Source organism: Lacerta agilis, chromosome 8, assembly GCF_009819535.1.
Source record: "Lacerta agilis isolate rLacAgi1 chromosome 8, rLacAgi1.pri, whole genome shotgun sequence".
Taxonomy (NCBI): domain Eukaryota; kingdom Metazoa; phylum Chordata; class Lepidosauria; order Squamata; family Lacertidae; genus Lacerta; species Lacerta agilis.
The window spans coordinates 16,609,333-16,753,175 of NC_046319.1; the positions used below are offsets into that span (position 1 = coordinate 16,609,333).

A 143,843-nucleotide genomic window follows, 5' to 3' on the forward strand; every position below is an offset into this window, starting at 1 on the left:
AACACTGCACTAGATAGTGCTGGACTCCACTATCTTCACCCTACCCCTGATTATTTACCATGATGGATGGGGCCAGCATTCAACCTCTGGAGAACCACAAGTTCACCATTCCTGCTGTAGGAATTAGAGCAGATGTCCCTACCCTGATGTCCCCTGGGTGTTGTTAGATTACAGCTCCCATCCTCCCTAAGTCCCTTGGTCAGGATGGTTGCGGCTGATGGAAGCAGGAGTCCAACAACATCTGGAGAGCCTTAAGTTACAGTCTCATAAGCACATTTGACACAGAACTCTGGCTCAGAGAAGACGTGAAGTGGTTTTTCGGCTACGGAGTTTCAAGGAGGTTCTCACTGCATCTATTAGCAGGCTGCAGAAATGAAGGAGAGGGAAAACAGCACATTCTACCATCGGCAGTGCCAGAGCGGGGCAAGCACAAACACTCTAAACAAGGAGCTTGCCTTAGGGCCGTATCCCCTTCTGGGCAAACTTCCGTCAGTAATGGATGGAGCCTGAGGCAAAAATGGGCAGGTGAACAGGTGACTTACCTTCATAGAGTTATATTCTCCGTAGAGTTACATGCAAATGTCAGTGGCTTCTCCATGCGTGTGTGCACGCACACACCCCTCTCTATCCATGCCAGCAAAAGATATGACCATGGTTCAAGAATTTGCTCCTGAGAAGGGTGCAGAACAAAGCCAGAGAGGATTGTTGCTGGTTTATAACCCAGGAAGAGCCCTAAGAGCTGGATATTCTTCAACTCCGTTATCTCCTTGGATGCATTATCTATTCTGTGTTAGCTTTAAGCTGTTAAACTAGGTTAGTTTATTTGCATTGCTTTATACAAACTTGTACATACTGATTCAAACTGTTGTACTTAATTCTTCATTTGGTATGCTGTGAGCTACTTTGGGCACCGTTCTGAAGGAAAGCGGCATACAAATAAATGCACAATGAACTATTTGGACGTAAATCAAACATTTCCTGTCTCTTTCCTGTATGCTTCACGTGGTTTAAAAAGGTGTGCAATGCTGTTAACTTGACCCAAGCCTTTGGGACAGGTTTGGATGACGATGCAGGTGAAGGTGTTTGGACTTCACACACTTACATGTGTAACTTTAAAGGTGCCTCTGCAAGAGACAGAATCAGAGATGTGGCACACACATAGCCTAATATGCCCTCCGATTCCCTAATCCGTTTGGGCCACTGCTTCACCAATTTCAGCCTGCCCTAAGCCAGCCCCCACCTGACAACCTGCTGAAGGGGTGGTCCTGCCTGCCAGCTTCCTCTTCTTTAAGCTTAGTGTTTTCCTCCTAGAACTCAGCAGGGAGCAGGAGGATGTGGAGAAAACTAGAATGAGTTGGCTTTCCTTGTCATGGGCTCTGGCGCCACCTACTGTTCGTCTCCCTGACTTCTGCCCTACCATTCCCAACGGGCACCAGCCACCAATCCCCTGATTAGTACAAGAAGAAGAAGAAACTTTGGGCTATGAAGAAGACTCATGACTACATCAGGACAAAGCAAGGTTGGACCCCGGAATAAGTTACGGTGCTGGCAGAATATGAAATATACAGTACACAAGACACACACCTCTCAAAATAAAGTATCACCACAAATAAAGAAAAGTCAGGAAAGTGCATTTGTCACGTAAAAATTAAAAGCTTTTTTTAGTGTTTAAAATAGCATTTACACATAAGCTGCTATATATTAACTATACAGACACTTGAATTTTAATACAATATCTACAAAAAAGAAATAATTCAATTATGAAATAGACATGTAAAATGGGGAAACAATGCGGTTCACACTGCCCAAAGGTTGATCTTGGGAACTGAACCAGTTCTAGGACAGTTAACGTTTGAGAGTGATAGGGAGTCAAGATTCTCCCCACCTCCAGTCATTACTTAAACTCATTTTTTAAAATTATTTTCCTCTACTGTACATAAATTCTTTACACATCTTTCTAATCACTGATTAGAATTAAATCGTTCTTTTGAAGTTACTCACTACAATCCAGATAAACAAAATTTTTAAAAAAAGCCAAGGGATGAATCCACCTAGTGGATTAACAGCAGATCCACACCATTCAAAGTTCATAGGTCCTACAATGCAGGAATCACAGCTAAAGAATCCCTGACACAGAAACATAGAATTGTAGAGTTGGAAGGGACCCCGAGGAAGTTGAGGGGTGTGCATTTAAAGGCGCATGACTTCCCCCCAAAGAATCCCAGGAACTGCAATCTGTTAAGGGTAGTGGGAATGGTAGCTCTCTGGGAGGGAAACTACAGTTCCCAGGGTTGACTGGTGGAAGCCATGTGCTTTAAACAGATGGCGTGGATCTGCCCGAAAACAGAACAGGGACACAAGCAAGACTGACCAAAGGTCAATGACAAGACAACGGGGCATGTTTGTCCAATTACAGTCAGATAAAACAATCAGGGGTGGATCACTCTAAGAGAGTGTAGAAAGAGCACAGAACCACTGGGAGACAGCGAGTGAACCATTTTTAACGTGGACGAACCATTTTTAAGGTTGAAGACCAATGTACCCCCTTAAAAAAAAGGTTTGGCCGACTTAAGGCAGCTACCTATGTTACACCTGCCATCAACCTAACAGCTATTTTGGAATATGGAAGCTTTTAAGAATTCCTAACAGGTCCACCCAACTGTTGCAAGGTTGCCCCCTGCTACACAGGTGGTGCCATTTTATTATCTATGTGTGTCTATGCCTGTACCTATCCACAGGGGTGTTGCAGATCTTACGATTCATGAAGCAAATAGTTGTGCTATTCTAAACACTTGCTTGTGTGAGTTTTGCCGTAAGTACTGGAGATATAAAGTTGTAGCCAATGTTTGTCTTACTCAAGAGAAGACCCCCCCCATACTTAATGGACAAGATGCAACATAGATCCATCAATTTCAATGGGTCTACTCTTCAGTAAACCTTGACTGGATGTAACCCCATTTAACTATATATCCATAAGAAGAAACGGCTGGTCTTCGCACTCCACTTCTCCGAGATTTGCGGCCTCAGAGTAAACTGATTTGTGACTCTTAACATCTCTTTTGGGATGTCTGCAAGGAAGCTGAGCTGCCCAGAAAGGAGCCATTGGCAAGTTCACCGCATCTGATGACAGCATCGGTGGTCAAGCTTTGCACGCAGAAGGTCCAAGTTTCAATCCTTGGCATCTCCAGTTAAAAATGCTCAAGAAGTGCTTGATGGAAAAGACCACAGACCCTGGTGAGAATTGCTGTTGCCAGTCAAAACAGGCAGGACATCTGCTTGTTCAGACTTGGTAGAACATGGGAAGCTGCTTTATCCAGCTTAGTACCGTCTACTACACTGACTGCCAACAGCTCTCCAGGCAGAAGAACTCTCCTAGCCTTAGCTGCGGGATTGAGCTGGCAATCTGGGGACTGAGCCTGCAATCTTCATGCAAAGCAGAAGCTCTGCCACTGAGCTGCTAACCTTCCCCAGAAACCAGCTGTTGAGGAATAACCACAGTGGCAGGGAAAGTGCTTTGCAGGGTGCCCAGTCCCTTATGTTGGTGTGTCGGGAAATCCAGGAGAGCTGCTGCCAGTCAGAGCAGACGGCGCTAGGCTAGATAGAGCAATGACCTGAGATGGAGACAGGCAGCTTTATATTATTCTGAGATTTCTCCCTGCCACTGTAAACCAAAGATGTGGAGCGGTGGCAGGAAACTGACATGGGCAGGTGTATCCATCAGAGTGGGCCTACTGAGATTGATGTACCTAAGTTCACCGTGCCCATTAAGTTCAATAGGTCTACTCTGAGGAAGGCTGGCACTCAAGACAACCCATGGATGCCGTACAAAAGCACAATTCCCAAGATTATTATTTTTAGGGGGGGGGGGGATTGCTATCACTGCAACTCCAAACAGTTGGAAGATGAGCGTGCAGTTGTGCAGAGAGAGAGAGAAAGAGAGAGAGAGAGAGAGAGAGAGAGAGAGAAAGAGATGGAGAGAGAGAGAGAGAGAGAGAGAGAGAGAGAGAGAGGTGGGAAGAGTAAACAGGTGATTGCAAAAAAGCAGAACTGTTCTCACGATTGTCACAATAATGTCACAGCCTTTCTCACAAAGCATGCTGTTGCCACCACATCCAAAAGCACAGACCTCCTAACACTTTGTCATTTTGACTGGCTTGACATTTTTAACTTACACACACAAACTGGACGGAGAGGAAACTGAAACATATAGAGGCTATTCCACATGACCCCCAAAGCAGAAGTGCTAACACAACCTTGTCCAAATTTCTGATACTGTAGCTGTGATGCTTTTGTGTATCATTATTATTTTTAATACATGCTGGCAGAAAGCTAAGTCACTCCCACCATTGTTTGTAAGTGTCTCTGCATTTGGGATCCCCTTCCAACTCTACAATTCTATCTATGATGCGGGTGTTCCTCCTAATTTAAAAGAAAAGCCCAGAACAGGAGCTTATGCAGATACATAAGAGGCAACCTCCCGTGACAGCAGGTCAGTTCTGCTGCCTCTCCTTTTTGGGAGCTAGACAGTCACACGCTGTATGCGGATTTGCACCAAAATGACATGCTCCCAATGGAGGCTATCTGGAAAGAGGAAAGCTGAGAGCTTGCTCATTCAGAGATGCAACAGGCATCCTCAGCCAAAAGCAGGCGAGCTCTGCAATGGCATTTCCCCATTAGGTGTGTGGATCGAGAAGACATTTCCAATGCACAAACTATCTGCCCATCGTATCTCTGGATGAGTCAGTAGTCTTAGCTTACTTCTTTTTCATCAGCCTCCACTGGGTTTGGGTAATTGCCTCTGGCCATTAGGTATATGGATCAATGCCCCAAACCCAGTGGAAACTGATGGGAAGGAAGCAAGCCAAAAGCGGCGACTCACTCATAGCCAGTGAGCACCTTCCTCCTCCGGTGAGTCCTGTGGGCTGCTACAGAAACTCTTCGACAATGTACATTTGCTCATATGACGCCAAGAAACATTAACACGCTTAATTATTTTAGTTAATTTATTTCTCGCCACACAAGTAGCCATCCAAACAGCTCCAGCCCAGTTTGGAAATTTCAGTGCTAGCAATTTTATTCTGCTACAGAAGCTTGTTACAGTATAGTAGCAATTGCACCTTTTCCTGTCAATTGATAAGCACAGCCATGTATATTCATTGCACTCAACTGCCAAGCAAGTGTGCCATGTTTTGTAGATCATGGAATTCTGCATTCTCGCTCAGCTTTTTAAAAAGCATATTTTAAGAGGTTCTAGCTCTCATCGCTGAGAAGCCGGGCTTGAAAACATAAGCATGTGGACTGGTGTCAGCAAAACCTTTTAAGTGATGCGGAAGTGAGGGTGGGTGGTGGGTGCAGGAGAGACCACAGAGACCGCATCCACCCCATACATTCAAAGCACTGTGACACCACTGTAGACAGCCATAGCTTCCCCCAACAGAATTCTGGGAGCTGCAGTTTTTAAGGGGTGCTTTGTTAGGAGACCCTCCCATCCCCCACTGTAGAGCTACATTTCCCAGAGTGGGAACACAAAATGACCAAGCCAAACCCGGGAGGAGGGCAGTACTGGGTTCATTCTCCCTCATGCACAGTAGAAGCTAATCCATGAAGACAAATGGGGCACTGCCCCACCAACTTCAGTCTGCCTTCAATCCACCTGCCTATCTCTTTTTCTTACAGACAGTCCAAGGACCACAAAGGACTTTAAATTTTTTTTGTAAAGACCAACATTTCTGATACTTCAAAAAGCTTGCTGCTGTGTGCAAAACATTCTCATTTCTGAAGTCCAGCGATCCGCCAGCATTTGTGCCAGGATGCTGTAGCTCAAAGTACAGGAAAACACCCATTTAAAAATGAAAGGGGGGGATCACACAGAAGACAGCCAGCAGCCCACATGAGTATTTGGGGAGGGGGGTGGACGGATGTGGAATGAGAAGGCCGGCTTCCCCCCACCCTTCCTTTCCTTCTGTTGAGCAAGCCATAAGGAGACAGGCCAGCTTGCACACAGCACACACATTGGGAAATATTACTGGCTCAGTGCTATCAACACAGCTTATAAAACCAATAGTCAGTTAAGTGCTCAAATCTCAAATCGCCCAGAAGAAACAAATAGGGCAAAAACAGATAAAATACATGTGACAGAGAATGCAACAACTTGTAAACCTGGGGATTACATCTCACCTTTCTCACTTGCCTAGAACATGTATACTCCATGCTGGTCAAATACTATATCAACATTATACCTTGTCCATCTTACCAAAACATCAGGTGGGCATTTTGGCTTTGCAATTTATTTTTAAGCAGCACTCTTAACGTTCAATACCTGTCCACCTTTCACTTTACTCACCTACCCAAAAGAGAGTCAGGAATATTTTTACAAAGTTGAGGTGTGTGTGTGGTCACTAGTGGGTACTAACCAATAGGCACCAACCACACTCAGTTTTTCTCCAATGTTTCTAGAACTGGTTTGTTCTTGGTGGTTTTGTGGCCTTTGTTCATAGACGGAGGAAAATGTATGTATATATGCTTTCATGTCAGGAAAGAAAAACAACCCCACAGGTTTTCAAAACCACTCTCACCACGCTTAAAATTTTATGTCTGTTTTTGATCTTCTTTGGCGGCAATCTTGGAAGTTCATGCCCATCATTTATATGAAGTGCTACAACAACAGCCCAGCAGAGATGCAGAACAAGAACAGCAGCTGGTTGTCACTCCAGGACAAGGATGGGGTACCTGTAGCCCTCCAGATGTTGCTGAACCACATCTGCCACCATCTCTGACCACTGACCATGCTGGCTGGGGCTGATGGGAGCTGGAGTCCAGCAACATCTAGAACAGGCATAGGGAACCTTCGGCTCTCCAGATGTTTTGGCCTACAACTCCCATGATCCCTAGCTAACAGGACCAGGGGTCAGGGATGATGGGAATTGTAGTCCAAAACATCTGGAGAGCCGAAGGTTCCCTATGCCTGATCTAGAAGATCACAGATTTCCCGCATCCCTGCTCCAAAAGAGAAGTGAAAACAGCACCAGGGAGATGTGAAACTGTCCAAACAGTAACATGGTTGGGCAAAGTTTAAGTGGTTTCCCTCCTAAGGGAAAGCCAGCCTATTCAAGTTCATTCACTCAGTGATTTTCACTACCTCTATCTATTGCAAGACAGTAGTAACCCCAAACATCCACATACATTGTACAGGTTTTTGGAAGAGATCATGAAGAAGTGCTAACCAACCCACAATTTCAAAAAGGATCCACCATTATATAGGGCAAGGTTGCTGAACCTGTGTCCCACTGGAGTTCTTCAGAGTCTGATTCCCATCAGTTCCCATCCAGCATGGCCCAGATCAGGGATGATGGGAGTTGTAGTCCAACAATATCTGGAGGGCTGCAGATTCTCTGTCCCTGACCTAGGTCAACCACAGAGTGAAGGAAAGTATATCAAGTGACACACAACCCCTGCTTCCCATTCTCATTTGGGTGGCAGGTCTATGGGGAATCGCCCAAGCTGTAAGTCTGTACTTTGCTTGGCATTGGTCAGACCCCAAACAGCTACATTTGATTGGCATTTCAAGCTTCCCATCCAAGGAATGGGACCACTTGAGTCCACTGCCATCTTTAAACTGGGTATGCATCCCATGACTTCAGTATTCCTGAGGGATGCCTCTCCAACCTTGCGAATCCTTCAAGGTGGTCCTGGGGACATTCTATTCTTAACAAATCACAAGTATATAATTGTCTCTGATGCACTGGTGCATTTTGACACTTAAAGTTACTGAACAGGTAGCTAATTTCCCCCTCTACCCTGCGTACAAATTTGGAAGCAGGTGGTAACGGAAATTTCTGTCAGCTCCATGTGACTCTTGTGTGTATCAGCTTCTAGTGGTACGTGACGGTCACTGTCACATTTATTTTTAACAGTGCTGTCTTTGTTTTAAATTGGGTATGTAACCAGAATCAGATTTTGTGGTTTGCAAACGCTTAGATGAAAAGCCACTGGGTGTAATGAAAGGCCAAGCTGAATTTCTTCCCGCTTTCTTATACGGAAAGCAAGCTGGACACTGAATCCCTTTTCTCTGGCATCAGCTGCTTTTGCCTTCGGTGCAGGGGGAAAGCAAACGCTAGCAGCTGATGCCACAGAGAAAGAGAGCAGAGCTGAGAGATGGTTTTCCTTGTTCCCTTTAGCAAAGAGAAACAAGAAGAAACAACGGGGGCAGGAGCAGGACTTGCCCAAGGTGGACAGGAGACCTCTTGGCCCAGCTGCTTGCGGTAACTGGCAGACACTTCGTAGTTTCGTGGTTCGGAGAAGTCCAGTGCACGATTCAAACCTGAAGACGCGCATGGAGGGAGAAGCACAGTGGTGGTGAACTTGTCACCTCATCCTTCAGGACAAAGTGCCCAACTCTCTACCAAGTGAGTTATTTCCCCTTTTCTTAGGGCAATTGCATGGTGTAGATCCAGGCATCGTGTAGCGTGCAAACAAGGCCTGAATAGTAGAATGAAGAAAGGAAGCAAAACCTTGGCACGGAGCCAGATCTTCACTTATGGTTGGATACAGGACTCCCATAATGCACCACTTGCAGACACACCTTAGATTTTATAGCTACTGGCTAGCACTGTCCTTTTCATAGCAGAAGGAAGAAGAAGAAGGGTCCCCCCGCCCCGCCAAGATGGAAAGAAAGTAACCAGAACATTAAAAAGAAGAAGAAGAAGGTGCAAATATGCATGACTGGAGGATTGTGTGTTGTTGCTTTTTAAAAGCACTATATAAAATGCTATTTTTTTGATTGAGAACACAGTATAATTGCACTGGGGAGAGGATGCCACAGATACCAAAGCTCATTAGGGTATGTGAAGAGAACACCAATCAATCACATTGGTCAGGGTAGGGGAAGCAGAAGGAGAATTAAAAAAAAAAAAAAAAGATTCCACTGATTTGCAGATATCTAAGTTTCCAGGATTTCTGTTCCTCGTTTGCTTGCAATGATCAAGAGTCAGGAAGGCGTGACATGCAAAGGACAGTCCGAATAGTGTCCCCCCCCCCAAATCTCTCTGTCTCCACCCCTATTTCTTTTCCAGCGTCAATTTGCAAACTTAAAAAGGAACCCCAAGAAAACAAACCCTCCGCACAAGAGTCTTTTGAAGGCACTTCTTGTTCACATAATGTCAACGAAGAATTCGCAAGGGTTGCCCATGGCCTTCTGGAACGATTGGCGGCTGCCGGTCAGCTCGGGGGGGACGGAGGCGAGTTCCCGCACGGGGGGCCCCCCAGGGGGCCCACTTGTCCCATAGACTTTGGGGCCCAGCTTGGGGAGGCTGCAGAGTGGAGGAACGCCCGGAGGCCCGTGCGAATGGCGGCTGTGTGGGCTCCTCTCGCTGGGGGCAGCAGAGGCGCGGCTGTGGTGGCTGAGCTGGCTGAGCTGGCTGGCCGGCCGCTCGTGCCGAAGGACGCTCCCTGCTACCCCGCTCCGGGCAGTGGGATCCGATTCACTGCCGCTGCCGGCTGACTTGCGGTCCTTATCCCGAGCCAGGGTCCTCCGGCTTTTCTCGCTGTTGCTTCGGTTAGAGCCGCTGCTTTTACTTCCTGGGAGGGAAGGAGGGAAGGGAAGGGGAAGGGGGTCAGTGAAAGGGGAAAGAAACGCAAGTGGCACGTCGCCTACGCTTCCGATCAATGCCTGCCGATCAGCGGCAAAGGAATAACGGATGGAGCAGCAAGGATACATATGGTCCCGCACGAGGTTCGCATGCGATGGATGGCTACAGGACTCGGGTGAGCACAACTGCCGGGGCAGAAGCGGGTGTAACTTTTTGTCATGCATGGATGTCCAGAAACCACACTGAAAGCCTCGTAGAAGCAACGCAGCAACATTTTCAAAAAGGAGAAGTGATAATTTGGGGGGGGGGGAACACGCTGGAGTAAAGAAAAAAAAGCAACAGCAAAGCGTATATTCTGTTTCATAACAATAACGAAAAGCAACCCTGCAGAAATAATAAAAAGATTCACATGAATATTTATTTCGAAATGTCCTGAAATCCCATGTATCTGCAAGTGGGGACCTGTAACCAAATGCCGCACTGTATTCTCCCTCCTAAAAGCCCTGCTTGTGTTCTGGGTTCCAGCCGGCCTCTCCCTCTAAGCGTGGCCTTCCACATTTTCCCAACGGACACTCTATGTTGCATGACTGCGGAGCATGCTCAGTCTTCAAGGTCATGCAAGTCTCTTGGAGGATTTGCCCTCGTAAGTTGTTTGTTTGCTTTTAATGTGTGGGGTGGTTGGTTTGGTCTTTGGTACTTCTGCAACCCTTGGGATACCTCTGCATGTACCAATACCTCCCTCTTGTTTCTGAGTGGCCTCACCTTAGTTACAGTCCTGTTGGCACTCACCATCCAAGTTTTCTATTAAAAGATTCAAAAGTGGCTTTCCAGGAAGCATAGCTGCTGACCAGGCACACACAGAGAGTTTGTATTTGGCTGCAGTTGCTTTCATGCAGAGAGTCATTGCAAGCTGCAAAAAGTTATTCTGTGTACTTAGGTATCCAAAATACTGTATTGAAACACACACACACAGGCAAGGGAAGAACAATGAGTTCTCCATCTTCGATGCCTGAGACAGCAGAAGCTTGTCTCAACAGTTCAACAGCCCTCAAGCTGGCCAAAGATCCAGACCATGGGAAGCGCATTCTGTGAACCATCTAGAGAAAGAGTTTGTGTGTGTGTTTGAGTGTCCACAAGAAAGGACTCTAGGATCTGCAGCTCTAGCCCTTTATTGACCATCACTCCTCAATAAACTCCCAGAAGAGAAAACAGATTCCATCTGGAATGTGTGAAGTTTCAGAAGGTAGCATTCTGTCCCCTTAAATTCTTGCTAGCTCTCAGACTGGGAGCAGATCTACAGCTCTCAGTTTTGCCATCCAGCTGCTCAGTTGAGCTCAAATCTCCATCAAAAGCAATGTCTCTTTCACGATGGAGCTCTCCAAGGTCCTGAAGAACTTCAGCAATTTCTGCTTACTAACTGAATCTGACACCCTGTAAACTGCAATCTGCTGATCAGCACTGGGGAAACTGCAGCCGAACTCTCCAGTGAAAGCTTTGCTTCCTATTCTGGCAAGCTGTCCCAGCTCAGATGGCTGGGCAGCCCAGGATAATTCAAAAGGAAACAAAAAGGACAGAGGGGCAGAGAGAAGAGCATGGGGAGGAGAGACACGCTAAGAGTTTCAGAATGGGGGAAGACACAAGAATCTAGATGATCATGCTATATATGAAGCAATAACATCAGTTTTCAAGGGAGGTGTGTGAGACGCTTACCAGTCCCAGCCATTCCTTTATGAATCCTTCAGTCTAATGCTTGCTCAGGACAAAACAAGGGAATAACAGTTACAAAAGAAAAGGGGGAAAGCTTCAAGTGAAACGACACACAACTGCAGCAGCCAAAGCAGCAATGCACTATTTGGCAGAAGGTAGTGAAGGGGAAAGCAACACACAACCCCTATCATGCTCTCTGCTCCCACTTTCCCAGATATCTTTTTGCCTAATATAGCATAGCCATTGCACCTGTGCATTCAAGAAAGGACACCTCTCCTCATAGCAACCTGCTTAGAGCATTACAGTCTCCTGCCAAGGCCATTTCTTCAGGTGCTCATATGAGGAGGTATAAATGACTTAGGCCCCAAATATTCCCTATAGACCCTCTCAGGTGTTAAAACTCAGCAGGCAGAGTGAGTGTGGCTTGGCACTTCCAATGCCCTCAGAAGTTCCAGGTGGCGTTGGCTTGGGAGAAGGCATTCTCTGTGGCTGCACAAAGTTTGAAATATTTTCTAAATGATGCAGATAAATATGCAACCTTAAAAAAGCAGCCCAGCTCACTGTTTCAGCAACTAAACTTAGACAAGTCTTTGTTAGACAGGAATGTGGTAGGCTGGACAGGTGACAGCCAGAATATCCAAGTTCCCTTTCTCTCCCCCCACCCAACCTCACCTTTTGTTTTGTTTTTCAGAGCTGATCTGTGATTACCAAAAATAATGCTTATTTTTAGATATGAAATGTTAAATTACTGACCCTGCTGTGACTATTTGTGACTATTTGCTTTAGATTACAATCAGGCCCATGGAGAAGGCTTGTTTTAATTTTTGCATGGAGCCTAACAACATATAATACTAAAGCTACCAATGGTTTTTTTTTAAAATGCTGCTATGGTTTGTATCTGGCCACCAATGTTAGGCAACACAACTCTACTCCCTCCTCCAGAAAGCTGAGACACTGACACAGTTTGCAGGTAATGTTGAGCCAAACTATGGCTTAGCATGAGCATACAAACATGTGGGTTCTCTGGGCTAAGATCATGGCCACCGAACTCCTCCCTAGTACTGTTGCAACAACACTACCTGGGGCTAAAGCTATGGTTTGGCTCAGCGTTATGTTCAAGCCTGGGGCTCATGGTTTGTTTCACTTCAAACAAAGCACAAGTGGTAAATGCACGACAAACCTTGGTTACAGTTTGTGGTTTGTCTGCAGCAAGACGAGCCATATAAGCCAAACCACGGTTTAGCTCCGGGTAGTGCAGCCGTATCAGGAGAGGACTGCTGTGGCTGGGATCTTCACTCCAGGAACCTGTGCCTTTAACTCACATATGCTAAACCATGGCTTGGCTTGCCATTTAATGTGAACCAGGTCACTGAATCTATGCAGGCAGCTCGGTTAAAACAATCATGGACCGGCCTTCACGTTGCAGCAGAAAGAAATCGATTCCATGCATGATAGACAAAGGGAGTCATGAAAAGAGGAAAACAAAACCAAGGGGTGGGGGGAGAGGGAAGAACTAAGCAAACAGCCAGCAGGAATGGAAATCATGGAAGGAGGGTGCACACGCCGGAGAACATACCTTCGCTTTGCTGGCTCCCTGCACTGCCGCTGCCATAGCTGAAGCCTGGGTCCTGGTAGGCCGGTGGGAAACATGGAGGGGCAAGGGGGTATTGGTAAGGATAGCCTTGCCCCAAGGGCCAGGGCGTGGCCGAGTGCGGGAGGGGGCCCAGGGTGTCTTGGTCTGAAGCTCCGCTGGAACCATTGTTAAGGTTCAGTGCAGCCAGATCTGGAGACGGAAAGGAGAAAACAACTTCCATGTTGGCGCAGACACACAGAACAATACGGCTCAAGGGGTAGAGTATGTGATTTGCATGCAAAAGGTCCCAGGTTCAATCTCTGGCATCTTCAGCTGGGGCTGGGAAGGACTTGAGACCTGAGACCTAGGAAAGCCATTGCTGATCAGGCCCTCCCCCCAAAGGGAGGAGGAGGAGGAGGAGGATTTTGGATTTGATATCCCGCTTTATCACTACCCGAAGGAGTCTCAAAGTGGCTAACATTCTCCTTTCCCTTCCTCCCCCACAACAAACACAGAGAAGTGTGACTAGCCCAAGGTCACCCAGCAGCTGCATGTGGAGGAGTGGAGACGCGAACCCGGTTCCCCAGATTACGAGTCCACCGCTCTTAACCACTACACCACACTGGAGGGCATAAGGAAGGGGACTTACTGCCGCAGAGATCTCCAAAGACATAGTAGCACTGCTCTGAGAACGTGATTTTGTTCACAGTGTGCCTGAGGTAGCCATGTTTCAACATGCTGCTGGCGTACTTCCGGGCCTCCCTTCGGTCTTTAAAGCCCTCCACATGCGTGTAAAGCCAGTCGACCACGTCCGCTCCTGCAAACAGCAAGGGGAGTAGTAAAAGGGGGAAAGCATCACCAATTTGGTAATTCCACTCCTCCCCCCAACCCATCCACCCAAATCGGCACTCCTGGTAAAAACGACAACTTATTCATTTTACATTGCCTGTGCCCTCACTTGCTTTCAGTCCCCATTGCCCTCGCTTGCTCTCGGTGGTATCACTATGTAGCCAAATCTGGCTTGGCGGAGAGTATGCAGATTGCTGGGGGAAACATGTTTCAGATAAACACACCACAGAATAAGTGGGAGTAGTAGCTGGTACTATGTTCCCTCCTTGAAACCATGGTTTGCCAACCCTACTTTCAAGACCTGGTTACCATGGACCCCAGCTATTGCTAACCACAGTTGCGGCTGGTGCTGTTGACAAAACCATTAACTGTGATGGGGGAGAGTAGGAAGAATTGGAGGAGGAGGAGGAGGAGGAGAGGAGGCTGCTCACTACCTGTGGTTAAAGGATGGGCTGCATTACATTTGCACTGCCCCATGCTCTTGTGTGAACCTGGTGCCTTCCAGTTCTTTTGGACTACAAATCCCATCAGCCCCAGCAAGTAAAGGCTGTCTCATGCTACACCGTCATAGAATCATAAAACTGTAGTTGGAAGGGACTGCCGAGGGTCATCTAGCCCAACTGCTATGTTCACTCCCTCCCTGTTCCAGGGGAAAACACACAAGCTGTGACAGTAATTCGCAACTCCTCATCCAAGCTGGCAGGGTAGCAAAGTGGCACAAACCGTAATCCAGAACAGGGAAGGGAATATTTTGCCGCCAGAGTTGACATCACTGTGTGCTGGAATTCCATAGGCACAACTCAGCCTTCCCTGGCCTACAACTCCCATCAGCTCCAGCCAGGAATGGACACTGGTCAAGGATGATAGGAGCTGGAGTCCGGCAGCGTCTGAAGTGCACCATGTTGGTGAAACCTGGTTTGGTTAGTTCCTTCAGAAGCACCCACACAAGCAAACGTCATCAGTGGCAAAAAAGAAAACCTCAGTTTAGTAAGGTACCTTCTCTCCCACCCCCAGACTCAGAAGCAGGAGTCACTCACCTATTACTGCATTGGAGATGGTAATTTTTAACCACATCCTGTCCCGAATCTCAAGGCCAGAATCCGACAACTGCATAACCTTGACAATGGTGGCCATGTCGCTTTTAACAGTTAAAGGGGATTCGTCCAGCTCTGGAAAAAAGGAAGAGGAGACGGAGATGTTGCTATAAAGGAAACAAGGAATGGATGGAGGCCGAGAGGGAAAGCAGGTGGGGGGAGGAGCAGTTTTACACAAGGACAGCCCTGCCATGAGGAAAGCTGAGGTGGGCATTTTAGCGTGGAGGTAGCAGAGAAAGAGAAGGACCTGACCATGAGGTAAAATCGGCCAGCAACTGCTCCTGCGTAAACCTAACTGAAATGAACTGCAGCTGAGCAAGAGAGACAGGGTGTGGGGAAAACTGGTCCCCTCCATTTTGTCCGCCTCATTTGGAGACAATAAACAAGAAAGGCATTGTTTCTGCAGTACTTTGGCTGAAATGTGAAACTCATTGCTGATGGGGGCTGCAGGAGACTACCCATCATTACACACCTACATCATGACATGGAGCGGTTCTGAGGGGATTCTGGGAGAGAAATGATAGCTGCCTGAGGTCACCATTTCCCCCCTCAGAAAGTTGAAAGGGATCATTCTGGCAATACTTTGCCTGAGCTGTGAAACTTATCACAGGTGGAGGCTGTGGTGGCTGGATGTTGTTGTTGTTGTTTAGTCATTTAGTTGTGTCTGACTGTTTGTGACCCCATGGACCAGAGCACGCCAGGCATTCCTGTCTTCCACTGCCTCCCACAGTTTGGTCAAACTCATGTTGGTAGCTTTGAGAACACTGTCCAACCATCTCGTCCTCTATCGTCTCCTTCTCCTTGTGCCCTCAATCTTTCCCAACATCAGGGTCTTTTCCAGGGAGTCTTCTCTTCTCATGAGGTGGCCAAAGTATTGGAGCCTCAGCTTCAGGATCTGTCCCCCTCATTTTCATGTTACCCATAATGATGCTGAGTTGCTTCCAACTCAGTTATGCCTAGAGGAGGCCCGTTGAAATGAATGAACCTAAGGTAAAGGTAAAGGTAAAGGTACCCCTGACCATTAAGTCCAGTCGCGGACGACTCTGGGGTTGCGGGCTCATCTCGCTCTATAAGCCGAGGGAGCCAGCGTTTGTCCGCAGACAGCTTCCGGGTCATGTGGCCAGCATGACTAAGCTGCTTCTGTGAACCAGAGCAGTGCACAGAAACACCATTTACCTTCCCACCGGAGTGGTACCTATTTATCTACTTGCACTTTGAAGTGCTTTCGAACTGCTAGGTTGGCAGGAGCTGGGATTGAGCAACGGGAGCTCACCCCGTCACGGGGATTCAAACCGCCGACCTTCCGATTGGCAAGCCCTAGGCTCAGTGGTTCAGACCACAGCGCCACCCGCGTCCCCGAACCTAAGGTAGCCACATCCATTAACTTCTATGGGTCTGCTCTGAGTGGGACTGGCATCAGATACAACCCATAGTGTGGTTCTGAGGGGATTCTAGGGGAGGGGGGGACAATGGCTGCCACAAACCAGCATTTTCTTCCCCCTCAGAACAAGGCGAACAAAAATGGAAAAGAGATGGGACATTTTCTCTTCAAAGCCTCCCAAAAATCCAGCGGAAAGTTCTTGTTTGTGAACTTCCGGCCTTAGGGAAGTTAATTAGCAGCAGCTGGGTCTCCCCCTTCAGGCCTGAAGTATAGGCCTGAAGACTATACTGGCAAATCCTGCGTGGCTTCTCTTCATTTCGGCATGGCTTGTGCTGAAGAACAGACAGCATGGAGGCCAGCGAGAAGGTGGCGGGTGTCATTATTTGGATCTCCCTCTACAGGCACCAAAACCTCTTGAGCGTTCAAATAAATTTAACTGAAATCTTTTGCTTTTAATAGAGAACCTTGTCTAAAATGGAGACTGGCCAGGGTGTATGTGTGAGAGAACTTTCAAATTGAAGTGCCTGTGCTGCAGATACTTGGTGCTTTATTGGGGAGGATATATATAACTCTGTTTATCCAAATTTCATGTCAAGAGAAACCTGAATTCTATTGCACAACTGCATTCTGTGAATGACACATGTATCTGGCCTTTTTGTGTAATTTAGGGTTTCTTCCCATAATTAATTAATTAATTAATTGGATGTGAAACCTACACTAGCTGAAGAAGTATACCTGAGATACTTCTATATATCTTTATCACTTTCAGCCCCACTTTAAGGGTGTTCACAAGTGAAGTATTCCAGATTAAAAGTGATGGTGTCACTAAGGGCACTTCCTTGGTCATGAAAGGTATGTGGACGGCATGGGGAGGGGCTGACTAGAGTCACGTCAAACTGCCATTCTGGCCTAGTGACCTGCTCTCAACCTGCCCCCGGGCTGTACCACCTTGCTGGGCTATACCGCTTCACCTGAAGGAGAAGGATGCTCACACGTTTGAACGTGCGCAAGTGAAAACAAATCCCTGCATATGGAAAACTCACAGGTCCAGGAGAAGAGGAAAGAATCAAGGACAGAAGCCAGGCAATCAAGGCCAACCTGGCAATTGCCCCAGGCTAAAAATTCAAGCTTGAAACAGAAGCTTTTATACCTCTATCAGGTCAGCAGGGAGACCAATGGGGTGCCAGGGTGGGTGGAGCTATCTAGGCACCCAGGGAGGCTGGCCTCAAGAATTTTTGGACTACAACTCCCATCAGTCCCTGGGGCAGAGGAGAGAGAGGAGGAGGGAGGGGGGAGTTGGCAGGGGAGAGAGAGAAAAGAGGAGAGACTGTAGTCCAAAACATCTGGAAGGCATCAGCTTGGCGAAGCTGCACTACCACAACATGTCTGGATTTTATGTTTTTAATGGAGCTACAGCACTGAATTAAGACCCAGTTCATTTCCCACAGAAACTTCGGGATCCACTTGTTTTTCCATGCTTATGTCATCTGTCAGAAAAGGGGGGAAAGCGTGTGGTGAAGGAAGACTTGGGAACACACAGATTCAGGCCATGCACCCCCTTGCGACACCAATGAACATCATCATCCACCACATGCCGTTTTACCCACAAAGGCTCCTGGGTCCCGTTTGCAACCAATTCTCACCAGGTGCTCTGCGGCAACGCTTGGCTTTGGCAGGAAGTTAGTTCGGTTAGTAGCGAGGATAGCAATCTGTGGTTTGGGTTTGACAACGTTCTGATTTGAATGCGTGGGGAGCAATAAACTGGGAGAGGACATTGTGAGGGTTGTATGTATTGGTGTGTCGGTGTGGGGGGGGGGCTAGGAGACTGACAAGACCACAGCAGAAACCACATGGAGATGGAAAGACTGCAGTTGCCTGTTTTGGTTCCTACACGGCAGCAACTAATATTCAGAAGCATACTTCCTCTCACAGTAGCAAGAGAACATAGCTGCCACGGCTAGTAGCCACTGATAGAATACTAGCTGCCCTCCAAGTTGGCAGCCATCATCATCTCTACATCTTCTGGAAATGAATGCCATAGTTTGCTCGTCTCCCCCTTGGAGCCAGCTGAGAAGAGGCTTGTAAAAGCCAAGCAGCCTATTTAAATCCACTGAAAAAGACCCTCAGAACCGCATGCCAAGGGTCTCTAACGTCTGGGCGGTGTCAGCCTAAAACGTTAGCAAGGTGTGTGGTGCTGTGGGGGACGCCTCCCCCGTCCTTCCACGATCCCCTTTAGGAAATCTGACCGCCAATATTTGCTGTAGATTTTTTTAAAAAAAACAACTAAGGAGTCTTTACATCAGCAACGTGATTGTGAGGGGGGGTCTCACGCAGCCACATAAATCGCTATCTCCCCAAAAGAATGCAAAGAATGTCGCAGCAGCCAACGGCAAGCTGTCGGCAGACAGCCAAAGGCTCTAACAATCTCAAGTATGCACAGAATAGTGTATGCATGTGCCAGGGGTAGGGACTTCAGATCAGTGTTCCTCAACCTGGCGCCCTCCAGGCATTTTGGACCACAACTCCCAACAGCCCCACCCAGCACAGAGAGCGCCAGGTTGGAGAAGGCTGCTTTGGCTAAAATAAAGGCAAAGTCAGAGAATTTTTTTTTTTTGCTGGTCTTCGCAGGAAGGTGTCCAGATAGCTCAGTTCAGTCTGCACCGACTGGCAGCTGCTCTCCAGGGTTCTAGCCCTACCTGGAGATGCTGGGGATCAAACCTGGGGCCTTCTGCATGCAAAGCAGATGCTCTACCAGGAGCTATGCCCCTTCCCCTCTCTCTGCAGAATGGTACTGTAAAGGACTCCAGTACCTATAGCAAGTTTTTTTTGGAGTGAGAGGGAGGGTTGGGCAATAGCCCTCCAACCCAAAGTATGCCCATCTCCGCACCACTATCCAGTGTAGGGTAGCGGTTCGAGTGCTTCAATAGGACCTGGAAGACCAGGGTTCAGATCCCTCCTCTCTTGGGCATGAAGTTCACTGAGTGGCGTTGCTCCAGGCACTGTCTCCCCAGCCCAACCTACCTCACAGGGTTGTTGTGAACCATGTACACCACCTTGGGGGGGGGGAAGTGGGGTGTGAAGGGCTAGAAGCCGTTCTAAAAGGCGAAGATAGTAAAAAGAAAGAAAAAGAAGAAGAAAATTCACCCAAGGCCTCTGCTAGTCCAGCAGCTCTCTAGCCACTGTGGTTAATAGACGCTGACAGCCTTATCCCCTGTGAATTTGCTAGTCCCCTAGCAAATAAGCAAATGTCCTTAATAAGGACATCAGAGGGGCCCCTGAAGCTGAATCAGACCAATGGCCCATCTAGTCCAGCATCCAACCAGATGCCCAACTGGGAATCCTGCAAGCAGGACCCTGAGAGCATCACCAGCTCTCCCAACATTCAATACCCAGCATCTGGGATCCAGAGGCCTCCTGCCTCCTACAGCAGAGGTAAATCACAGCCGTCGAGGCCTCGCAGCTGCTGACAACTTTATCCTTCCGGGTTTTGGACGGCCGTGGGTGGAGGGAAAACAAGTTTTATGCTCCCCACAGCATTGTTGTTGCTGTAGCTCTTTTGCTTTTGGGTTTCGTGTGTGTGTGTGTGTGTGTGTGTGTGTGTGTGTTTTGTTTGGAGTTTTGTTTGTTTGGCTCTACACTGCCAGCCCTGCGCAGGAGGAAATAACCTGCCCGGTCCTGGCGGCAGTGTGACTTACTTTCCGAATCGGGAATTGAGCTTGTTAGTGAGGAGCTGGTAGAGGTGATGGTGCTCATGGAGGGGCTCATACCGTAACGGGGGTACGCTCCCGTCAGGGCCGTGGTATGAGAGATCCAGGCGGCGGGGTCGATCGGCCGCACGGGCTCAGCTGGAACGCGAGAGAAAACGGGGAGGGAGAGGAAAGGGTTAGCAGGCGCACTCTGTGTCGGTTCATCTCTTTCCTTTCAAAACTTATATCCTGCCTCCCTAGAGAAGCATTCGAGGCGGCTTTTGGCACGCTGCGTGAGACATGGCTCCCGAAACCTCCCCTCCTCCCCACCCCAGACCACTTGAAAACGGCTGAGGTTCTTGGCAAACCCTTAACGAATGTCTCTATAATGTACTGTGCTGGATGCTAGTTGGTTCCTAATAGTATTTGTATCGTTTCCCCCCATTCCTCACATATATTGCATTTCATTGCATTCCGCAGAATTCAAACTGTGAATACAATGGAATACAATAATCATCTTCTTTTATTGCTTCATGCAATTTACACACCGCTTGGTTGTAAAACAACAATAACAACCCCAAAGCAGTTTACAAAAAAGGTAGAACAATAAGATTATCAGTAAAAAGAATTAACAATGATAATTCGAAACGTTCAGGGAGACTAAAATCACCAGTAAACTAAAAGCAGGTGAAAACACGCATCAGCGTTCTAAACATCTGGGTAAGCTTGTCAAAAGAAGGAGATAAGGAAAACACAATTAAATATCAATATTTTTATATTTATATTTATGTTGTGAACCACCCTGAGATCTACGGGTATAGGGTGGCATACAAATTTAATTAATCATCATCATCATCATCTTCCAAAGCCTTCTGACATAAAAGCTGCTTTGGCTGCCCCTGCTAAAAAGGCCCTGCATCCTGGGGACCTATTGGCCAGTCTTCTGAAAGCATAAATAACATGCTGGGCTTTCTGCCCTTGTCTAGCCAATCAGAACAGGATTCTGCTTGTTTCATTTCAGGTTCCAGCTCAAACCTACACTTTCAGTTCCAGCAAATAACCTCAGGGACTCTGGGCTGGAGAACACAAATCCCTTCAAGGCTGGACCCATAGTTTACAAACGCATAAGCCCTGCTGCCATGTCTGTTTTACCAAGGATTTTCTTGTGCCAGCCCTGACTCTTATTTATTTCCTTCCTGCATTTACGTTCTGCCCCATTAACTGCACCCTCTGGGCCGTTCACAAGTTGAAAATAATTAAAATGCAAAAATGAAATAATTTAGCAAGCAATTGCAATAGAGACAAAAGTAGCACCAGCATAGGATGAGCATAAAGGCAGCATAAAAACTGTGTGAAGCAGCATAAAGATGGTTTAGAACAGGGACGTCCAACATCCAAGAGACTGATTAAAATCTGGCAGTGATCTAAACCCTTTTTGGCGGGATTCAGGTAAAAGTTGTTGAGCTTTTTTTAGGGAGGAATGTCCCGGTTTTGGGGGGAGGGGTTCAGGTCAAAGTTGTTGTGCTTCTTTTGGGGAGGAACGTTCTGTATTTGGGGGGGTTCAGTTCAGAATTGTTGAGCTATTTTTGGCGAGGAACGTCCCACTTATGGGGGGGTTAAGGTAAGGTTACCAGATTTTTTTCCCAATGAATCAGGGGACACCTTTCAACTTCAATAGATTTTGTATGGGGACTGGTTTGTAAATCCAGGGACTGTCCCTGGGAAACGGGAACGTCTGGTAACCTTAGGTTAAGGTCTAATAAATGAAAACAGGCGCTCAGCGATAGAACACTAAGGAGACAGTCAGCCTCGCAGCAAAAAGGCCGGATGGAGGAGCCAGCAATCTACCGCGATCTACCAAAACCTCCGAGGGATCGACCAGTCACTCCAGATCGACCTGTTGGACACCCCTGGTTTAGAAGATGAATCCATTTCATTGGGTGACTCCCTAGATGTGTGTTCTTCAAACTCAGGTCCCCAGATGTTGTGGGACTACATTTCCCATCAGTCCCAGCCAGCAGGACCAACAACAGTCGGGGATGGTGGGAGTCACAGTCTAACAACACCTGGAGATTACATAGCCTCTCCACTAGCATCACTGCTCTGGATCAAAAGTTTCCCTCTTTCTACAGCAGCAGCAGCAGCAGCAGCAGCAGCTCTCCTTTATAAATCCTCGTGGACAATCCATAAACTGTGTGTGCTTTAAGTCTGTTCGCAATGGCTGGATCACTCACCTCTGGGGATTGTGAAATAACTCCGGGGCGTAGGATCCCAGCATTTGGCCACTGTTAGGCTGATAGGGCTGGAGGAAAAACAAAGACAGAGAATAAATATGTATTATGAAGGGAACAAAAACAGAACACTCAAAGGAACGACTTTATTATGTTCTGTCCATGGTTGCCTGCCAGGCTTCTCCCACCAGCCACATGGTTCCAGGCTCCTGATCTCACCACCCCTCTGCCCTTTGATTCTACACTGAGCTCTTCACTCAATAAAGCTCAAGTGCTAGAGTCCACCCCAGACAACACCGCTTCAAACTCACAGGGGTGGGAAGGAGAGAGACCTTATTTTGATCGCCTTGCCCCATTTAAAACGAAAACGAAAACGGCGACACCTCACTGCATCTAGTAAAGTAGTGCGCCAAGGAGAAAACTTCTAGTCCTCTCTGTGCCTTGAGATACTAGTTTTCTACAGGCAGGAAGTTTTAAAAAGAATAACTTGGGGGTTATCTGATATATCATGTCCTCACATCTCCTCCCTCCATGCAGCCCAATGTGGGATTCTGACAATCCCCACAGCATTCACTGTGAGTCTCAGGGTCTGGGTTTTGGCAGTCTTATTTACACAGCCCAAATCTCAGAACCACAACATTGTCTCTTCATAACCCCGAGCCTGAACCCAGACTGATTTTGGGAGTCAAATCAAATGAAATCATTTATTATACAGTCTCAGACCAGACAAAACACAGCACACAAAGGACGAAAAGCATGAGCATTAAAACACACGCTTGTTTAAAATACAATGTAAGACAAAGGACAGGTTTTGGGAGGTTGCTCTCTGCACTGGCTGCAGTCAATGAGCTGACTCCATTAATGTCAATGGGTTTACTCTGAGTAGGATGAAACACATCAATTGCAGGAGTAACACAAGCACACTGGCTTTGCTACAATCACTCACCCTGGCTTGGAGACGATTTCCCGCAAGACTCGCACTGCGTCATCGTTGCTCATGTTCTCGAAGTTGACCTCGTTCACCTGGAGTGCAACACGTGAGGAATCTGTTATCGCCAGGGGTTTCCCCTCCAAATCGTAAGAAGATGAAGAGGAGCCTTGCTTTGGGTCAGATCAAAGGCTAAGCATTCTGTTCTCAATGTAGCCAATCAGAAGCAGAGGCAGATTTAGGGGAGGAAGGCCGGTTTTCCCGCACTGGGTGCCAAGCCGAAAGGGCACTGCAGTGGGTGCCACAACAATGACGAACAATGGAAGGCGAGAGGCACCGGGGGAGGGGGATTTCAGTGGTGCACTGGGTGCCGCTGAAATTTTTAAGCCCAAAGTCTGCCACTGTCAGAAGCCCAGGAGGAGGACATGAGCACAACAGCTGCCTCCCAGCTGAACACTGGACTGAACGCTCATCGCCTACAGCCCTGCTCCAAGGAACTACATCAGGTGTGGAGATCCTGTGACTCCCATCAACCCCAGCAAGCATGGCCAATGGCCAGGGATGATGGGAGTTGTAGTTCAACAACATCAGGAAGGCTGAAGGTTCCCCACACCTGGCATACAAGGATGGCTCAGTCCCCAATGTGGCCCTCTATACCTGTCTACCTGGCCCTCGGGAATCTCGTCAGGCCACACCACCTCCCCAGCCCTGCTTAGCATCCTCCTGGGGTGTTTTTGCCTGGATGGAATGCGTCCTTCAACTCGGATGGTACCTCTTGCTTGACAAGGTGGACAGAGAGGCGTGTGTGTGGAAACCTACCTGCTGTACAAAGATTAAATTTTTAATTCATTGCTCCACCCACTTTTGCCTCTGGCCCCACCCACCAGTGGGCAAACCGCCAACAGGACAAGAGCCTCATCCTGTGCTTGCAGGAATTCATGGCGCCCCACAACTGTGGAAAGCGATGACCCCCTGATGGCATGGCTTTCAAAGAGGGTTAGACCAATTCATGGAGGATAAGGCTATCACAGGCTAATAGCCACAACGGCTATGCTCTTCCTCCATGGTTGGAGGCTCCTGATTACCAGTTGCAGGAGGGGAGAGGGGTCTTGTGCTTGGGTCTTGCTGGTGGGCTTCCCATAGGAGCTTCAGGTTGGCCTCTGTGAGAACAGGATGCTGGATCTGTTGGGCCTTCGCCCCGATTCAGAGGCCCAGCTCTCCTTAGGAGTCTATGCTTGTGCCAACCTGTAAGAGCATGTCCCCCGGTTCAATCCTTCCGTCAGCCGCCACAGCGCCGCCTTTCATGATAGAGCCTATGTAGATGCCACCATCTCCTCGGTCGTTGCTCTGGCCCACAATGCTGATTCCTAGGAAGTTGTATTTTTCTGGAAAGGAGAGAGGAGGAAGAGTGTGCAAATGTGCAATTGGAAGATGGTCACAGGTGGCCTTCTAAATATAACCCACCCCCTTGTCCCCTACTGGAGGGGTCTAGGGCTCTCTCCCCCTGCCCCCGTAGGACTGGGCCATTCAGATGGGGAAGGGAGAGAAGCAGGGTAGCCAACATGGTGTCATCCAGATGTTGTCAGACTCCCAATGCCCACTACAATTGTGTTTTGAAATATATCCCCTAATTGCAACTTATTATGTCTTTCTTTTGTTCATATACAAAACAACAACAACAACAACACCAAAGCAGCCAGTCATGCAGAGACACAGCAAGGAACCTCCTTTCTGGTTGTTGCTCCCAGTTCAGGGACAGGGAACTTCCATAAGTTGTTGGATTTCAACTCCCATCATCCCTGACCGCTGGTCATGCTGGCTGGAGTTGATGGGAGTTGGAGCTCAACAAGATCTTGATGGCACCGCGCCACTTCCCCCAGTTTCCAAGGTATGGAGTTACTGGTTGTGCACACCTAGCTTGCTTCGGTAGAGCCAAGGTGGGTAAAGAGCCATTGCCACGTTACAAATGCGCACGTTTTGCGACTGCACCTTCCCACCTCAGCCTTTAGAATTCCTTGTGAGCACGCCACGACATAACAGCAGCTCAGCCAATGGGGCTTACCCATGTTGAGGGTGACGGTGATGATGTTCAGGGACATGGTAGAGTCTGTGATGCTGCTGAAGGAAGACGACTGAAAAACAAAAAGGAGAAGCCGACAATAATTTGCAGTTTCTGCAGTTCAGAACGTGGCTATTGCAAGAGTCGGCTGGGCAATGACATAGGCAGAAAGCCAAGAAATGGTTCAAAGGCCAGCTTCTGTGGCATGCTTATAAATAAGCCTACCACACGAGGCTGCTAGCCCACACATACCTATGTTAGCCTCAAAAGCAAGAGAAAAAGAAGAACTTACTTTCATTGCCTGGGGATGGTTGTTACTCACCACAGGTGACCAGGCAACAGCTATTTACAATTTTGTCTAAAGAAGGGATGGGGAACCTGCAAGCTCTCTAGATGTTTTTGGACTACAATTCCCATCGTCCTGGAACATCAGCCATGCTGGCTGGTGTTGATAGGAGTTGGCCCCGCACTATTTGGAGGGCCACACCCCCCCCCCCCCCGCTCTTAACAAAGGCCACAAACTCCAAACCACAAAGGCTTACCCGGTCAATCTGTCGCATCTTCTGTTTCCGGCGACGGCGTTTGTGTTTCCGGATGAGACGGGACGAAGTGCTTTGTTCTGTGGAGCTACTCAACCTGGGATGGGTAGAAAGAGGACCAAAAAAAGAAATCAAGAGAAAATTCAGAACCCATTTTGACAGGTTGCAAAATTTGCTTTCTTTTGCCCTCAGAGTTGAGCCTGCCGCCGTGAAAACACACTGCGTTGTATCCAACTCAGTTCTGCTCAGAATGAATGAATAAAACTTTATTTGCGTTAGCCATCGGCCATAGCAACAAAAGAGCATTGCGACATACACAGAACAAAATAAAAAGTTGATTATAATAAAACACAGTTTAGGATCCTGAATCAGCAGTCAAACAGTGGACCTTATTCTGATTGCCCCATCTAAAAAACCTTGCAACCCTTGTTGTCATCTGCTTCTCTTGATCTGCTGGGAGAAAAGACACCGTGGCGTGGCAGTGGGTAGACGACCTGGAATGGACAAAAGAGGGGTGATAATCTTGTCCCTCAGGTCTTTGTAAAGAGTGCACGCCAGGAGGGCATGAGCCACTGATCCGGTGCTGCCACCTCTGCAGGGACATAAGCGTATTTCGTGTGGAATCTGTTGGAATCGTCCCTCAAGTACAGCCGAGGGCTATACATTCAGTCTTGCGAGGGTAAAAGCACGTCTATATTTTGGAATTGCTAGTTTTTACAGTGGTACCTCGGGTTACAGACGCTTCAGGTTACAGACGCTTCAGGTTACAGACTCCACTAACCCAGAAATAGTACCTCAGGTTAAGAACTTTGTTTCAGGATGAGAACAGAAATCGTGCAGCGGCAGCAGGAGGCTCCATTAGCTAAAATGGTACCCCAGGTTGAGAACAGTTTCAGGTTAAGAACGGACCTCCGGAACGAATTAAGTTCTTTACCGGAGGTACCACTGTACAGATAGGGTGCTCTGCTCAGAATAAACCCACAGAAATCAATGGGCTTAAGTTAGTCATGTCCATCCACTTAAGGGATGGTGGAAACCTGCTGAGAACAGAATTGAGGGGACAAACAGACCTCGTCTCTGCCTCTGGTCTTCTCACACCCCCAGCATATCCCATAGGAACATAGGAACCTGCTTTATGTGGAGCCAGGCCATGGGTGCCGCTAGCTCAATATTGCATAAACATTGGCAGACACTTCTTCGGATTTCAGACAGCTGCTACCTGGAGGTGAACCCAGGACCTTATGCACGCGAAGCAGATGCTCTACCACTGAGCTATGCTCTTTCCCCTAAGCAAAGCAATGGGGATGATGCTTCGAAAGGCCGCTAGGGAAGTCTATCCCAAGGGGAGACCCTTAGGGTAGGGGGTTCTCCTTCAGGTGGTGGGCTTTTGCTTCCCCTCAGTTCTTTTCCCACCACAGCTTGGGTGTGAAGACAACTGGGTTTGGGGGAGCACTGTTTGTTGGCCCTCTTGTACCCCTTCCTGCCGAGGATGGTCCGATGGGCAGACTAGGAAGGTGCAGTTGGTCCTTAAAGAGACTCCACTGAGAAGCCGTCACCTGCTGTTTATTGGCTCACCACAAGGGGGAGCTGCAGGGTGATGCAGCCGTTCTCGACTCCCGAAGTTTCCAAAACAATCTCGTTTCTCCAAAAGACGGGAAGGAAAGCGGAATGGAAACAATGTGCTGTTTAAATTAGGCATCCCACAAACAATGATCTCACTCAATATGTTTATCTCACAGGGGAAGAGCTCAGGGATTGTCAGTGCTATTGCACAGACCGCATTAACTGTGATTCACTTAAGCAACACAAATAGGAAGGGGCAGTTATTTGGTTATTTGGTTGCAAACACGGGCTTGCCACTGAGTGGACCAAGCCGAGATAAGCCAGACTGTGGGAACCTGTAACCTGTCGCAATTGATGGAGGAGAAATTCAAACTCATTTGCATTTTAATGAGAAACTCCCTAACTCTGTGCCTCCCAAACCAATATGCAAACCAAAACACGGCTATCCTCTGAAAATTCACACTTCTTTGAATTTTACGATGCAGTTGTCCAGCCGAGCAATATGTTTAGAAATGCATGTATTAAGGGAGAAGTGCATAAAAATGAATTAATTCAATAAAGATACTACAAAAATCCACTGTGTTAGGGAAAATTAATCACAAAAATGTGTACAAAATTGAACACAAAAAATGCATGCATATATAGGGAGAAATTTGCACTAAAATGCTGGGGGTTTTTTTTATTAAAAAAAAGTCATCGTGAAAATGTAAGTCACAAATTGCTGTGGAAATGTCAAGAACTGCAAAAATGAGTAACTTAAGAGAACCAATGTCTCACATGTAGGGAAAGTTTAAAACCTACCAAGCCTCCTGGCACTGCATACCCAGATCTGAATAATTCCTTCTTCCCCCCTGCCCCACAAAAAGCCTGCGAATTGATCAATAGCTACTTTTTGCCAAGAGAGCGCAGTGTTTGGTAGGAACTGACAGATCTCTCCATTCATAATGAAAAGGAAAGGTCTGTGGCTCGGCTGAAGAGCATCCCTTTTGCATGCAGAAGTTCCCTAGCAGGTGTAGCTTTCGATGCAACTCTACAACTATACAGAAAAGGAAACAACAACAACAGAGTACTTACTCACTGGCTGCATGCATAGCATACATTTAAAGCACACCGCTAAGAATCCCGTGAACCGTAGTTTGTTAAGGATGCTGGGAACTGCAGCTCTGTGAGGGGGGAAACGACAGTTCCTGGGATTCGAGGGGGGTGCTTCAACTGTACGCAGACTCTCTTATCCATGCAGACGCGTATTTCTCAAAGAAGAAAGAAGACCAGAGTACTCACGCACAGGTGGGGCATCAGGAATGTGCCCCCTCTCTAACACAATTTCCAGGCCTCCTTTCTCAGCCCCACAATGCCCCCTCCTCCCCCCCCCCCGCAAGTTGCTGGTGCCCGACTTGAGGGCGCAAGTGCACTTGCGCCGGTGTGTCCTTTCACAATGCCAGACAAAAAGCTTTGTTATCCTGTCCTCTTGCTGTTTGTGCAGAATAATCCACCCCCTTCCATATCTCACTCAGGAGCTGCTGCTGCTGCCGCCGCCGCCCCCCCCCCTTCCCCAAGCTCCCCCACCGACGGAATGTCTCATCCGCTTATGAACATCATCTTTGTAATATTAAACAACATACCTTGGCACATTCCACCCCAACGCACTGGATGGCCGTCCAGCCAGCCAGCCAGCCAGCCAGCCACTTGCTTGTGCCAAGACTCCCTCCCTCAGCTCAGAAAGGGAAAGGGGGGAAAGGGGCCCTCCATAGCAGCCTCTGCAGTCGTTCGTTTCATTTTATTTATTCTTCTACAGGGAAGGATAAAAATCTGGAGCAGGGCAGGGAAAGGGGTGTTATGAAAACGTACACTGGGGGTGGATCCAGTTGGATCCAGCGTGCGATGCTCCAGTAACCCACTTTGGGCTGCTCTTAATCCATTCCCAGCATGGATCGTCCACCGCTTCAGAAATATTCCACTTATTTAAAAAAAATAAAAATGGGAGAGGAAAGGGGTGGGGGTTAAAGATGCCGTGTTCCTATGAGAAGCCTAAAAGGGGGTGGGGGAAGAAGAGAGGGGATCAGAAGCAATTGTCTCACTGGGTGAACGGGGGCGGGTGTCCTTTAGGAAGTTGGTGGCAGAGCACAGCCCAAGTTTGGCTCTTTTTTTTTTTTTTAATAAAAAGGGGATAGATGTGGAAGGCATCACAAAGCCTTAGTGGCACAGGAGGGACAAAAATTATTATTTATTTGGTATTTAATACCTCCTAGGCTTAATAATAATAATAATAATAATAATAATAATAATAATAATAAAGGCAAAGGACCCCTGGACGGTTAAGTCCAGTCAAAGGCAACTATGGGGTTGTTGCGCTCATCTTGCTTCAGGCCGAGGGAGCCGGCGTTTGTCCACAGACAGCTTTCCAGGTCATGTGGCCAGCAGGACTAAACCGCTTCTGGCGCAATGGAACACCGTGACAGAAACCAGAGCGCATGGAAATGCCGTTTACCTTCCTGCCACAGCGGTACCTATTTATCTACTCGCGCCGGTATGTTTTTGAACTGCTAGGTTGGCAGGAGCTGGGACAGAGCAACGGGAGCTCACTCCATCACAGGGATTCGAAATGCCGACCTTCCGATCGGCAAGCCCAAGAGGCTCAGTGGTTTAGATCGCAGCGCCACCCACCTAGGCTTAATAAGGTAAGTGTCAGAAGTGGAAAGGCTTGTATACGGTGGGGTTGCCAGATGTGTGCATAACCATTGAAGGCAGGTTATTGCAGGGTATAACTTGGATTGAAGTATTGCCATTTGTTTGTTCCATTTGATAGATGACAACAACCGTTATGGCAAAGTCCTCCATGACGAATCTCTTAATAGGAACTCAGGAAGCTGCCTTTTGCTGAGTCAGACCATTGTTCCATCTCAGCTCAGTGTTGTCCATGGGGTCTCTCCATACCTGCAGAGGCAGGCATTGAACCTGGGGCCACCTGCGTTCCACTCCAATTGCTGAACTACGGACCTTCCCTTAAGGCACAGCAGCAAAGGAAGGTGCCTAAATTCCGAGCCAGGTCAAGCTCAGTGTTGTCTACACTGACTGGCAGCAGCTTCCAGGGCATCAGGCAGAGGGCAACCCTGAGCAATGGTGGACCATTGGTAGACCCACTACGAGGCACCTTCCTGAATTCCGTGCCTCGCACACTGGCCCGTCCGTTACCTGCTCGTGTTTTCATCATTGTCGGAGTCGATGAAGCTGCTGGAGTCCAACTCGCTGCTCATCATGGTGGAAGAGCTGTCGTAGCCTGGCGGGTGCTCCCGGTGTCGGTCCAGCTTCGGGTGCCCATTGATGCGGGAGACTGCAGGGGAAGGAAGGCAACATTACACTGAGAAGGGCTCTGGACAAGGAGACCCGGGTTCCAATCCACAGTCAGGTGCAAAACTTGCTAAGTGACCTCGAACCCATCAGTATTTCTCAGCCTAAACAGCCACACAGGGCTGTTGTGAGACTAAAAGGGGGACACACCAATGTATTCGACCCTGAGATCGTGGCTGAAAGGGCGGGGTGTAAATGAGGCTATTATTCCTCACTAAGAGAGTACTGTTGTTGTTATATTTATAGTAATATATATTATATGATGTATTCATTATCAGTCGCTCCAGGATGTTTAATGGGAAGCGATTCCTAAATGGAACAAATAAATGATTGCACCACAACACTGAGAGAAGCATGGAAGAAACACGCAAGTTAGGGATTCAACTACAGTGGTACCTCGACTTACGAATTTAATCCGTTCCGAATGCACATTTGTAGGTCGAAAAATTTGTAAGTCGAAAAAAGCGATTTCCCCATAAGAATGCATTGGAAACGAAAAATCAAGTAAACCCCATCTAAAACCGCCAACGGATGTCCATTTGTAAGTCAAAAAATTCATATGTCGATTAATTTGTAAGTCGAGGTACCACTGTACTTTCGTTGTTTTTAAATAAAAGAGAATTATTTACAGCAAATACTATTTCCCAGCATTCAATCACACCCCTAGTGCAGCTGTCTTCAGCCTTTTCAGACTAGTATCCATCTTTCGTCCAAATGTGCACAAGGAACCCATTTTTTTAACCAGCTGTGCATAGTGGTTGTGGGTTGCGCTATCATTTTGTTTACTGGCATGTTGCAGAAGATAGCAGCAGAAACAAACACATGCCAGTAAATTCAAGAACACAATTGGAGGTTTTCTCAAGACCAACAGCTTCACCCGTGTGTGTGTGTGTGTGTGTGTGTGTGTGTGTCTGAAAAACGAATAAGGATTAGCACCTAGCAGGAGAAAATTCTTTCCAGATTACTTCGTTGTGTTCAATAAAGAACAAACATGTTTGGGCACCTCCAAATATCTTCTGCTGACCCAGCTTCCTCTTGTCAGACTTGAATGCCAAATTCTGAACTGAAAACCTATGGGGATGGGAAGGAAGGTCTCTCTCTCTCTCACACACACACAGCCAGGTGGGAAAGAGTGGCTAGTCCCAGGTGTCGGATATAGACCCTGAGCACAGATCCCTCATTCATTGCCAGGTCAATGATTGATCCCCAAAGTAAACACACACACACACACACACACACACACACACACACACTCCATCCACTCCCACCTATTATGAAGAATTAATGGCCCACATCAACTGATTATGTGAATTGGTTCTGAGAGATGGAGGGGAGAGGGAAATTCACACAGGCATCTCCAAAAGCAAGGGCGGAAGAAGAGACCCCCCCCAAAAAAAAAATGTTCACTCCCCACACCCATCAACTTGGGAAGAAATATTCTTCTGCCCCATCTCTGATATTGCTTTAGGCCAGTGAAGGGAGATGACAAGCCCCGGGGACCAAATCTGGCCTGCCAGCTCTGCCTGGCTATTGAGAACCCTCCCCAGGCTGTGACCCCCAGATCCCAAAGCTGTGCTCCACAATAACTCTGCTCTGTTTTGTTAGCCTGAACTAGAATGCGTCGTTGAGCTGTGATATACTTCTCATTTGCCTGGATGGTACAAAAGCTTAACTTTTTGCAGAGCTGGAACGTAGTCTGCTGTACATTGTTCAGAATCATCCTGGTTGATCTGCCACTGTTGGCCCTGCTGCCCCACCACTGGTATGCGGCCCCCGGAAATTTGTCCATGAGGAAACGAGGCCCTCAGAGCTGAAAAGGGTTCCCCACCCCAAGGAAAGGGACAGGGAGAGAGAGACACAGGGAGAGATTAGGCAAACTTTCCCAAGAACGTTTCGGGTGTGTGTTTCTTCAAGCCAAATGTTCTCTGCGCAGCACTGGAGGGAAGCAGGACTGTGTAAGCAGTAGATTGGCGAGGCTCTGCAGGAAGGGAAGGATTCCTCCAGGGTACAGCTAGCAAACTTCCCTTGCGTTATCACCTTACCTCTTATATGAACACTCAATTACTTCAATCTGATGAACTGACACCGTTAACAGGTGCTATATTAAATCTGTTCTGCACTGGTAAGAAAACCTTACAGTGTGACAGCACCTAACTCTTTGGAACTCCCTGCCTATTGACATCAGTGCCTCCGGTATACTCTTTTCGGCGCCTGCTTAAAACATTTTTGGTCGAGCAAGCAGAAGTTGGCATATGCTTTAATCCGGTTTTAGCTTATTACAGATTTAAATTAGATGTGTGTGGTTTTTTTAAAAAAAATACCTGATATCTGCTTTTATATATAAACTGCTTGGTGGTTCTATTTACAATCAAGCTGTATATAAATTTTGTTTATATATATATATATATATATATATATATATATATATATAATTGTAAAAGTGGCCCTGGTGGATCAAGCCAACCCTCTACATAGTCCAACATTCCGTTTCCCCGCAATGACCAAGCAGTTGCTTCAGGGAAGCCTGCAGGCAGATCCTGAAGGAAACTTCCTGCCTACATCCTTGTGGTAATCTACAAAAAATGCAAACGCAACATGTGTTGCGTTTGCATTTTTGTAGATTGTCACATTTTGCAACACAGGGGTTTGGGTGTCAGGGGTTTGGGTGTGTTTAGGTTATTCAGTGGTAGACTGCCTCTGAACTTGGAGGCTCAGTTCAGCCGTCATGGCTAACAGACAATAGCAAATTCCTTTCAGTAGCACCTTAGAGACCAACTAAGTTTGTTCTTGGTATGAGCTTTCGTGTGCATGCACACTTCTTCAGAGAAGTGTGCATGCACACGAAAGCTCATACCAAGAACAAACTTAGTTGGTCTCTAAGGTGCTACTGGAAGGAATTTTTAATTTTGTTTTGTTTTGACTATGACAGACCAACACGGCTACCTACCTGTAACTGAGACAATAGCAAGACATCCTACAGGATTCTGCCTAAACCCCCTTTCAAAGCCGTCTGTCGCCATGTCTTGTGGGAGCAAGTTCCATGCACCAGTCATGCGCTGCATCACAAGCAAGTACTTCCTTTTTTCTGCCATGGGGACATCGGAAGCTGCCTCGTGCAGGGTCCACCTAGCTCAGTACTGTCTACACTGACTGGCAGTAGCTCCCCAGGGTTTTCAAGGCAGGGAGTCTCTCCCAGCCCTACCTGGAGATGCTGTTGGGGCTTGAACCTGGGACCTTCTGCGTGCAAAGCAGCTGTTGTACCACTGAGCTACAGCCTTTCCCTTAAGATACAGAAACTTTCACTGAGTCAGGCCGCTGGGTCCATCTAAGCTAAGTATTGTCTGGCTCTCCAGGGTTGCAGACAAGGAGCCTTCCCCAGTCCTACCAGGAAATGCCAGGGATTGGACATCGGACCGCCTGCATTTAAAACAGATGCTCCAGCACGGACCTGTAGTCTTCCTTGTCCCGAATCTCCTGCCAGTTACATTTCATAGACTGGGTTAGCATTAAAGAGTATTATTTGTAAGATTTGAAATGTGATGTTCTATTTGAGAATAATAAGTTGTATGATATAAGATATGTTGATATTTTATTTGAAGATTAAGAATAATAGTGAATGATTGTTAAATTAATTACAAAGTTACTAAAGTAAATTAGAATTGAACGCAGAAGAGAGAACGGAGGAAGTCCCCCAAATAAGATTTAAAATAAGAGTATAATAAATAGATTGGTGTGTTCCTGTGTTTTTGTAGTGTCAAAGGTATGTATTAGTTTTTATTTGATTGTTATTTGTATTGTGTGTTGAGTTTGTTTTTTATATGTAGAATGTATGTTTTTTATTTGCTGTTTTTTATGTGGAAATACCAATAAATTTTATTTTTAAAAAAATAAAGACTATTATTCGTTTTAAAATTATTGCACTGTAGCTAGAGAGCTCTTTGGACTTAACTGTCATCTGGAAAGGGGAAGGGATGTGGAGTGTGTGCGCAGCTGATTTTGCAAGCCAAGGTTGCAGCAGTCACATCAATGCACCAACGAAAACTCCCTTTGGAAGACAGAACCACATGCAAGTGGTCGAAACATGCGCCCTGCCTGCCCCCCGGAAGTGGTTCTTAACAAGCCCGATACCTACAGTGATGTACAGGAGGCGGAGCTTCTGGGTAGCATTGGATTGGCCTCAGAAGGCGACACCCCCAGGGGGGAAAGTGTTTCCTGCTGCTGGCGGGTCTCAGAGGGGAGCATGGACGCAGCTGTGGCACCACACGGGGTGCACCCCGCTGCGGCCGACCTCGGCCCAAACATTCCCAAAACGCAGAAGTCACCATCTCGGGCGGAGGGAGCACCCTTTGCCAGCTTGCAGCATGCGCCACGCGATGCAAAGAAACGGCAAATCCGCAGCGACCACAAACACGTTGAGGTGTCAACCTCTCAGCTCATAGCCTGTCTAAGTTTAAGGAAGAGAAGGCAAACGCTCTGAACAAAGCTATCCCAGGTGTATTTGGGAGGAGAAGGAGGAGACCACGTAGAGAACTTCAGCAACCCAGCTGAAGCATTAAACAAAACTCCACACCAAAGAGACGCTTAAGAGAGATCAGGAGGCCTCTTTGCTCCTCGAGGGAATCCCAAGAAGATATTTCGCGCAGGGGACAAAGTCTACCGCCAAGCGCCGGATCTTCCCCGAAGCTGCAGAAAATAAAACACGAATAAAACACTTTGCAGCCACAAATAGAGGGGGTTATATATAGAGGGTGGGGTTATTATGAAAGGGGTCACTTTCATTTTTGCAATTATTCCCAGCAACCCCCCAAATCCTTTTAAAGATTGGGAGCCTGGGATGCACAGGATAAAGGCTCTTCATCCCTAAGCCATTTCAAATTTGCATGATTACTTTCAACTAACTGTGCTGCGATAGGAGGCACAGGGCAGGGGCATGCTGCTGGAGAGATTTAATTGAAATGTGTGCATTTTTAAAAAAATTGCCATATGAAGGCCAAAACAGTTGTATGAGATGAGATTTTCAGACAATCGTTAAGGCACAAGGCAGTGGCTGGCAGGACACACAAACCCAGATGGGGCTGGGGTACAGCTCCCTTCATCTCCGAAAGGGGATGGGTGAATCTGTCATTTCGGTTTTCTCCCACTTTCTAATTTCCCCCAAGCTTTTAAGTTCAATTCTCAGCATTCAACCCCCTCAGTTTGTACATTTCTTTTTAAAAGGCATCCCAAAAACCCACCAGCATATTTATCCTAATAACATGCAAGTTTATAAGCGCTTTCCCCTAATATATAGGTGTTTCCAAAGCAATATACTCCAAAGTAATGGATTGTTGTGTGTACGGTTCTCACAAACGCATGCATTTCTGTTCACGCCTTGCCTTAATAGACACACTTTTGTACACAAAACTTGGTCTTAAGAACCAGATTGCAAAATTCGGAGAAGTGTGAATTTTGAAGGGCTGCCGCTTTTCGGTTTGCAGACTGCTTCAGACAGTGCAAATATTCACATTTGCAGGCAAACCAAATCGAATCCTGCCCCTATTTCTATCAGCCTGATCTTTAGCTGTGGCGCAGGGGGGTTGATGGGAGAGGCAGTCCAGCAACATCCTGGAGGGCGCCACAATGGGTATCCCTGCAGTAGGGGATTCCCAGCCTTAAGGTTGCTAGAAAAAGCACCACCACATCTGTGGAAATTGCTGCCAGCTGCATGTGCCATCATCCAGCTTGCGCCTTCAGTCACTTGCATGCGAACGCCGCCTCCCTTTTGGGCGGTATTGCATTTCAGCTACCCTGAGTTGTGCTAAGCCACTGCCGCGATCCTCTTTAGCAGATGAAGGGAGGCAGGATTTATTTGGCTCCTTGGGAATAACAAAACGGTTGCCCAAACTGTAAAAAGAAAAAAGGGGGGGGGACCTTTGCAAGGCAGCTTAATCCTTAAACCCCGGTTCAAACCAAAGCGCTTGGATTTTGGATTTCAGGAAACATAAGCTTCTATGGGATTAGACGAGAGTTAAAACCGAGTATTTCAGTTTTCAAGGATCTCGTTCATTTGTAAGAGCGACAAAGGGGGAACTCAGGAGGGGAAATTGCCCCTGAGGCTTCTCATCCCTCCCAAATTGCAGCTTCCAGACAAAAAACAGAAGCACCTCTGTCCACACAGCAAAATTGTACCTGTTCATCCAGAATGGAGGACGACGTTTGCCTGCTGAGATTCCTCGAAAGTCTCTTTGAACCAGCCCCCGGCCCAGACTCCTTGTGCTGGGAGACACCTTAAGACACCCCGGCCGGCATGTGCAGATTTGCCTCTGGCAGGCCACACACCCCTCACGGCATCAAGCCAATGAGGAGGCAGCTATGCAAAAGTGTCTCCCAATGGCCACGTTTCCTACCATTTCCTGGCTCGCCAGCTGCCAGAAAATGAATAGCTCTCTTCAGGCAGAGTCCGTCACAGGCCACCGCAGGTCTGAGGCGGGGGAAGAAATTTGGTCGGTTGTTTTCATGAGAGCCTACGTAATTCTCTCTCTCTCACACACACACGTAAAGCGCACATGCCAAACTGAAGCACGCACACAAAACTCTCCTTCTCAATCCGCGCGTCTCTGGAATTCGCGGCGCTGTTCGTCGACCGGAAAAACATGGGGGGGGGGAGTGTGTGTGCATACAGATGTCTGTCCATGAAAACAGCAAAGGAAAATGCACTCCGTTAGGCAAAACGGCTTCAAAAACAAATAATGGATAAAAGAAGTTCACAGTGAAATGCTGGCAAATTTTCGTAATTTTTTTTTTTAAAGAACATAAGGAATTGTGAGGAATTTTTTTTTTAACTAAATTGCAAAAATCATGCAGAAATGTGGCCAAAATAACTTAAGGTTGGAAGAGTGGGAAACCGAGAGGAACCAGAAGTGACAAGATTCACCTGTCCCCACCACAGGCCATTTCCCTTCGAGCCAAGCAAACGCTGCACAAAGAACTAGCTTGTTATAGTGATCAGTTGTCTCCTGTGGCGAGACTATGGGCAACACGCGGCCTTCATACAAAGCGAGGCTAATAAAAGATGTCCGAATGCGAAACCACCCAGGGTTATAAGCAAGCGGAAGTAGGCACAGCAAGCAAAATATCAGCGCTGCCACAATCATTGTGTAAAAACGTAGGCTGCAGTAGATGACTTGCCATCAAACTGAGAAGAGATGAAGAACAGGTCGTTTGGACAGGGAGGAGCAGCAGAGAACGGCCACGACGCCCCAGGGGTCAGCAGTGGGGCCACATGCTGGGATGTGAGGGGTCTTGGCAGGTACCCCACAATTCCAGCTTCCAACACTGAACCACTGCGCACCTGCTAACTCTTGTGCTGCGCAGGAGGTTGGACTGAATGGTTTCTGAGGCGCCCTTCCAGCTCTGTGATGCTACAAGTCAAAATACTGTTGCATGCATCCGTCAAAGCGGGCTTTGGCTCACGAAATATAATGCTATAAACAAAATGTCCCGGTCTTTATCAGGAGCCATGAGACCCTTTCATTGCAGCAGACCAACAAAGTGACTGGTGCTTTTCTCAAAGTGACTGGGAGCCAGTGTGGTGTAGTGGTTAAGAGCGGTAGACTCGTAATCTGGGGAACCGGGTTCGTGTCTCCACTCCTCCACATGCAGCTGCTGGGTGACCTTGGGCTAGTCACACTTCTTTGAAGTCTCTCAGCCCCACTCACCTCACAGAGTGTTTGTTGTGGGGGAGGAAGGGAAAGGAGAATGTTAGCCGCTTTAAGACTCCTACGGGTAGTGAAAAGTGGGATATCAAATCCAAACTCTTCTTCTTCTTCTTCTTCTTCTTCTTCTTTTTTAATGTACACTTTAAAAAGGTAATGTGTGAATAGGACAAGCGAATGCAGCACTGTTTCTATTCCACTGAGAAATTTAGTAACTTGCGTAATCTATGCCCTACGTTATTCCGCCCTTTCCATCTCAATGCAAAGGGAACACAATGCAAATGGCAGAGGAAAATGTATTGATTACGCATCACAGACGGAAAGCGGTAGCAGCAGCGAATGCCACTCACATTCATTGGACTGATTTCCATTCCGGACATGCAGCAAATATGAGAGCTCTGGTTTTTTGTCGTAGTCCTCCAACAATCCCCTACAAACCTGGGCTTGCCACCTCACAGCTAACGAAAAGGATCCACAGTCTACTATCCCGCAACTTTTTGCAGGGCCCATGAGGGAGTCAACCGTGGAACCCGGCATTTGGTTTCTGGGCACTTTGAGGGAAACGTGGCCGCTTGTGTCAATAGCTCAAGAGGGCTGCAACAGAAGGGGTCTGGAGGGGGTTGGATTACGAAGGGAGATGAAAATAGCTAAGCGCAGGGAGATTGGCTGGGCCATGTTAACAGCTTAGGAGGATATGGAGGGCAGCCGGGGAGGTCTGGGATTGGTGTCCTTTAGAGCAGACGAGAGAGCAAAATATGGTATGAAGCTCAACATCAAAAAAAAACTAAGATCATGGCCACTGGTCCCATCACCTCCTGGCAAATAGAAGGGGAAGAAATGGAGGCAGTGAGAGATTTTACTTTCTTGGGCTCAATGATCACTGCAGATGGTGACAGCAGCCACGAAATTAAAGGACGCCTGCTTCTTGGGAGAAAAGCAATGACAAACCTAGACAGCATCTTAAAAAGCAGAGACATCACCTTGCCGACAAAGGTCCGTATAGTTAAAGCTATGGTTTTCCCAGTAGTAATGTACGGAAGTGAGAGCTGGACCATCAAGAAGGCTGGTCGCCAAAGAATTGATGCTTTTGAATTATGGTGCTGGAGGAGACTCTTGAGAGTCCCATGGACTGCAAGAAGATCAAACCTATCCATTCTCAAAGAAATCAGCCCTGAGTGCTCACTGGAAGGACAGATCCTGAAGTTGAGGCTCCAGTACTTTGGCCACCTCATGAGAAGAGAAGACTCCCTGGAAAAGACCCTGATGTTGGGAAAGATAGAGGGCACAAGGAGAAGGGGACGGCAGAGGATGAGATGGTTGGACAGTGTTCTCACAGCTACCAACATGAGTCTGACCAAACTGCGGGAGGCAGTGGAATACAGGAGTGCCTGGCGTGCTCTGGTCCAAGGGGTCACAAAGAGTCGGAAACGACTAAACGACTAAACAACAACAACAGAGCAGACGAAAGGATGAGAGGACGAGGGGAGGAGACGGCTTTGTGGTCTTCTGGTTAGGCTACACTGGAAGGGTGCAGAGTGAGGAGCTGCAGTGGGGAACTTCAGGTTTTGGGGGCCACCAGGTAAGGCACGCTCCAGAGAGAGAGAGAGAGAAAGAGAACAGGTTATGCCTGCCTTTGCTCTGCCCACTGCCAGGGCAAGCAGACAGAGCACCTGTTTTGCGTGCAGAAGGTCCTGGGTTCAGTTCAGGTAGGGCTGGGAATGTCCCATTTCTAAAAACCCTGGATAGCCGCTGCCAGTCAGTGCAGACTACACTGAGCTAGGTGGGTGATAGGCAGCTTCCAATGTTCATTTGTCTTAAGGGCTGCATTTCAGTGGCTAGGGAACTCGCTTTGCATGCAGAAGGGGCTCAACTCAAGGCAACTCCAGGTAGGGCTGGGAGAGACCCCTGTCTGAAACCCTGGGGAGCAGCTGCCAGTCAGTGCAAACCATACTGAGCTAGGTGGGTGGGTTGTTTAGACTTGGTACAAGGGTTTCTCATCAGCTGCAGCCTGCCCTGTGGCCCCCAACAGATCACCCCCAATGAAATGTGGTCCTCGTGTTAAAAGAAAAAAGAAAGAAGTTGTTCACTGTTGCCGTCAGCCTTTGCTCACACCCCAGTAACTGGTACCACTGCTGCCCGCTTGCATGCCCACAGGCAGCCATTTAGGGTGGAGGGGAGCCAGGAACCAGAGGACGGACTTAGGAAGGGAAACACAATGGCTGGGGAAGCAATTCAGATCAGGCCGCTCTCCTGATTCAAACTGCCCATCTCATCCTCACAAATATCCCTGAAAGCCAGGTTGGGGGTTGGGGTGAGAGGTGGCGACTCATGACGAGCTTAGGATCACAGAATTGTAGGGTTGAGAGGAATCCCCCAAGGGCTGTCTAGTCCAACCCCCTGCAATGCAGGAATTGCAGCTCGAAGAATCCCCAAAAGATGGGCATCCAGTCTCGGTTTAAAACAGGCATAGGCAAACCCGGCCCTCCAGATGTTTTGGGACTACAACTCCCATCATCCCTAGCCAACAGGACCAGTGGTCAGGGATGATGGGAGTTGTAGTCCCGAAACATCTGGAGGGCCGAGTTTGCCTATGCCTGGTTTGAAAACCTCTGATGGAGGACACTCTGCCACCTTTTGAGCCTGAGAACAAAAAGAAGGTTTGGGCCCTGGGCCTTGAACCACTCTGCTCCACAAGCTCCTGCAGGAGTGGCTTGAAACACTGTTCCTTCCAAACGAGCGAATTCTGTGATGGGAGGAATCACAACCAGCCTTTCTTCTTGGCCCCTTCAGCCTTCTTTGCCGCCTCTTCATTTTGTGAAGACAAGGGACGTCTCCATCGCATTTTCCGCCCTCCAAAGCAAGACAGGCGATCATTCCGCCTCCGGGGTGTTCACTTCTCCCGTACCAATCGGGGACTTCAGTCACATTCCCCCGATAATGACCAAGGCTTTCCTCGGCCGCCTGACCTTCATCACCTCACACTTCAGCATCAGAGAACGGAAAAGGCCGCCAGGGCTTTCAGAGAAAAGGGCCTTCCGATCCGCCGTAACAATTAAGGCAAGACATTTCTCTCCTGGGGCCGAACCTCAGCCTCCAACGCTTTTATCGGAAGAAGCAGAGGCAGCCCAAGGGGGTCAAGGAAATGCTTCTGAGTGCGAATCCTGAAGGACCTCGGAGAGGCCAGGGCAGAGAGAAATCAAGGAAGGCGTTTCTGTTCTGAACTGACAATCCGAGTTAATTAAGACGCCAAACACAGCCCCGGCCATTTGGCAAGTGACGCCTAATTAGGAAGGACAGCCTAATGCTCCGGCTTTGTAGAGGAATGAAGGCGGAGGTGTCCACAAGTCAGAGGGGAGCCGCTAGCAGCGTGCTGGGCCAGGTGGAACTCAGATCTGATGCGGCAAGCACTTTGGTAAGTCACGGCGGTCAGCTCTATCAGCCACGGTATCCCAATGGAACCTCCACACTTAGAGGAAGTATACCTGTGAATAACAGGTGTTACCCAAGACTCAAAAGTACAGAAGGGCCCTGGCTGGGTCAGAACAGAGGCCTACTGTTCCAGCAGCCCAACCAGAGGCCAATGTCCCTCTCCCACCAAAGCTCACCAGCAAAACTGGTTTCTCAAGAGGCATCCTGGAGTTGGACCATAGCCACCGAGAGCCTTTTCCGCCATGATATTGGCTTGGAGGTCCCCAGAATAGAGCGAGCGAGCGAGCGATTGTATGTTTAGCAGCTGTCTTCTGCATCGGGGCATTGATAGAGCGTTACTCCACTTTCCCAGTCCCAGAGAGGGCTGGGAGTGTCCCCTGCCTGAAACCCTGGAGAGCTGCTGCCAGTCAGTGTAGGCAATACTGAGATAAATGGAAACAACTAACAACACACCACCCAGCAGAGTCTCTAAAATATTCTGAGCATGGACGGGGTGGGAGGGGAACCCCTCCTCTTAATTACCTCCCTAACTGAGTCCCTCTTTTCTTGCTCATCCTTAGCAAACGGAAGTGGTGGTAGCAGTAAAAGAAAAAGACATCATTGTCCTGGCAAGGAAGGGGTCCCAAGAACAGACCTCCCATGCTCCTAATTAAGCCCCCCCCCCCTTTAACGGGACTTGGTCAATTTTTCCAACCAGTAACCATGCATGTTGTTTCTTTCTTTCTTTCTTTCTTTTTTAAAGAACAGTGTCTTTTATTTACCCATGTCAACAAAGGAAGAATTTGCTTTTCAATGAACTTTCCCCACCCATCCCAAAAAGTAACCAGAACAAGGCAAAGATTTACAAACAAAAGATACTTACAGCCACTAATATTGTAAGGTACAAATATTTTTTCTTATCTTTTGGAGGTGGTATTTGTGAAAGAGAAAACTTTAGGGCAAGGGGGGGAACCAGATCCTATACAGCACACAATATGGAAAATGCTCAGACAGAACAACACAGTATATTGCAGAAACAAAATTTTGCACATATAAATGAGATTCAGAAGATGGATGTTAAATATTAATACAGTGGAGGTATCACCTCCATGCATGTTGTTTCGAGAGGAGGCGGGACATACACACACCTCAGTCTCTCCGTGGGACAAAAGGCGTCTCTCGTTTGCAGCGTTAGGAAAGCAGACACGGCTACAGACAGAATATCTACTAATTAAACTGAAAAGGGGAAATGCACGGGGTGGGAGACGGAGACACAGCAACGTACACTTCCCACAATCGCTCCCCCCTCCATCTGCCTGCCCACCCCAGATCCATGTAATCATTTCTCTGTTGTCCAACCTCCCACCTGCTCTGATTTGAAAACCGCTTTGCAAAAAGGCCAACTTCCCTCCAAGCCGTGGAGAGACAAAATAAATCTTTTGTTAGTGGTCGTTGGGAACCTTGCTTTGCAGGTGAAACAGCAGAAGGTCGACGCAAATGTGTGTATTTCAGAGGACGGCACACGCACTACAGGGAAGGGGGTTGAGAACGCAACGGACCGCAGCCACAGGAATCCTTTCGCTGGCCCCACTGATCAAATTATAGAATTGCAGAGCTGGAAGGGACTCCAAGGGTCGTCCAGTCCCAACCCCCTTCGAGGCAGGAATCACAGCTGAAGAATCCCTGGTGGATGGCCACCCAACCTCTGCTTAAAAACCTCCAAGGAAGGAGAGTCCACCACCTTCCGAGGGAGTCCTGAATAGCTCTTACTGTCCTGACAGAGCGACAGGCAGGATATCTGCTAATTAAACCGAAAAGGGAATAAAAGGTACACGGGCAGAGTTCTTGTGGTGGGAATTAAGACACAGGGCATGCTTCCCACAATCACTGCTCTCTGCCCCGGAATGCCAGTGCGGCATAGTGGTTAGAGTGCCAGACGAGGGTTCGAATCCCCACTGAGCCATGAAGCTCAAGAGGTGCAACCTTGGGCCAGTCACTGCCTCTCGGCCTAACCCATCACCACACAGGGTTGTTGCGAAGATAAAATGAGGAGGGGGTAGAACTGTGCTTGCCACACCTTGAGCTCCCTGGAGAAGAGGTGGGGAATAAATGTAAGAAAGAAAGAAAGCAAAGCAAAATGGAAGCTTCCGGGCAGATCAGGGCTTGCAAACCTTTCGGGCACATAGGTGCATCTGCAGACTAGTGGGGTTGTTGTGGGCACCACACATACGTTGCAATTCTCTCCCCCACCCCATAGCACAATTGAACTTGCAATATATCATTCTATTATTATTATTATTATTAATAATAATAATAATAATAATAATAATTTATAAGCCATCCTTTCTCCCAAAGGTGCCCAAGGTGGCAAACACATAAAACAATACTGTTAAAAATGAAATAAAGCCATATTTAAAATGTTTGAGAACAACACGCAACACTCTCCCAGCTAATAATTTCAAGACCGCTGAGAGCAATGGGATGTATCCAGCGGAGTTCAACTCAGAATAGGCCCAAGTTAGTTATGTCCATTAAATTCAAGGGTCTACTCTGAGTAGGGCTAGCACTGGACACAACCCCAGTATCTCCCAGCCATCAAATTCCTGGGTGAACTAGAATGTTTCTTCATTCCTCCCGAACACTAATAATGAGGGAAACAGGCGCACTTCACTGGGTTGACTGGGCATTCCACAAAACAGAAAACTGCCACCAAGAAGGCCGTATCCTGGGTCAGCGCCAACCAGGCAGCACCAGCAGTGATGTGCTATCAGCTGACCCGTCCTTGGCAGCTGCAAACAGGCGGCCCACGCAACGCTATGTGATACTTGCCAGTGTGGTGCAATTCATTTGTGTTTTGCAAAATCCCCAAGCCAATATTTGAATTCGATCCCTGCAAAAGAAGCTGGCAACAAGGGCTGAGGGGACCCTCAAAGAGAACAAAGCAAGGAAGCGCCAACTTACCGTCTTCGTGGCCCTCTCGGTTCCGCCGCCGGTGTCGGTCCCTCCTGTGGCTGATGACGGACTCCGTCCCCGTCTCGTTGTCCAGTCCATCTCGGCTGCTTGCGGCGTTTGGGCTGTAGGAATGAAGAGAGCCTAATATGTGACCGGCGTTCGAAACAAGCCCCTATACCGTTTTGACAAACCCCGGCGGGGTTCATTTTGCATGTCTGTGTTGCAACTGGATCCAAAACGGTTTCAAAAGCATTCAGTCGGGCATACGGTACAGTCCTCACTGTACAGTGCCATCTCAGGTGTGGATAGAGTACGGCAGCTGCTTCTTATAGGCGGGCAACCATATTTTAATATATATTCAGCGAGGCATGCAGCAATGCATGGTGCAGCTCCCCCGGTCCTAAAATGACATTCTAACCCCTACAGACATGGCCCCTGTTTTTCCATCTCAAGCAAAAAAAGACCAGAGTTGTTCTCTTGGTGCCAACCCTGCAATCAATCTGTCTTAGCAGTGCCATCTAGTGACCAGAAGTTGTTTTCGGGCTGGAACAACACACTGGGCAGCTAACCCTGTAGACTTGGTACGTGTGGGGGTAAGGCGAGTGGTTTGCAGTAGAGGTCAGTTTTCACAATGGTAACAAATGCATTCCTTTTTTCCTTTTCGCAGAGGGCGGATCTAAAATTCAGTCCGTTTGGTGCAGTCCATTTGGTGTAACAGTTAAGAATCGTGGGCAGGTGGGTACCTGGGAGGGCCAAAGTTCAAATCCCCTCCTCAGTCATGAAACTCACTGGGTGACCTCGGGCTGGCTGCTCTTATCTCTCAGACTAACCTGCCTCTGCTGTGAAGACAATATGGAGAAGAGGGGAGAAGCCATTTACGCCACTTTGAGCTTCCTGGATAGAAATGTAGAACAGAATAGAATAGAACAGAATATGCATAGGCGAACTCTGGCCCACCAGATGTTTGGGACTACAATTCCCATCATCCCTGACCACTGGTCCTGTTAGCTAGGGATGATGGGAATTGTAGTCCCAAACATCTGGGGGACCGGAGTTTGCCTATGCCTGGAATAGAATATTGGTTTGCAGGCAGTGTGGAGAGTATCAGAGCCTAAAGAGTTAAGGGCTCTGCTGTGACGCACTGGTCACTGTGTGGGCAGTTCACATACGGGCTTTTTGGTCTTTGTCTGTGTGTGCTGTTCTTTTTGGTTTCGTTTTCACCAACCAGAGCAGTCATGGAACTGAGCACTCCGGGAGAAGATTTATTGCTTTTGTAAATAAACTCAGCTAGTTAAGAAGACAACGCTTCTGTGAATTATTGCTGTGCTGCCTTGGCAGTTACACACAAGCTTCTGCTGTGGCTTTGAACTCTGCTAATAGCCAGGAGTTGCCAGGCACAGAAAGCAAAGCAACGCAACACAAACGTGCCGGACCCTGGTAAACGCTACAGATTGTGGAACACCCAATTTCACAATCTAGCAGGCAGAAGGTCCAAAACATAAGTTCATTGGTGCCTCCAATGTAAAATATTAGCAGCATGGCCTGCAGAGCTGCTACCCATCAAGAGCAGTCAATACTGAACTGGAGGGAGAAATCAGCCTGGGAGGAAGCTCAGTGGCAGAGTAGCTCAATCGGTAGTGCACGAGACTCTTAATCTCAAGGTCGTGGGCTCGAGACCCACGTTGGGCAAAAAGGTTCCTGTGTTGCAGGGGGTTGGACTAGATGACCCTCATGGTTCCTTCCAACTCTACAACACTATGATTCTATGATCTGCTTTGCATGAGGAAGGACCCAGGTTCAAACCCCCAGCATCTCTAGGGAGGGCTGGGAATGCCTTTTATCTCAAACTCAGGAGAGCTGCTGCCAGACAATACTGAGCTAGCTGGCATTATTATTATTATTATTATTATTATTATTATTATTATTATTATTAAATAAAATGATCTGATTCAGTATAAAGCAGCTTCCACATTCCCATATCTGAAGGGAAGAACTGTAGCATGCAGAAGGGCCCAGCTTCCATCCCCAAAGGCACCTCCAAAGGAGAGCTGGGAACAGCTGAGAGGGTTGCTGCCGTTCAGTGTAGACACTACTGAGCTACTGAGTGACCTGACTCGGTGTCCAGCGTCTCCCTGTGTTCCTAGGAAAACACAAGACGTGTGCGAGGGAGACAAAGAACGAGTCAGACCAGCCGATCACATGACGGCAGCTGCCCAGGCGCTTGGGACAAGGGAGAGCCGCAAGGGGGCAGCAAGAGAACGAGAAGATAGAAGTCAGTCCTGGCAGCAGCAGCAGCAGTAGCAGTAGCACAAGCCCTCCATTTCCCCGCCCCTCACCAGGCAGGCAGAAAATTGGCACTGAAGTGGCTGTGACACTTTCCTGGAGAAGGAAAAGCAAAAGCTGGAGAGATGGCCCAGGAAGGGACAAAATCTCTGCACTCTTGACTTTCCAGTTCTGCAAGGCTGAACCTCCTGTTTTGTTTTCTATGGGGTGACACTCGGGTGATTTTTCTAGTCAGCTAATGCAGTACAAGAACACCCCAAAACCCAGCATCTGTTCTTACTCTGCCTGTAAGGAAGAACAGAGGAACCTGAGGCCCTCCACAGGTTGCTGGACTTAGGAGGGATGGGGAGGGACAAATTTAGTGTGCAAAGCAGCAGTGAATGAATAATCCAAACTCAAGGAACGATCAGGCTCACACAGATAAGGAACTCAGGCAGAAATGAAGAAGAGAACACTTCTGTAAGGATGGGATATTCTTATGTCTATACCAGGGTTAGGGAACACCTCCACCTGTCAATCGCCTGACATCACAATGGTGTCAGCTGATTTAGCACTGAACAGCTGACTGTCAGCTGGTCCCTCAGGGTGTGTGTGCAGGGCTGTTGGGGCACCCGTGAGCTGGCCCAGACATCTCCTTACCTGCTCCACACTTAACATCATACATGATGTCAGATGATGTCATCACCATATATAATCTCAGGTGGCATTGTCAACATATGTACCGTCAGATGATGTCATCATCATAGATAATGTCAGATGATGTTGTCACCCTATATGTTGTCAGATATAGGCAGGTTTCCATGGCCTGGCCAAAATGGCTTTGTGGGCTAAACGGGCAAGCCACAGGCTGCAAGTTCTCCACAACTGATTTATATTCTCTTTTAAAGAGCCTTTTTGTGATTAAAAGAGCAAAGGGAAGCTCCAATTTTATTTTGGAAAATAAGTACACCTCTCAGCCGTAGCAGAACCTAGATCACTCTGCGGCAAAGGGAAAAACATTACATTCATATACATATATTTTAAAGAACCGTACTGAAAGGAAGGAGGGCGGGAGTCTCCGATGCCTCCTGTTCTCTCGATGGGAGGAGGAAGATCTGTGTGGCTCTCAGTGCATTGGGAACCGGCGTCCGAATGGGAGCTCTCGGCCAGGACCAGCTGGAAGAGTCAAGAAAGGAGACAGAGTCAGAAGCAGGGGCACAGTTTGCATTTAAACCACCAAAAGTGCAACGCGTGTCTCAGATCTTCAATTGCACCTGTTTGCAGAAACATGGGGAAATGCTTTGTTAAAAAAAGACACACACCCCAAACCCCAAAAACAGTAATGCATCCCTGCAGAAAAACATAACACCATATGTAGCCCTTTGCCTCAGTCACAGTAAAGCAGGAGAAGGAAATGTGCAGAGGCCAGAGAAAGAACGGTGAGTGGAGGTGCGTCCTATTTGCTGAAATCCTGTAACTTTTCATACCTGTTTCTTTTCTGTCCTGCTTTTAAGTACAAGAACTGCCCCTCCAGATGGCAATAAAGCTCCTAACATTGGGGAACCACCGCAGAACAACTAATAAAGCAGAATTATATGTGGATAGCCCAGTATAAACCCACCCCTAATGCACTATGATTCCCTTAACAACAAGTTGCAGCAGACCCCAGGGGAGGTCCAGTGCCCATTCACCCTGATCTGCTTGCAGGGCGCTGTCATGGACTGGTTGGACATAGAAGAGTGGTGGGGGCCACCAGCTGGGGAACCAACAAGAAAGCTCAGAGCCCAGGGAGTGGTGGTGGGATGACAACAAGCAGTCAGAGGAAGAAGACTGGGAATAGGACGTATTGGAAGCTGAAGGGGTAACAGGGCTTAGTGAGCTGGGTGACTCTGTGGCAGAGAGAAGTCCAGAATCAGAGGCAGAAGCTGAAGTTGGTGAATGGGAGGAGGAGGTGAAGAGATACGAGATGTGTCAGGCTGATGAAGAGTCACTGGTGTCTCTCCCTCCTGCTGCTCCCCTCCCCTTTTGTCTCCCAGAACCAGAAGAGGGCTGAAAGAGGTGGAGCAGTGGCAGGCTACATGCAGGCGTTGTCTCCAATTGCTGGGGGAAAGCTCTGGAGAGGAGGGGACTTGGATGACTGTGGGGAGGCATGGACTTGCAGTCTTGGCAACTGATTCATGGGATGAGACCTACTGGGACACCCAGGCAAGCCTGAAAAGATTGTGTTTTTGCTAATAAAGAGTTAACTCCAACTTTGAATGGTGTGATTTACTCCCTGCTCGCTCTTTGACAAGCGCTTATACATCTTCCCATTAGTCATATGTTCAGTCCACACCTTTCAATGCATTATAATGGGATTTTCATTGCATCCCACACTTTCCAATGCATTTCCCAATGGCAAAAAGTCTGATTCTTTTTTGTTGTTAAGTAGATTCCTTGCATTACGACAACAGAGTACTTCAAAACACTTTGAACGTGCAAACCTAACATTTTAGTACGTGCCTGAACACACACACACACCTGCAACATACTGAGAGTCGGGAAGTAACCCAATGCCCACCTCTGCCGGCCACCAAGTTGCAACAGGGGAGAGGGGCTGAGCTTCTGTCGACTGGCACATTTTCCCAATTTTAATTAGTTCGTTCGGCAACCAGCTACATTCCCAAAGTGAAATCATAGATGACAGCAAGCCAATGGGGGAAAGCGAACTGCATAAAGCCAAGGGGCAGGAAGGGAAGGGGATACGAATATATCACACAGACAAGGCAGCAACAAAAAGCATGAATTATGGAGACTTTCGTTCCCCCTAGAATAGCCTAAAATGGCAATATGTTTCTCATCAGAGACAAGCCCATCTCCCAAAATGAGAGCCATCAGGGAAACAGAGAAAGAATAAGATTATGCCGGCCCTTGGTGAAATTGGCAATCCTGTAGCTGACGCAGAAGGGAGCCGTTAATGGGGAAAAGGTAAGTCAGGGAGGCAGGTTGATGAGACGGGTGAAAAGAAAGCAGGAAAGGCTGTCCCTCCCCGAGGTGCTCTTTCACTGATGAGAATATCTGTACCATCTTTTAAAAAGAGAAAATCAAGGGAAAGATCGTGGAAGAGTCACACAAGCGACTTTCCTCCCTGTTGGGCTCATCTCAGAAAGTAAAAAGAAAAACTTTTCTAAGACATCACATTCTCTTGCTTTGGAGAGAAAGACAGGCACCTTTTTCTGCTGACGTCACCTGCCTTCATTGAGAGCAGAAAAAGACACAGGAGGAAGGACGAAAAGCATTGAGGCAGCTTAAAGCAAGGGTAACCCATATGGCACTCCCCTAATGTGGTTGGACCACAACTTCCATCAGCCCCAGCTTTCATAATTAATATGCAAACTGAAACACCGCCATTCTTCAAGATTCGCACTTCTTCCGGAGAATACTGAAAACGCATCTCTTCACCCTAGCTTTTGAGGTGTGTGTTTTGAGGACCCACCTTGTTTTCGTGATCGTAAGCTATTTTAAAATGTTTTAAATATTGTGCTTTCATGTTGCAAGCTGCCCTGGAAGCTTAGGTGAAGAGCGGGTAATTAATAAATAACAACAACCACAACAATAATATTGCAATGCAATGCAAAAAAAAAAAAGCACAACGAGAAATTGCTTCGCAAAAGTGTGCATTAAGCAAGATCACAGACAAAAATGTATTAGGGTAATAAATGAGGACTTAGAAAAAAAAATGCAAATTGTTAAAAGAGAACTGAATTTAAGATTGGAAAAATAAGAAACAGAAAGAAGTGAAATTGATCGATCCTTCCAGCCTCACAGTAAGCCTGCAACTTGTACACATTTAACCTGTGCACATTCAGTTTTATATGAGTGGATTTTTTTTTAAGGGGCGGAAAGGGCACGTGGTTCCAGGAAAAATGACTTTGGCAATTCTACCCACCATTGAACCCAATAGGTTTTGATTATACAGTTGTACCTTGGTTGCCGAAAGCCTTGGAACTCGTACGTTTCGGCTCCCGAACGATCGAAAACCAGAAGTGAGTGTTCCGTTTTTCGAACAATTTTTGGAAGCTGGATGTCCAGCACGGCTTCTGCAGCTTCCGATTGGCTGCAGGACACTCCTGCAGCCAATCGGAAGCCGCGTCTTGGTTTTTGAACAGTTCCAGAAGTCAAAGGGACTCCCGGAACGAATCCTGTTCAAGAACCAAGGCACGGCCGTACTCGATTTCGGTTTCAGGCACGATCCCAGGAACATAAGGCCCATGTAAATTGTGGGTTTACTGTACTCTTATATCAAATGGCACAATCACTCCCCAGCATCTCCAGGCAGGGCTGGGAAAAGACTCCTGCCTCAAATCCTGGACAGCATCTGCCAGTCAGTGTAGACAAGACTGAGCTAAATGCAGCAATGGCTGTGGACTATATAAAGCAGCTTCCTGTGTTTTTTTTACACACATAGAGAATTCACCTCACATTTTTTCATTGTATGTCTGGGTTGTACCCAATGCTATTCCTAGTCTGAGTAGATATGGTAACGGTGACTAACATAAGTCCGATAATTTCAATTGGTTTATTCTAAGTGGGACATTATATTCACATCATAATTTTAAAGCACTGTGTCACAGGTTTAAACAACCATGTCTTCGCCCCCTCCCCAGAATTCTGGGAGCTGTAGTTTGTTAAGGGTGCTGAGAGTTGTTAGGTGATCCCCCCTACTCCCCCCCCAGAGAACTACAATTCCCAGAGTGGTTTAACAATCAATCCCTCTTCACAGGGAACTCTGGGAATTGTAGTTCCATGTGGGGAGTAGGGGGGGGTCACCTAACAATTCTCAGCGCCCTTAACAGACTGCAAGTTCCAGAATTCTTCAGGGGAAGCCATGGCTGTTTAAAGTGGTAATCATATACTTTAAATGTGAGCTTAGTTGGATAAAACCCTCTATGTGGCTTGCTTCAGGCTGGGTGCTTAACATGATCGGCAGCCCACGGCGTGCCACAGTTTGATGTAACGTGTGTTTTGGATGCCGGCGTCCTTCCTGAATTAAGACTTTCACCCACCTCTTACAATGAAATACAATTTCCACAATGTGTTCGCCCAGCCACTGACGCTCAAGTGATGGATTACGCAAGCAAATGTAGTGGGCCCCTCCCTGTGGCGACTCTCAACCCGATACAAAGTTGAATGGATTTTTTAAAAATATATATTTTCATTAAAATCAAAATTGCATGGGACAGTGGGCCTGCTAAGCATCCATGCGCACAAAAGGAGACTAAGTATATATTGTTGTGTTTTTTAAACGCCTCTAATAACGGGCATCAGAATGCCGGAGCCAGAGAAAAATGAAGCATGACATCACCGCTAACCAATCGGGAGCCGTGTCAATCCTAAGGAAGCCAATCGGGGGAAGAGATGCGCCGTTAATGCGGTGCCTCCCTCGGAAATAAGGCAGAATGGCCTACAATGGTCAACCCACTGTGCGCAACCTGCCATCATCAGCCAGCGACTCAGAATCAGCACGCAGCGAGCCAGCTTAATTCTTTTCACAAGGAGAAAGAGCCGGCCCCAGCAGGGTGGCTGGTCCTGGATTGTCAGAGGAAAGAAAATGGGGCTGCCTTTTCAGGAGCTATCAGGAGGCAACGGGAACACACACACACACCCCTCGATGATGGAAGGGCGTGGACAGGCCGAGGTGGTCCCGATCCTGCTAGGCAACTTCTGAAGTTAAGGAGGACGCAGAAGAGCGTTTAACGAACAGCTCAGGAACTTGGTGGAAAAACAATGGAAGATGAACTGTAAAGCTTGTGAGCTCCGAATTTTATTGGTGAGCATCAGGAATAAGGTCTGGTGGAGATATAACACTGGCTGGCTGCACTCCTACTCATGGTTAGGAGACGAGGAGCTCTCTGCAGGCTCCTTGCCCATTTCTGCACATGAATTCAGGGGCGTAGCAAGGTAAATTGGTACCCGGGGGCAAAAAAAATTTTGTCAACCCCCCCCCCCCAGGCATGGGAAGGTCAGGTGGTACTCAGTGCGGAAAATGTCTTGTCAACCCCCCCATTGACCCCCCCCCCCGCAAAAATGGTTTTACGTTATTTCATATTTTCTTACAAAGGAATAATAACAAGTAATTAAAAAAACACTTTTATTTATATCCCACCTTCCCCGGCCAAAGTCGGGCTCAGGGTGGCTAACATCAGATACATAACATTGGTATAAAATCAAACAATAATTAAATTACCTCCTAAAAACATCACAAAATCAAATTAAAGTCTAATAAGATGGCTTTCCACAGGGTTAGGGTTGGGAACAGTAAGTGTTCTCTGAACTGAAATTTCAGCCTTCGTGACATAACAGCCAAGTGAACAGCTATTTTGGTGGAGGAGGGTCAAGATATTAACCGATATGCATGAAATTTCATATATAGCTATATAATCCCTAGTATAGTAAGATAAGACCTTCGGAGCAGGCATTAAAAAAAAATCAATTCCCCTTCCCCCCCAAAAATTGTTCCTTGATAATTTGTCACCCCCTCCATTATGGAACCCGGGGTGGACCACCCCCTTGCCCCCCCTTGCTACGCCCCTGCATGAATTTCCATTTTGTTTTATTCACACACACACACACACACACACACACCGCTAATAATGCTTAACATCTGCTCCAGCATTTTTCACAAACCATGGTTCGCTCTGAACCGCAGCATGCAGCTCTAGTTAAAAGTGGGTTTGGAACTAGCCTCTTGGCCCCACACACCAGTGCAGACAGCATGCTAATCAGAACCAGTTCCTGTATTTGTCTTCCGCGCCCCTCCCTCCCCATCTCTTCTTTCCTTAAGCCTGAGGACCAAGGACTATCTTGCTTGTTCTCATTTTATCTGAAAGCTCTTCTGGGAGCTTTTTTTTTTTTTCACCTGAGCAGCAGGGTATATATATGTAAATAGTGCCAAAAATGAAAGTTAAGGGGCAAGTTTTTAAGCGGGAGAAGAAGAGGCTAGGAACACACACTTGTGTCTCCTAATCAAGCGAAGTTCAATCTGCACCAGTCTTCGTAGGAGAAAACAATCTGTGTCAAACTAAGCTCTACTCAAAGTGGACCTGTTGAAACTAATGAACACGAGTTATTTATTTAAATATATATAATCCGCACTTTCATAAATATATCCACCCAGGGGGTTTAAAGCATATAATTAAAAAAGCAAAAAGCATCCCTACAATCAATAAAAACGTCATTAAATGCTGAATGGTTGAAAAGAGAAAATTAATATTGCAAAAAGGCTACCTAAACACCATGCCTGGGTGATTCTTTGCCAAACCTCCACTGGCAGGGAGTTCCACAGGGCAGGGTCTGCTCCACTGAAGTCTCAGTTCCTAATAAAGGCCAAGTGGGGCATGGGGAACCACCAAAAGCAGACGTTTGGAGAATCTTGGTGATTGAAGTGGAGTGTAAGAAACCAAACCATCCTTAAGGGCGTGTTGATTGGCCTCCTCTGAGTAGGACTAGCAATGGATACAACTCTGAGATATTTTATTGCTGACAGCAGTCCTCTGCACGGATATTATAAATAAAATAAAAAATCAAACCTATTTGTAATTGACAGAGTTAGCTTTAAAAAGAAGCCGATGAAGTGAAGTGGTTGAAATAAACTTACACACTACCAAATAAGTCAGCATACGGGTGAATCGTTAAGATCCTGAGGAAAGGGTAATTTAAAATTTAACTACAGAAGCTAGCACTCTCTTCTAGAAGTCAGCTTGGCAATGCAACATTATGTCATCTTGATTTCTGACCCCAAGCTACTGCTTTGGACAGATGAGAAAAGCCGTTCCCCTGGAATTAGGCAAACGTTTTAATCTTTTCATTTCATTCATTGGCTCCGTCTTCCCTCCCTGGTGCTGCTCTGGGGCCAATTCTTTTCTGGGTCTTCTTACAGAAAATAGTCACATGGGCAACCCCCAGATCGCCTCCAAAATTCCTCTTTATTGTGGATTCGTGATTATTTGAGCACACAATGGTGCACAATTCCGCTTTCGATGTTGTTTGAGCCTGCAAATGTTTCAGGGAGGACACACTGCTTCGTTTCCAGCCAGTGAATGCCCTGTAATTCTCACTGCTGAAATCCTGTAACTTTTCATTCCACAAATCTTTATTATTATTATTATTATTATTATTAGCCCCACTATGGGTGAAGGATGACACTCGGCCTCTGGCAAACCGCTTGGTCCTTCAAAACACGAAGGGAGGAGAATAAACCAAGGGCAAGGAGTCCAAATCGCAAAACTGCTTGGAAGACGCCACCTACAGCTCCTTATGCAAGGCAGAAACTCCAGAGACAACCTGATCTTCAGTTGCAGGTGCTTCTCGCCATGAGTCATGAAGGCACGCTAACTCCTCCAAGCGCAGGAGGCGTTGTGGCTTTGCCTGTGGTGCTGAGCAGAAGAAAAAGGAGAAGTTCTCTACGATGCCAGCAGGAACTCTCATAGAACGCAAGGCTTATCAATGGCTACTAGCCATACTAGCTATGTTCTGCCTCCACCACCAGTGGCAGGATGCCTCTGTATAACAGCTGCAGGGAATCACAAGTGGCGAGATTTGCTGTTGCGCTCAAGTCTTGCTTGTGGGATTTCGGCTGGGGCATCTGGTTGGCCAATGTGAGAACAGGATGCTGGACTAGATGGGCCACTGTGCCTGATCCAGCAGAGCTCCTTTTAGGTTCTTATGACTAACAGTGAGGGAGGGCTGTTGCCTTCATGCCATGCCTGTGGGCATCCTGGAGGAATTTGATTGGCCACGGTGTGAGAACAGGATCCTGGACTAGCTTAGCCTCTGGCCTGGAATAAGGCAACTTCCTTTGTTCAAAGCAGAACAGCGATGAGGAATCCATGACTCTCGCACAAGTTGGTGGACTACAACTCCCATCATCCCTGACCATTAGCCATGCTGGCTGGGGCTGATGGGAAGCTGGGCATCATCTGGAGGACCACAAGGTTCCCCACCGCTGAAGCAAGGAGTACCAGAGACAACAAAGCCCTTGTGTGCAGTTGCCGTAAACCACACATCAGTGTTCAGAATTCGCATTTTGAGCATTTTGCACCTGGGCTATGGGCCACTTGCAACCAAGTGAAGATGCCTGGGCACCAGGATTGTGCCTGATATGTAAATGCCTAATAAAGGTTTGATAAGTATTATGTCTCCACCACCTGGAGGTGCATGCCTGAGGGATCCTTGGATCTTCACTTTTTTCACACACTAGCAACACACCCTGTAGAATTCTATATGTTGCATTTTATCTGCACAATCAGACTTACTTTCAGGAACCAAAAAGTTGTATTGAAAAATAGGACTTTCAAGCCGTCTGGCTCCAAAATGGCAACTAGGGATTCTGTGTTGGTGACTGTAACCCTGGTTTAAGGAGCCATTTGGAGCATGGCTTATATAATCTGAGTTTCTAAAACTGCCACACATTATTTCATAAAAGCGTCTAGCAAATGAGTTTGAAGTCTACCCTCAGTAACCGTCAAGTAATGATGCTAGGAACAAGGCGTTATAGCCAACTAACTCTACTCAAGAGTAAACCCACTGAAATGTATGAAACGTAATTAGCCATGTTCGCTAGCTACTCTCTGAGTAGAACTAGCTAGGGATACAACACAAGAACTAGTACAGGTCTGAAGAAATGTTTGGTAAAAGGATCCTAGAAAAATGATTATACCCACACCAAGCTTTAAAATCAACCATAAATCCACCCCCATTTGACTTAAAGGCACGTTAGCGCTGTGAGTCACCCTCAAGAGTCGTAAAGCCAGGCCGAATCGCAGCAAACCACTCATAAACCTCCCGATACAAAATAAACGGCAAAGGACACACACACACACACACACAGAGAGAGAGAGAGAGAGAGAGAGAGAGAGAGAGAGAGCGCCAAGAGTGTATCGCCTGCAGAATCTGCCAGCAAGCATGGGAATTTTTGCAGTGGTATAATAATAATAATAATAATAATAATAATAATAATAATAATAATAATAATGTGATTGCAGGCTTTTAAGCAGAGCAAGGTCATTACAGCAAAGCACCTGTCGGCTGGAAAAAAAACAACCTAATATCCTCGCTTGATTTCTCAATATTTGGCCCCATGCAGCTTGAACACACAGCCTGTGCAGACAAACAAAGGCATACGTGGGAATGTGGAAGGTGTACCTGAGATATTTTACCTGTAATGGTTATGCAGCAGCCATTGTTAAGAGGCGAGCACACAGGTGCGAACTAGGCCCATGCCAAACTGGCAGAGTATAGAAGCCTGGGATGCTGCAATCATAACTTACAACCCGGACACCAGAATTAGAAGTGAGGTAGGAATTGGATTCAGCTCACACTTAAAGGCCATTCATCATCCTAATTCGCATTTTCCCAAAGCAATGCAACCACACATCAACAAAACAACTGCGCACCCACAGTGCTATTCTCAGACTAGGTATGGGGCGGAAATAGTTCGGATTGGCTATCGGTTAACATCTGATGGGATTTTAATGGGAAACTACCTAATTTGGGGAATTTGAAATTGTTTTAAACTGTTCTAACATTGTGAAACGTTGAGTTTTCCGAGAGAAGGGACTGACTGTAAAACTGCTCTTGTGTTATTAGATCTGGCGACGGTTCCTGCAGGGCCACAAAACATTTCTACAGATCACAGAAAGAGCTCTACATACCCAAGAAACGACACGTCCATTGAAGCAGGGTAGCTTTGCATTGTCGTCTGAGATCTCCTCTTTCACAACCCTGGATGGAGGAAGATGAGAGAAACAGGAAAACATCAGGAGTTCATATTGGAGAATGGCATTTTAATGTGCAGTGCTTTGAAAAGAAGGAAAGCATCCATCCATCCATCTATCTATCTGTCCATCCATCCATCCATCCCTTCCTTCCATCAATCCATCCATCCATCCATCCATCTATTTCATAAAATTTATATACTGCTTGCTTGTATTTTTTAAAAACAACCCAGAGTGGTTTACAACTAGAACAAAACAATGAAACCACCAATAAAAAACAGTTAAAAACAACAACTTAAAACATTCAATAATAATAATAATTAAAATCAATAAACTGAAAGCCAGATTAAAACACACGTCAACATTCGACATATCTGGACAGGCTGGCCTACACAAAAATGTTTTTAGCAGGTGCTTAGAAGAGGACAGTGTCTGATGTCACTATGCAGGGAGTTCCAATGTGCAGGTGCTGCCACACTAAAGAATCAATTTCTTACAACTGTGGAACGAATATTATGCAGCACCTGTAACAGTGCCAGGTCTGTAGATCTCGCAGCAGTCGAGTGGGCGTATATGGAGCAAGGTGATCTCGCAGGCAAACTGGTCTCAAACTGTTTTAAAGATACTGGTCATCAGCCCCGTGGGGTTAACCCCTCCCAGAATGCAATTAGCCCATTTTTAAATATATATAAATGACAGACAACCCAGCAAAGATACTAAAACAACAACACACACACACACGACCAGCAGTATCAAAAGAAGCAGTAAAAATTAAAAAAAAGACTGTATTGAAAGTCGTCTTGGAAGGCTGGCATGGAAAGGGTTAAAGCGGACTTCCCGGGTGGGTAGAGGAGCATTACTTCTGTTATTTAACAAAATGTATGCCCTGCTTGAGTGTAACTTCCGTGGTTTACAAAAAGCTAGTGACTGTTATCAGTAAAAAAAAAAAACTGTTTAAAATGAGTAATCAAAAACATTTTAACAACAATCAGCAATTAACCAGCCCCATTTGTTGGCGATGTTGGATGTTGTGGTCGGAAAATTCCTTCACTGGGGAGGGGGCTTCATCTATATCACCTCCAAGGTCCTTCCCACTCAAAATATTCACCAAGTAGCTGATCTCTCTCTCTCTCTCTCTCTCTCTCTCTCTCTCTCTCTCTCTCTCTCTCTTTTAAGGAACTTGGAGCTGCCGGGAATTTGAACCCAAGACCTTTTGCAAGCAAAGGAAATTCCCTCTTGAACAACACAGTCCCCACCCACGCAGCGATTGAGCAGTGAGCTTTCTCTAGGCATAGAGGGAACTGGGCATGTTTAACCTAGAGAAGACAAGACTCAGAGGGGTCATTCAAGTGATCCAACTTTTTTACTTCATGTCATCCAATTTTCTTAACAATTTCTACACATGTTAAATGATCAAAACTAAGTTTAAATCTATAATTTTAATTTTTCATCTCATCCCGTTTTTGAGTTATGAAGGTTTGGAATTTCAAAAAAACTAACAAGTATGGACTTCAAAAGGTGATCGACTCTCCTTCACTGGTTGCTGTCGCTGTTGTTTTTAACAAAGATTGGATGCTGGCTTGTCAGGGATCCTTTAGCTGTGATTCCTGCATTGCAAGGGGTGAGACTAGATGTCCCTTGGGGTCCCTCTTCCAGCTCTATGATACTTTGAGCCCATGGTTGAGTTTAATTAGTTAATGAACTTGCTTCTGGCTGCACACCTGCAATATTTCAACCCATATTAGTGTCTCTCTAGCCCACAAATTGAGAATTCATCTCCGGAGTGGGAAATGAGCTGCTTATCCCCTCACAAAACAAACACAATTTTGTTTCCTCCTTGCTTCGCTTCAGATCTTTCCATTTTGGTCCCAAAGGGGGACACCACCAACTGGAAACCTTAACAATCTGGCGGTGCGGTTGTTTGGCTTTTTGGCGTTGTTTGCTTCCTTTAAAAACACCACTCCCTCCGTTCGTTTAATGATTCCCTCTGTGGTTCTCCTGCCATTCGAGGGTGGGGGGCACAAAGGAGTGAGTGAGTCTTCAAAGCCTCATCAAAAAGGTACCCTTAAAAACCCACGTGCGTTTGCAAAAGGTGGAAATCAGACAGAGGACTGTGTTTCTCTCCCCCTTGCAGATAAGACACCTGAAATCTACTTGCAGAGAGCAGAAGTGTAACAAGGCTTTTTCAGTGTTGGATGCAGACTGTAAGGCAGGGATGGGGGACCTCTGCCTCTGGGGCAGCGGCGTAGCAACCCCCACCAGTCCCTGGGGCAGAACTTTATGGTTGAGTCGTCGTCCCCATACCACCTTGCGATCCCCCCGGTGTCTCGATTTGCAGAGTTGATGCACGCTGCCCAATAACATTGGGTGGATCCTAAACAGCTAAATTATAGAATTGGCTCCCACAAGAGGCAGCAATGGCTGTCAACGTGGCTGGGTTTAAAAGAGGATGAGGCAAATTCGTGGAGAGGACGGCTATTGATGGCTGCTAACTGCTCTGGTTCGCCAGAAGCGGCTTAGTCATGCTGGCCACACGACCCAGAAGCTGTCTGCGGACAAATGCCGGCTCCCTCGGCCTATGGAGCAAGATGAGCGCGCAACCCCAGAGTTGTTCGTGACTGGACCTAACGGTCAGGGGTACCTTTGCCTTTTTAGCTACGACGGAAGCAATGATTCTTCAACATCCACTTCGTTGGACTGGTCATGTTGTGCGGGTGCCTGATTGTCGTCTTCAAAAGCAACTACTCTACGTATTCCGAACTTAAAAATGGAAAGCGTAATGCTGGTGGTCAACAAAAGAGGTTCAAAGACTCTCTCAAGGCAAATCTTAAAAAAAAAATGTAGTATAAACACCGACAACTGGGAAACACTGGCCTGCGAGTGCTCCAGTTGGAGAACAGCCTTTACCAAAGGTGTAATGGGCTTTGAAGACGCTCAAACTCAGGACGAAAGGGAGAAACATTCTAAGAGGAAGGCACGCTTGGCAAACCCTCACCAGGATCAACTCCTGCCTGGAAACCTATGTCCCCACTGTGGAAGGATGTGTGGATCCAGAATTGGCCTCCACAATCACTTACGGACTCACTGTTAAAACCGTGTTTATGGAAGACAATCTTACTCGGCTACAAGTGATCCCCAAAGAAGAAGATGATGAATATGCTCTGTTTGCATGGGCATTATGATTCTGAATACCAGCTGCATGGAACCACAGAAGGGGAGAAAGCTGTTGTGCTTAGGTTTTGAGCTGGGAATTTCCAGAGCCACTACTGGCCAGAGCAGACAATACTGGGCTCACAGTGCAAGGCCATGTCGGTTGTTTATGTGCCCCACTGGTGCACAAGCAGAATATATATTAGGTGAATTAACAAAACCACATTAGAAGTTGAACAGCGCCTCTGATTCACACACGCTTCGGGTGGTTGGTTATTAAAACACTGAGTTCGATAGCTCCGCTCTCGATGTTCCACTTTTTTTATTGCATCACACATTCCTGGCAGCAATTTAATCAGCAGAACGAGTTAAAGAGAGTTTGCTCCCCCTCTGTTTTTATTTTTTCGAAGCCTTTTAAGAGTCGCCTTGGGGGAAAACAAATCAGGTTAAGATGGGGTGGGGTGGGGAAGAGAGATTGAGCAGCGAATTAGTACGGCATCATCGTCATCTCTTTCAACAGTACTTATCTCCTTTCTTACAGGTTGGCCGTGGCAAGTAGCAAATTTGGACAGGCTAATTGCCACTCGCCTGTGGTGAGCAAAGGTTTCTGCCAGGCAACCAAGCAAACAAGAGAGTCAATTTTCAGCAGTTAAGTGCTGAACCTGAATTAACTACACTCCTCTTTATCCAGAGCAGGCATCGACAAGATGCTCATCACACTGAACGTGACATGCAGCCCTCTGGCGAGTGTGATGTGACGTCAGCTTTTCTTCCAACTTTGAATCCACAGAGGTTGTCCAGGCAACGGCGCAGTGACACCCCCCCCAACACACACACCCCAAATACCCAGCTCCAAAACTTGACAGCCGCATGGGCAAGAGGTCTATGTATGTGTAGGGTGTGTGTGTGTATGCATACACATCCATACACACAATCTCCTGGCTGCTGGTTTTGTTTGATGCTACTGTAGATTCTGCAGCATGTCACTGATGCAGTAATATTATGTTAGTGGTGGGTCTGTCCTGGACCATCCACATGTAATTCCACTTTATTAGTTGTTCTGCAATGCCTCCCCAATGTTAGCACATTATTGCCATCAATATTGCCACTCTGGTGCTACAGTACAGTGAAAGCGGGACAACCTCCCCCCCCCCCCCCGGTAATATTATTGATGGCATATAAAAGTTACAGGATTTCAGCAAGAAGCTACAGGACATGCACCCATTGGAAATGAAACAATATGTTCGCCCCAAAGCGTTTGCAGTATTGAAAGCGGGGTCGTGTATAACCAACAGCGTCATGAGGACAAATCACCCCTCTCACTTCGGAGGGGGTCCAAAGAGAGCTGAATATCCTCACATCAAACTCTTTGGCACATCATAAATAAAAGATGTGCCGCAACAATTCTTTCAAGCTCTTCAAGTGACAACTGGCGCTATTGATCTTGCGCTGTCACATTCCACACTAGGGAAGGGCAATCTTGAGTGCAGCTAACAAGACAGGAAGTGGTACCCCAAAAAACCCACAGTATCCACTCCTGCTCCTCCACTGAGCTAAAAAGTTACCAAGGAAAATCAGTTCTTCCTTAACCAAACTGAACATGCACATAATGTTCGAGTGTTCAAAGCTCTTCACAGGCATTATCTGATGTTAATCCTGATATGTCCTAAGAACATTAAGAAGAGCTCGGCTGCTAGATTAGGCCACCTAGAGGCCCACCTAGTCCAGCATCCTGTTCTCACAGTGGCCCAAACAGATACCCCAGCGCAATAGCCACTCTCCTCACTTGCAATTCCCAGTATTCCTGCCTCTGACCAGTGGATAAACCTTCTCAAATCAAATAAATAAATAAATATATGAACAGACACCCTGCAGGTTTCCACATCTCATGTTTGCACTGTGAAGCTGAAACTCCTTAGGTTGGCTTAGATGGGGGCTCTGAAATATCACATACTATTATGTCCCATCTTTCCATTAACAGGCTTAGAATGGTTGACTAAAAAAAAAAAAAACAATTAAAATAAATATTCATTTTAATCCCACTATCCCTCCAAAAGAGCTCAGGATGGTTCATCTAGTAACAGCCCCCACCCCAAAGAATGGCTGACCGTCAATTTAATTTTCTCTGTTTTACTAGTCAGTTCCGCCCATTTCCCTATTGGTTTGTGAATACAGTCATACCTTGGTTTTTGAACAGCTTAATTCTCGAACCTTTTGGCTCCCGAATGTGAGTGTTCCGGTTTGCGAACATTTTTTTTGAAGCCGAACGTCCGATACGGCTTCTGTGGCTTCTGATTGAGTTCAGGAAGCTCCTGCAGCCAATCAGAAGCCGTGCCTTGGTTTTTGAACTTTTTCAGAAGTCGAACGGACTTCTGGAACAGATTCCGTTCGACAACCAAGGTACGACTGTATACACTTTTTAAAGTGCTCAATAAAATCCATCAGCATTTTAGTGTAAATTACGCCAAATGTAAGCAATTTTGTATGCAATTTCCCCCAAATGTACCAATTTTTGCATAGCAATTTCACCCTAATGCATTTGTTTATGTTATTTCCGTTAATATGTGCATTTTCATGCACACTTTGCCCGAGTATATGCATTTTTGTACACATGGCTCGGCCAGTGAATCGCACAGCGGAAATTCAGATAACCGTGAGTTTCGAAAGATGGCTGCAGTTGGGTTCACATTTTGTTTCAGGAAGTGAAAATTAGGCAGGTTTGGCTTAAAATCCAATCAAGATTCTCCCCCATTCGTCATCTCTCTCTCTCTCTCTCTCTCTCTCACACACACACACACACACACACACACACAACTTTAACCTCACACAGCAACTTTGCAAGGCGGGTTATACTGAAAACAAGCAACTGGCCCAAGGTCACCCAACCAACCTCATAGGACCAATGAATCCTGGTCTCCCAGGCCTGCTTAACTCCAGCACTCTCAGCCCATTTCTCGCTCTCGTTTCCAAGAGCAGAAAACAAAACTACTCTGGGCAGGAGGTTCTTTTAACTGCTAGGGGGCTGGGAGCACCACACACCCAACAAGCCCCCCTAGAACAGCTGGCTTGGCTTTCGTTCTCTCCAGGGAGCAATTATGCACAAGCTGTTGGAACATCCAACTCTTAAAATAGCAAGGTTGTTTTGTTTTATTTCCCTCCGGAGGACGAGGGTTGGGCAGAAATTCCAGACGAGAGGAGGAGCTGGTTCAAAACATAAGCTGATATTTGGTCGTGACCTTTGGCACAGGAAAAAGCTAGCGCCAGTTGAAGCTGGGTGGGTGTGGCTTATGCCGGCTTCCTCTCCACCCCCATACACAGAATCGTGGTGTTGGAAAGAAATCTTGTAGGAACATAGGAAAATGCCTAATATATTCATCCAACTCTGCAGTGACCGGCAGCGGCATTCCAGGGCTTCGGGCAGAGATAGTGGGATTTGACCTTCTGCATGAAAAAGAAATGCCCTTCCACTGAGTTATAGTCCTTTCCCTCTTGGAGGTGCATCTAGTCTACCCCCCTACTCAGCGCCAGAATCTTGAAACTGCAGCAGCCCTGAGGGATGGCTACCCAGTTTCTGCGTAGATACCTATCACAAAGGGGAGTCCATCACCTTCCAAAGGAGCCTGTTCTTCTGGCCATGGTTTGCACAGGATGCTAAACCAAACCATGGCTTAGCACAAACACATGAGCTCCAGGATAGATGTCTCCAGCTTTCCTCCTACCTGGTCGTTCTGCTGCTCCACACTGAGCCAGGCCCTAGCATGTTGCTTCCGGTTTAGCTTTCTCTCTCAACTAACATGAGCTATAACTAAGATTTGTTCTATGGTTTGTTAGTTTACAGTTTGCCTGGGAGAGCTATTGCATTGTGGCCCAACACCAGACTTCACAGGGAAAGCGTCAAGGCTAATCAAAGAGTTACCCGGACAAATATGGTTTAAGCAGGTTTCTGAAAAGGGTACAGCGAAGGCAGCTGCCTGGTGTCAATGGGCAGGGAGTTCCAAAGTGTACATGTTGCCATGCCAGGAGTTTGATTTCTTACAAGTGCAGGGTGCTTTACATGGCACCTGTAACAGATCAAAGCAGTCTCATGCGGGCACATATGGGGTAAGGCGATCCCAGCTGTAAACTGGTCCAAAGCTGTTAAGGGCTTTACATACCAACAGCAACACCTTGAACTTGTCTTGGCAACAAATTGGTAGCCGGTTAAGATCTCTGAGCAGAGGTGTTATAAGCTAAGACAATCTCCCTCTTGTTACCAACCGTGCTGCAGAATACTGCACTAGCTGCAATCAGATGTCCAAGAAATAAACAACTATCGGACTTTTAGAAGACATCTGAAGGCAGCCCTGTTTAGGGAAGCTTTTAATATTTGATGAATTATCGTATTTTAATATTTTGTTGTCTTTGTCCATGGAGTTTTCTTGGCAGGGATACTGGAGTGGCTTGCCAGTTCCTTCTCCAGGTGGTGCTGGAGGAGACTCTTGAGAGTCCCACGGACTGCAAGAAGATCAAACCTATCCATTCTTAAAGAAATCAGCCCTGAGTGCTCACTGGAAGGACAGATCCTGAAGTTGAGGCTCCAGTACTTTGGCCACCTCTTGAGAAGGGAAGACTCCCTAGAAAAGACCCTGATGTTGGGAAAAATGGAGGGCACAAGGAGAAGGGGACGACAGAGGATGAGATGGTTGGACAGTGTTCTCGAAGCTACTAACATGAGTTTGGCCAAACTGCGAGAGGCAGTGAAGGATAGGCGTGCCTGGCGTGCTCTGGTCCATGGGGTCACGAAGAGTCGGACACGACTGAACTACTGAACAACAACAACAACAAATATTTTGTTGGAAACCGCCCAGAGTGGCTGGGGAAACCCAACCAGATGGGTGGGGTATAAATAATAATAATAATTATTATTATTATTAGTAGTAGTAGTAGTAGTAGTACCCCGCCCATCTGGCTGGGTCTCCCCAGCTACTCTGGGCGGCTTCCACCAAACATTAAAATACATTTAAAATATCACAGTTTAAAAACTTCCCTAAACAGGGCTGCCTTCAGGTACTTTCTGGATGTCAGGTAGTTGTTTATTCCCTTGACTTCTGATGGGAGGGCGTTCCACAGGGCGGGCGCCACTACCGAGAAGGCCCTCTGCCTGGTTCCCTGTAGTTTTGCTTCTCGCAGTGAGGGAACCGACAGAAGGCCCTCGGCGCTGGATCTCAGTGTCCGGGCTGCTTGATGGGGGTGGAGACGCTCCTTCAGGTATACAGGACCGAGGCCGTTTAGGGCTTTAAAGGTCAGCACCAACACTTTGAATTGTGCTCGGAAACGTACTGGGAGCCAATGTAGGTCTCTCAGGACCGGTGTTATGTGGTCCCGGCAGCCACTCCCAGTCACCAGTCTAGCTGCCGCATTCTGGATTAATTGCAGTTTCCGGGTCACCTTCAAAGGTAGCCCCACATAGAGCGCATTGCAGTAGTCCAAGCGGGAGATAACCAGAGCATGTACCACTCTGGCGAGACAGTCTGTGGGCAGGTAGGGTCTCAGCCTGCGTACCAGATGGAGCTGGTAGACAGCCGCCCTGGACACAGAATTAACCTGTGCCTCCATGGACAGCTGTGAGTCCAAAATGACTCCCAGGCTGCAGGGAAGTCCCTCATAGAAGTTGCCAATGCCTGAATGACAGTGATCATGACTGGCACAGCTGGAAAAGGGTGCTTCTAGCCACTGAGGCTACTTGGACATCCAAGTGATAGAGCTGGATCCAGAAGCATCACCAGACACACAGGTGAGGAGGAAGATACTGGTCTTGCTGCTGCCTCATCTGCAGCTGCAACCCCACCTTTTTTTTCTGAGAAGAAGCCATGAGTCACAGAGCAAGAGGTTCTCCCTGCAGCTCGCGATGTCAGGGGCTGGGTGCCAAAAAAAATAAATAAAAATCAGGCTCTGGAACCAAGCGGTGTGCACTGCACGTTGGCAAGAGCGAGGGAGAAAGCTCTCAGTGACACATCGCCTTGCCTTGTGCGCGTGTCCACGCGGGGGCCAACCCAAACAAAGCTTGCTGAGTCAGTGGCAGGAGCTGGCACCAGTTGAAAACCATTCTGGTGTGCGGTGAAAGCATAGCGTCACTGCAATGCCCCTACTGTTTTAGCCCATATTTGGCTCCTAATCGCCATCTGCAGTTTGGTGAAAATTGAGGGCAGTGAGAGCTGAAGGGCTCTCACCAACATACCATCCACGCCGTATATTTAAAACACATTTAATGTATGGAGCTTCCACCCAAATATCCTGGGAATTATAATTTGCCCCCCGAAGAGCTACCATTCCCGGAACCCTTAACATGCCAGCCACAGTTCCTAGTTTTTGCAGAGGTACTTTAAATGTGTGAGGTGGCTACTAGCCACAATAGCTATGCTCTGCATCCATGACTGGAGGCAGCATCACTTCTGAATGCGAGTTGCAGTTAGGTAGCCGTGTTGGTCTGCCATAGTCAAAACAAACAAACAAACAAAAATCCTTCCAGTAGCACCTTAGAGACCAACTATTTATGAGTTGCAATTCAGCAACTTCTCTTTACAGTCTATGGTGTTAATGGAAGGATTTTATTATTCTTTATTTTGTTCTGAATACGAGTTGCTAGAAACTGCATGAGGGGAGAGGGCTCTTGTGCTCGGATCCTGCTTGCGGGCTTCCCAGTGGCATCTTGGCGACCGCTGTGAGAACAAGACACTGGACTGGATGGGCGATTGGCCTGATCCAGCATTGCTCTTCTTCTTATGTGGATGTGACCTGAAGTCTTACAATGGTCTTATAAGGTAAAGGTAAAGGACCCCTGACAGTTAAGTCCAGTCGTAGACGACTGGGGTTGTGGCGCTCATCTCGCTTTACTGGCCGAGGAAGCCGGCATTTGTCCGCAGACAGTTTTTTCCGGGTCATGTGGCCAGCAGGACTAAACCGCTTCTGGCACAACGGAACACCAGGACGGAAACCAGAGCGCATGGAAATGCCGTTTACCTTCCCGCCGGAGCGGTACCTATTTATCTACTTGCACTTTGACATGCTTTTGAACTGCTAGGTTGGCAGGAGCTGGGACCAAGCAATGTGAGCTCACCCCATCACAGGGATTCGAACCGCCGACCTTCCGATCGGCAAGCCCAAGAGGCCCAGTGGTTTAGACCACAGGGCCACCTACTGAAACCAGCAGCAGGAGGCAACTGAATCTGCCAAAGCATGGCTAAACAGTGGGCTTTGGTACACAGTAGCATACAGTGGTACCTCTGGTTAAGTACTTAATTCGTTCCAGAGGTCCGTTCTTAACCTGAAGCACTACTTTAGCTAATGGGGCCTCCTGCTGCCACTGCGCTGCCAGAGCACGATTTCTGTTCTTATCCTGAAGCAAAGTTCTTAACCTGAAGCGTTATTTCTGGGTTAGCGGAGTTTGTCACCTGAAGCGTATGTAACCTGAGGTACTACAGTATTATCGTAAAAAAAACCAATACACGTGCTGCTTTAATGGCACGACAGGAAGATTTATATTTTTATTCCGTCGCCTTGTTTTCCTAAGCCGGTCTGGCCCCAAAACAATTTAAAACGCGAATCCAGCGTCCTGTACAGTTTCCGCTGGCCATGTTCCCACCCTCTTTAATGAATTGCCCAACTTGTTAATTGCCCTGAGAAAACAGTGCCGTAACAGTTTTTTTTAAATAAATAAATAAACAAACAAAGGATGAAGCACGCAGCCAGTCCTTTGCATTCAGCAGAGCCCTAAAGGTACAGTACTAGGTGGGGCACTTAACAGCCAGCTAGCAACAGGCTTCTGGCTCGCTCGCCTCGTTCTACTGGGCCGTTTGGTTTGAGCCTCTGCCGGTCTGCTTCGAGAAGGAGTCGTTTAAGGTGTCCCCTGGTAGCTGCCTAATGCAAAACCAACACAGGAACGCAGCACCTGAGAGCTCCCCGAGTTCCTTGCGGCAGGGAAGGCCGTGCCCTCATTAAACCAGCGCTGCCATCTGCTTGCACTCCTGGCACACCCCAAACACACATTCCAGGCCCACGATCTTCTGATAAACAAGGCAAGCTCCTCGGCTTAGAACTGCAGAAGCTCTCATCCCTCAATTAACATTTGCGACTTTCAAGGAAGTTTGATACAGATTTTAGCGGTGGGTGAACCTGTCTGCTTCAGCTTCTAATTTTTGCCTCATTTAACGTTCTGGTGCACATTTTCCCTGAAGCTTTGCCAGAGCTTTGACCTAATATGCCATTGTATTTTGAGTTTCCTGTGAAGAGGAATTAATTGTTGGGACTGCTCTGGAAGCAGTAGCTCTGCGAGGGGAATGGGGAGGGTCTCCTAACAACTCTCAGCACCCGCAGCAAACTACACTTCCCAGGATTCTGTGGGGGAAGCCATGACTGTTCCATATGGTATCACACTGCTTTAAATGTATAGTGCAGATAGGGCCTCTTTCAGACTCCCGGAATGCTAAATGTTCAAGGCTCTCTGGATTTTTTAAAAAAACAAAAACTTCCCTGCTTTGTTTACACAGCCATCGGCAGAATTTTATTTGCCTTGTGCTTACTTGAAAGCCAAATCGGCCTTCCCAAGTTCAAGAGCACACAGGCTGGCCGATTCCCAGTGCATGCCAAGGCCTGCTAAAGAGACAGCATCAGTTTGCTGGCAGCTTGGAGAAGACGCAGCTTTGTTTTTCATCCAAGGGGCCGCATTTCCTTCTGCGCTGTCTTCTAGGGGCCACATGGCATGGTGGGCGGGGCCAGAGGAAAAAGTGGGCAGAGCAAGGAATGCAAATTTCACCTTTGTGCAGAAGGCCAGTGTCTACACCCACTCACACACCCCTCTCTATCCTCTATCCAAGGCATGTCCAACTGGTAGATCACTGGACATCTGTGGTAGATCACTGGTAGATCACTGGTTCCCCCCAAAAAAGCTCAGCAACTTTGGCTCCCCTAAAAAACAGCTCTACATCTTTGCCTGGAAGCCCCCAAAACAGGGGTTTCCTTCCTAGAAAAAGCTCAACCTTGACCCGAACTGCTTAAAACATGGATGGCTTTCCTTCCTAAAAAAAAGCTCAACAACCTCGATCTGAACCCCCCAAAAGGGGTTAGATCACTGCCAGTTTTTAACTCTGTGAGTAGATCGCAGTCTCTTGGAAGTTGGCCACCCCTGCTCTATCCAGGCAAACAAGAGTCATGATCAGAATTAAAGGACGCGTTCCAGCAGGAGCGTGGGGGGAGAACACTCAATGAAGGTGTGTCTTGGAGAGTCTCCAGTACCAGAACATCCAGCCCTCTGGTCTGACTGGGACTGGGCACTTCAGGGAGTGTGAGGCCGTTCCTACAAAGTTTGTGATCTTTTGAGGTTGGCTCAGTAGCCTGGATTCCCAGACTAGGGATAAGGCATCAGAAGTGACAAGGATAGCTAACCAGTCAGCAACCTGCTTGGCCTGTGCTGACCAGGGAGAGGCAAACCTGTCCATCCCCCTAGTTAATGCTTCTCCAGCCCTGCTTCCAATCAGCCTCAAGGACGCATGACTTCCCAACGAATCAGAGCAGCCTCATTACAGCCCGACCAAAAAGATACATCCAGGAAACTGCAAAGCCGGCAAGGGGTCAGGACAGGAGGACTGAAGGCTGAGTGCTCCTGATGCAGAGAGGAAGAGAAGGGGGAAACCAGAGCTGCTTCCATCCAGAGCGATGTGCCTCATTTGGGGTGGCAGCGACTGACTCAAGGCTGTCAAAACCAATCGGATCCTAAAAGCCGTCACCGGGAGTCGCTTGCCAAGCCTGGCAAAATCAATTATGTCACAGGCTCGCCGGCTTCACCAATCCCGGGTCCTGTCCATCGGTTGCGGGCACAAAAGACGCTCTCCTTTATCCGATTAAGATCTTTGTTCCCACATTCTTCAGTCACTTTCGCCCCTCTTTATATGTTAAAAGAACCCACTACATGTTCCTTAAGATGGTGGGGGAAACTGTGGCACTCTAAATGTCTCCCCTACCCCACCCCGTCTTCAACGCCTCTGAAATTCTTCGTACACTGAAAATAAATTCGTGACTCATTAAAACGTGCCAAGACCCAACCGGATGGAAAGGAACTTTCTGGGACGCACACACAACAGGAGGAACTTAAACCACAGTGCCACAGGCTCAGAACGCAATTTGTGTGTGACCCCACTCCCATCTGATTCCTGTTGCCCCAGCCCCACACTTCCTCATGGGACACACACTGAGCAGGGTTTCAACAGCGCAAATGACACAATGGAGCCTTCCCCAGCCAACTGAGATGAGAGCAGCAGAGCTTCCTGGCAGACAATGCGTTATGCTCCTGCATCTTACAACACCTGGGCCACCCCCACAATTACTGCAGGGTGAAAGGAGCGTTGAGACAAAGAGGAACCAATTAACCACGGTACAAAGGGAATGCATTCTGTGCGACACTCCCATCGCCCTACATATGCCCCGAAGAGGGGGACGCGGGAGCCTGGGGCCCAGTTCCAATGTCACTCGGATGCAGTGAACACAGAGGATAATGTTGTCAATGGCCAGTGTGGTGTAGTGGTTAGAGTGCGGGACTAGGACCTGAGAGGCCAGGGTTCAAATCCCCACTCAGCCATGAAGCTAACTGGGGCGACCTTGGGCCAGTCGCTGCTTCTCAGCCCGACCCATTTCACAGGGTTGTTGCAGGGGTCAAACGAGGAGAACCACAATATACCACTTTGAGCTCCTTAGAGGAAAAGGGTGGGATAGAAATGCAGTAAATAAATACCGGTAAATAGCTCAATTGCTATGTTCTCCCTCCACCACTGGATTAAGGAAACCTGGTAATCTCAAGTGGGAAGAGCACACCTACACTCGGGTCCTGCTTGCAGGCTTTCCATACTGGCCTGCGAAGTAAATCATTACAGTAATTTAGTTCCAAATACTGCCTTCCCATCCATGGGACCATGGAGAGAGCAAACTATAAAAATCAATCACATAAGATGCACAGAATATTATTCGCAAGCAGCATGTATATTGTGCATTTTAAGTATTATGAGAAGGGCTCTGACAGCGCTAACCCATGCACATTTCCTTAGAAGTAAGCTCTGCTGAGTACAGCGAGACTTACTCCTAGGTAAGCATGTATATGATTGGGCCATCAATCACTTAACCCTAACAACACCTCTGCAAGGTGGGCCACTATTATCATCCACCTTCTATTGCAGGCAGTGAAGACAGCAGCACCTTCAGTCACTTGGCGGGTTCACAACAGTTCACTCTCTTATTTATCTGGTGGCATTACAGTCTGTTCCCCCCCCCCCAATAATTATTTTCAACAGTTTTCCTCTTTTTTAATTCCCTCTGCGATCTGGTTAGTTGTGGCCAGCAGGCAGCAATTTGCTCAAAAGCCAGCAAGGCTACTCAGAAACAAATCCTATTAAATTCAGTGGAGCTTCCTCCCAGGTAAGTGAGGTTACGATGGCAGCCTAAAGCTGATTATTTTCATAATGCTGGGAGTGGGAAGCGCTTTGGCCCTCCAGATATTGCTGAACTACCATCCCCCCTCAGGCCATCGGCCATGCTTGCTGGGGCTGATGGGAGTTGTAGTTCAGCAACATCTGAAGGGCCAAAGGCTTCCCACCCCAGATGCGATGCATTGTGTCACGCTCATTTGTATCATCTGTATTTCATGGGGTGGTTCCTGCATTTCATCATCATAATGGGAGTAGACCCATTGGAATTAATGAACCTTAATTAGCCACGTCTATGAACTTCTCTCAGTAGAACGAGCAACGGATACAATCCTATTATTATTATTATTATTATTAGGCTTAAAAGTGGGATCTGCAACAAAATGTTGCTGTACAGAGAGTTCCTATTCAGGATGCTAGGAACTCCCACTGCCGTCTCCCCTGGTTTTACCTTACACAACCACCCACTTCAGCAGTTGGCCAGCACCCTAGGGCCTCTGAGCACGTGACCAGAGGCAAGGACGTAGGCCGTCCATGAACATTTCGCTTCTGTATTTGCTCACCAGCTTGTCCCCTCCAATTAATTGTTAAGGGGCAGACACGCGTGGATGTGCCCGCACTTGAGAACAGAACACCCTTGTGCAACAAAAATATGCTTGAGACAGACAGAGCTGAGCCAAGGGCCATGCCGCTGTCCCTCCCCAACCCCTGCCAACACAGAGCCAATATTCATTAGCTTACAAGCCGCTATTGACATCTTAGTGGGAACCAGGCCAAACCTTCTTTTGTGTGCCCACTCGCCCAATGCAATTCCTCCAATAATGACCTTGACCTAGGATTATCCATTGAGGAGCCCACTGAATCGGCCGGATCTGGACTCCGAGAGGAACATCTGACTCCCCAGGTCCTGAAGAGGGGGCAGATTCCAGGGTTGTCAAGTCTGCGTTCCTCTTTTAATAAGACCTCAAACGCAACATGGTGGCACAGGAGCCACATATGCCGAGATAAGCTATTTATGCGAATATAAGTCAGTATCTGCATTGATAAGAGGGCACAGATTCTCACACAAAACTCTTAACATTCATATCTCTCTATATAAGGCTTCCTCAACCTCGGCCCTCCAGATGTTTTTAGACTACAATTCCCATCATCCCTGACCACTGGGTCCTGCTAGCTAGGGATCGAGGGAGTTGTAGGCCAAAAACATCTGGAGGGCCGAGGTTGAGGAAGCCTGCTCTATCTGAACCTGCCCAGGTGCTAACATCCTCAGGTGCGCACCTTCTCTCGGTCCCACCAACACCGGAAGCATGGTTGGTGGTGACACAAGACAGAGCCTTTTCTGTGGCTGCTCCCTGCGGAATCCCCTCCCAAGAGAGGTGAGATTGGCTCCCTCTTTGCTATCCTTTTGCAGGCAGGTTAAGACCTTCCTATTGCTGCCCATCTTGCTTTTCCTGTTGTGAGCTACACATCCCCACATGGAAAACCCCATCCCCAGATTCAAGACATGGGGAGGGGGAGTTCCTCTCACACCTAAGAGAGGAGCTTTGAATTATTTTTCATACTTAAAGAGGCAGGATGAAATAAAATTGTTCTCTCTCCAAAGAGCCTTTATCCATAACTGTGGAAGAGGGGAGAAGGCAAGGTTTTTTAAAAAATAATTTTTGCAGTGAGGAACTCCAGGAAGCTGAGTTTATTAAGCTGAGAAGACGAAAGGAGAGAGAGAGAGAAAGTAGGGCTTTAGCTCAGGGGTACAATATCTGCTTTACATGCAGAAGGTCCCAGGTTCAATCCCAGACATGCCCAGGTAGGGATAGGAATGCCCCCTGCCTGAAACCCTGGAAAGCTGCTGCATGGACCAATCTGACTCTGTATACAGGTAAGGCAGTTTCCTATGTTCCTATGAAGGTGCGGGGGGAGAGACAACCCAAGATGGACATCTAGACATTTCAATTGCATTTCAGAAGAGGCAAGTGACTGGGGAGAAATCCATTGCAATCTCAAAAAATATAACATGGTCCAACTCTGCGAAAGGCAGCAAACACTCCCTCCTCACGCCCCCAAGTCAGAAAATTGCATGCTCAGACAACTGCACACACCAAAAGAAAAATCAATCCGTATCAATTCTCTTGCATGCTATATAATACAAAACTCTTTAGAACTGGAGGGTGCTGAATGGCAGTTGTCAGAAGACAACCAACCGTTCCAGACTTTTAGCCCAGATTCTGAAGGAAGCCCTGTCACAGAGGTCCTCAAAGAGATCTCAAACAGAGCCAAAAGGATCCATGGGTCTCCTGAGGCCTCTAGGCATTGGAACATGTGTGCCCACTCTTCAGCCTTTCAGGTGTTTGGAGATACTTGAGTGCTTGAATTCTAATCACATTTTATTACTTGCAAGAGCCCTGCTGGATTGGGCCATAGGCCCTTCACCCTGTTCTCAACTGGATGTCCCTGTGGGAAATCCGCAAGCATAGCTAAGCGAAACAGCCACTCTCCCCACCTGCCATTGCTAGTAATTGGCATTCAGCGGCATACTGTCGCCAACGGCAGAGGCAGAACATAGCCATTGCGGCCAGCAGCTACCAAAAGCCTTCTTCTCCATGAATTTTCTCTAATCATATTTTAAAGCCATACAATCTGTTGGCCGTTGCTTCCTCTCTTGCAGGAGCGAATCCTAAACTTAACTTTGCACATTGCGTGTAAAAGTCATCTCTTTTATCTTTCCTGAATCTTCCAACGTTCAGCTTCATTGGTTGGCCAGGAGTCCTAGTGTTACGAGAGAAAACTTTCCTCTAGCCACTTTCTGAACAATGTAAATTATTTTATGCACTTTTCTCATGCCTCCCTTACCTATATTTTCTCTAATTAAGTAAATGTTTGTTTGTTTGTTTGTTTGTTAAATTAAAGAGCCCCAAATGTTGTGGCTTTTCGTCATAAGGGAGACATCCGACCTCTTGATCATTTTTTGTTGCTGTTTTCCAAAGGCTTTCCAAGCTCTGCAACATTCCTTTTCGGAACATCTGATTGACTGACTGATTGATTGATTGTAATTAAATTAAATTAGATTAAATTACTACTTCATGTTTCCTTAGGAGGTGGTCTCCCCTCTTAGATAGCTGAACCAGGATGTGGACAGAGGCCCAGAGTTGGAGAGGCAGTCAGAAATGTAGGCCAGAGAATGTTTCCCAAACTTGGGCCTCTGGCTGTTCTTGGACTACAACTCCCATCATCCCTAGCTACCAGGACCAATGGTCAGGGTTGGTGGCAGTTGTAGTCCAAAAACAGCTGGAGACCCAAGTTTGGGAAACACTGCTCTATATAAAGGATGGGAACCCTGTAACCCTCCAGATGTTGCTGGATTACAACTCCCATCATCCCTGACTGCTGCTGAAGCTGATGAGAATTGTGGTTCAGCAACATCTGAAAGGCCATTGGTTCCTCTTCCCTGCTCTGTGGGCTAGTTCTGACTGGCCCCACCTAGCATGCTGGATTTCTATGTGCAGGGAAGGTTGTTTGGGTATTCTACTGGGGAAGAGGACAACACACAGTTCTCTCTGCACCCAGAAATATAGCATGCTAGGGGGAAGTGTTTGAGTTTAGCTTTCTTCCCGACACACCAGATCAGGGGTTGGGAACCTTTTTGGCCCAACGGGCCAGGGTGCTATCTTTCTCCAGACCTAAGGGATGACTTTGGCAGGTGGACAGGGCAACCCACCTGCCAGTCATCTCACATCATGGACAGACATATTGAGGATCATAGAACTGTAGGGTTGGAAGGGACCCCAAGGGTCCTTAGTCCAACCACCAGCAATGCAGGAATCTCAACATGCAGTTCCCCTTCCAATTTGAAACTGGACCGGACCCTAATTAGCTGTGCAAATATGCCAGCAGTTTTTATCACTATGCTGGATTTTTTTACTGGAGATATTTAAACAGGGGCTGGACAGCTATCTGCCAGGTGTGCTAATGTAGACATAGCGTTCCTGCATCAAGTAAAGAGGGTTAGGGTAATTGACTTCTAAGACCCCTTCCAAGGGGTGCATCCATTGAAATTAGTGGTCATGACTAAGATAGGCCCATTACTTTCAATGGGACTATGCTGAGCCACGAACAGCATTGGATGCAACCCTGGTTGCACAATTCTAAAAGCTCAATACGAACGGGGTGTGTGAACATGAAGATTCTCCCTCCGGAGAAATCAGGGTGCAGATTCTCAGCTACAGCTACAGGGTGTGCTTGACCTCTTCTGCCTGCTTTCAGCCTACAAGCACTGGGCCAAGTCACAAAGGAGAGAGAAGAGAGAAAGAAATATCTCTTTTCCACGCCCTCATTACATGGGAAAAGAAAAGGTGCAGGATTGGTGCTTGGAGGCAGGGAGGTATATATCAGTTCCCCAAAGGCAGATGTTTCAAGCATTACACTCAACAGATGCTTCCTTGACTAGGATATTTTCCGAAATGTGAGCCTGCTAGGTGGTCCATCCACACACCCTTGCCTGGGGAATGCCAGAGGCTACCGAGAGTTCACAAGAGAGACAGTCCCATTTCCAAGTTCCCAATTCCAAGCTCATTTCCAGGCCTCTTGGATCAGACCCAAGGCCTATCTAAGCTCAGTATTCCACTTCATAGAGTGGCCAATTCGGAAGCCTCTAAGCAGGGCAGGGAGGCAACAGCCCTCTCCTCATTATTGCTTTTCACCACAGAGTATTCACAGGGAAACTGCTTCTGAACAGCTAAATGAACTGGCCGGATCCCTCTTTTGAAGCCGCCCAAGGCAATCGCCCAAGACATCTTGTGGCAGCCAGTTTTGTGTCTTAATTAAGTGCCGTTATCGCTAACACAGGGGTAGCCGAGGTGGTGCCTTGCAAATGTTGGACTACAAATCACACCATCCCACGTGAACTGAGGCTGGTGGGAATCAGGGAAGAGCCACAGCTCAGTGGTAGAGCATCTGTCTTTTATGCAGAAAATCCCAGGTTGAATTCTCAGCATCGCCAAGTAAGGCTGGGGGAGACTCCCCTTGCCTGAAACCCTGGAGAGCTGCTGAAACAGAGCTAGCTGGAGAAATCGCCTGTCTCTGTAGAAGGCAGCTTCCAATATAGCCAGCTTCCGTTCATTGCATGGAACTCAGTGGGAGCAATGAAATGATATGCGAACCGAAACACGGCTAACCCTCGACATCTGCTCTTGTCTGAATTTTGTGATGCAGCTCTCCAACCACAGAGTCATAGAACTATAGAGTTGGAAGGGACCCTGAGGGTCATCTAGTCCAACCCCATGCAATGGAGGAATCACACAGCCAAAGAATCCCTGGTACAGGACCATCCAACCTCTGTGTACAAACCTCCAAGGAGAGTCCACCACCCATGCCCTCTCCCAAGGGTTGCCCGGAAGGTTCTCTACCACTAACATGGAGACAGAATTAAGGTTGAATCATAGAATCTTAAGAGCTGGAAGGGATCACGAGGGTCATCTAGTCCAACCCCTGTTTTTTCCTCTTTTTTAATTCAAGATTTTCTTGATTTACAAAAGTGAGTGCAATGTCTCTCTCGTATCCCCCCCCCCCATGTAACATTTTTACAGATCAGATTTGGTTGTTGAGACATTAGGGAGAGAGAGGGGAAAGGAGGTGGGTGGGATGGGGGGTGAGGTGGGGTGACGATGTTTCTATTTTCCTTAATATATGTAGGGTTTGGTGTCAGCATTGATTGTGTAGGTTCTCTGTTGTTCGCTTGTGTTTCTTTGGCGATGGGAGAGGTCGGGGTTGGCGTAGGGTGTGATTTTTCATTTGTGGTTGGCTGTGGTGATCTTTGGTCTTCTGTGTGAGTGGGGTTGGTGGGTGTTTTGAATCAGGTTAGCCATATTGATTTGTATGCTGTCGATAGATTTTTTTGTCATTGTCTTGTTGGGCTGTGTGTGTGATGAAGGGGAACAATACCGGGGTGAAAGTCCAACCCCCTTTTGCCCAACATGAGTCTCAAACCCACAACCCTGAGAATAAGAGTCTCATGTTCTACCCACTGAGCTACCCTATTCACTGCAGAACTCCAGTAGAAGTTTTCCACATATCAGGTGCAGATTTAAAGCTGAACGAGCATCAAAGACAATAAACTGTATATTTCCCCATACACACCCGGACCTCTTCAATGCCTGGAGTTCAACCTTTTTTTGCACACAGAGCTGCCTAGGAGCTCACTAAGAGGGGAGGGCCGCACAGATCAGAGCCCCCTGATTGATTTGTTTTGCTTAGCTGTTCTTCCCCCCCGGAGCACAAAAGCCACAGGAAAAGGGCCCCGTCCCCTGCATCCCCCGGCTGTGTTTTCATAGCATCCGCGGGTAATAAAAGAACGTGCCCCACCCAGACCATGAGAGAGATTGTTCCTGCTCAGGGCTGTCGGGGAAGCGGCGAAGGAGAAACGGCTGGAAATGGTTTGCGAAGGCTAGCCACAAGCAGCAGACACACCGACCACTTAAAGAACATGACTCCCCCACCCACATACACAGAGAAGCCTGGGAAGTCTGTCATTTGTCAAGGGTGCTGGGAACTGTAGCTTGGCAAGATCTCAACTATAGCTCCCACAGTTCTTGGGGTGGGGGAGTTCAAAAACTCACCCGATCCCCATTTGTATGCACTCGCTCCAGCTGCCCTGGTTTACCAAGATCAGGCTCTATATTCTGAAGCCTTGCAAAACACAGTCCCAATTTTCTGAGCCCTAATAATAATAATAATAATAATAATAATAATTTTTTATTTATACCCCGCCCTTCCCCGCCAAACCGGGCTCAGGGAGGCTAACACCAATAAAATCACAACAAAAACATAAAACAATTCATTAAAATACAGATTAAAATACAATTTAAAATTAAATCTAAACTGCAGCCTCATTTTTAAGTAGCCCACCAATCAGACCAAAATAATGAAACATCAGGGTTAAACTAAAACCAACCCAAAGGCTAGGTGGAACAGCTCCGTCTTGCAGGCCCTGCGGAAAGATGCCAAATCCCGCAGGGCCCTGGTCTCTTGTGCCAGACTGTTCCACCAAGTCGGGGCCAGTACTGAGAAGGCCCTGGCCCTAGTTGAAGCCAACCTAGCATCCTTGTGGCTCGGGACCTCCAACAAATTATTATTTGAGGACCTTAAATACCCGGGACATACCAGGAGAGACGGTCCCTTGGGTACGAGGGTCCTTGGGAGCTTTAAGGAGAAAAGTAGTGCCTGCCACAAACTGTTGCCCTGGGGAGCCCTCCTGTTCAGGATGCCAGCCAGCCATGCCTTGCCCTCTTTCCAGGTTACATCAGAATCACCTGCTCTTTGGAGCTTTTTAAACAGAGGTTGGAGGGCCATCTGCCAGGGATTCTTTAGCTGCAATTTTTCCATTGCAGGGAATTGGGGGTCCCTTCCAGCTCTGCAGGTCTACGATTTTATTATTTGCATGCCACTCGTCTATAAAACTGCCCCCAAAGTGGCTCACAACATATCAAGTGAACAATTAAGTCTAACACACACACACACACACACACACACACACACACACACACACACACACACACAAAATAAACAATAAGACCAATTAATGAGAGAGAAAGAGAATGGCACTGTTGTGTAACATTTGCAAAGTCTGAGGTGTACAGATGCAAAAGCAGAAAAAGAGCTACTCTGATTTAAATAGGAACACAATATATATCTCAATATAGTTGGGATGCCTGTGAACAGGTAGATTGTGTGCCTGTTCAGTCTGTTGTCCAGGTACTCACTGTTGATGGGCAACTCCAAACCAGCTTTAAACTAGACCAGGGGTTGTCGACCTGGTCCCTACCGCCCACTAGTGGGTGTTTCAGGATTCTTGGTGGGCGGTAGGAGGTTCTAGGGCACAAGCTGAATCCGCCTTCCATCAAGCACTGGTGGGCGGTAAGGAAATTTTAGCCTCAAGAAAGATGCATTAGTGGGCGGTAGGTATAAAAAGGTTGACTACCCCTGAACTGGACAGTCCTTAAGAAGATAAGAGGCTGCTGGATCCGGCCAAAGGCCCATCTAGTCCAGCATCCTGTTCTCACAGGAGCCAAGCAGACGCCTTAGTGGGAAACCCAAAGGGAGAACCCAAACAGCAACTCTCCCCACCTGTGACTCACATCAACCTATATCCAGAGGAACACTGCCTCTGACAGCAGAGGGGAAACACAGCTGTCAGACAGAGCTGTCTTCTGTACAGAAAGGGCAAATCCACACCATGTTTTTTTTAAAAAAAAACTCCCAATGCAAATTCAAAGCCCATGGCTTTCCCCGAAAGAATCCCGGGAACTGTAGTTCCAGTCTCATAGGGTTACAATTCCTGGCACCCTTAACAAACTACAGTTCCCATGGTTCTTTGCCAGGAAGGGAGCCAAGTGGCTTAAATGTGTGTTGAATGGGCTTCAAATGTACGGCATCGATCATGTGTGCACCCTCCTCAAGACAGTGGGTGCTGGTGGGGTTTCTGGAACCACAGCAGCAGCAGCCCAGGGGTGCCAGATTATGGGGCAGAAGCCTGGGACCCCACTTTGCAGAAGGAGCTGGACGCGCGCCACCCCACCCCCCAACACACACCAGTAGCAATTTTGAAGTAAGCAATTCTGACCCATCGAAAGAAGAGGGAGTCCAATAAGACCATTATGCTAGTCCAGCTCAGAGTAGACCCACTGGGAAGGCTGGGAAGCAGAACTCCCTCCATCGGCTCTGCTGTGACAGGCCAGTCCCGTCAGGCTTCCTCTCCCTCAACAGTCATGTGGGGGCAACCATTCCACCAGGCTGCCTCAGTGGGAGAGACGGGAAGCAGAAGGCTCATTCCATCAGCTCTACTGGAGGCCCAGCTTCATCAGGCCCCTCTTTGCCCCTGAACCATGCCATCCTTTGTTATAAGAACATGTGTTTAGAAACTGATGCCTGACTTTTGGTTTTGCTTTTCCTCTTCCCTCCCTGTCCCTTTTCCCTTGTGTGTCATGTTTTTTTAAGATTGTAAAGGACGTACGTTAAGCCACTCTGCAGGCCTTTTTGGCTGAAGAGTGGGATACAAATGCTGGAAATAAATAAATTAAATAACGGGCAGGACTAACATAAGTTCATGACTTTCAGTGGGTCCAATCAGAGTTAAACTTAGTTGGCTGCAACCCACAAAGTCCAGAGTTTGAAAACTACCTGACTGCACCACTGCAGCTACTCAGGATTCTTCTCCCCCCCCCCACCTGCCAAAGCACAGAATCGTGTTGTTACGCCATCTTTGCCAGTGGATCAGAGCTTAGAACCGCAACAAGGACAGTTCGCAAGCAGCCAGCTCTGCAATGCTGGTTCTATGGTGTCCTGGCCAAGAATTCCGATGAAATACATACATATATATATTTTAGGAAACTGACACAGGGCAGTCGCTGTTCTGCACCCAGATACTGGCCAAGCGCCAGCTTGCTGCTCCACTCTCTTTCTGCCTCTGTTATTCCAGCCCAGGAGCAAACTCAGAGGCACATTTCATTCCCAAGCTGCGGGTTTATTTATTACGTCTTTCGGTTATTGTTTCAGGAGGATCCAGGAAAAGGGCCGTGCCCTTGTGACAACACGTGCATTACTGCTAAGTCAGATCTGGACAGGCTGCTCTCCCTGCAAGACTTGGTTCCCCCCACCCCCAAAAAAGTGTGTTGCGGGAAGAGAGAGATTCAACAAAACCATTTGCTTCGCTGACACAAAACTCTCATCCCCCCCTTCTTGTTTTGGCTCAGTGGCAGAAAGGCCGCTTGCCAAGCTGGAAACCACTTGCCAAATTACAGCCCTACACAGCCACCTTGTAAGAGAGCCAGGAACGGGAGTCTGCAGCAAGCCTGCATTTTATATTTCAAGCTGCAATGGGGAATCTAATTACCACTTACAAGGAAGAAGGCGGGATGGGGCGGTTGTGGGGCGGAGGGAGAGAGAAAAAATATTAAGAAATATTTTCCAGGACACTCAAGTTCGCTGGGCTTCTATTCTTTAGCGGGAAAAGACACGCACAAAATGTCTCTGTGCCAGCAGCTTCCAAACATTGCAGGCCAGCGACAAAGGCAGAGGTCCCCTTGCTAGCTAGCACATTTGCAAAGCTAAGCAGGGTCTGGATTGGATGAGGGACCGTGTCTTTGAGATTCCTGCATTGCAGGGGGTTGGACTAGATGACTCTTGGGGTTCCTTCCAACTCTATAATTTCCTAATTCTATGAGTGGCTGGTGGGGCAGAAGGCAAGAAACCCAACAGTGGACAGAGCCACAGCCGGATAGGCAGAGACAGAGCCAATGAGAAGCCAAACCAACTTATCCTTATCCTTAAAAGAAAGAAAAAGGATAAGTGGAAAGGAATTGCAGCTGAGTTGATTGGAAGTCAAGCACAGGGTGTGGGGGGGTGATGAAAGGTGGTGGGAAAAACAGATGTAAGGATGCAAGGAAAAGACCGGCTGAGTTTTTTTTGTTTTTGTTCTTTATTTGTTGTCATTGTTGTTGTCGCTGTTGTTTTTCTTTAAGATGTGTAGAATGAATGTTAGTTTATTTTGTTTGTAACATGTGAATGTACTAATAGTTGTATTGATGAATAATAAAATAAAGCTTTTTATATATATATATATAAAAAGAGACGCCAAACCAACTTATTCTAGTTTGGTCCCCATCCTCTTCCTCCTTGCTGAGTTCTACAAGGGGCAACACTGAGACGAAGCAGGAGGAAGATCACAGCAAACAACAAACATCAGCAAGAACTCTCAGTTAGATGTATATCAAGCCAGCCACAAAGCCCATATTTCTGTTTCCTTTGCTGCCTAACTTCCATCAGCTAGGCCACCGCACTCCACTTCTGTTCAGTTCCTGCCTGAGCAGATGGGAAAGTGCTGAATAACTAGCAGCCACCAGTCATCAACGCCTTCCTGCTATAGGAATATGAACAACGCTGATTCCACCACCCCCACCACCACCCCCCACACACTGACTCTGCTCTTTGCCATTACGATACTGACCCTTTCGCACAGCTGATTCTAAGTCCCAGGCTTAAAAACAACAACACCCACATGCAAATTGCACTAATGAAGAAGCTTTAGAAATTACAGAGTTGAAGGGGGAAGAACTAGCAATACAAGCGCCTCAAGAGGGATGCCAAGTCCCCAAGGCCCAAACTCCACAGTCAGGCTCGCGAACAACTTCTCGCTCCTATGAAGTTGGCTCAGGTTTGTACCGCTTCCGGTGACGATATCCGGGAGGAGGTTTGAGGGTTTTTTTTTTCCTGTTGGAGAAAGCTAAACTAGGAGTTCTGTCGTAATTATGAGCGAAAGGGTTTGGAGAGAGAAGGAAGGGAGAGAAATTAGCAGGCATGGCAGAAGGATTCTAGCGCCTCAGGAGGTGTCAGCATCTTTCCCGTCCTACATATGGCAGAAATCAAGTTTTAAGTTATGACAACTTACTATGTTATTCTTATTTCCATCTAGGAGAAGGAAAACTCTGGCCCTAAAGCTCCGCTGCTTTGTGGGACACCTTTGGGAGAAGAAAAGTCTCAAAAGTAACCCCTTACACAAATCTGGAGTGGAGTCCCTAAGACAGTTGGATGGTGTCTTGTACGCCTCCTTCCGGTAACTCCGGCAGCCAAGCCAGTGCCAAACGTCTTGCTCTGCTTTTCTTGGACCACATCAGTGAGGCTGAGAGGGGGTCCTGTCATTTGGGCAGCCCAGGAGCTCCACAAACACCACCCATGCATGCGCCCCGGGGAGGACACTTTGGTGCAGTGGTTTGGCTTCACCCCCAGAGACGCACTCCATTGCCTCTTGAGGCAGGCAGGTGCCAACATTATTCTTATTTGACTTGCTGGCTGGCGCTTTTTAGAATGCCTTATGCCGAGTCAGATAATTGGCCCACCCACCACAGTGCTGTCGACACTGATTGGTAGCAGCTCTCCAGTCCTACCCGGAGATGCCAGGGAATGAACCAGGGACCGCTGAACTACACAGGCAAGAGGATCTGCTGGACATTCCTGGAGGATAAGGCTATTATTGATGGTTACTAGCCATGATGGCTCTGCTCTGCTTTGTAGTCTTCCTAGAAACAACTGGCTGGCCTCTCTTGGACGCTGACCTAAATGGAGCTTGGCTCAGATCTGAAGGCTCAGGTTGTATCCAGCTAAGTCCTGTTCGGAACAGACCCATTGAAATTAATGAGCCCACGTCAGTCATGCCCACTAACTTCAATGGGCCTACCCTGAGCAGGGCTAGCACTGGAGACGGCCCCTGAGATTCCATCAGGGAGACTCTGGTACAGGAAGATAATGACACTTTGCACGTTCAGCGAAGGCCTGACTCCAGGCAGCCGGAGGTCAACAGCAACCTAGAGCTGCCTACGGCTGTTCCAGCTGTAAATCCAATTTTTTACAGTGGCTCCCAAGTCAGTTGTAACAACGGTCTATAATCCGGCCGTTAATTAGAAATTTAAGAGTGTCTGTCTTTCCAGGCTTCTGCTTGCAGATAAGGCGTGTGTGTGTGGTGTGTGTGTGTGTGTGTGTGTGTGAGAGAGAGAGAGAGAGAGAGAGAGAGAGAGAGAGAGAGAGAGAGGCGCAGAAAGGGAGCGACTCCCGAAATCTGTACCGCCACCACATCAAATGAGATACAAGCTCCCATCTACCAGCCTTCACAAGATCCTGGCTTTTGCTAGCCTTCCAAACAACTGCAATCAAAAACACCAGCTTAGAAAACAACCTTTGGGTCTGGTCTGGCAAGAGCCTCACAGCGGGGAGATTCAAATCCTGGGACTCAAATCCTAGGCAAGCCCTGCCAGGGGAGACTGGGGGCTCTGAAGAGGGGATGTGGCTCAGCAGTAGAGCCCTGGTTTTGCATGCAGAAGGTCCCAGGTTCAATCCTCAGCATCTTGACTTAAAAGGATCAGGAAGCAAGGGGTGCCCGAGATTTGCTGTCATTCATAGAAACAACCACAGGCAGATCTTCTACTTAGTCAGACCACTGGTCTATCTAGCTCAGTATTGTCTGCACTGACGGCAGGGGCTGCCTAGGGCTTAAGGCTAGGGACCATTCCCACCCCTAACCTGGGACTTTCTCCATGCAAGCAGATGCTCTACCACCCAGCCATGGCCCTTCCTGTAAGACATAGGCCCACTGAGCTCAATATTGCCAACACCGACTGGCAATGGCTCTCCAGGCAGGAGAGGGCTGGGGAAGATTCCCTGCCTGAAGACCTGGAGAGCCACTGCCGTTCAGTGTAGATGATGCTGAGTCAGATAAATGATTTGGCATAAGACAGCTTGCTATGTCCCTAACCCCAAGCAAAGAGCAGGAACTCATAATGACAGCAGAGCAATCCAGCTGATGCACAGAAGCAAGACAAGCAACAAGGCAACCATCTCCCTGATGCAGTTTAACACCATGACTATCCCCCAGGGTGCTGGATGTCAGCAGGGTTAAGGAACTTTAATTGCCACAGGGAAGGGGAAATAAAGATAAGCAGCTGCTGTGTATGAGGATCTAACGCTCCCGAATGCTTCTGGGTTGCAACAGTGGTTAGAGTTGCAACTAGGACCTAGGATAAAAGGTAAAGGTAAAGGGACCCCTGACCATTAGGTCCAGTCGTGCCTGACTCTGGGGTTTGGTGCTCATATCGTGTTACTGGCCGAGGAAGCCGGCGTACAGCTTCCAGGTCATGTGGCCAGCATGAATAAGCCGCTTCTGGGGAACCAGAGCAGCACACGGAAACGCCGTTTACCTTCCCGCCAGAGTGGTACCTATTTATCTACTTGCACTTTGACATGCTTTCGAACTGCTAGGTGGGCAGGAGCTGGGACCGAACAACGGGGGCTCACCCCATCGCGGGGATTTGAACCGCCGACCTTCTGATCTGCAAGCCCTAGGCTCTGTGGTTTAACCCACAGCGCCACCCGCATCCCTAGGACCTAGGATACCAAGGTGCAAATCCCCCACTCAGCCATGGAGCTCAGTGGGTAACCGTGGGCCTGTTGCTGTATCTCAGCCTGGCCTACCTTACAAGGTTATTGTAAGGATAAAAATTTAGAAGAAAATCCACGTATGTGACCTCAAGCTCCTTGGGGGAAACGAATGGAATAAATAAATAAAATAGATAAATGGGGTGAGGAATTTGAAGACTGAAGGAAATGGACAAGGGGGCATAACTGGTTTGGCCATTGGGCATCCAAGTCTTCCTCTCCCCTCCACAAACTGCTGAAATGACTCACAGCTCCAAGGTTAGGAGGACTTGCTTACCATGGCAAGCAAAAAATAAATAAAAATGTGGAAGCCTGCCTTCCACTTGATAGCCAGCCTGGAAACACCTAGCGAAACTGACAGGGCTTGGTAGATCAGAGGCCTTGTTTGTTCGCCCAGCTTTAAGATCAGCTAGACTGATGCACTTAGCTAATGGAATATTCAAACACACACTTTGCTCTTCAGGAGTAAAATGAATTACTTCACTAATTTCAACCTTTTGTGGGGCCCCCTGCCTCTTCTGCTGAGGGGGGCACCTGGACCTCTCCCCCCAAAGACTTGGCCTGGTGGCGTCACTTCTAAGGTCAGGGCCTTCACAGTGGTGGCCCCTACTGTGTGGAACTCCCTTCTAAGGGATGCACAGTTGGCCCCTTCAGTGTACAAAAAAGGCTCTTAATATATTGGCTTCTGCAGTGGCTGGAGGACCTCTGACCCTTGGGATGTTGCTGGACTCCAGCCCCCATCAGCCAGCATGGCCAATGATCACAGCCGATGAGGGAAGCTGGGGCCGAGCAACTACTTGATAGTTCTGAATTTTAACTGATGTGATTATATTGAATATGCTACTGTTTTAATGCTGCGGTTCGTGGTCATTATTTTATGCTGGGTCCTTTATGTTTTTAAATGCTGTTGCTTATCCTTTGAATTCTGCTGATGGGTTTCCCACAGGCATCTGGTTAGCCACTGACAGAACAGAATGCTGGGCTAGGTGAGCTCTTGGTCTGATCCAGCAGGTTTGTCTTAGATTCTTATGGATCTTAAAAATCTTTTAAATGAATCTTTTTTTAAAAAAAAAAAAAGCCACATACACACCATGCATTTAAAACAGCCCCCCCTCCGAAACCTGGAAACCATAGCTTACCTCTCATGAAGCTACAATTCCCAGCACCCTTAACAAACTACAATTCCCAGGATTATTGACGGGGGGGGGGTAATTGCACTTTAAACATATGGGGTGGTGTGAATGTGTATGCAGTCTAACATTAAATTGTTCCAGTTTTGGTGTTTATGTTGAGAGGACTCTGTCCAGGAAAACACTCAGAATAAAACAAATCTGTTCTCCGTGGGGCTCTCTTGCATTATTCCACTTCCCTCCGCTCCGTCTGACCTTTTTGCAGGCGACACACAACACCAAGATCGCAGTGCCGGAAATAGATACAGGTACGAGCCGTCCGACATGGAGGGGAGGGGAGGCTTGTTACCAAGAGATTATTAGATTTCAAATGCTGATTCATGGTTGCCATCCAAAGAGCTGGAGATGATGAGGCCTGTGGTTTTTTTCCTTCCTTTTTTTAATTCTCTAAATGCCAACAAGTGGTTGTGTGCCAAACCAGACAATACAGATCTTGGAGGCAGAGAGACTGGGGGGAGTGTGGGGTGTGGGCCATCACAAGGCCTTAAGGTGGGGTTCTTAATATTTTTATTCTTTAAAGAAGGTCTGCGTTGTAGAAACATAAGGAGAGCCTTGCTGTGTCAAGCTCAAAGGTTCATCTAGTCTAGCGCCTAAATGCCATAGTTCAGTGGCAGAGCATCGGCACTGCATGCAAAAGATCCCAGGTTCTAGCTTCAATGTCCCTCCATCTGAGAGGGACCCCCACATTAAACCCTAGAGAGACACTGCTACCGTGTTTCTCCTAAAATAAGACACCGTCTTATATTTTTTTTCGCTCAACAAAACACAGTATGGCTTATTTTCAGGGGATGTCTTATTTTTGGGGAACGGCTTATATTTCGCAAATGCATAGAAATCCTGCTATGGCTTATTTTATGGCTATGTCTTATTTTAGGAGAAACAGGGTAGTCAATGCAGACAATACTAAGCTAGATGGACCAATAGCCTGACTCAATATAAGAAAGTTTCCTGTGTTCTCATGTCTTAAGGAAAAAGGCTTATCTCTGTGGTTTCAACACCTGCTTCACATGCAAATCCCAGCATTTCCGTGTAACACTGGGCATAACCCCAGTCCGAAGCCCCAGAGAGCTGCTGCCAGTCGGTGCAGGTAACAGAGTCCAACCAGATTGGTGGCAGGTTCACACATGACTGAAGTCACCTGAAAAATAGTAATAATAGTAATACCCTGCCCCAAGAAGACCGGCATATCAGGGAGAAACTTCCTAACCTAGTTTTCTATGAGCGGGTTTTTTTTAAAAAAAAAAATGTATAGAGAAACATTCAGACATGCAAGTTGCCCACCTCAAAGGGGGCAAGGCCTCTTTTTCTAGAAAGTTTGCAATTTTAGAAGCACCCAGAGCAGGTGTCCCTAGACCAGTGTTTCCCAAACTTGTGTCTCCAGCTGTTTTTGGACTACAACTCCCATCATCCTTAGCTAGCAGGACTGTTAGTCAGGGATTGTGGGAATTGTAGTATAGAAGCAGCTGGAGACACAAGTTTGGGAAACACTGCCCTAGACAACAGATAAGTAAGCGAAGGAGACACATGTTTCCAAGGATCAACACCTCATGCACATTAACTGTTATGCACCTCACCCGATTTCTCCGAAGCTGAGACACAGCACAAAGAGCTCTTTAATTCCCTTCTCGATGCACAAACAAGGGAGGCATTGGCAGAGCCCTTTGCCCTCTGGACATACCTTGGCCACTTTCTCCACAGCCCAGAGACAAGCAAAGAGCTCTTCAACCTCCTGCAGGGAGATTTTGGAACCCACCACCCAGAGCAAAGCATTGTGAGGGTGCAAAAAGGCACAGCACCCACAATACCCCTTGTTTTAACCCCCTTCCTTGCCCCCTTCATTGGTCAGGGGAACACAGACTGCCATGCTCCCGCCAGCTAACATTTATATATACGTTTGTCCACTACTGCTGGTGGGGGTGATATCAGTTCAGCCCAAGACAAGACGATACGCCCCCTCCTCTCAAAAAACATAAGCAGTATGGTCCCTCCTTCTACCTTTCTGAGGAACAACTTCTTGTTGTTGTTGTTGTTGTTGTTGTTGTTGTTGTTGTTGTTGTTTTACGAATTCCAGTAGTTATCGGGTAACCCCCAAATTGTGCACACTCTTCATCCCTCTTCTGTTCCATCTCCTGACACCAGTCAGTAATGAAACAAAAAGGAAGCCCCCCCCCCACCAGCACACCTGGAAATGCCTTCCATTTTTACAGATTGGTCTAATGCGATCCAGTAAACTACTTCTGTGATTCTAAAGGTGTGCTTTAGTAGAGATTCCTACATTGCAGGGGGTTGGACTAGATGACTCTTGGGGTCCTTTTCAACTCTACACTTCTATGATTCTATACCCTGCTCCTACCCGCTCCAAAAGAGGTGGGTCCACTTCGCAGAGACCCCCAGACATTAAAGGAGGACCACCGTCATATACCAGGCCTTGCAGCTGCCAAAGTGGGAGAGGATGAACAGGAAGGGGAGGAAGCAAAAATAATAGAAAGACACTCCAGTGCTTCCTGATGGAAGTCTCCCCACCTCTCAAGAGAGCCAAAATGAATTGAATAGGCATTCCCAGTTCTCCTTGGCAAGCTAAATTTAAGGGATATGCCCCACACCAAAACATAGGAAGCTGTCTTACATTGAGTCAGACCTTTAGTCCATCTTGCTCAGTATTGTCTACACTGACTGGCAGCAGCTCCCCAGAGTTTCAGGCAGGAAGCCTCTCCCAGTTCTATCTGGGGATGCCACTGGGATTTAAACCTGGGACCTTCTGAGGCCAAAGCAGATGCTCTACCCCAAAGCCATGGCCTTTCCCTGGATTACAATTTGTTCATCTCTGGGACACTGCCAAGGCAGAAACAGTAAAAAAGGGAGAAAAAAGGACCCACCCACCAACGGCACCTACAGAAATTCACACACCCCTTCCACTCCAAAAGATCTGGGAGAGGGGACACCCACAGCCTCCCCGAATCTCTCTTTGTAAGCGGGAAATGCCCAGTGGAGGGGGCTTCGCATCTCCTTAAAAAACAGCTGACCCCAGAAGTCTAAGGCCAAACACAAGCCCCTACTGGCAACCCAGATTTCAGAAAGCAACACCTTTATGAGCAGGTAGGGCAAAGAGGCCCTTCACACCTTTTGGGTTGGATCCAGTGCTCCTCCTGCTCAGAGGCAGAACCATGGGAATTCATCGGCACATGGCCAACTTTAGGCCCATTCATTTCAATGGGTCTACTCTGAGGAGGGTCCAAGTTAGAAGCAACCCCTTTTTTGCTCCCAGAACTTTTAGCCATGATCATCGTGGACCCACAGTCTCTCCCCAGAGACCCATGTTTCAGGAAATCCGGACGCCCCGCAGTCATCCCTTCCAGGCTTTAAACCTTCACCAACCTGGCACTGCCCACCGCTTCCAGAATGGTAAACCATGTAAAATCGGGATCCTTTCCCTTTCCCTGAGAGTCCCCTTTATCTGATCAAAGCCACCAGAAAGAAAGAAATCCACAATTTCAGATCCAGTTTTCCTTTGACAACCAAAGGTAAGGGTGGAATATGTCAACCCCCCTCCTTTTTTACAACCGTGATATTAATGTACGTATGTCATTTCCAAACACCACCCTTCCCCCCCCCTCCCTCTCCAACCCCACAAAGGTTGACATGTATAACGGCAGAGGGAAGCCTCTGGTGTGGATTCAGAGTAGCTTTGCGGAAACCTGGTGACAGGGGCGAGTGGGGGCTGTTTCACAAACCCCAGCAGATTTGAAAGCTCGCCACATTTTAAGAAAGGCACAAGTCACGCCGCGTTCAGGCAATCATGCAAACACACAGGAACGTGGCAAGGCAGATCTGGGTTTCCAAACGTCCTCCCCCCCCCTTTTTTTTTTGTTTTAACGCCAAATAAAAATAGAATGCCAACTTACCCAAAATCCTGATCCATAGATTTGAAGAAAAATTTGTAGTTATGCACCGGCCGGTTGCTGAGGACATTTTTAAAATCTGCCAAAGTGACTTTTTCCGGGGAGACGGGCAATTTCACCAGATAAGGGGTTTCCTCTTCGTCAATATGATAGATTATTTTTGTCTCCGCCATGGACGAAGGAAGGGGTGTTGGGGGAGGTTGGAAGGGGAGGGGGGGAACAGGGAAAGGTTGGGGTGCGAGGAGATCTACCAAGGAGGGGAGGAAAGAGAGAGAGAAAGAGAGAAAGGGGGGAGAGAAAAGGGGGTGGGTGGGTGAGGGGGGGAAATCAAGGCCAAGTTCAAGGTGCCAGTCCCTCAGATCCTTCGTTTTACAATGCAAGGCTTGCTTCCAAACAGGAAGGGAAATGTCAGTGTCTGCGGAATGCTACCGTAGCGAGCCATACGCAGAAGGGTTGTCATGCCCCACACCGCCCCTTAGCGGCACAGACGGAGACAGGCACCTGGATGTGGGCTCGCCAGAATGCATTATCCCCAACGTTGGGGGCTGGATGCTTACAGCATCAAAATCGACCTCCTCTCCCCGCCTTGTCTTGCAAACCTGCTTCCAAAACCCGGAGACCCACGAAGGAGATGCGTGCCTTCCCTTCCCCAACGCCCCGGTAGCGATCTCTCTCTCACACACACAATCCTGGTTTATTGCAATAACACTTAATAAGAAGAAAATGTTGCAGCAGTGAGATCGACCTAGAGATCTAAAGAGCCTTTGGCTTGCAGAGGCGGGCTTGCAGGCGTGCTGCTGGCGGAGAGGGAAAGAGGAAGGGTAGCGGAGTCTAGAGATCCTTCCCCAAACTGCAAACCAGAGGTCTCTCCTCGGCACGCACACACAAATGCCCTCTCTCTATACCCAAAGTCTTCTCCTCTTCTCGGCAGTCTCCTCCCCACACACGCAGCTTAAAGGGCCACGGCTCGGGGTTTTTGTTGTTGTTGCAACCGCGCGCGCGCCCCCGTCCGCGGGCAAAAGGCGCGCCCGTGTTCCAAAGGCGCGTAGGAGCAGCTGCAGCAAGCAGGACAATTGCGCCGCGCGTAGGTCAGATCCAAGAGGGGGGCCTGCCACAAAACGCTACCGCCGCCCCGGTCGTGCAGGCACGCGTTTGAGGGTGTTGCGTGAAGCACCGAGCGGAAACCTCCGCGATCAGCCCTCCTGCCTGGAGTCACAACAGAGCAGATTTGCAGGGGGGCATCATGTGACCAGCCCACCTCTTCCTGCTTCCCTCAATTGGGGGGTGCGAGTTTCTACAAGCAGCCTTAAGGTCGCCCAGTGGCTGCAGTTTTTGTTTGATTTTTTATTTTGATTTTTTTTAGCAGGTAGGTAAGAGATCTGGGAAGCATATTCAGCTCCAGGGCCACATTCCCTTCCAGGCAACCTACCGGGGGCCACATGCCAGCGGTGAGCGGGGCTGGAAGCCAAAGCGGGCGGAGCAGCGGGTGCTCTTTATATGCTTTGAACTTGTTTCTCTACATACTGGCACACCCCTCTCTAGCTAACATCCACGCAAGCAAAACAAACAAAAAGCGTTATCAGAGTTCGAGGACACAGCCTAACCCCAAGGCAGGCGATTGCAAAAGAGGAACGGGAGGGGTGTGGCATAGGGAGAGAGGTGTGGCCAAAGTTGAGGGGCGTGGCCAGGGAAAGGGGTGTGGCGTGGGGAGAGTCCTGCATGCCACATAGAGAAACCTGAAGGTGTCCTTATCCCTGAAATAGATATATCTCACTTTCTTTTGCATCTGAGCCTCTTCTTACACACCCTCAAAAAATGAAGAAAGAAAGTAGGAGAAAGGCTAGCAGGGAAACCTACTTGATCACCCAAGCATTCTGGAACAAATCATATTGAGAAGGTGCAGATCTTCAGTTACAATGGATGCATATTTTTTGTTATAATATATATATTGTGTGTGCTTTTAAATGGTAAGTCGCTTTGAGAGGATTTTTTTGTAGTAAGAAACAAATAAATATAATAAATAAGAATATTGACCTTCTATAGATGTTGTCTTATTACCTATTGTTGTTACTGCTGCTTTTATAGTCTACGGCTCGTTCGTTTTTACAGTTTTTGTAAAACACGTGGAAATTTTAATGATGTAAAGACTGCTAAAAGAGGTTGGAATGGGAGAGCAGACTGAGCTTTTCCTCAAATATGTGTCACATATTTGTAGATTGTGAGCCTGAAACCAGGGGCTGTGAGGTTATTTTTAAATGATGTGTAGGCCAGTCTGGGACCTTTTCCACTTAAAGAGTGGGTTATAAATGCTTGTTTATATATAGGCATTATATTATATACAGGTATAATATAATGGGCACGTGGGGACGTGTAACAAAATTTAGTTGTGTGGCATGTCCCTGTTTCAGCCAGCCAGCCATGCCTGTTAAGCTCATTGTGGCAGTCCTCCTCCTCTCCAGGTAACCTTAAAAGCTCCTGCTTGCCAGAGGTATGAGCTGAAGGGCAAGAGATTAAGGGAACTTGGCCTGGGGCCCATTCCCATTCCAAGGAAAGTGAGTCCAGTACACTCCTCAAAAGAGGTTGTGGAAAGGAGTTGTCTTAAATACAGAAGGAATAACATCCCATACAATCTGTATCATCTATGGAACCTGATGCCCCACCTCTCCAAAAACAACATAGAAGTGATTTCTCTCTTTGAGGGTGGAAAAGAAGTCAAGATGAAAAATACCTTGTTGCCTAGGGTGTGTGCGGTTGCTGCACAGGATGGAAAAGGCCCTTCCCAGAGAGAAAATGTCAATGACAAAGGGTTGGTGCTCAGCACCCATTTCTGATATTTTGAATCACTGGGTGGGCAACTTCAACACACACACACGCCTGCCCTCCCTTCTTAGCCTGGTGTCAAAGCCCCCAAATCTGTTACGCTGATGGGGTTGTTGATGGGAAGGAGGTCAGTGGAAGAGAGAACCTGCTTTGCGTGCAGAGAGCCCCAGGTTTAATATTACAAAATGCACTCTGCACATGCTCAGGAACAGTCTTTCTAGGCCAAGGGATGTGCAGGAATCAGGCTGAGGTGCAAATTTAAGCCCAGCCTGCACACTGATGCAACAACCCTACGTTCAGAGAGCTTGTAAAAAATCAGTTGGCCACTAGGGTGTAGCAAAGGCATTGCAGCAAATCCTGCCTCAATCTACTGGCTGCAGTAGGTCAGGAACTATTTTAAAGAACCCAAGAAGGCCATGAGATCGTAGCTACCGTATTTCCAAAAGTTGGCTTATTTCCACAGATTAGTTGCTTGGTGAGTCCCAGAGAACAATGGAGGCAGTACTGATAAGGTGACCTTTTTAATGTGCTCATTTTGTACCATGTGTCTAAGCTTTGTGTGCTATGCTTCATCAAACTCGAATTTCTCAAGCACATGGGGTGGGAGGAATCACACTGGAGAGTTCCAAATGACTGGACTCCTGCACGATGAAAGGGAGACCTTCTGGTTTCCTGCATCTGTTATAAGGGGAAGGCCAGGAGTCTTTGGGATTCATGGAGCTCAAGGCTATCAATGGCTGCTAGCCACAATGCCTATGTTCTAGCTCCACTGTCAGAAGTCGTATGCCTCTGAATATTAGTTGCTGGAAAGTGCAGGAGGGGAGAGTGCTGTTGCACTCAGGTCCTGCTTGCACACTTCCCAGAGAAATCTGCTCTGCCACAGTGAGAGCAGGATACTGGATTAGATGGGCCATTGGCTTGATCCTGCAGGGCTCTTCTTAGGTGTCCTTAAAGCCAATAAAACAAATTATTTTTTTTAAAAAAAACCCAAAACCCTAATTTCAAACAACCCTTTCCTTATATGCCACATAACTTGTGGCTAGCTAAGTCAAAAACTGAGTATAATTTATAAATTACTAAGCATTCACCCTGATTTCCTTGCACAAAGGTAAAATTATATCCAGACTTTATTGAGCCTTTGTCCCGAATTGCTTGCAGGGTGCTTATATACCTTCGTGCTATTCATTAATCCATCTGAGGCTTTTTGATGCCTTTCTGCATTACTTTTCCTAACTGCAAAAAGCTAGTTTCTTTTTTTCAAAGTGGATTTGTTGAGCAAATGTGCATCTCCCTATATACACTTGAATTCCTCCTGTAAAATACCAGCAGTCTGGAGGTATCCCCAGTAACTCATTTCACTCCCATTTGTCCCTCAGTTGCACAGATAAGCTTTGCAAGACACTGGGTATTTGAATCCCACATGGAAATACAAGCAGCCTGGAAACGATCGCACAAAATTTATAAACCGCTTGAATTGTGCAAACAAAACAAAACAAAACAAAACCTTGAAGTGGTTTGTAAGAAGGGGGGGAAAAGAGATTATCAGTAAAACAGCAACTACTAAAAGCTATTTAATTCATTAAAAAATAAAATCAACAACTAGCTAAAAGTCAGATTAAAACATTAAAGTCAACATTCTATCTCTGGATAGGCTTGCTTAAGCAAGTCTGTTTTTAGCAGGCACCAAAACTTGTACAGTGAAGGCACCTGCCTGATGTCAATAGCGTGTGGGTGCTATCAAGTTACCAAGAGCAATTTCTTAAAATGCAAAACAAGTATTATCTGGCATCTGTGACAGTGGCAGTTCTGCAGATCAAAGCAGTTGAGGAGACATATATGGAGCAAGGTGATCTCACAGGTAAACTGGTCCCAAGTTGTCTTGAATGGGGCCCAGCAGCAAATCAGCAACCAGTGTAGGCCTCTGAGCAAAGCTGTTATTAAGATGCTGACAGGATCTTGCTCCTGTTAGCAAGTGTTGTGCAATTATAGTCAACAGAGAAGTCCTGCGCAACAAACCCACTTTCCCAAAAGATTGGGCTTTTTCCAAGAAAGAAATGAAAGTTGAGATGCACTGGAAAAGTCTTCTAATCTCCCTGCAAAGAAATCTGGACAAACCCTCAGTAAACTGGTTGTCTGGAAACACCTTGTATTCCTAGCATGTGATCTCAAAAGCATCTTTTTAATCTCCAAGAAGGAGCTTCCTTCTGTGACTGCGCCCCACGCTGTCCCTAGTGAATGCAGTGTGAGAAGACACCCACCCACAGAAAGCTCTCATCCAGATAGAAAGATACAGCAATTAACACATTTTTAATCATCCACCGGAAATAAGCACGTCCTGCTGACAAGCCACAGCTGCGCAATGGGGAAGGGCACGCAAAATGTTCACATCGGATAAATGTGGCACTTCCACTTATTTCTGCACCTGCACGGGTTCCCCCCCCCCCTCCAAACAAGCTGCATCCAATTAAGCTGTATTGCAAATTAGGCCTCTAAGATCTGGGCTGGTTTGCGGCAAAGATCAGCCTGCCCGCCTAGACTCTCGTAATCATATGAATTAATTATCCACTTCAATTCCCAACGTGGCAAAATTACGGACAATTTTGATTTGCAATTTTCACCCTACCACCCCCACCACACAATCAATCCTCGCAATGCTCATGCAGATAATCAAAATACACTGGCGTCTCCTGGAGCTCAAACACTATGCGGGGGTGGAGCCTGTAAGCGAAGGAGGTTGCCTGCCCTAACAGAGGGGTGGAGCTTAGGGATAAATTAGTCTTGTCAATTCCGATTCCTCTTCATTTCTAATTTTTTATAGTCTTAAGTTTGGTCCTTACATTGCCACACCACTTTGATTTTATTATTATTTTTTAAGTCGTCACAAAATTTCATCAGCATTTTCGTGGTAATTTCTCGATATACTACATTTTTATACACAGTTCTGCCTACTTTACACATTTTCGGCAAAGCAGTTTTCCGTAATATAATGCACTGTATGTTATTGTCACCAAAATATTCATTCCTACCCTGGCATATGCATGTTTGTATACATCACTTGTCTCAAGAATGGCATTGCAAAATTCAGAGGTGTGTGGATTTCAAAGAATGCCCGTGTGTCAGTTCACATATTGTGAATTAGGTAGATTCTGAACTGAATTTCTCCCTCATCTCTAGTGGAGCCTAATGACACTTGTGGGATCTGATGGCTGTGTCCAACTAAGTTCTACTCACTCAGTGGACTCACTGAGAATGATGGGCCTAATTTAGTTGTGTCTATTAATTTCAATAGGTATACTCTGAGTAGGACCAGCATTGGATTAACCCTAACCCTTTTTTAGTTGATTTTTTAAATTGCAAATTTATTAAAGGAGGCAAAACACACAGAAGAGGATACAAAAAATGGATTTTACAAGCCATCATGGTCACTAAAAGACTTAATACTTCAAGCCTGTAAGGATAAGGACTCACCATCTATGGCCTAACCCTGGTCTATGGGCACAGAGCAGTTGGTTTCATTTGATGGGAAGGAAAGGGCCCAGTCCACTCTTGTAGCCCTAAACTTGTGTGTGCATTTAATTTATTCCACACCTTACCATATTTACCTTTAGTACTGCTCTGGTGACCAGACGACTCTTGGAACCGTAAGGAGAGCTTCATTCAGCACTAGAGCATGTGCAGGAGGTCCCAAGTCCTATCCCTCAAACCTCCAGTTCATAGGATCTGATAATAGGCAATGGGAATGACTCCTGGATAGTGGCTGCCAGTCAGAGTAGACAAAACTGGGCTGTATGGGCAAATAGTCTGACCTGGCATAAAGCAGGTTCCCAATGATGCTATGCCTGGCTCCTAGAATTTATAGAAATTCAGAGGCCTTGTCCCATTCATAGCAGGGGACATAGCATGGTCCCATTCCCTTCCTTGATTGAAGAAGGCTTAGTCTCTAGTGGTTATCAGGGCCAAGCTGGAAGTACTGGCTGTTTCAGTTGACCTGTTTATTGAGCATTCATTATGATAAGCTTAAGCAGAAGTTAGACTATTTCCGGTCTTTATCAAGTACAAGCATTCGTCCTGATTTGCTTGTGGGGAGGTTTCAAAACGAGCATTCATCCTGATTCACTTAAGCAGAGGTTAGACTAGAGTCTTTATCAAGCAGTTGTCCAGATTGCAGAGGTTAGACCAGTGGTTCCCAACCTTTTTTGGCTATGCCCCACCTAAGCATCTCTAAAATCCTTGTGCCCCCCCCCCCGTGACATATAATTCTTATTATTCCAAAGGTGAACTCCCCATGGGGCGTGTGTTCCACATTGGGGACCACAGGGTTAAACTATGGTCTTTATCAAGCGGTTGTCCAGATTGCAGAGGTCGTTAGACTATGGTCTTTATCAAGCATTCAGTCAGATTTGCTTGTGCGATATTCACGTCTTCCCATTGGTCGTTTGCTCATCCCACTTTCTTCAATTCAGTTCCCCATCGTTTCTCTAACCACAAAAAGCCCGCTAGTGAACAAACCAAACCACTTTCACCCACCCTAATGGCGCTAAATTTCCCAGAGTCCCTGAGGGCTGCTGCTCAAAGTCCAGTCAGCAGCAGGTCACCGCTGTGCTGCCCTGACTAGTGTGAGAAGCCAACCTTTGTGGTACTTATATACCAGGCCCGACGAATCCGAAGGCTTCGTACTGCCAGCCAATCGCTGGAGCCAGTGTTGTGTGCTCCTGTTCCCATATATGCCCGAAGAGGGCACTGAAGCCAATTCCCTTAGTAGACTAGGCCTCTGCCTCGAATCTAGCCAAGGCCTCAAGAGGCCCTGACAAAAGCCCTATTCACTGCAACCCCCGTTTCTTTTCATAATAGCCTACACAGAAACAAAACTTGGGTTACTTGCTCTGAAAAGTTCAAGAGCAAAAATGCTGCTCCCTCTTTCAGTATTGAAGGTCAAGAAATCTCCGTCCCAAAGGCCTGGAATTTTCTCCCAAAACAGGCCGCTGCTGTCAGCTCTGTTGCCAAGGCAACAGTCATATATCCTTAGGAAAGGACTGCACTCTTACCAGCTATAAGCCACAGAAGCAAATATTGATTCCAGAGTTCCAGATGAATTTTTTGGGTGGTTTTTTTTTAAAGCCCCCCTTTTCTGTGTCAAAGAATTTCCTCCCCTCCTTTTTCCTTTTCTTTTCTGGAACACGCGTTCTTCCGAATAGTTGAGTTATAACGACATTTAACATAACCCTTTTTTAAGGACACAGCAGGATGTAAACTGTTTCCAAACGAAAATACCATTTTTTTCCAGAAACATTGTAATGGCTGCAGCAGATGCTTCTCACTTCCGCACTGTCAGCTGGCGGTGGAACGGGATGCAAAAAATCTCTGGGTTTTCTTTTTCAAATCAAGTTTTTTTTTTCTTAAGAAATGAATATTTTATTATGGTATCGATAGTTTTAAAGGGGCAAAATAAATTTGGATATATGTCAGTCCACACTGGAGAACAAGAAATCTCAATATTTACTGGGCGAAATATGCTCAACAAGCCAGCTTTACTCAGTGCAATTAATTGTGGGATGCTGTAAGAGTCGGTCCCTTTGATTTCCTGAGCAATGAGCAAGACTTACAGCTTGAGATGGGTGAACTGCCACTTCGGGTTTCTCTCGTTTCTCCAGCCTTAAGTTCAGCTCTCCACATTTCCACACCTGTCTGCCAATTTATTTTTCAAGTCCCCATGAAAATTCATCTGAACTAACCTAATGAAGAGTTAGCAGTGAACCTGAAATCTTTGTGGCATGTTGGTTGGCCAAATAAAGGCATTGCCCTAATGTGGGTTTTTGAATTCTTTATTTATTATGAATTGATCCCCCAGTGTGAAAGCATTTCCAGCATGATATCACCATGTTGCAATCCTTACAACAACCCTGTAAGGTAGGTAGGTCAGTACCCTCATCTTTCATATTGCAGTTCTGGAGCTGAGGATGGGAGAGAAAATGGCTTGTTGCTGAAAGTCACCGGCACAGGTGAAATTTGGGGCAGGCAGGGGATCCCAGCTTGTGTGCTTTGCCAGTGTTGTGTGCCTCAACATATTTAGCAAGTGGGTAAGCCCTCAGCACTTTCTATAAGCAAACAGCGAAGCACATGCTCAAGAGAAACTACCCAGAATCCTTTGTAGCATGGCAGGGTTTACTTGAAAGACAAGTTTACATGAAATGCTTCTCCCTAAAAACAGTCATGTATTGAACAATTAACTTGATCACTACAGGTGACCAGGAGATTCCATGTAGGCGCGTGAGCAGGCTGGCAGAGAAGGCAGATTACTCTACCCCTCCTCCCCAGCTCACTTGGTTTCTGAGCTAGTCGCTGAGGAAAGAAACTCCCTCCTCAATGATTGGCATGCCCCGCATGTAAACTGTCCTTTGCCAACCTGGCACTCTCCATATATTTTTAGACTACAATTCCCATCAGTGCCAGCTGCTGATGGGATTTGTAGTTCAAGACCACTGAACAACACCAGGTTGGCAAAGGCTGGGATAGCTCAGCTGGTAGAGCATAAGACTCTTAATTTCAGGGTTGTAGGTTTGAGCCCCACGTTGGGCAAAATATTCCTGCATTTGCAAGGGGTTGGACTAGATGGCTCTTGTGGGTCCCTTCCAGCTCTACAATTCTATGAATCTATGATGTGAACACTCATAGGAGGCTAGTAACATTTTAAACTTCTATGGGCTTATTTACAAATACTGCCCTAAAACTAGAAATCTGGGGGCAGCAATCAGTTCTGAAAGTTATGCCATGTGTGAAGATGACTTCAGTCCAGATCTCATAGACACCTTCATTTCCTTTCCCCTCTAAGCAGCTTTGCAGCATTGGGTGAACTGAAAGACAAGTTAAAACGTGGCAGGACCTTGATGAATAAGTGACCCCATTTCAGTCTTGGCCAGTGTTCTGTGCTTGGAACAGGCAGCTTAAAGCGATCTGATTTTTGACTCACTGACATAAAAGAGATCTTATGAGATGCCGCCACCATCCATGGCAAGAAGGCAGTTTTGGCTTCCGAGAGAGACAGAGACGATTGCCAAGTTCTTCTGAAGAACCCTGGACTCCAAGCAGCCATCTTATTTTCTGTGCTATCTACCAGCCTCGGAAAGTAAAAGCTAGAAAAACCTCTCACCCTATAATCAACGAGGTCACATCTACACTATACATTTTAAAACACTTTGGCAGCCATTTCTTCCCTCGAAGGAATCCTGGGAACTGTAGTTTGTTGAGGGTGCTAGGAATTGTAGCTCTCGGAAATATCTTCTGACAATTCTCAGCACCCTTAATGAATTACAATTTCTAGGATTCTTTGGGGGAAGCTATGACAGTTGAAGTGGCAGAAGAGGGCTTTAAATGCATGGTGTGTATGTGAACTGACTTAGGATGTGGAACTGGGCATGTTTAGCCTAGAGAATAGAGGCCTGTTTACTGAGCATTCATCCTGATTTGCTTCCAGAGAGATTATACAATGTTGTCTATTTAGTAAGCATTAGTTCTGGTTTGTTTACGGGGAGGCTATATGATGTTTCATCAAAAACCAGTGTTACCACACACTTGCCTTATTGCAAAAAGTCTATTACGCAACAATAACTTCTAATCAAATGTAACTGTACAACCTACATTTGCCAGTCTGTGGCAACATCCCACTGGGAAACAGTGAGACGGGGCAGACCCTGGAAGACTGATGCAGGACACGACAGCACTCTTTTAAAGTCCCGAAGGCTGTCACATGGAAGAAGGCAGGACTTGGGCAGAGAACCAGATCATATGGTTACAGGAGGGCAGATTTCGGAGGAACATTTGACAAAACACTGTTTAATAGGAAGAGCAGTTTGACAGTGTAAACCAGTTACCTAGATGTGTGGTAGGCTTTCTCTCACTGGAGTTGTTCAAACAGAGGTTCTTTTTTCCTGCAATGAACATGGTGTGGGTGTGGGTGTGGGTGTGTGAGAGAGAGAAAGAGAGAGCGAGAGAGAGAGAGAGAGAGAGAGAGAGAGAGACTAGATTGGTCACAAGGCCCCCTCCAATTCTGCAATTCTGGTGGCGCTGTGGGTTAAACCACAGAGTCTAGGGCTTGCTGATCAGAAGGTCGGCGGTTCGAATCCCTGCCACGGGGTGAGCTCCCGTTGCTCGGTCCCAGCTCCTGCCCACCTAGCAGTTTGAAAGCACATCAAAGTGCAAGTAGATAAATAGGGACTGCTCCAGCGGGAAGGTAAACGGCGTTTCCGTGCGCTGCTCTGGTTTGCCAGAAGCGGCTTTGTCATGCTGGCCACATGACCCGGAAGCTGTTTGTGGACAAACGCCGGCTCCCTTGGCCTATAGAGCGAGATGAGCGCCGCAACCCCAGAGTTGGACACGACTGGACCTGATGGTCAGGGGTCCCTTTACCTTTACCTTTAGCCATGGAATGAGGTATCAGGATCTGCAGGACTGGAAAGAGTTTTGAGAGAAGGCAGCGGAGGATCTTGCGGGGTCCTCTACTTAACCCACACCTTATATTCTCATGCAAGGCTTGATGCCTCAAGAGACCCTCACCCCCTCAAGAAAGGCTGCAGGAAACACCAAAGGGAAGGGCTGTAACTCAGTGGTGAAACATCTCCTTTGCATGCAGACGGTCCCAGGTTCAATCCCCAGGATCTGCAGGTAGGCTTGGGAGATAAGTTTATATTGTGAGCCGCTGCCAGTCAAGGTTGACAGTACTGAGCTAGGTGGACTATTGGTCTGATTCAGTTCACTATGTTCCTTAGGAGAGCTAAAGGTGGGCCAATTCAGATTTGTTGACCCAAATGTCTGATTGAAGAGTTCTGTGTAACATGGAAGGCAGCATGTTTTAGCAACCGCAAAAGCAGGCTAAAATCAATAGCCATTTTTTTTTAAATCATTTAAATGTTGGTGCAGGAAGAAAAATTGCAAAATCTCTTCTGTGTCTAACAGTAATCCAAGCTCCTACTTTTTTTAGCTCATTTTAGAAAAACATAATTTTTAAAAAAATTCTCAGAAGATATATACAAATGCAACAAAATAATTCTGAAAAGGAAAAAAATGATCGTTTTATAAAATAAGAAAGAGGAAGTTTTAAACAGTGCAATTCTATACCCTCGTCCTATTGAGATCCAATGGGACTTACTCCTAGATAAGTGTGTACAGAAGAATAGGAATAAGCTCCATTGGACTCAATGGACTGTATCCATGTTAGTCATGCTCAGAGCAGACTCATTGAAATTAATGGACCTAAGTCGTAATTTATCTATGGGTCTACTCTGATTAGGGATGTACAGTATGAAGACATCTTTACCATTCTGCCCTGTACTCTTCGCAGGCAGCACTGTTTCTGCTCTGCTGCAATTCGCCTTCTACCAAAAACTACATTATTTGTTTCACTGTCTGCTGTGGCAAAATTTACACAATTTATGTAACTTACATAATTTATTACATTGTCATTACATTATTCTACCCCATTCGTTCAGTGCATATGAAACACAATGTATTTTTTGTGGGGGAAGCTTATCAATTATGTATCATTTGGACTGATTTCTGTTCTGGGCATTCCAGTAAATATTATACTGTATATATCATTCCAGTAAAGTATTATATAAACAAGGAACTGCAGAAAGAGGGGGAGGGGAGTCAAAATAAGATATATATATGATAAATGGTTTGCTTTTCAAGCTTTTATCTCTTTTTTAACTTTTGTATGTTGTAAAATTAATTATATATATAAATTTTTTTTAAAGATTTCTGTTCTGGACAAGGGACAACTAAGCGAACACTGACAATTTCTGCTCCTGTTTCTGTTGTCATCAGAAACCTCTGACATCCCTAACTCTGAGTATGACTAACACTGAATACAATCCGATAGGATTTGCTTCCAAGTCAACCCGTATAGAATAGCACTGTAAGTTATCATCTATGTGCTTGTTACCACCAAGACAGGAAGGAAGTCTACAGAGAGCTCTTTGGTAACTAGAAGGATGTTGCAATAAGGAAAAACGAGGCTTCTCTTGTTACATTTCAATTCCAATTGGTGCTTCTGGTCCAGCCAGTAGCTTGGCATCCTTGTTTTCATTTACAGTATTCTTTCCTGAAATCTGAAATCAAAAAGAGGAGATGGAGGGTCAGGGGGATTTCATGCCAGGATTCCACTGAGCCACAGTTGCATGTTTCCAAATTTGAAGAAATGCCCCCTCCCGAAAAAAATAGCATCCAAAGGACCATAGAGCTTCCAATAATTTAAAAGGAGAAATAACAAATATTATGTGTGAGTGATAAATCATTCTCAATGGAACAGCAGGCAGAATGACTCCAAAACCAAATTGAAGCAACCATGGCAATTAAAAAGCATTGGGTTGGCCTGGAAATATCATGACTTGTTGATGGAGTACTGCTTACTCCTGACACTCACTGTCTAGTTCTACGCTGCCAACATGACTATGGGTCAAGGAGGCAGGTGGTCAGCCATACTTCTCCAAGCAGTTTGTCTGCATCCTCAGGTTGCAAGAAACTAAACTGACCCAGTATAGATGGAGCAGACCATGCTCTGGACACCTCTAACTGTTGCATCCAACTCTGACCAAATCTGAGTGATTTCATCCCTAAAGTGCCTTGCAATGTTGTTTCTGCAGGCCTCTGAGGATGTCAGAGCAATGCTCTCTTGGCCAGAAAACAAAAGCCCATTCACCACCCAGAAAAGCTCTGCCAGAGGGCTACCAGACACAAAGGTAGCAGAGAAGTACCGTATTTTCCGGCATATAAGACGACCCCCAATTTTTCCAGTTAAAATATAGAGTTTGAGATATACTCGACCGCAGATTCTCCACCCGGCGTATAAGACAACCCCCAACTTTTGAGAAGATTTTCCCGGATTAAAAAGTAGTCTTATACGTCAGAATATACAGTAAGCTTTCTTCAATGCCGCTACCACCATGCGGTAGGCACGATGGCACAGCCTCACCCAGGTTCAGATTGTGACTTAAACCACCTGCGCTCTAGCCACCGACCCTCCTATTTCATAGCATGCAGGTCACTGGAATGCGAAGGCAACCTGCATGCCTCACTGCAACCATAAGGACACTCAGGAGCAATTGTTTCAACGGCTCTATTTATCTCACCATTCCACAGTGAGACAAGAGCACCAGCTGGCTTGAGAAACAGTGCATTAAAAAATAGCAGTTTATAGCAAAGGGCAGGAAGCACATGCATTTTGGATAATGTCGTGTGAATGCGGATTAAAAACCCAGTGCTGAAAACTCAGTGAGTGCACGGTAAACGCCAGGGAGAATTCTCGAATGTGGAAGAAAGTGTCAAGAAGATTCTGCTAGCACATCAGAAGCGAGCGTGCCGGCATTTCTCCCGAAGGGAAACAGTGACTCATCACCAGCAACCAAAAATCAATCACAGAGCTCATAATAACCCCCTTGTAAGCAAGCTGTGGTGGGCTGATGAGATGGTTAAAGCTATGGAAACTCCTTTTCTCCATCTGTGGCTGGCTTTGCTAACACCAGAGGGTGACACACCCTCTCCCATCATGCAATGGGGAACTTCGGGAAGGGAAACACAAATTGCCCCAACTTCACCTCCTTCTCTTACCTTTATCTAAGTCAATGTTCTTAGGTGGGAGGACCCTGTTATGTTCTGCCTTCTCCTTCAGGATATTGTTCTTGTAATCTGTAGCAGGAAAAGATCTCAGTTCAATGAGCAGCACTGAATAGAAGCTGGTGGAGGTGAAAGCCCCAGAACAACCATCAAAGTTCCAAAGACAGTGTGCAGATTGGTTGGGGGAGGCCTAAAGACATGGGTGGCCTGTGGTCTAAACCACTGAGCCTCTTGGGCTTGCCGATCAGAAGGTCGGTGGTTCAAATCCCTGTGACAGGGTGAGCTCCCGTTGCTCGGTGCCAGCTCCTGTCAACCTAGCAGTTTGAAAGCATGTCAAAAAGTGCAAAGACATAAATAGGTACCACTCTGGCGGGAAGGTAAACGGCGTTTCCGTGTGCTGCTCTGGTTTCGCCAGAAGCGGCTTAGTCATGCTGGCCACATGACTTGGAAAAACAGTCTGCGGACAAACGCTGGTTTCCTCGGCCTGTAAAGCGAGATGAACGCCGCAACCCCAGTTGTCTACGACTGAACTTAACTGTCAGGGGTCCTTTACCTTTTTTAAAGAGGCCAGACCATTTGTGAACTTTTCAAAGAAAGAAACATAATATATATGGGGCTAGTCCTTGGGGCTAGTCTGGAAGCTTCAGCTAGTGCAGAATGCTGCAGCTAGACTTGTGACAAGAAAAGCCTATTGCTAACACATGTCACCGGTCTTGAAAGACCTGCAGAGGCTTCCCATCTGCTACTAGTACAGGTTTAAGATTCTGGTAAGGTAAAGGTAAAGGGACCCCTGACCATCAGGTCCAGTCGTGTCCGACTCTGGGGTTGCGGCGCTCATCTCGCTCTATAGGCCAAGGGAGCCGGCGTTTGTCCGCAGACAGCTTCCGGGTCATGTGGCCAGCATGACAAAGCCGCTTTCTGGCGAACCAGAGCAGCGCACGGAAACGCCGTTTACCTTCCCGCCGGAGCGGTCCCTATTTATCTACTTGCACTTTGATGTGCTTTCAAACTGCTAGGTGGGCAGGAGCTGGGACCGAACAACAGGAGCTCACCCCATCGCAGGGATTCGAACCGCCGACCTTCTGATCGGCAAGCCCTAGACTCTGTGGTTTAACCCACAGCGCCACCTGGGTCCCTAAGATTCTGGTACAGTTGTATAAAGTCCTGAGTAACTTAGGCTCATCTTCCCCTGTATGTCCCAAGCAGATCATCCAGGGGGAGCACTACTGGTACTTCCTCATGAACCAGAAGCACAACTCGTGTCAACAAAAAGTTATGCTTTCAGTGCAGTGGGCTGTGTGGCACTCCCTCCCACCAGAAGTCAGCCAGAATCTTTGCTGAGTTTCACACGTCCAGTTAAAACCATTTTACTTCAGGAGGACTTTGCATCACGAATGTTCTGTTGTTCTTTCTTTAAATTTCTGAGGTTTATGTTTTCAATTTTGTATGTTTATTTTTTATTGCTGTTAACCGCTTTGAGACCTACAGTGCATGGTGAAAAGCAGGATATACATTGTCAGGGAACTGCCTCCTGAGCCCCTACGCCTTTTGAGCAGCAGCACCTCTTCCAGCGCAAAGAGCAGCCACACCTCCAGTGGGGAGGAAGGGGAAGGGGCCAGCCGGGAGAGGAGAGGGCTCGGGAATGCTGCTGAAAGCCCCAGCACCTCACCTCCTCTGGCTGGTCAAGAGGCAAACATGCCAGTTCCGGCACCCCAATTGCGCAGAGGGGTGAAACGCAAGGAGGGTAGGAGGAGATTTGGGGTGCTGAAGCTCTTATGTTGGGGAAGGAGCTGGAAGGGGCCACTCCCGGATTCTGCCAGCGACTGAGACAGACATGCTTTTCGTAGCTCTGCACAGTAAATAGTTTTGCGCGATAAAACTGCCAAAAGACTGTTTGGGTTCCTGCTCCGTCACTCGTAAGCACCATCACGCGAACCTTACATACATTTTTAAAATAAACAAATAATGAATAAGAGAAGTCATAGCTGGGTATTGTTAACCCAGCTTCATAATTTGCATAATTTGTTTTACGGTGGTACCTTGGTTCTCTAACTTAATCCATTCAACCACCAAAACTGTTCGAAAACCAAGGCACGGCTTCTGATTGGCTGCAGGAGCTTCCTGCACTCAAGCGGAAGCCAGATTGGATGTTCGGCTTCCGAAAAACATTTGCAAACCGGGTTACTTCCAGGTTTGCGGTGTTTTCAGGAGCCAAGCCGTTCGAGAACCAAGGTACCACTGTAATGTTCTTTCTGTATTTTTTTTAAGAAACTTTGTGTAATGCAACAGCTAATTAAACACCAGTTCAAGCCATGTTGCCTCTTCTCCCCCATTTTTTAGGCATGCTGGCTCCAAAGCAATACTAGTTTTCCGAGTTCAGTTCTAGAATGTGTAAAGGGCATGCCTACCACTCCAAAACAACCTCCAACACTTACCCAGCTTAATGTCTTCACTTTTGTAGTTGGATACATCTGGTGTGTGGACTGGGAACTCGCTGAGATTCACTTCTTTCCTGGCAAAGCAAAAGAGGAGGGTTCTGATTTTTCTGTTAATGCTCCGATTAAGTCAGATGCATTTCTCGCTCTAGGTCAGGGGTCAGCAACCTTTTTCAGCAGTGGGCCGGTCCACCATCCCTCAGACCATATGGTGGGCTGGGCTATATTTTTTTTGGGGGGGATGAACAAATTCCTATGCCCCACAAATAACCCAGAGATACATTTTAAATAAAAGGACACATTCTACTCATGTAAAAACACGCTGATTCCCGGATCATCCGCAGGCCAGATTGAGAAGGCGATTGGGCAGCATCCGGCCCCCGGGCCTTAGGTTGCCTACCCCTGCTCTAGATCATACATCATCACATCCATGCAACAGATGCCAACAGGCTCTGCTTGACACTTTTGAACTTTTAGTCACTCAGAATGCTATTTCAATGAGCACAGAGGCTAGAAAAAATGTTTGCTTAAATGAACATTGATGGCTACTAGCTAATATAAACTGAGGCTGCTTTAAAATGCAACACTTTGTCAGGATGTTTGCCTGATCCCCATAAGTAAAGAAATAGATGCTATTTAGATGATAAATTGGAGAAGTGCAACATCTGATGGATAACTGCAACCCAAGTGAGACATTAGTCTAGGAACGGCATATCAGTTCATACTGGATTTTTTTTAAACAAATGAAATCCTCAGGTATTCATAATTTCAATGTTCTACTTATTGATGGACAACAAGTCCCTTTGGTGCAAGGAACCAGTTTCTACTCACTCATCAAATTTTCTCACGTTGCACTCAAAACCTAGAAAAGAGAAAGAAAAGTCACTCAAGGGTTTTTGACATCAGGGAACCATTTTTTATTTTTATTTTTTGCAGGCATAAATAAGCAGTCACAAACCAATTCACATCTCATTTTCATGATGCTTGTTGATCGAACCAGTTCCCACTTTAGTTCCCACTTTAGCAGCCATCCATTCTGAACTGACAAGATACTATGGGGTGTGCATATGTGCCTGAATCAGACAGGGTACTTTCTTTTGGGAAACCCCATAAATTAAATTGCAATCTGTGCTAAAATGGATGCAAGGAATGGATTTCATTAATTACAAAATAAATGCACTCCTCTACTCAGAACTCCTTCAAACCTCAGCTCAAAACCCACAAATGGGTGGACCTTCCTAGGATGGAGAGCAATAGGCCAAGCGGGGCTGTGCGTGTGTGACTTCAGCTAATGTAGGAAGCTGGAGAGACAGAGGATTGTCTCACTCTGAGCTGGACCCAAATCTTTGGCTTGGGGATCGCCCTGGGAATCGAATGGGGAAGAAAGATCTATGGGTGTGTTAATGTTGTGAGCCCCTCCGTCCTAGGCTCAGGTTGAATATATGTGTAAATAAAACCATAAAGACACTCCAGTCTCCAATGGCCTTCATTCCAAAGAAACTGAACCCTGGGAGAGAGCAGGCACTCCTGCAACAGTACTGAAAGCGGGATTGCATATAACTTCCCCAACACTATCACGAGCACAAAATCATCATGAACACAAAGTAAGTAGGACATCAGGAGGGCTCCAGATGCCCAGAAACTCACCTCTTCTCCGGCGCTTGCGTGTGACGAGTACCACAAGGATCAGGAGCAGAATAAAGAGCAGCAGCGTTGCCAGGATGTACCCTAACTGGTGGAAGAAATGAGCACGGCTCTCAGGAATGATGACATTGATCACGTTGTGGCCACGGCCGGCGTTTGGATCTGGGTGGCAGAGAGGGAAACAGAGAAGAAGAAGTGGGTCAATGGTTCTTCTTGCAGAGGGGAAGAAACTAACAAACTAGGTAACAGCTCATAACAAGCCAGACTGTAGCTCAGTGGTATAGAGTACATGCTTTGCATGTAGAAAGTCATAGCCTCAGCCTCTGGGAAGCGCATAGGCAGGGCATGTTGGCAACAGGCCATTCCGATGGTTGCCCTTCAGCACATGATCATAGGATGCTGTCTTATCCCAAGTCTGATCACTGGGTCCATCTAGCTTAGTGCTGTCATGACACAATAAAAATATCAGATTCTACCTGTCTGATATTAACCCAGACGTAATTGCAAGAGTGGCTGAGCTTCTGTCAATAGTACCTCTTAGAGTGATGAATGGCACAGTTTAGCAGGAAGACACTCCAATGAAAATTTATGTTACTATATATCTTATATGGCTGCATCTTTGTATATATTTTTAAAAAATTGTATATGGATGTTTTAGGATGGTCTATATCTGTAATGCCTAATAAAGGTTTGGAGAAAGAAAGAAAGAAGCTTAATGCTGTCTACACTGACATGCAGCAGTATCCCAGGGTCTCAGTCAGGAATATTTCAGCACCTTACCTGGAGATGCTGGAGATTGAACCTGGGTCCTTCTGCCTGCAAGGTAGGTGCTCTACAGTCCTGAGCTACAGCCCTTTCCTGGGCTGCATATTCAGGGATATACTGCTAAATGGAGGCGCCACTTAGCTGTCATGGCCAATAGCCATTGATAGACATCCTCCTCCATCCCTTTGTCTAATCCCCCTACGGCAGTAGATTCCATGCATTAATCACGTGCCCTGTCACTGAGAAGTATTTCCTTTTGCCTGTCTCAACTCTTCTGAAAAATCAGCTTTAGTCAATGAGCCTCACAGAAGAAAGGGAGAGGGAAAATAAATGTTTTCCATTAGACTGTAGGCTCAACTCTTAATGGCTGCCACTACTAACATCTATGAAACAAAATAACATAGAGCACATCATACCAAGTTACACCATTTGTCCATCTGGGATACTCTAATCCATGGGTAGGCAAACTAAGGCCCAGAGCCCAGATCCGGCCCAATCGCCTTCTAAATCCGACCCGCGGACGGTCCGGGAATCAGCATGTTTTTACATGAGTAGAATGTGTCCTTTTATTTAAAATGCATCTCTGGGTTATTTGTGGGGCCTGCCTTGTGTTTTTATAGAGTAGAATGTGTCCTTTTATTTAAAATGCATATCTGGGTTATTTGTTGGGCATAGGAATTCCTTCATTTTTTTTTTCAAAATATAGTCAGGCAGCCCACTAGGTCGGAGGGACAGTGGACCAGCCCCCTGCTGAAAAAGTCTGCTGACCCTTCCTCCAAATGGCAGCAACTCTCTCAGCCAGAAGTTTATCAAATCACTTGTTGTTGGGTATTTTTAACCAGTTTCTCATTTCCCTAAATTTTAACTCCAGTTCTGCACATTTCCATATCGGTAAGCTGGATAGCTCACTTGGTCAGAGTGTGGTGCTGATAACACCAAGGTTGCAGGTTCGATCCCCATAAGGGGCAGCTACATATGCATGCATTGCAGGGGGTTGGACTAGATGATCCACAGGGTCCCTTCCAGCTCTATGATTCTGCAATTCTAATTCTACGACCAACAACCCGCAAGCAAATTGGGATGAGTGCTCACTGCTGTATAACCAATCCACCAACAATTCAGAATGAATCCTAAAGAAAAACCAGGCACAGCCTATCTAACTTCTGTGTAAGCTTCCTGCAAGGCTCAATCAACAGATCGTTCAGAGGAACCTTACCAAGGGGAAGGAATGCTGACGCAGGCCAAGAGAGCGAGTTTAGATAAAACAAAATAAAGCCACACATGCGTGCGCACACTGAAAAAAGAACAGCAATGCAGGGAGTAAGCCAGAAATCCATTCCTTTGCAGGGCGTATGTTGAGCTGGAGAAGAGAAACTTTAGAGAAAGTCGCCAGTGCGGAATGTATCTCTCTGGACAGATTAACCAGGCAGATCATGTTTAAAAGAGAGATTTGGAGCCATTCAAAGGGGTTAGACAAATTCAGATGAGCGGCTGATAGCAGCAGTCTGGGTTTGTTTTGTTTAATTTACCTTGTGGGATAGGAGGTTAGGGCAGGAGCTCCTTTTGCTTTATGGAATGTCTCACCGCCCACACCATACACAAGTCTGTGCTGCAGTCCCTATCAGTGTTGGCTAGTGCCCATTGGGACTGATGGAGTGACTGTAGACATGCAAGGAGGCTGAGGTCCCAGACTCCCACCCTGCCTTTCCTCCCTTCTGCTTCAGTTCTCGTTCCACTAAAACCTATGTTGCTCATTTGGCCATCCACTATGGCCGAAACGAATGCAATAAGTACTGGGTTGCGTCCAACGAATTTTTACTGGGAGTCGGCCCACTGAAATTAACGAAAGTTAGATATGTCCATTGATTTCAATGGCTCTACTATGAGTAGGACTAGCATTGGATTGTTGTTGTTCAGTCGTTCAGTCGTGTCCGACTCTTCGTGACCCCATGGACCAGAGTACGCCAGGCACGCCTATCCTTCACTGCCTCTCGCAGTTTGGCCAAACTCATGTTAGTAGCTTCAAGAACACAAGCATTGGATACAACCCCATTAAATTAAATACTTAATTAACCTCAATGGGAGGGAAACGCAGGAAGCGACAAAACGGTTTGTGTTACATATGCGAAGAAGAAAACAACAATAGCAAACGCAGCTCGTTTTCACTTGCGTTGTTTCCATTCCTGACCTTGGGGCAAACCTGCAGATTGTGGCGATTAACCCTCCCATTTCTGTTTCCGACGGAATTCTCCGTCTTCTTCTCTAGGCGGAAGGCAAGGAGACCGACAGTAGGTGGAGATATAGCCAACTCATTCGAGTTTTGTCCCCATCTGAGACTAAGGGGGGGGAGTGCCACACCCTAGACTGGTTATGAGTAAAAATGCAGGCAAGTGGGACTAGCAGTTCTCACAGTGGCCAACCAGATGTCTATGGAGAGCCTGCACTTTCCCCGATTGTGATTCCCAGCAACTGGTATTCAGAGGCATATTGCCTCTGACAGCTGAAGCATTTACTATTATTATTATTATTATTATTATTATTATTATTATTATTATTATTATTAAATTTATATACCATTTACAGAGCCATTGTAGCAAGTAGCCATGGCAAGCCTCCTCCTCTAGACAGGCGTTCAATCTGATCAAGCAGGGCTAACTCAAAATTAGGGAAAGTTTCAACTCTTTTCCAACTAAAACTTAAGCTACAAGGCAGCCTTCAAGCCCAATAAAGACGCTGCAACATATGTTGAAGATGTTCTAATTGATGGTGATAACGCCACGCTAACCTTCCCTTTTCACAAAATATGAGCAATCCATAAAAACAGGGAACAGATGGCTTATTGCTGTTGTGGTTTTAAAAAGAAAAAGTGCTGGGGGGGGGGAGGGAGAGAAGACCTTCCACTGAAAGCCATAGAGTTAACTTCAGATTTGACGGCGAGGATCAGCCAAAATAGAACTAGGCCATGTTGATATTGTAAGCAGAATAACATTTCCTGTCTAGAGAACTGTTCCAGATTTGGAGCTGTGCCCAGGATTAAGAGGATCCAAGGAAAAGCTTCGTGGCTATGATTTTTCTTTATCTTCCCTTACGTGCGCATGTGTGTTTTAAGGCTCTGTCCCTGTAGGAGTTTACACGGTCACACAGCGGGGTTCGAGAGGCGGTTGCAGCAACTCTCGCTGCTGAGTGAACACAAATCCATTTCCCACTGCGCTGCTTTTCAGGGGCAGAGAAGGGGGCTGCGGTGGGTGCAGACAGTGGGTGACAAAATCCTAGGTGGCACCCACCGTGGGGCCTGCAGCACAACCGAGCCACGCGTCTCTCCTGGGAGAGACATGGTGGCATGGGCGAGCACAGGCTCCGCGCTGCCCAAACGGTCCACCCGCTTCCTCCCCCCCCCCCAGGTGTAGGGCAGCTGAGTGGAAGGAGGCAGGCAGACTCCGGAGGCCCCGCGACGTGCCTCACCCCTATGGGCAACTCGTCCCGCCCCTGGGCGCGCCACCCCAGGCACCTGAGCAGCTTCCTCCGCTGCTGCCGCTTTTCCCCAGTATTGCGGAAAACCAAACATGCAGTGAAGAGGGAAGATTCACGGCAGACAGAAGAAAGTAAGAACGTAAGAAGGACCTGCTGGATCAGGCCAATGGCCCACCTAGTCCAGCATCCTTCTCTCACAGTGGCCACCTGTGGGAAACCAGCAAGCAGGACCCCAAACGCCAGAGCACTCTCCCCTCCTGTGGTTTCCAGCAGAAGCATTCCTGCCTTTGGCAATGGAAGCTGAGGATAGCCATCAAAGCTAGCAGCCTTCTCTGGGGGTTTTTTTAGTACTTCTTCACACAATGCAATAGTTAAACCACCAGAATTTGATCCTGTGAAAGGTAGTGCCTTATAAAGGGGATAAGACAAACTCATGAAGGAGAAGGCTACCCATGGCTAGAAACCATTGTTATAATGTACTTTCCCTCACTGTCAGAGGCAGTAAACCTCTAGGTTCTAGTTGGCGGGAATCACAAAAGGGGAGAGTTCTCTTGGCCTCAGGTCCTGCTTGTTGGCTTCCAGGAGGCCTCTGTCAGAAGAGGATGCTGGACTGGATGTAATGGGAGGATGGGCATTGTTCCTAACTGTTTATTGCTAGGATTGGTGGGATGTTTGGGGGGTGTGTGTGTATGTAAGGAGAGCTGAGTGCAAAGGTCTGATCCAGCAGAGATCTTTTTGTAATCTTTACAAGCTGGTGAGAACTTCCAGCTGCCTTTCTGAAGCGAAAAGACAGAAGTAAAATAAATACTGTCCCCATTGGTTCAGCAAGTTCTCCCTGTTCAGAAAAAGAAAAGAAGGGAAAACTCCACCCAGGAGTTTGAGCTGTGGAAGGGGGCAGGAAACACCCCCCCCAAAAAAAAACCACTAGTTTTTGTTATGCACTGCTTAGAAATATATTTCCCTCAGGATTTGGGACAATTTTCTGGTTGTAATCAAAATAAATTCCACTCGTTGTTTGGGGGGGTGGATGGGAACGTTTTCTTCTCATTCAGTTGCTCTATGATTGGTTTTTTTTTTTTTCACGTTTGCATGTGCAAATTTGAATTGTGCCTTCTGACTTATTCCCATAAGGCCAGCTGCTCCCATATGGCTTCTGATTTCTCCCCCCATTCCACCACTCGTGAACCCAACACACACTGCGGGGCTCCATAAACTACCATCACCAGCCCATTAAAAAATTATCATGTCATCTTCAGGCTTCGATATTAAACAGCCAATAAATATTAAAAGCATGATAAATATTTTAAAATGTTAATAAGCATAGAGCTGTACCCTGCAGGATTTTTTTTTAAAAAAATGATTTTAAAACTCCACATTTATTTCTCACTGTTTTGATTGGGATATATTTAAAAAGCGAACAAGATTGAAGGGTACCTACTTATTCCAGAGTTGGAAAACATGGAATGGAGCGAAACTGAGAAGGATGTGGCTCTTTTGAGCTTTAGGCAACCATTTTCCACATTGACCTGTTTGTAAAGGATTCTGGTATGTAAGTGAGGGTGCACCCTTGATTCACCCTTGAATTCTTCACAACAGGAATTTCCACGATGGTGTCATGACCCTGAAGTCCACAGGGTCACTGTGGGCTGAGGAGATGGATCATGTTCCTGGCTCCAAGCTTGATGATGGTGAACAAGAGCTCACTGACCTGAGACACCCCACCGCACCAGGACTCCTAAAACCAGAGCAGGAACCAACACAGGTGGTGGAAAAAGCCACCTGAGAAGGAATCCCTATCCTTATCAGGACGGGGGGGGGGGGGGTAAGGAAAGTAAGCTTGAACCACCTCCCTTCCGAACTGAGGCCTACGTGAGGAGATGTCACCTCAGATCATTCTGAGGGTCAGGTTACATCTTCTCAGGAAATAGGCATCACCATACAACAAATATTTCATTAAATATATTTGTGACTAGGCGATCTTCTTCTTCTTCTTCTTCTTCTTCTTCTTCTTCTTCTTCTTCTTCTTCTTCTTCTAGAACAAAGCTCACTCTCATTCACGTGAGAAAATATTTTGTTGAGTGGGACCCCTTTTGTCACAAAAAAGATTATAGATACCTTGTTCTTATGAGTGGGCCAACTGTTATGATGAGGTGGGCATTTCTCCCCACCCCGAAAATAAGTATCTTACATTCATGTGGTGGAGAAATCATTGTAAGGGTGACATCCATTTTCTTGCAAGAAAGATCCTTGCCTTTCTTAAAGGGGCTTTTTTTTGGTTGCTGAAGAAGCAGCCATTTTCTTCAGAGCAAAGACTCTTATCTTTCACAAGGAGACAATAATTTGTTCAAGGGGCAGCCAATTTCTCACAACCAAGTTCCTTGGGTTGTATCCAGTGCTAACCATACTTAGAGTAGACCCACTGAAATTAATACATATAACCAACTTCAGTCCATTCATTCCAATGGGTCTGCTTTGAGTAAAACATAGTTGGCATCAACCTCTTCTATAGATAGATAAAGCAGCAGCTATTTTCCTTTCACAACAAAGTTCCTTATCTTTCACAAGGGGGCAAATATTTCCCTGCAGCAAAATTGCCTCCTTTGTTGCAGCAAAAAGTGCCTCCTTTGATGGAAGACCAATTTTGACTCTGTGTGTGTGTTAGAATTACCTACCTGCAGCCGGTGCATTGTGACGAGTGAAGTTCACCACCACCACCTTCTTCTCCGGTTCCGGCTCCACAACAGAGACCTGAAAGATCCTGCGTTCATGAAGGCCGCAGTAATGATGGTGGAGGTGGCAGGAATAGGTACCTTCATCAGCCACTTCCAAACCGGATATCCTCAAGGAGAAGTCTCCCTGGGCGAAAGCCTTGTCAGTGATATTCATCTTTTGCCGGATAAACAAGGGGCCATAAGAGCGCCCCTCTCCAGAGGCGTACAGGTCAATGAGGCGATCGGCCTTGTCGTGAGGCACCCCTGGTGGCTGCCAGTCCCAGTGGACCACCTGCTGGTCCTCTTCGTCGTGCCGCTCGGTCCAGATTTGGTTCCGGTTAATACAGGGGAGTAAGACGGCGCTTCCCTTCAGGGCCACGATCACAACTTTCTCCCCATCCCAAAACTTCTGTGCTTCTTCGACTGTTGAAAGAACCGTGCAAAAAATACATGTAAACCCTAATATTCAGGAGATACCATTTTACATGTGCTGTTTTCCAAGCACTGGGAAGTTGAAAGCAACCTTTGCTATGCCAAGCCTATAGCTCAGGCATGGCCAAACTTGGCCCTCCAGCTGTTTTTGGACTACAACTCCCACCATACCTAGCTAACAGGACCGGTGGTCAAGGATGATGGGATTTGTAGCCCCAAAACAGCTGGAGGGCCAAGTTTGGCCACGCCTGCATATAGCTCCAACTCTTCTCACCAACATGCTATGAAAAAAGACAGGCATGCAAATAGGTGTGTCCTCCAACAAAGACCCATATCTCCTAGAACTATGAGGCCATGGAGAAGCTCAGTTACCATCCCTGACCTCTACTCAGTGACTTAGCTTTTGGTCTTCTATGCTTGGTTCTGGAGTGCTTTGTTGTATTTAGACTTGACTTTGTGTTGGCTAGACCAGGCATGGGGAACCGCTGACCCTCTAAATCATGGTTTCCCAAACTTGGGTTTCCAGCTATCTTTTTTGGACTACGATTCCCATCATCCCTGACCACTTGTCCTGCTAGCTAGGGATGATGGGAGTTGTAGTTCAAAAACAGCTGGAGGCTCAAGTTTGAAAAACCCTGCTCTAGATTATGATGGCCTTTCATCATCCCTGACGAATTAACCATGCTGGCTGGGACAGATGCGAATTGGGAGCTTAACCATATCTGGATGGCTACAGGTTCCCCATCCCTGTTTTAATCCATCTTAATAAAAGCCAGAGCAGCCACTCATACCGAGACACAGGAAGGAGTCTTCTTTCTGGAGAGTGATCCCAGCTCCCAAGAACCTTCCACCCAAGGATGGGGAATTTGTGATCCTCCAGATGTTGCTAGCCTACAACTCCCATCATACCTGACCATCGCCCATGCTGGTTGGAGCTGATGGCAGCTGGAGTCCAATAGCACTTGGGGTCTCCTGTTCCACATCCCTGGCCAAGGTTCCAGCCTGTGGTTGACTTTGCTGTATGGAATTGCCCCCACAGATGCTCAGAAAGCAAGACTTAAACCGGCTGGTGCAAGATGCTATGCATGACTCAAGGTACTTTCCAAAACAGCTTTAGATGTGAGCGACCAAAGCCATATTGCGAATTAAGAACACATCTGTTGCTCCTTATCATCTCCTCCACAAAACCAGGAGAGGAGCCATATTCTGAGCTATTGCACAGATGAATGGCATGACGGTACAAACTGAATCAAGCTTTTCCCAGCACAGTGAATCACAACAAATCATGACAAAGGGTGGCGTGTAGTGAGGAGAAGGTGTCAAACTTGGACCGGGAAGAGCAGAGTTCAAATCCCCCACTCATCTGAGCCATCTGTCAGCCTAGCCTCATTCTGAGTACCCTTTTCTGAACCTTTTCTAACGCTACCATATCCTTTCTGAAGTGAGTCTTACTAAGAACTATACTGGGCACAAGCCCATACAGTCTTTTGAAAAGTCCAAAATCTCCCTACCCCCTAAATCAGCCTTCCCCAACCTGGTGCTACCACCCGACTCCAAATGTTTTGGACTCCATGCATCGTCCTTGATGAACTTTCTGGCTGCAACTGCTGGGAGTCATAGTCTGACAAAAACTGGAAGACGCTAGATAGGGGAAAGCGATCCTCCTGGTTGCAAAGGGTTTGCTAGTCCGCACAGAGAGGGAGAAGCCTGGAATTATCCTAGGTCTCATTTTCGGCACAGTACAGCTGATGCTCCTCTAAGCCTTTTGATGCAGCCTTGTGACAGGAAATGCTCCGATGCCCACAAACATCTTAATTACAGCTCCCTGGCCATCCATTTGCTCTGTACATGTGGCTGCCTCAAACAGGACTTGTGCGAGTTTACAAAAGAGGAACATGATGGGGAGCAAAAACACTAGGCACAAACACACACACCCTCCCACTTTCATCTTGCCGCAGATCTTTTACAACAACAACAACAACAACAACAACAACAACAACAACAACAACAACAACATTTACCTTCTTCGGTTACATCCAGTTGTATCTTCACAATTTCGTACAGGTGACAGTAATGGTGGTGGAGGTTACAACAACAACAACAACAACAACATTTACCTTCTTCGGTTACATCCAGTTGTATCTTCACAATTTCGTACAGGTGACAGTAATGGTGGTGGAGGTTACAAGAGTAGATGCCTTGGTCGCTCCTGGAGATGTCTTGATTGAAATGCAGTAAGGAGAGAGGGAGAGAGAGGACTTTGGCATCCAGGTCACAAAACCATGGGGATGCAGCCAATGCTAGTTTTGCTCAGAGTTGACCCATCCAAGTTAATGGGCAAGACTAACTTCAGTTCCTTAATTTGCACAAGTCCACTATGAGCCAAACTTAGTTGGGCACAGCCCATCAAATTTTAGAGAAGGAAGGGACCCTGGCGGTCATCTAGATCAACCCTCTGCTCAGTGCAGAAGTATTGCAGCTGCAGCATTCTTGACACATACCTGCCCAACCTCTAGTTAAATATATCCAGCTAATGTGTGCCCACCACCTCCCAAAGCTGGTCACATGCCTTCCCCCCAAAGCATCCCGGGAACTGTAGCTTACCCCTCGGGCACTGCGCTACAGTTCCCTACAGCCTTAAGAAACTAAATGAAATAAACCAACAATCAGCACCTCCTGTTTAAGGATCAGTGGTAGATGAAAAGTGGGGGAAGGAGCTATTTCCCCAATCTTCATCATGTTACTTTCTAGCAGAAAATTCACCACAAGGTGATAATTTCCACTGCACCTGGAGCACAATCATAGGGTCAAAGGGGCCCTCGTGTGGAGAGAGCTGGTATTTAGCAAGCCAAACTTCAAGCTCGCTCACGATGCTAAAGACTCTAGTTCTGGGATACTCCATTCCATTCCCCCCTGGTTTCCCTTTACACTCATACAAAACACACACACTGATGGCTGGTGCTCATGGGGATTGGTGGGGCTGCAGACAGGAGACCAGCAGTAGGTGGAGCCAGAGCCAATGACAAGCAGAACCACCCCTTGATGGGATGTGAGGAAGGAAGGTGGGGTTGGCAGGGTAGACTGGGACTGGACCAGCCTCCACTGTACACAGCTATGCGCTCCCCCAAAACAGAAATGCAGCATTCTGTGGCCACACAGCATGCTCAGCTCCTACTAGGCTGCTTTAGGCGCTGTTGCCAGTACTAACTAATCAGATCTTTACATGATGGGCTACTCATTAATGCATTATATTCACACCCATGCTTTGGCCAAAACTGGCAAACGAGAACAAAAATAAAATTAATACATTTGAAATCACAAAAGGTCCTGCTTTATGATTTCTGCTGATCCAATGTTTACTTCTCTTGGGTTTTTAAAAATGCTGCTTTTGTTTATTTTTAAAATATTTATTCTCTTTGTTAACTTCTGGGTTTTTTTGGGGGGGGAGGTGCTGTAAAATAAAAAGAAGGGTTGATTTGGAACATAGGAAGCTGCCTCATAATTGAGTCAGACCTTTAGGTCCATCAAATTAGGTCAGCATTGCTGGCACTGGCTGGCAGCGCTACTGAGAGGTGCCAAAAATGGAACCCGGTACCTTCTGCATGCAAAGCAGATGCTCTGCTACTGAGCTATGGTTCTTCCTGTCTGCTCATTTCATACCCAGGCGAAGTATGTGTGTGTGTGTGTGTGTGTGTGTGTGTGTGTGTGTGTGTGTGTAACCTTCTTGGTTCCTGGTACCTTTGACTACCAGTGAGAAGTTGCCATCCACAAATGCATTTTCCGGCATGAAAATCCGCCCTTGGTTGTAGCCGCTGTAGACTCGCTGATCCCCAGCCGAATACATGTCGCACAGTCGCTCAGCGTTGTAGTCTCCATACTGGTTCCTGTACAGATCCCAGTGGACCACACGCTGGCGGTCGTTCAGGCGGTCCTGGGTCCACACCATCCTGTAGCTCTTGCAGGAGAGGACTGTTCGAGTGCCCGCCTTGGCAGTGATGTTCTGCACAGACACTACCACGCTCTCGAGATTGGAAGCATCCACTGGGACTGTCATATTGGAGAGAGAGGGGGGAAGAAGAAGCCATGTGGAGAGATGCACTCACAATCGAAAGCCTGTCTTTCTCTGCCCACCAGAACTTGAACCCACAACCACATGGATGCCAACCTAAGAAGAGCCCCACTGGATCAGGCCAAAGGCCCATCTAGTCCAGCATCCTGTTCTCACAGTGGCCAATCAGATGCCCCAGTGGGAAGCCCAAAAGCAGGACCTGCTCTCCCCATATTTGATTCCTGGCTATCAGTGGTACACAGAAACTTCTTGCCTCCAACAGTGGAGCTACAACAATAGCCATAATGGCTAACAGCCTAAGCACTGGCAGCCCTAGCCTAATGCAGATCATATCATATCTCAGCTGTAAACTCTCATAGCAGCTCAATCCCATACATGCCTTATTTCTGAGAAGTCCCATTTGGTTCAATGGGGCTTTCTCCCAGGTAAGTGTACATGGAGTGTCAGTCCAGCTCTGAAAGCCAGTGTGCTGTAGTGGTTAGGAGTGCTGGATCAGGACCCATGAGACCAGGGTACAAATCCCCACTTGGCCATGAAGCTGAGTGGCCTTGAACTAGGCACACTCTCTTAGCCTAACCTCCCTCACAAGGATGTTGTTGATGCTGTAAGGATAAAATGGGGAAAGAGAGAGAACTGCATTTGCCACCTTTGGCTCCTTATAGGAAAATGCAGGTTATATATGTAAAAAATAAATAACCACTATTAACAATTTATAAGGATTTTTAAGGTCACAGAGACAGATTCCCCACCACCACCGATCTACGCCAACCCCATAACCACCAGGCCCACAAATTAATAAGGTTTTTGTGACATTCAGCATGGTTTGATTGCAGTAATTATTACTATTACTATTATTTAGAGTTGTTAGTTGCTTGTTACCAAAAGGTTGCAAAGTGACTTACAAGTTTAAAAACGCAAGTGCATTATTACACCATTAATATAATTCATACAAAGCAGCTGAAGTTCCTATGAAATATTTGTATTTACCTGCATAGGGATGGACAAAAGACTCTGAAAGGAGAAGGAAAAAGAAAATATTAGTGACACAATAGGTGGATCTGCACTGATTAGTTGTGTTTCCTCTCAGGGATTTGACTTGTCAATCCAGGATGTGGCCTCAAAAGGATGTTTGTCCTTTCCCCAGTAGGGCTGACCTGCTGGATTCAGAGACACAGATTCCCCACCAAGCAGATGCACCGACTCTGTAGCTGTCAGACATGTCATCCCCAAAACTACCAGGCCTCCAACAGGACATGGGAATCACCAACCCGCTTGCTGATAACCTTCTGTCAAGAGGCCAACCCTACAGAGCCAGCCATCTTGGTTTCTGTTTCGCCCTGCCATTTTGTGTACTAATTGGTACCTAACATGTTTTTAACTTACTGCCATTCATTCCTTGTGAATGACATTATCTGTTATTATGGATTATGTTAAGAGTCCGTGCATGTTTTTTTTTTTTAATGGAAAGGCAAGTTGTAGAAACTGTAGCCTTCCAGACATTGTTGGGCTGCAGCTCCCTTTGCCCTTGGGCGTTGGCCATGCTGTTTGCAGCTGATGAGGGTTGGAAGTCCAACAACATCAGGAGGGCCACACGTTCCGCACCCATGATCGATAAAGAGACTGGCTGGTACCTCGTTGCAACAGGTTTTTTTTTGCAGGTCTATTTGCTGTTCAAGTAATATTATCAGAGGCAGGCCCATAGCTCAGCGGTAGAGCATCTGCTTTGCATGCAGAGGGTCCCAGTTTCAATCCCAGGCATCTCCAGGTAGGGCTGGGAGAGGCTCACTGCCTGAAAAACCTGGAGAGCTGCTTCCAGTCAGTGTAGACAATACTGAGCCAAGTGGACCATTGGTCTGACTTGGTAGAAGGCAGCATGTTACGCTCCTTTCCAGGGCACAAGGCAGGTCTGTCTGAAACCCTGGAGAATAGCTGCCAGCCAGTGTAGAAAATACGGAGCTAGATGGACCAGTGGTCTCACTCTGCATAAGGCAGCTTTCTACATTCCTGCATTCCTATTTCATTTCTTTCTTGTGGCACATTAGCAGCTCCCTCTCTTTGCACATTGTTTTGGGAGTTACTGTGCTAAGGCCTGGACTTCCACGTTTCATTCCCTGTGTTTTTCTCACGGGTGAATCTCCTCCCACAGCAGACATTTTGGAAAAGGAAAAGCCAACTGTATAAGCAAAGAGCTCTTACTCCCCTCTCTGCCCTTGGAAAGTCCGGGTGTTTTTTGGTTTGTTTTTTTTTCTCATTTGTTTTGTTTTTTTTTAACGGTGCTGGCAGCAGATATGTTCCCACCCCAAATTACTGCTCCGTGGAGGAGGTCAGATTGCAGCCTTGGTTTTCGCTGGAACTGGTGCCAAGAAGCAATGAGGAGAGAGCAATGAGGATGGAATGCAGATGGGAATAATCACACATGGAGGGTTTTCAAGAACTTCCTTCTTTAAGGAACTTGCTACAACACAGTTTTTCTGGTGATGCTTGGACCTCCGTACTCTCCACCCCAAAAAAACCATGAGCAAACACACACACACACACACACACACACATACATGCCATGAGACAAATAAAACACAAGACAAAAATGCAGGCAATGCTCTCCCCCAAGAAACAGACAAGTCCCTCCCACAGCAAAAGAGCGCCCCAAACTAATTCTTAATTATATAATGGCGGGCATCAAGGGATGTTCGAAGGTGCCAATGTGGGTATTTTGAGGGCTTTGTGTTGCCCATGGGCGCCACATTGGAAATGCTGGGATGCTGTTACCCATATCCCCCCCACACACCTGAGGGGCTGAAAGCAGTGGAGGCTGCCCCATCTGGACAGATGGGGCAGTGCCCCAATAGCCTTGACCTGCCTGCTTTCTTTCTCATAAACAGTTGGCCCTGCCTGCCAACTTCCTCTTCCTTAGCTGCCCTTGCAGAACTGAACAGGGAGGAAGAAGGGGCATAGCTGGTAGCAGTTGGCTCTGCCCCTCATTGGCTCTGGCTCTGCCAACTATGGGGGTGCCCTACATTCCACCCCACCACTCCCAGTGGGTGCCAGCCACCACTGGGTAAAAGCAGCCAGAGGGGATACCAGGGGGTAGCTTTTGGTGGGTGGAAATATGGCCTCATCCCTTACTCTTTGGCCTCATCCCTTCCACAAGCTCAACTTTGGAATTGCCTAATTTGTTACCTTGAATATTTGCAGCTCATCTCATGCCTTTTACACACATGATTTATCCCTGTCACATTCCCAGTTTGCACGCACGGATCTTCTTGAATCACAGTCGCTCACACTGCTTGCAGAATGGGCACTGGTGTTGTGTTATTTATTAACCGAACTTACTAGTCACTTGCCACAAACACAAAAGGGACTTACAAAAACATTTTAAGAGCGTAAATAAAAACAATCTGTTATAATAAAAAACATGCAACCATTCTTTTTCTTTTTTTAAAAAAAACTATAGCACAAAGAAGCTTAAACTGCAACAAAATCATCATAACCGACAAACATCCTTCTAGTCCATCAAATGCCTGGAAGAAAGAGGTCAGTTTTCCCGTACGTTTTATCCTGCGCGAAAAACTAATGTTAATACAGTGCACACTATGCAATTCGGCATTGCCAGATTTACAAGCAAAGGCAAACTCTTATGTGCTATTTGTTTCAGGTGTTGAGTGGATAGCTGAGAAAACAGCACGGGCATCAATGGGGAGAGGCAGCTGTTTCCTTCCCTCCAAGGAACCCTCAGATTCCCAGCTTTCATTAAAAAGAGAGAAAATAACTTTCTTCCCATTTTTGTGTGAGAAACTTTGCTCCCCTCTTCATTTTTTCATTTTCAATTAATTAATTTCATTAAATTTGTACACCACCCCTCGTCTGTAGATCTCAGCATACTTTTTCACTTTCCCCTTCTCCTGGAAAGGGGTGTTGAATGTGCTGCGAACTGTAGCTCTGTGTGGTCATCACCTTTTGCGAACTATAGTTTCCAGGATTCTTTTGGGGGAAGGGGAAGCCGTGACTGTTAACGTGGTATAACAGGGAAGTTGCTGGCCAGCCAGATGCTGCTGAACTACAGCTCCCATCAGCCTCAGCAAGCATGGCTGATGGCATGATGGGAGTCATAGTTCAGCAATCTCTGGTGGGCCGAAGGTTCCCCACACTTGTGACATAAGCAGGGGCGGCGTGGCCCGTTTTGTTGCTTGAGATGAAACAGGAAGTGCCACCCTGCCGCTACCACCTACCTGCTCCTGCCACTGCTGCACGCCCTGCCACTGCTGCTGCTGAAATTAGCGCCAATGGTGGTGCCGCTTTACCACTGGAGGAGGAGGAGGGGCACATGCAGATGTGCCCCTGGGGGGTTTCTGCCGCCTGAGGCAGTGACCTCACCCTGCCTAACGGCTGGGCCATCTCTGGGTATAAGACGACTTCAAATGGATGGTATGGATGTGACCTGAGTCTCATCATCGCTGCTTCAAAGACATGACATAGTGCCTGCCTTTTTAAATACAGGAAGCGGCAAGGCCCTTCCACACCGCATGTGTGTGAAAAAACACATGCTGTTTCTATTTTTCAGGTTAATGCAACAAATGCCAACTCCCTCGCAGATCCCATAGAGCCAATATCTTACAAATCACTACAAAAAATAAAAAAATTGGCCATCCTTCCAAAAAGCAGGAAACTCACCAGATGTGCATTTTCATTGGGACAGCACAATCCTTGAGCTATGAATAGCATTTAACCCTGCTTCTGGGCTGTTTTATTGTGCCAGGCTTACCTACTAGTATGATAAAAGACCACCCAAGTCCGAGATCTCCTGCAGGGCTGTGACATGCTTGCAATGCTGTAACTAGCTGCCCGCATTTTTCAGCAACTGATTCTGCTTTACTCTGTTAGGCTACAAGCACAGGGAAAGGGAGAAGCTGCAACAGTTCCCACTTCTGCCCATCCTGCTGCCCTCGCTGAGCCTCTGAGCAAGCTATATCTGACAGCTTGAAGACACACCTACTCATTCCATCCTGAAAGAAAACCATTCACCAATATGTGGTATGGCATTTTGATGTCCATTTGGGCTTCTATCCAGGCAGAACCCAGGGCAGGTGATCAATTGCCCGGTTGTTAAAAGTTCTGAAATGTATTCAAAGACTGTGGTTGTACTACAAAAAAAGGCTTTGCAAATATCACCAAGGATCAGTCTCAGCACCTGTGTTCTGTACCAGGAAAACAAAAGAACTGGGAGCAAGGGGACCTCTGAGTTTGGGCAGAGTGCTTTTTTCTTACCACCTGTAAATAACATTTGCCTAGTCCTTTGTGTATGTTTTAAGCTGCCCTGTCCAGAAACAAAAGTGGTGGCTAAAGAATGGAAAGGTGTAGAGCAGGGGCCACCAACCTTTGGGGAGCCACTAAACACATTAATGAAAATTTCAGAAAGTGACGTGGGCACCAGTAACAAAATGGCTACCCTGGAGGCATGGCCTAACCCAAAATGGCAATCACATCTAAAAGAGTGGGGGAAAGAGACAGGGACACAAAACAGTACAGATGTGCCCTCTCCTATCAATGGAGAAAAGGCACCTCCATCAGTTACTGTCACACTTGCTCACAAGAGAGAAGCCATTGGCACCACTCCAGAACAGATGTGTGTGTTCATTCCTGGCACCCAGTGAAATGTGGGCATGTTGAAAGGGACATGTTCCATGCAGGAAAGGCTGAGACAGTGCAAAGAGTAAGGAAACAGACTCGTGCATTTTGTGGACTTCAAAAAGAGGTCTTCAAATTGAGGAGTGCCCTCTGACAGCTCTTCCTTTAGAGGACTCTCCTCTGTACAGGGGGGGGGGGCACATGGCCATCCCAGGTTCAGCGCACCCTGCATGCAAGATGACCTAGTTTCAGTCTTCTGACAGGTCTTACCTGGAACTTGGGTAGCAAAGCTAGGAGAGCCTGAAGCCCAGGAAAGATGCTATCAGAGTTGACAAGAGCTTGCTGGGTCTGGGAGGGTGAGGCTCCTTCCCTCCTTTGCCTAAGGCAGACAAGTGCCTAAGGAAGCCCTCGGGCTGGCATGAATGAGCCCAGGTGCAACAGCATCTGGAACGTACAGGGGGGCCGCCTCCTTCCCCGCCTGCCTCTTTCTTGAAACATCTGCATATTCTGGTGATTGCCAGACTGTCAGCATTTTGCATGGAGAATTCAGGTGCACATCGGAAATTCAGATTTTAGCAGTTAAAGTGGATTGAAGTGCTATTTTGCCCAAGCACAACCTACCCACTTTAAAAGGAAGACTTTTGGGGGTTGGGAAAGTGATGGAGAAATGCACTGAGAAGTGGGGGCGGGGGGGGGGACACAAACGATTAATGGAGTGCTCATTGCCATTTAACTGATCTGCAAACAAATCACAACAAATGCTCAGCAAAGACCGGACACAGTCAAACCTCCATGCTTTGTGCACGCAAATCAGGATGGATGCTCAATAAGCAGGTTGCGTTCAGGAGCTTATAGACTAACCTCTGCATTACTTTTGTGCCAGCAAATTGGGATGCTCAGTAAAAAGGTTATCTGCCGGAGCTGATGGTCTAACCTCCATATCAGTTTTGTGCTAGAAAATTGGGTTGGGTGCTCTGTGAACTGGTCATCCAGGAGAGCCTTCTCTCTCTGCTGGCAGGGTCACGCAGAGAATCCAGACTGGATCAGACCCATGGCCACTGCACATTGAGCTATACAGAGGATGCTGGTCCACTCCATTCAGCTCTGCGCCTATCAGCAGCTCTCTACTTGCCAGTTGCTGGAGGGAGAGTGGTTGCCTTAAACACTCTGCTTTTGGGGGTCTTCCTAGAAAAATCTGATTTATTTTCAATATAAGCTGTCCTGGAGGTTGTTCTGGATCAAAAGGCGGGACTGAAAACAAAACAATCAACTTTTGCCAAATGTAACAGTTCTAGTAACTTCATATTAGCTTCACGAGTTGCAAAAAATTGGCAGACGCCTGGAGCAGGGAGAGGGGGACAGAATATGCCAGCAACTGTTCCACATAGGGATTGGTAAATAAGCGACTTTTGCTTTCTCTGTTTCTCATTTTCTCAGCCTTCAGTTCTCTACAATTTCCACATCAGTTTGCAATTTAAAAAAAGGAATAATCCTCATGAAAATGTACTATCTGCGCTTTCCGGAAACAACTGAAGATGTTTTTGTTCCGACAGGCTTTACCAGCTGGATAAATGGGTCATTGCTACAAGTGTCCACTTGTTTGGGTTTTAAGTCTTGATTTTCAATGTATTTGTTGTTTTTCTTTTAGAATGTTTTTAATTATACGTAAATCACTTTAAGATGGTGGTTTTGAAGGCAATTAATAAATGGATGATGATGATGATAATCTATCAGCATTTCCTGTGCAACGCACACATGTTTCTGAATGCATTTTTCCCTGATACAGACATTTTTGCAAAGCAAGTTCCTCTAATATAATGCATTTCTGTATGTGGCTTTTACTGATATGCCTCTTAATGTACACTTAACCCTAGTATATGCGTTTCTGTACACAGAAATTGGCTGGAGAACTGCACTGCAAAATCCTGAGGAGGATGAGTTTTGAAGAATGGCTGTGTTTTGTTTGTGTGTATTGTTTTGGAAAGTGCTAATTAAGCAAATTCATCATTAAATGCAAACTGAATCAAATTTCTCCCTCATCCCTAGTAATTTTCCACTAGGTTCTCCCTAGGCAAGGTCTCTTTGCTTTGGATGCATTTGCAAAACCTCATTAAAAAAAAGAAAAGAAAACAGCAGCACCACCACCCTTTGCAGCAGAAACAGAGGGAAAGGCTAAAGAGATTTTGGTATAAAAGAGTGTTATGCAAGACTGAAGAGTCCCTGGATTTCAAATCCCGAGTCAACTATCCGTCCCATTAAGGGATCTTGGGCCAGTAACTATTTCCATCTCCCAGAAGAATAAAGGAATAGAAAAGACAGATGCCAAAAAATCTTTTAGCAGATCAGTTTTGAGCAGACTGTAACTATGTAAGCAAGCTTTTAGGTTATACAGAATACTTCACTGGCACACGTAGGAACTCGGTTTAAGTCAAAACTTTGCATCCTTCTACACTGACAAATCTTTTCTTTCCTGAACTTTATTTAGCAAACTCTTCCCTAGCTCACTCAAGCCTCACCATTTGTAGTATTATGAGAGTCTGCTCTGCACCAGTCATTAGCTTCTGTTCCACCCCTGATCTGTGTGCCCACTATATAGAGTATAAAAAGTTGCCCAGTTATTATAAGGATTAAATGTGAGCTAAGAAACTCCCTGATAGAGGGAAACACCATCAACAACAATGCCCTAAATGTTTTACCAGCGATAATTAGTGCTGCTCCCACAGTTAATCAACTGAACTATTAGTTGATTAATCTACAAATGCAAATTATCTAACATTTGTAACAGCCTGCCTTTTGACCCCCCTCCTCTTTTGACTTGCCATGCTTTGTCTGATTTTAAACAATATGTAATAATTGGCAAACCTCTCTAACATACGGCATACTTTATAGATGGTTTGTTTTTACAGATGGGGAGTTGAGGCAGAGGGGGCAAAGAAAGAAAGAGAAAGACAGAGATGCTTTTCCCCTGAGCCCACGGCAGAAAAAAAGAGACACCTTTGCAGGCAGCTCTCTATCTACACCACTTTCGGGCTGTGTTTAATGGCATAGCAGCTAAGCCAAGACAAAAGCAACAGTTTTTGTAAGTGAAATCCTACACAGTTTTCACCTCAGTGATACAGGATTGATTCTTCTGTCCGTAGCAGCTCCATAGTGTGTACAGAAATTAAACCGGTGCAGCATCCCCAAGGATGCAGATGCAGCAGTGAGGTTTGGCCTGTGCGATTTCTGCCTGCTGTGCTTCCTCCAAAATATTCCTAATACAAGCAGAAAGTGCTGGCTTTTCGGCAAAAACAACAACAACAACAACCCTGGCCTATACAGAATTCTTCCTAGCAGGCCACCTGAGCAAAACTATTATCTTTCAAAAAGAACTTGCTTTGAAACTTACCTTGCAGCAGCAACAGCAGCAGGCCCAGGAGGAATTTAGTTGCGTGCTCCATGTCTCCTGCTTGCTCTCCCTTTCTTTCTTTCTTTCTTTCTTTCTTTCTCCCTTCTTCCCTGCCCAAAAGACAACCTCTTTCAGTTTGCTCTTCCCTGCTCTCCTTCCTTGCTTGAAAACATGATCTCATCAGTTTACAGCCCAGCGAACATGGGCATGCAGCAGTCCTGCCCCCACCTACAGGTTTTTCACTTCTTGCCTTCTTTCTCCATTCCCCCCTCCTCTCTTCTCCCCAGCACTTCGCTGCTCAGCTTCAACTTCTACATAACAAGCGGGCTCTCTGAACAACACTTCACCCTGCAAGGAGCTCCCAAGCCCCTTTTGATGTTAACAGAGCGAGTTTTTGCTGGCCCCAGAGTTCCAAAAACAACCTCCCACCCCACCCACCTCCCTCCTGGGTATGGGATTAATTTTCTCGGGCATTTACAAAATCCAGCTGTTCTTTCCTTGCCTTGACATTCCACCAGATGTCTGCCTGGGTTCTGTTCCTGTTTGCTTTTCTGTATTCCCCTCTCCTTGCCTTCTGCGGTTCTTCCCTTTGCTTAATTTTGCAGCTATTACAAGATCACTCGGAACACACTCACTTTTGCTGCCCTAACCAGGCCCTCCTGCAGCCAGTGTAGCCAACGCGGGGACCTTCAGATGTTTTGATCTACAACTCCCAGGAACACCATTTGGCACAGCCAACTGTCAGGGGTGCTGGGAGCTATAGTCCAAAACATCTGGAGGGTGCCACATCTGCTTTTCTGGCCCCAGACATTCGTGAAATAACAGTGCCCCTTCACTCTAATATTGTTTGACACACACACACAACCATTTTTTTACAGCTGGCCAGACCCCTCTAGAGACCCAAGTTCCTTGTGATATGAGAGTGGTGGAGAGACTGAGGATGGTTTTGTTAATATTGGTGTGTTTTGAAATGAACATTGATAGGGGACAAGAGAGCGCCTATGTAATGGAATCCTAAACCTGATGCCTCTTTTCACTATCTGCCAGGGATCTCCCATTACAGCAGAATGACAGAGGGCCTGTCCACACCTCAGCTTAATGTGGATTGTGAACCTGTTGTGTGCCCTTTAATTCCCCCTTGTCCATGTGGCATTTTCCTCCAGTTACTGCTGTCCCACACTTTCCTCTTCCTAAATCCGCAGATTCCATGTGCAGTTGACGTAGCTCTCCCATTTGGGTTTTCAAAGCATAGGCAATCTCTTGCTTTAAGGAGGAAAAACTGTGGGAAAGTAGCAGCTGGAGGAAAACAAGGGGGAATCAAAGGGGTCCACGGTCCACATAAAGCCGAGGTACAGACGGGCCCAAATTGCATTTTGACAGCCTTAAAAGCAGTATCAGTTCCTGCTCCCCTGCCCTGCCTCTGAAGAGTAAACAGCATGCCTTCCCCTCCCTTGAAAAGCTTATTCTTGGCCACCAACTGCAAGCTCAGACTTCTGTCTCATTTCCTTGTTACATTCCAGATGTCAAAACGGTTCTTCTCTCACCAATCCCGCACCAAGGAAGCTGCCAGTAGCCACCAGCCATTAAAAGCAACAGCCTTCTGCATGGCCGTTAAGCCACTCTCATTTCACACAAATTGCTTAGAAGGTACCTACACTTTTTGCTCCACAGCTTTCTTTCCAAGAGGGATAAAGACTTTCGACTCAGCTGGATCGGTAAAGAAAAAGCTTTTTACAGTATATGCATTGTATATGCATTATAACACAGTGACACCAGGTGGCACTGTGGAGTTCTGTTTTTGACAACGCATTTCTCATACAAAGTTTACAACACATTTTCCTGAAACGCTTCTCTTGATATGTCTAGATCCAGCCTTACTCTTATTCTTTTAATGAAGGAGAAGGCTATCAATGGCTCTTTTTCTTCGTGCAGGAGAAGGCTATCAATGGCTACTAACCATGATGTCTATGCTTTACCTTCAGATAGAAGCAGCACGCATGTGAATATCGCAGAAAGCAAGAGTGCTCATCTGCTCAGATCCTGCTTGTGGGTTTCCCATAGGCACCTGGTCTACCACTGTGAGAACAGGATGTTGGACTAGATTGGCCTTTGGCTCTTCTTATATTCTTCTTTGTCTTGGATTTGAGTTTATTTTATGTGTGGGCTGTTGATGTTTTAAACTGTTTCTGTATTTACAACCTACGTTTTAATTAATATTATTATTATTATTAATTCAATTGATTTAAGTGTTTTAAATACCTGTAGGTGCTTTATATATGTTATCATATTGTAAATCACTTCAGTATACTTCTTCATGTGCTGCAATTCATAAATGGTACCAATAATTAGTTTTCTTGGTGGGGGGTGTCTCGTTGAATTGCGATACGTTTTTCTAAGTGAAGCCATAAAACAGGGGTTGTAGCCAATGTTAGTTGTTGTTGTTGTTGTTGTTGTTGTTGTTGTTGTTGTTGTTATTACTGTATTATTATTATTATTATTATTATTATTATTATTATTATTATTATTATTATACCCCGCCCATCTGGCTGGGTTTCGTCAGACATTAGGAACTTCCCAATACAGGGCTGCCTGCTTATACCAGACTAATTGAAATTAATAGGGTAACCTAGGTCCATTAACTTCAATAGGCCTACTTTGAGTGTGATTTAGTAGGACGACGCAGCTCTAGGTTTCTATTGCACATGCCAGCTGGGTCTGAGCAACAACAGATGAAGGGGACGAGTGGGAAGTTCGATTCTGTCTCCCAGCATCTGGTTCTCAGGAACTGGATCCAGGCCAAAATGTTTTTTGGAGTGGGAAAGAGGAGAGGAGCTGTATCTGCAAACTCTTGGCCATGTTGCATACTCTCCAGTTCAGGGAAGTTCTGGTTTATTTAAAAATAATCTAGTATAAATGATTCCATGTGAAAGGGTCCCTTCTCCAGGAGAAGCATTTCTCTACTAACTCTTTGCATGATCACCAGGAGGCCCCCGAAAAGAGGCGGCAGTGGAGGCATAGGAAACATAGGATGACTTGAGTGCTCCTGGTTTCCAGAAGGCTGGCTGGGTAATTCTCCCTGGAGGAGAATGAAAGGCAGAAAGGCGGAAGTAACACCAGGCTAAGCTCTGGAATCTATAAGCACTGCTGGCTACAATGTGGGCTGAGGGGGCCCTTGCTTTGCTTCACTGCTGCTGTTGTAGGTTTTCATGCTGTTCTTGGCCAGCACGGCCATTCAGGATGTATGTTAGAGCAGAGGCCCTGGGATCATGTTAGGGGAGGGTGCAAGACAGACATGCTGCAAGGTCTGGAAGGTGGAGGAGGCCTGTCTTTCCATGCATTCAAGAGGAAAATGCAAAAAGAAAACCCCGACCCAAAACAGGGTATGTTAAAACATTTGGCTGCATAGCCAACTAGGTTTTACTCAAGAGCAGACCCATTGAAATCAATGGACTTAAGTGAGCCATGGATAACACTGAGTGCAACTCCTTTGTGAAAATATTTACTTGATACCGACACAGTGTTTTGCAACGTACAGAGTGCTGTGTGGTAGGTAAAATGTTTAACGAGGGCTGGATCTAGACACATCAAAAAAGCATGGTAAACTTCATAATGGGAAATCACGTTGGCGAAAGGCGGCACTCCACAGCGCCATCTGGTGTCACCGTGTTATAACGCATATAAAATGCTTTTTCTTTACTAATGTAGCTGAGCCCAAGGGCTAAGGCTTTCTCGGCTCCAGGGCCGCAAATCCTTCTGTACAACCTTCTGGGAGCTACATGCCATTGAAAGGTGGGACCAGAGACAATTTTTAGTTTTGTGTGGTAGACTAGTTTCTGCACCCAGACCCCTTTATCCTCCATCTAGGGCAAACTAGGGGCATTATCAGAGTTCAAGGATACATTCCAGTCCTGCAAAAACATGCAACTGCTTTTGTGTTTAAAACAGTTTCTCCAACCTGAGTCACCATTTTGCTCTGGACCCTGGCTGCTGAATCTTGGGAGTTTTACTGTAGGTCCGTCAGTGAATTGCATCAGCAATGGAAACGGGAGGGGAAATTGCTGCCATTGGCATGTCCATCCAAGGCCAGGAACAGAAACCACACAAGCGAACCCATATGGTATTCACTATTGTTCTCTTCTCTGTCTATGAACGAGTTCAGAAATAATGGCATTACATTTCCGCATGGTTTTTGACATTTCCCTTTCATTGAAATCCACAGAAATCGATTACGTTATTAACTACATTAGTGTTGGCCATAGCAGAGAGCAAGATGAACCATGTAGGTTTAAGCAGAAGCCAAACTGTAGCTGCCCGGTAATTGCGACGAACAAGGGGACAGGAATCGCTGCCTCCTTACATTCCTGAGTTTTAGCAAGCAGTTGATCCAACTAGCTGAAAGCCTGCCCGTATTTCATACAGATGATTCTGGGAGATGAGATGGAAACAGTGGTGTAGTGGTCTGGGACATTGGGGGGGGGGCATAACTCAGCATAATAGGTGCACTTTTTAGCCACTATGTGCTCCAAAGCGCAACACCGAAAACACAAGGGGCTTCAGTTTCAAGTGACTGGGATACAAGTTCTGCTACGTACAATTGAGCTTCAGAGAAAACACAACCTGAGTCACTCCAAAAGAAGGTATTGTAGCCCTCCAAATCATCTGCCCATGTACGTGCATAGAAAATAGCAGATCTAGCTGAATGGCAGCATGTGAGATCTGCACCGATAGTTGCAATGCACTCCTTATTATTATTATTATTGCATAATTGTAAAATTATAAGATTATTGTATAATCTTAGAAGGGGGGTGGCCATGAAGGGTCAATAGTATGAGCATCATGAAGGGATGTTGCACTTCTGAATTTGCCACTACACTACTGGATAGAAGCAACGCAGAACATTGTTATGCTCTGTCCACACACATTATTTTACATGCATTAGATACAAGACATTTGGCTGCCTGAGGCAGAACAAGAAAAGGGCACCCCTTCAGTCAAAGAGCTGCATAGCAGACAAGGCTGACCAAGGAATTTTGGCACCTGCCGCAGAAAAATCCCATAAGCATCTCTTCCCGTAAGTTTTTAAAGCACTAGTTTTCTGCTCTTTCATGACACCCATAATCAACTGTCCTGTCTCACTGTGCCCTATGGTTGAGCTGGCCCTGTTTTAAGCCAGTGTGGTGTAATGATTAGAGTGTTGGCATATTACCTGGGAGACCAGGGTTCAAATTCCCACTCAGCCATGAAGCTCACTGATGACCTTGGGCCAGTCACTGCCACTCAGCCTAACCTACTTCACAGGGTTGTAAAGATGAAATGAGCTCCTTGGAAGATAATGGTCGTATATAAATGAAATAAATAAATAAATAAATACCCCAACTCAAAGAGTTAACTTCTAGAACGTCAACATTTCTGGAAAAGGCAAAACAAGGCTGTACATTGAAAGCTTAAAATCTTGCTCCCTCCCCAAGAATATTGGGAAATGTAGTTTACCTAGAGCTACAGCTCCCAGAGTTCATAACAAACTACAGTTCCCAGGATTATTTGGGTGAAGTCCTGCGTTCTCAAGGCCCAAAACAGAGGGAGTCCTTCACCAGATATCTGACCATAGGGACAGTTGGAGCAAATCTTAGGACTGCTTGCAACATCTTAAATTGAATCCAGCTAGCAGGGCTGACACAGTCCAGAAACTGGGGGGACCTGGTTCCTTGAGCGGCAAAGGCAAAATGACATGCAGCCACAATTACAGGCTTGCAAGTTGCAACCCTCTATTATTCCCATGACTTCACCAGGCCTGGGCTCCCTGATGGACACCGTGTTACAGAGTACTTTCTGTGAAGAAGAAGAAGAAGAAGAGTTTGGATTTGATATCCCGCTTTTCACTACCCGAAGGAGTCTCAAAGCGGCTAACATTCTCCTTTCCCTTCCTCCCCCACAACAAACACTCTGTGAGGTGAGTGGGGCTGAGAGACTTCAGAGAAGTGTGACTAGCCCAAGGTCACCCAGCAGCTGCATGTGGAGGAGTGCAGACACGAACCCGGTTCCCCAGATTACGAGTCTGCCGCTCTTAACCACTACACCAAACTGTGTTCTAATTACCATCTACTACAGCCCCTGATTAGCCTCACACAAATGAGCGCCCCATCCACATGGAAGCCTCCCCATGGCAGAACCAACAATGCAGATGTATGCATGCCTACTCAGAAGTCAGAGCCATAGACTGGCTAGTGGAGCCATATTTATACATAAGTACATAGCAGGGAAGGGGAACGGAGATGTGGCCCTCTGGGCCTCTTCATCTGGCCCTCAGAACTCCCCCCAGGACATACAACACCCTTCCCAGCCCCAGCTTCACATCCTCCTGGAGTGTTATTGCAGAATGTGTCCTTGAACTCATAATGCTTCCTACTTACTTGGCTGGAGGACAGAGGGGGTGTCTGACTGTGTGCAGAAACTAACCTACTGAAGAAGGGTGAAATTTGCCTTCCTTGCTCTTGTCTCTGGCCCCAGTACATTTCCCCATGACTTTCACAACAGCATAAAGTCCTTTTAAAAAATTTTAAAAAGTGGAATTGTTGTGCTGGGGCAGGAGAAGGCACTTTAATATACTTTAACCGTGCAAACCTAAAGTTCTGGCATGCTCTTGAATCCCTCCTGGCATAAAAAAACTGGCACAGTCTTGAGATCTTGCAACACTGAATGCTGCTTAACTATTGTTTATTATCCCCCATCAATTGTTTCCACAGTCCAGATAGTCATTTTCATTCATACACCTTGGGATGGAACAGCACACTCAAAATTCACTCTTCTCCCCCTTTTGGCAAGCGTCCTCTTTATGAATTCCTGGAATTCATAACAAAACCATTAATAGGAACCAGTTAGAAAAACAGAAGACTTGCCCAGGAAAGCAATTTTTAAAACCCTTCTAAAAGAAAGGAGTTATATCCAGACATTAACTTAGGAAATTGTCTCTCCCCTTCCCCACACTCACTTGTGTGGGTGCATAAAATTAAAAAGAGATATATATATAAAATTGCCTGGTTGGCGACTGCTATAAAAACCTATACTGTTATATAACCTGTTCGAAAACAGCTGGGAGGAAAGAGAGTTACAGCAGGGGAGTTTGGTATTTGCTTTACTATATTTCGGTCGCATACCATTTGCAAGAAAATGCTGTTTAATTTAAGGCCAAGGGCTCATACCTCTCCATAATGTGAATTGTGAAGCCTTTGGGCTTCATGCTTTGAGAATCCGAATATGAGGGCTACATCAGTGGCACTGGGAATCTCTGCTTTTAGGAAGGAGAAACTGTGGGAGAGCAGGAGTTGCGAGGAGAATGCTGCACGGACAAGGTTCTCAATCCACATTAAACCAAAGTATGGTCTCTCTCTCTCTCTCTCTCTCTCTCTCTCTCACACACACACACACACACACACACCGGCCACCACTGCCAAAGGATATTCGTTTTTATGAGTTGAAGGAACACCCCTTATTAGACAAATATTTCATCCTCAAATAGGAGGGTGATTACTAGCTCCACAGTTAGAGGCAGTAATGCTTCTCCATAAGGTAAAGGTAAAGAACCCCTGGGTGGTTACGGTAAGTCCAGTCAAAGGCAATTATGGGGTTGCGGTGCTCATCTCGCTTTCAGGCTAAGGGAGCCAGTGTTTGTCCAAAGGCAGCTTCCCGGGTCATGTGGCCAACATGACTGAACCGCTTCTGGCGCAATGGAACACTGTGACGGAAACCAGAGCGCACGGAAACACCGTTTACCTTCCTGCCGCAGTGGTACCTACTGATCTACTTGCACTGGCGTGCTTTCGAACTGCTAGGTTGGCAGGAGCTGGGACAGAGCAACGGGAGCTCACCCCGTCACGGGGATTTGAACTCGACGTTCTGATCGAAAAGCCACAGACCACAGCGTCTCCATACCTGTTGCTGGAAACCACAGGAGGGTTTCTTGTGCTCAGGTCCTGCTTGGCCGCTGTGAGAAAAGGATGATGGGCTAGATGGACCGTCTAAGCCTGTTACCTAGTAACAAACCCAGGAAGAATGCTTAATAAACAGGTTGCCAGGAGGAGCCTAAGGTGGTAACTGTTGAGAGAAGCTACAGCTCAATAGAAGAGGAATCATAGAAATGTAGAGTTGTAAGGTACCACAAAGGCCATCTAGTCCAACCCCCTGCACTGCAGGAATATTTTGCCCAATGTGGGGCTCGAACCCACAACCCTGAGATTAAGAGTCTCATGCTCTACTGACTGAGCTATCTTGGCGTTTCTTAAGAGCATCTATTTCACATGTTATTTCCAGGTGAGGCTGGGCAGAAACCCCGTCTGAAACCCTGGAGAGTCACTGCCAGTCAGTGCAGACAGTGCTGAATGGTTTGATTTGGTAGAAGGCAGCTTCCTATGTTCCTATCCTTAACGATTCTGTGGAGAAACGGTCCTCCAACTGCTCTGTTCTGGATGGATCACAGACAGAGGACTGGGAGGAAATAACAAAGAGATCAAATCAGCACCAAGAGTCTTTGCCCAGTCTACTCGCTCTCCGAAACTCAGTACAAAAAGCCAGAAAGTGACATTCCTTGCGCTGTTACTCAACTATGCTGGTCAGCGATAGAGACGATCTCCCAGAAGAGTCAGACAAATGAGAAAACTATGTTTAAATCAGAGGGTAGGGGACTATTTTTTGGTCCAAAGACCACATTCCGTTCTGGACAATGTTCCAGGAGCCACATCCCAGTGTTAGGTTGGGCCAGAGGCAAAGGTGGATGTAGTGTTCAGGCTGCTGGGAAATTGTAGCACTGTGAAGGGTAAACTACAGTTCCCAGGATTCTGGGATGTTTGCTTTAAATGTATGGTGTGTACACAGATGAAGATTGCCATGTGGCAGGGTGGAAAGATGCTGCTTTCCTAACCTAAGGCCCTCACACTTTGAACTGCACCATCCCCACCCACTCCACCCACAAACCACACCAGGGTTGTTGCAACCTTTTGAAGGAGAGCATTTATTCCCTCCCATAATTGCACCCCACCTTCCAAACCCGCCCATAATCATGGCCCAACTGAGTCCCAGAAATGCAGGATGACAGAAAAACTCTACAGGGAGCAAGAGCGCCTGTATTATTTCTCCTGATCGCGGCACACCAAAATTGTTTCTTAACACTTGCCTGGAATTTCCAAGCCGCTTCAGGCTTTATAAAAAGAGGAGCTTTTTTAGGTTAAGAAAAAGGCTGTGCAAAGTATGCTTTGGTTGGTAGAAGACCATCCCACCGCCAAATTTAGATGCATGGAGACAGAGAATGGCCAGTTTCTCACATCTGGAGTAGAGAAATCAGAACGATAACATTTCAACTCAGAATTACTACCCAGTGATCACATCCACACCAAGCATCTGAAGCCCTCTTATACCACTAACAATCATGGCTTCTGTCAAAGAACCCTAGTATGTTAAGGGCTGTTGGAAGACCTCTTGCAGATCCATAGTTTTCTCATCATCTTTAACAAACAACAGCTCCCAGGATTCTCCAAGACCTTAAAAGTGGCACAAGAGTGCTTCAACCATGTGGCGTGAATGTGAGCAATGCACCCTAATTGAAATAAACCTTGAAGATAAATCTCCTTCCTTCCTCATAATATTAGAAGTCAGGGCCATCCAGTTAAGCTGAAGGTTGGAAGATTCAGGAAAGATGAAATACCCCTATCTACACCCCCCCCCATCCATTCCAGACAAGCGAGAGGCATTACTGGAGTTCGAGGACACCTCTCACCTAGGCAAAAATTACTCAAGGAGGCTGTGAAGCCGGGCCTGGAAAGCATTCCAAGGGCCATATAAAGAGCCCCGGAGGGCCACACATTTCACTGGCCCTATGTCACACCCATAATTTATTTCTCTGGCTGGAATCGGTCCTCCAACTGTAATAATGCTTCTTGGTGGTCTGGATGGAAGATTGAGAGGGGTGTGTGAGTGTGTGTGCAGAAACTAGCCTACTATGCAAAGGGGAAATTCACAACCACTGCCCTGCGCCCTCGACTGGCATGTGGCCCTCAGAAGGTGGTCCAGAAGGGAATTCAGCCCTTGGGCTGAGAAAGGTTCCTGAGCTCTGCTTGAAAGCCAAGTCTGTTGGGATGCTACAAGGGGCACTATTTACTACTCTGCCTCAGACAGCAAAATGTCTCCAGACGGCTTAGGGTAGCCTTGCTGGGGTGACATCACATGGGCTGGAAGGGAAACGGATTTGACTCAGAGTTACTCAAGGAGCTGATCATTCTTGGATGTGAGAAGCCCAGTCACCACATCTGTATATTTTCAGGGTGCCCTCACTTTTTGATTGCGCTCCAGCCCAACCCAAACACACTCACATCATCATCCATGACTTTCCCTCTTTAGTCAGACTCTTCCCCGGCTGCAAAAAGCTTAGCCCCCTCTGTCCCATTCACATTGCAACCACTTGGTGAGAACTTTAAGCCATTCCCCCCCCCCCCCCACGGAATGGGTTGGACACACATGTTCCTGAGAAAATAGACAGTTACAAGCTGAGAGAAATTGCCTCACTGGTGGAGTCAGGTAATATTAGGCTTTGGACTTTAGTCAGCATACAGGCCCTATCACCCCACTTTTGGTGGTAGTATTAATTCCCTCAATATGGCTGCATTGGGAAAGTGCCATAAGCTCAGTGGTGCAGCATCTGTCTGGCATATAGAGAATGTCTAAGGTTCAATCCCCTGTCTGATATCCTGGAGAGTCACTGTCAGTCATGGCTTCATCCCTGTATACCTTTAGGAGCATCTCCACGCCCATCGTTCAGCCTGGACACTGATGATATTGTTTTAGCAATATCATCTCTTACATCCAGTTCTAGTTCCTGGTAACCCTGAAATCATTGGTAAATATAATGTGTTTAGCTGTGCTAAGTTGTAGTAGTACTAATACCATATTATTGCTGCTGCTGCTGCTGCTACTACTGCTACTACTTCTACAACTACTACTACTACTACAATAGCATTAATAACATTACTTTTCATCATGGCTCCAACAATGGATGGTTCAAATTCAAGAACAACCTAGCTGCCCCACTGTTCAGAGAGCTAAAAGGTGAGAAGCCAGCAATGGGTTGGCTTTATTTTATTTTTATTTAACCATACAAAAGAACGGTAAAAACCGTTCTTTTAGCTCCCAAATGTAAAAGCCCCTTTTGTTCCTGTTAATAGAACATAGGGCAGCTGGGGCTCCTGGGGCGCTCCAGAAGCCGGCCGATCCACAGCAGGAGAGCAAACCTGTCTGCTTCCTTTTTGAAAGGCTGCTTTGTTACCCAGGTGCTTGTAAAAAGTGGGGGAGCGAAACAGCAAGGAAAACTGGCTTGCAAAAGCAGGTGAGGCGTGGGGTGGTAGGAAAAGCCTCTTGCTACATGTCAGTTTTTCCACAGTTGTCCCTGGATCACAGTTGCTGATTTGCCCAAGTCCAGGGCTAAGGGTCTTGTGGGCCTCCAGGCACTGATGTCCCATCAGAGCCAGCCAATGTGGCCCATGGTCAGGAATTTTGGGAGTTGTAGTTGAACCATGTTGCTAGACTGCAGCTCCCATCAGTCCCAGTCAGGGATGATGAGAGTTGTAATTTCATCATGTTGTTGGATTCTGGCTCCCGCCATGATACAGTGAGCAAGCCCCGTGGGTCACAAATAATGGGAAATGTAGTTTAGCCTTGTTAAGACTCCAAATTCCATCAGCCCCAGCCAGCATGGCCAATGGTCAGAAATAATGGGAGATTCAGGTCAACAGCATCTGCAGAGCCTCAGGTTCCTTACATTTGCCTTAGTCAACAGCAGGAAGGTTTGTTTGCTTGCTTTGGCTAAAGCTTCCCAGCCTTGTAAAAATGCCCAACACGAAGAGAAAGGGCTTCTGGGCCATCTCCTCCCCAGTGAAAATAGCACTAAGGCATTTTCACAGCTCTCCTCTTGAGCACTTGCTGTTTTGGACTACAGCTCCCATTTGCCTGAATCAGCACAGCCATATAATGAGAGTTGTACATAACCCGGTGTGCATCAGGTGTTCTGGATTACAACTCCCATTAAGGTCCCTTTTACTAGTCCAGCATTGTGAGATGTTCTCAGTTCTTGCTTGGGATTCTCATGCCAGGTAGCGGAGAAGGAAGGAAGCTCTCAGTGTGCCCCATAAAACCTTCCTGTGATTGTTTTGCATACACACTCCCTCCTATGCAGACACTTGTGCATGAGATTCAACATTTGTGCTGGCAAGCCTTCACCACCCTGGTGCCCTCCATCTAGCTCAGTACAGTGGTACCTCTGGTTACGAACTTACGGTATTTTCCCATCTATAAGATGCCCCCATGTATAAGACGCCCCCTATTTTTGGGGACTCCGATTTAAGAAAATGGGTGGAGATCTATTCGTGTATAAGACGCTGGACATTATTTTTTAGGGGGGAAACCTAGTCTTATACACGGAAAAATACGGTAATTTGTTCCAGAGGTCCGTTCTTAACCTGAAACTGTTCAACCTGAGTTACCACTTTAGCTAATGGGGTCTCCCACTGCCGCTGCCGTACAATTTCTGTTCTCATCCTGAGGTAAAGTTCTTAACCTGAGGTACTACTCCCAGGTTAGCAGAGTCTGTAACCCAAAGTGTTTGTAACCCAAGGTGTTTGTAACCTGAGGTACCACTGTATTGTCTACAATGACTGGAAGCAGCTCCCTCAGACCCGGAGTCTCTCCCAGCCTCACCTGGAGATGCTGCGGATTGATTCTGGAACCTTCTGCCTGCAAAACAGATGCTCTTCCTCTGAGCTACAGCCCTGCAATGTCACATACCCCACTTTACCACCTCACTTTTCTTCAGTAGGGCCAAGGGCAGCTCCAGACAGCCATTATTGTGCGGGGGGGATTCAGCACAACAAATACACTTAAAAAGGAGGAAAAAAGAACTTTTTGCCATTTGAAAAGTGATGGGGAAACTATTGAATAGTGTGGGATGAACAAATGATTGACAGGGAGACATGTAAACACCCTGCAAGCAAATAAAGGTGCATGCTGCGCAAATGCTCACTGGATGGATCTACACATGGGGGGGGGGGTCGCTATAAATAAGTCAGAAATTAGATCATTATAACGAAAGGGCCAAATTTTTTTTTTGGGAAATTCATGTAGAAAATCTTTCTGCTCTCTGGCGCCATCTGGTGTTGCATGTTTATAATGCATTCAAATCATTGTTTCTTTACTAATGTAGCTGAGTCTCAAGTCATATAACCGCCCCATGAACCAATCAGAACTAATGCTCAATAAAGGCTAGACTATGGGTGCTTCCAGAAGACCTGTTTTGAGCATTCATCCTGACTCTTAGGGTCCCTTCCAACTTTATAATTTTTTTTATTCTATTATTTGGAGATTAAACAACACTCTACCGTGCATTTTCTTATCTCTTTCCTTATCACAAAAAGTTCAATCTTTGGGGGAAGCAGGTTTGTTGTGTGAGCATTGTCAGTGAGTGATCATAACCAATAGGCAGAAATAGAAAGCAGGAATGTTTACAGAGAGAGAAAAAACCCAAACAATTTCACTTTTTTACCTTTTATCACTATTTTGACAATGTGACCATT

The 143,843-nt window shown here is 46.8% G+C and overlaps 2 protein-coding genes and 1 non-coding gene across 6 annotated transcripts; all 3 read right to left on the reverse strand.

Annotated features, from left to right (window-relative positions):
• Positions 1-8,734: 8,734 nt before the first annotated feature.
• On the reverse strand, positions 8,735-91,512 carry DVL1 (dishevelled segment polarity protein 1). Of its 3 annotated transcripts, XM_033156325.1 has the most exons (16): positions 91,276-91,511; positions 57,553-57,622; positions 47,916-48,037; positions 44,609-44,721; positions 30,390-30,528; positions 25,638-25,731; positions 25,099-25,168; positions 24,282-24,421; positions 23,055-23,131; positions 22,112-22,179; positions 19,887-20,036; positions 14,754-14,885; positions 13,517-13,684; positions 12,871-13,077; positions 11,298-11,336; positions 9,478-9,576 (listed from the first exon to the last, which is right to left on the reverse strand). In XM_033156325.1, exons 1-15 carry the CDS (start codon positions 91,443-91,445, stop codon positions 11,326-11,328), a joined length of 1,731 nt encoding a protein of 576 aa, XP_033012216.1. In that variant the 5' UTR covers positions 91,446-91,511; the 3' UTR covers positions 9,478-9,576; positions 11,298-11,325. The 3 variants fall into 3 exon arrangements, with proteins under 3 accessions (XP_033012214.1, XP_033012215.1, XP_033012216.1); XM_033156323.1 differs by lacking the exon at positions 11,298-11,336 and having other exon boundaries at positions 8,735-9,576; positions 91,276-91,512; XM_033156324.1 differs by lacking the exon at positions 11,298-11,336 and having other exon boundaries at positions 8,735-9,576; positions 19,959-20,036.
• A 12,317-nt stretch (positions 91,513-103,829) lies between these two features.
• MXRA8 (matrix remodeling associated 8) lies at positions 103,830-130,651 on the reverse strand. Of its 2 annotated transcripts, XM_033156328.1 has the most exons (11): positions 130,237-130,651; positions 122,214-122,237; positions 120,896-121,204; positions 119,300-119,376; positions 119,179-119,203; positions 116,687-117,148; positions 109,782-109,940; positions 108,966-108,996; positions 108,135-108,211; positions 105,694-105,771; positions 103,830-104,195 (listed from the first exon to the last, which is right to left on the reverse strand). In XM_033156328.1, exons 1-11 carry the CDS (start codon positions 130,415-130,417, stop codon positions 104,170-104,172), a joined length of 1,449 nt encoding a protein of 482 aa, XP_033012219.1. In that variant the 5' UTR covers positions 130,418-130,651; the 3' UTR covers positions 103,830-104,169. The 2 variants fall into 2 exon arrangements, with proteins under 2 accessions (XP_033012219.1, XP_033012218.1); XM_033156327.1 differs by lacking the exon at positions 119,179-119,203 and having other exon boundaries at positions 119,275-119,376; positions 130,237-130,650.
• Positions 130,652-138,433: 7,782 nt separating this feature from the next.
• TRNAK-CUU lies at positions 138,434-138,506 on the reverse strand. Its single transcript has one exon. It is a non-coding gene; the product is annotated as a tRNA-Lys (tRNA).
• Between the last annotated feature and the right edge of the window lie 5,337 nt (positions 138,507-143,843).

Excerpts from the sequence above, each read along its gene's own strand:
- MXRA8 (XM_033156328.1), bottom strand. The coding sequence starts at position 130,417 with ATGAGATCATGTTTTCAAGCAAGGAAGGAGAGCAGGGAAGAGCAAACT. Across the intron at positions 119,377-120,895 it reads CTTCTCACTGGTAGTCAAAG|ACATCTCCAGGAGCGACCAA; the intron begins GTACCAGGAACC and ends ATTTCAATCAAG. Across the intron at positions 119,204-119,299 it reads ACCTGTACGAAATTGTGAAG|ATACAACTGGATGTAACCGA; the intron begins ATACAACTGGAT and ends GAAATTGTGAAG.
- DVL1 (XM_033156323.1), bottom strand. The coding sequence starts at position 91,445 with ATGGCGGAGACAAAAATAATCTATCATATTGACGAAGAGGAAACCCCT. Across the intron at positions 13,078-13,516 it reads CTTTGGAGATCTCTGCGGCA|ATCTGGCTGCACTGAACCTT; the intron begins GTAAGTCCCCTT and ends TTCCGTCTCCAG. Across the intron at positions 9,577-12,870 it reads AGGGAGCCAGCAAAGCGAAG|GAAGTAAAAGCAGCGGCTCT; the intron begins GTATGTTCTCCG and ends CTTCCCTCCCAG.